Genomic DNA, 144,179 nt, shown 5'->3' with positions numbered 1-144,179 from the left:
ATTGGCCTTTTTGGCCACGAGGGCACACTGCTGGCTCATGGCCAACCTGTCGTCCACCAGGACGCCCAGGTCCCTCTCTGCAGAGCTCCTCTCCAGCAGCTCATCCCCCAGCCTGTATTGGTGCATGCAATTATTCCTCCCTAGGTGTAAGACCCTACACTTGCTTTTGTTGAACCTCATCCGGTTTCTTACTGCCCAGCTCTCCAGCCTGTCCAGGTCTCGCTGAATGGCAGCACAGCCTTCAGGCGTGTCAGCCAATCCTCCCAACTTCGTATCATCAGCAAACTTGCTGAGGGTGGCCACTATCCCCTCATCAAGGTCATTGATGAAGATGTTGAACAAGACCGCACCCAGCACAGACCCCTGGGGGACACCACTGGTTACAGGTCTCCAGCCAGACTCTGCACCACCAACGACGACCCTCTGCGCTCTGCCAGTCAGCCAGTTCTCAACCCACCTCACTGTCCACTCGTCTATCCCACACTTCCTCAGCTTTGTTATAAGGATGTCGTGGGAGACAGTATCAAACGCCTTTCTAAAATCAAGGTAGATTACATCTACCACTCTTCCCCCATCCACCCAGCATGTGACAGCATCATAGAAGGCCACCAAGTTGGTCAAGCACGACCTCCCCTTGGTGAAGCCATGCTGACTACTCCTGATAACCTCCTTTTCTCCCAGTTGTCTGGAGATGGTATCCAGCACAAGCTGTTCCATCACCTTTCCAGGGACGGAGGTGAGGCTGACAGGCCTATAATTACCCGGATCTTCCTTCTTGCCCTTTTTGAAGACCGGAGTGACATTGGCTATCCTCCAGTCTTCAGGCACCTCCCCTGTTATCCAAGACCTCTCAAAAATGATGGAGAGCGGTTCGGCAATGACCTCCGCCAGCTCTCTCAGCACACGTGGATGCACCCCATCAGGTCCCATGGACTTGTGGACCTTAGTACTGCCTAGGCGCTCACGCACGTCCTCTTTCCTGACTAAAGGGAAGTCTCCCATTCCCAGACCCTCTCACTAACCTCCACGGTGTGGGATTCCTGTGGGAGAGCCTTTTCACTGAAGACATTGCCGAGTTACATAACAATTACACATAGGTAAATCCAGAGAGAAAGTGAATGATAGTATGGAGATGTAAGTGGAAGAACTGCATGATTTTTGAGTAGTTAGAAAAACAACGGACGACTGTGAAGGGATTGTGCTCTTGTAGAATCAAAGGGATGGCTTAGCAGGTCAACAGAGGAAGGAAAACACCATTATAAGATGGAAGGGGAAACTTAGATGTTCATAATGTTTTCATCTACCTGATGAGTGAAATTGTTTTTTCTGCAATACAGTGAAAAACATCATTGCCTTCCTGATCTGATCTCTACAGAAAATTTCTTATGATCTCCCCCTGAAATATCTTCAACCGAATAGTGATATATGAGGACAAGGAAGGGTTAGTGGATGAAGAGAAACACTGCCTGAGAAAATGTGATCCAAGCTTCTCTTCAGGTAAGGAGGCTAGAGATGAAATCTGAAGACATGTATTAGAATTTCAGAACTAGTGAATTGAATGGATGATAGTTATTAAATCTGGTGTTTCCTGAAAAGAGCCTAAGAAGAATCTATGCAGTGGAGAAAAAAGGGGTGGTGCTCATGTTTAGACTATTTTATTAAAAAAAAAAAAAAAAAAAGTGAAAACGAACAAAAAAGCCAAACCAAACAAAAACAAACAAACAAAAAACAAAACCAAAAAACTCCACAATTCCATATCTGCAATCTAATCCAAATTCCATGTTTTTAAAGAAATTGAAATACCTATGTTATTTTTTACCTATTTCCAAAGAGACTGACAGAGGTAGACACAACATTGATTTCTTAACACTATGATTGCAGAAAGTTCATTTTAGAAAGAAAGCAGTGCTTATGTTATTTCAAACAGACAATGAACTAATGAACTGTTAAAAAACTTTATAAAATAGAACATTGATTAAAAAAAAAAAGGAGAGAATGCAGTTTTTTAAGTAGTTTCAGAAAAGACTCAAACTAGAAAACAAAGTAGAAAAATACAAATGCACAGAAAAACATATTGCGTTCATATTTGAAAAGAAAAACAATATACCACTAGCATCAGCCAAAAAAAAAAAAAAGTCTAGAAATAAAGATGAATTAAAAAGTTATTACAATTTTTGTCGCATAGCTTACTTGGATACGAATATTTTAGTCTTCATGGGTAAGCTGACAATGATGTAATACAACGTATTCAGGAAACATAGAATTAAATTGTTTCTAAGATTATGAAGGGAATATGTGTAAGGAAATTACCAAGTCTTCTTTGAATTGCTTCATGACAGTATTCAAGATATTCTTCCTCTGTTGTTGTTTTCATTATTTATTTACTTATTTATTTATTTTGCATCATAGTTCGTTCATAATATACAGTTTTGTTAACCTTTACTCTCTTTGAATTAACAGACTCCTTGCTAACAGAAGTGACATGTATTCATAAGGAAAGTCAATGAGGATATTCCCTGTGAGAAAAAAATCTCATTTAACTTTCAGATAGGTAATATATAATTCAACAAGTTTCATTTGACATGAGTTTGGAAATTATTGTAGATGTTGTCCAAGTTTTACCAGACATTCCAGAATATATTTTCAAGAAAGCTTTTTTTTTTTTTTTAATCCTAAAATTTCAGACTTTTTTAACATTATGTTGATTTCTTTATTATTAAGGGTACATCACTGATGTAAATGAGAATAGCATTTAAGACCATCTTGAAGCACATAATGCACAACGGCTATTCTACCAAAGAGTTTGATCGATACAGCTGATTAGATAGATCACAATAATGGAAAATTTGCACTACAAAACAGACAGCTTGAAATCTATTCTTTTCTTTAAATAGCTACTATGTGCTGGGCACAATGTACACATTGAAATGTACTGAATTAATAGAATAGTAGCCTTAAAGTCCCAAATAAAATCCAGGTAGGTTTACTGTGTTAAGGGTCTTTCCAATAACCTCAAACCGACAACCACAAAATAAACAAATTGAGATCAATGTATTTCCCGGTTTGTAAAAGTAAGTAAACAAGCAAACAAACAAACAAAATGAATCTGTAGCATGCTTCCTCAGAGACAAGAAAAATGTGAAATTTACTCCTTAATGAAATGTAACCTGTCTAAAAAATTAAATTTATTCAAACTCCATTTAAACTGAAAATCGGAATTTGACTTGTTATAACAACAAATTCAGCTTCTGCTGGATCAAAGTCGTTGATACCTTTGCCAAGGCCCACATGAAGATTAGAAATGCTAAAATGCTATGAGTGAAAGCATTAATATCTGAGAGTTCAGTTATGCTAATTTTATTCTGACATACTCGAACTGCAGCTGTTGCAAACTTTTTATGATGGGAACTGCATGAATGAGTCCAAGCCATACAGCATGACCCCCAAAAATATCAGTACATTGCTGATCTGCTTTATTGGTCCAGAAAGAATTAGACTGTAATAAAATCCTCTGTAATCAAATGATCTATTGATAGATATAAAAATAGTGCAAATTTAAAGAAGGGTTGTGGAAGAATTAAACTGTTGGTCCTAGAGATTTGATGCACAAGCTACACATATTTCAAGGAATTTTTAGTTTGGAATACATACAGCTTAGTCCAAGAAAATTGAATTCTCATTTCCAACTGAAATAAGTTAGGTACTTTTTTCAAGACTTAGATTATTTCTCATCAAATACTCAAATTATAGTAATTTATAATAGATAATATTAATTATTAAATTAATAACTAATTTAAGTGCACAGTATTGTCCTGCAGACTTCACTTCCCAGCTATTCTTTCAAATCCTTGAACTAACCATCAAACAGTGCATAGTCCATATTGGTTGGCAGCTCTGTTGTTACAGGGCTTGTCTGACTATCTTTGCTGATGCAGTTTTTAGACTTAATATAGTACAGAAGGCATATGCTCTGGACATGTCTTAGTTCCATGTTAGAAGTAGCCTATGAATGTACTACAAATTGCTTTATAGCATTGTTACAATGAAATGATGACAAGTGCATTCTCAGCAAGTTTGCAGTCGATACCAATCTACGTACTGCTGCCAACATGCTGGAGGGAAGGGATGCCACCCAGAAGATCCCAGACTTGTTTGAGATGTGGGCTTATGAAAACCTCATAAAGTTCAGGAAGGCCAAGTGCAAGGTTCTGCACCTGGAACTTGGTAATCCCAAATACAAATACAATCTTGGCAAAGAATATATTGAGAACAGCTGTGAGGAGACGGACTTAGGGATGCTGATGGATGAGAAGCTCAGCATGAGCCAGCAATGTGCATTTGCAATTTAGAAAACCAACACATCCTGGGCTGTAAAAAAACAAGTGTAACTAGCAGGGTGAAGAAGGTGGTTGTCCTCTTTATTCTACTCCTATGAGACCCAGCCTATAATACTGCCACAAGCACAAAGAAGGTCATGCTCTTGTTGAAGCAAGTACAGGGGAGGTTATGAAGGTCGGTGGCCCTGCCTTCAGTAGATGGATTGGAGCCTAATGATTTTTGAGGTCCCTTCCAGCCCAAGCCATTCTATGATTCTACGAGTTTATGATGCTACAATGCTATAATTCTATGATTCTATAACAATGATGATGCAGATAGTGCATCTTTCCTGTAATGAAAGGGACTTAGGGTTGATCAACCTGGAGGTAAGAAATATTTAGGAAGACCTTATAGCATTCAGTACCTAAAAGGAGGTCTACAAGAAGAACAGAGAAAAACTGTTTGTCAGGATACATAGTAATTGAAATGGTTTTAAACTAAAGAACAAAAGATTTAAATTAGATTAAATTAGGAAAAAGTTATTCACAGTGAGGTGGTGATGTACAGGAACCTAACAATACTATGGATGTCCCATCTCTGAAGGTGTTAAAGGTCAGGCTGGATGGGACTTTGAGCAACCTGGTCTAGTAGAAGGTATCCCAGACCATGACAGCAGGGTTGGAATTCGATGACCATTCTATATTTCTACAATTCTTCATGAATATATATGCAAATGGCTATGACCACAATTAGGAAAATCTGGATGCCAAGCCTGAAAACCTGATGACATTCATCAGTCTTACACTCTAGACACAGCTAAGCCATGAAACCTCACTATTACAAGAACCTTATATTTAAAGTTATCAAAATCCAAACTCTGAAGCAAATGATATGGTATTCCATAGATTGTAACTACGCCGACTTTTAGTGTACAAATTTCAGCTTCAGACTACGATGAATTGACTTGAAAATGAGTTTATTATATTGCAAGAGGGAGCCATCTTTCTACTGTTTCTACCTGCAGTAAGAATAATAGGCAATTAATATTTTATAAAACCTTGTGGAACATGTAAAGCAGCAATTACTGTATCCGTAATAACTGGTCTATGAATATGTATGACATAACTTTCTAAATAGCTGTATAAATGAAAGACTTGTTCAAGATATATTAGTATAGGAGTGAAGTGGAATATGAGACTTTCAAAAACTGAATTTCATGGTATTTTGTTAGGAAATATTCATTCAATTTTATATGTAAACTAGTATAATAGAGTTTTCATGATCACATCTTCTGGAAAACACTTGGGAATTTGCTATAAGACTTAATATTCAGTGAGTTAGGATTTTTACAATAAATTAATCAGAATATTTCAATATATTTAAAAACACTGAAATGATCGTCCTATCCTTTTGTTGTGTTTTTTTGTTTTGTTTTGATTTGATTTGTTTTCATGTTATATTGGCAGATGGTAATTATGTCTGTCAGGTAATTCTTAGATCCAATTGGCATTCACTAAAATTACTGTATCACAGAAGAGAAGGAATATAAAAAGATTTCCTTTTTTAAGATCAACAGAAGGGAGTTGCTAAGTCTTGCTAAACAGGGAAATATAAGCTCCTATTCTAAGTTGTTGAAGTTATGCTAATGGGCACTTCTTACTTTGGCAGTAATGTTTTCATTCCCACAAACATTTTAAACATAGGTAAATCTTTACTTTCCTGCTGTGCTATGCACAAGTGGTGCACATCCCATCACAGAACAAACTCCAAGGGGAAGATTTTGCTGGAGCCATATCCTGCACTCATTTCTGAAATCCCAAGCTAAAAGTCTTTGTAACAGTCAACATGCATGGTTCCACCAAACTGTTCTCACTGCCTCAGTAACTTATCTCACAATCTCCACTGAAACCATTCAATTGTTGTTTTTTTACCTCACATTTTTGGTACACTAGATGCATCACAGTGTACCACAGATTCTGATCAGTATACCACTGATTATGATGTGGACTATATATGAAGCACTCCATGATACACTGTGATACTTCACAAGTTTGTCTCTATCTAGCAATAGAGGAGGGGAAGGTAGCTGTGGAAGCACTGGGTGTCAGGTTTAAAGGATGATAAGACAGTTATTGGCTCACTTCTTGAGTTTAGGTCTGAAAATCATAGTATTTCCTGGTGGATTCTTAGGAGCTCTACTGAAGGAAACCTAACAGAATCACAAGAAAGCTTCCCAAGTTGTCTATAACAGTACTAGAGTTGACTTATTGGATTACAGTAAAGACTATCAAGAGGCATAGATTTAAGAATGATTTTAGGTTGCAATCTAATCGTTGCAAACACAGTCCAAGGAGCAATTTAGAGCAAAGTAAAGCGCTAAATTAATTGAGTTCTCTTGGACAAAAAAAAAGGATCTGGAAATTGGTTAGAGGTAATGCATCTTTGTCTCTTATAATCTTTTAAGGTCCTGCAAGTCTTCAGATGGTTTCCCCAGAGTCATCCGAAAATCCTTGGAATTTTCACTTTCTTTGGATGCGTTTGCAGACTTGCAGATCTACAGTAAAGAAGAGGTGGCCTTGAGCCTGGCTTATTCACTGAGGACATGAATACTGTCTTTACTCTATGCATATAAGAGACAATGTGAAGGCAGCAAAGACCCATTCTCAGAAACTCAGTATTCAGACAACACTCATATTCTTCAAGATCCTTTAGCGCTATCAGAAGGCAATGAAAATAGTGTCTAGGAACAGAACTATCTAATATGAATGTTGTCTAGAATTCAAAAAATTTAACAAACTCTGTTGCAAAATGATGGGTGTGTTTGATCCACACAGTATGACCAAATACAAGACACAGTGCAGCACCACCTTAACAGGCAAAGCTATCAGGAAGAAAATAGCACATTTAATTTACCATGTTGAGGTGAAATATGACTTTATTTTACAAAAAGCTTTACTAAGGCTTTATCTGAAACCACCAAATAAAAGAAAACACTGGTATTGGGTTAAGGATTAGAATCATATGATTGCTAATGAAAAATAGATACTGAGCTAACAAGCATATGCAAATTAGGTTCTTTTTTCCCCCTTCTTCTTAACACATGCTATAATATTCTATTTCACTAAGTGATCCTATCAGAATATTAATTCTTTTCCATTAGCAGAATTAGATTAGGGCTTAATATTAAACCATGTACATCAGTCCTATTAAACAAGCTATGTCTCTCCCAGACCTACTGCTATCCTGGTATTATTCCAGCTAAGTAACTTTTTTTTTTATGTCAAGCTGGCACTTGGGCATGACACAGTTTTTAATACTTGATGATGTCCTATGTAACAGTTCATAATGAAGAGCAACAACTGGGAGGCAAATCTTTCACTCAAATAGGCTTTAAAAAAATAATAATATTTTTATTTTTTATGAAGAAAATTACATAGAATGCCAAATATATGGATGTAATGAATTTGACTTTCTAAAGACATAAACAAGACTGGGTTCATATATAGATATATATATATAATTATTATTATTATTATTTTTCTAAAGCAAAGCATAAAGAAATTAAACTTGCTCCGAGATGTTCTGAGATTGCTCTGAGATGTAAGGATCGTCTGTGATGTAAACATCATATCAATAATCAGAAATGCAGTGTCACAGAAAACAAAACTCACAGAGTGTTAAGGTAAAAGGTAGATGGGAAGCAGGGTGAACATTTCCTGCCAAAAACATGTTTTTTTCTCAACTGAAAAACCTTAAATGAGGTTCAGTTAGTGGATGACTGGTATATGATGCCTAAAGTTCAAATAAAAAATTGTCTTAATAATGCTGTGATGACTCTGCAGCCCCACAGTGGACAATCTATTTCACAGATATCAGGCACTTGCTTTCTATGACTAGTATTGCTAGACAATGTTTAGGCATACATTAGTCTGAATGGTCTAGCAAGTATCCTTATTAGAAACACAGTGGGGCAATGCAGTAAAACATTTGAAAGAACTTTCAGGATAGTCACAAATGGTGTACCCAGAACTCAGTACTGGGGCCGCTTCTATTTAACATCTTTATTAACAATCTTGATGAGGGGATTTAATGCACTTTCAGTAAGTTTGCAGATGAACAAAGTCAGTATTGATATGCCTAAGGGGTGAAGGGCACTACAGAGGGATCTGGATAGACTGGATCAATGGGCCAAGGCAAACTGTATGAGTTTCTATAGGGCCAAGTGTCGGGTCCTGCATTTTGGTCACAGCAACCCCAGGCAACCCTACAGGCTTGGGGAGGAGTGGCTGGAAAGCTCCCTGATGGAAAGGAACCTTGGTGTTCTGATGGACAGTCAGCTGAATATGAGCCAGCAGTGTGCCCTGGTGGCCAAGAAGGCCAATGGCAGCCTGGCTTGGATCAGGAATGCTGTGGTGAGCAGGACTGGGGAAGTCATCCTGCCAATGTACTCAGCATTGGTGAGGCCTCAGCTCGAGTACTGTGTTCAGTTTTGGGAAACTGAAAGGACATTGAGGTGCAGGAGCAGGTCCAAAGAAGGGCAACAAGACATGTGAAGGGCTTGGAGAATATGCTCTACAAGGAGAGACTGGAGAACTGGGGCTGTTTAGCCTGGGGAAAAGGAGGCTGAGGGGATATGTTATTGCTCTCTTCCAGTACCTGAAAGGTGCTTACAGTGAGAGCGGGGTTGGTCTTTTCTCACTGGTGACAGGTGACAGGATGAGGGGAAGCAGCCTCAAGTTGTGCCAGGGTAAGTTTAGGTTGGATATCAGGAAAAACAACTTTATGGAGAGGGTTGTTAAGCACTGGAATATGCTTTCCAGGGAGGTGTTTGAGTCACCATCCCTGGATGTGGTGCTCAGAGATGTGATTTAGTGGAGGGTTGTTAGGGTAGTATGGTCAGGTCGTGGTTGAACTCAGTGATCTTTAAAGTCTTTTCCAACCTGTGTGATTCTATGATTCTATGATTCTATTAACCAAACAGGTAACAGATTCGAGTACAAAGTTGTTTTAAGAGAGACTAAAACATAAAATAGGAACAAGAACTAAAGATTACAGTCAGACACCAAGAATGTCCAGCTTAAGAATACCAAGGAACTACAGTGATTATTAATCAGATAGAAACTACAGTTCCTTCTGATACTATCATACTTGTCTGTAGTTTCCCTATCTGCTTCGTATAAGCATCATGACACATCTCAGAAGAGGAGAAAGTTCATGGTTATAGCATCAACTAATGCTGAAAGTAACAAGAAAGCAGCTGTTCTCTAAGTACAATGCCATGTCATGTTCTCAAAAATTTCATTTAATGCATTCTGCTTTTCATGAAGACTTGACTTACTTATGTCCATTTCAGGAGGAAGACAATTAAACAGTTAACTAAATTAACTATTTTGTCTGCATCATTGCATTCACCCATAATCTTGTAGAAATACATCTTCTCGTTTGGGGCAATATCTCAGCAGTTTGAGACTGCAGCACAATATTGTATTTGAACTTTGTATGCATGTGTGCATATGTACTTACATCCACGTGAGAGAAGTGAAGTAAATATTTCTGAAGCAGTTATAAAATATAATCACCTCCATTCTCTTTATACTAACAATAACTAGATATTGTTTTGTAACTAACTTGATCAAGGGTTGTTACTGTTGCTGTGACACACAGCAGTTGTCTTTCCACCTCAGTTGGAGTGTGGAAGAATATACTGATTCACTGTAACCTGACAAGGATTACCCATCTGTTTCTTCTGGTGCTAGTAAAATGCTAAGCCATTTTAACAGAATTACTGGCGATTTAAAGGAGCACAGGGTAATGAAATCAGGCCCAAGTTCTTTGTAAATTCTCTCCATCCTAAGCTGTTTTAAATGAAAGTTCTGATAACAAAGTAATTCCAGTGAGATGTTGTTAATTTACAGGCAGCAGGGTTGCCGTATCTTGCTATTTCATCATGAATTTCACTATATTGAAGTCCTGTCTGCTTGAAATCAACAGTAAATTTTCTGTTGACTTTGATGAAGTCAATATTTCACTTCTGGTACCTTTTATATAGTCTGAGCTTGTGAGACAGCACGTGTTTTAAAATAGTAATAGTTGCAATATTCTGGCCACATAGAGACTTCTGTATATTTCTCGGGAAAAAATAAATAAATAAATAAATAAATCTGTACATATTTTTTAATCTCATAATTTAAAATCTTTATAGCCAAGATACACTGTTTTTCAATGTTTTTACTGTTGATATTAAGTAACTTCAGAGTGGAATAGATCGTCTCCTGAAAATATATTAATGTACTAAGCAATCAGCTCAAAATTATTTGAAATAAACATGTCTACTTGTGTATATGAATTCAGTTCATTTTCTTCCTCTAGGTATGACTTACACCCTTCCCCAAGCACTTCTATATATTAGCATAATTAAAATCCACTAAACAGGAACTTCAGCTAAACATCCCTAGCATCACTAATGGATCCTTTTTGCTCACAGTGATCTAATTATTAGGGATAATATTTATCTGAAGAAAAGTAATTTGTATCAGAAGTACATGCTAGAGTAAATTTAATTTGTAATGTATGTGCTGTAAATATAAACACTGCACTGAAAAGGTTTGTACTGTTTATAGTTTTATGTAGATATATTTGATAAACCTGTTTTCCTACTGTTTATGGTATTCATTCAGAATTGAAATGTCACACAGTTTAGTCTATATTAGTATGGAGACCTGCTTGCTGATTTAGCTTTTCATTATTACCCATTACCCTAATGTCTCTACTTCATCATCTCTGCAGAGTAGATTACATTTACAAGTTACAACTTATCATATTCTTTTCCTTTAATTGGCAGAAGATAACTTGATCCTACTGGAAAGACATTTTACAGAGGGAAATACCCAGAGACATCTGATGCACCTGCCTGTTTTTGTTGTTCATCTACTAATGAAGATGTGTTTGTTTGATTAGCAAGAGATAATTCCTTATGTATTCCAAGTGCAAGATCTTGCACTTTTAGTATCCTCCACTATCAGTACAAACTGGGGGGATGAAAGCATAGAGCACAGCCATGTCGAAAAGGGTTTGATGATACTGGTGGATATTAAGCTGGACATGATTCAGCAATGTGGTCTTATATCTCAAAAAGCTAACCCTACCCTGGGATATATAAAAAGAAACATGTCCAAAAGGTTGAGGAACATGGTTCTGCCCCTCTGCTCTTCTCTGTGAGACCTCTTGGAGTTCTCTGTCCAGATATGAAGTCCTCAGTACAGGAGAGATGTAGATCTGTTGGAGTGCATCCAGATGAGGGTCACAAAAATGACCTAAGGAGTGGAACACCTCCTCAATAAGAACAGGCTGAAAGAGCTGAGGATGTTCAGCCTAGAGAACATACATCAATTGAATTGTGACATTGTACTACCCTCCTTTTGCCAAGAACAGACACATTTAGTTGATTCCATCAGCTTCAGAAAAAATATTCTGACTTCCATACTAAGTACTGACTAATTAAGCTATTCTCACTGAGTTAATAAAGTCAGAATTTTGCTATGCTACCAAGAGCATCTGATACTATGTATAAAACTGAAATTTTTTTTTTTCCACTCTCTCCTACTTTACAGCATCTAATAAAAAAGGGAAAGAAAAAGTTAATTAAATTCATAGCGAGTGTGTCAAGCATTGTCAAGATATCAATGACTACTTTAATCAAAAGCAAAATGCTTGTTGGTTAAGATTGGTAGTAATTAAAAGTCTTTCAGGAAAAAAAAAGAAAAAGAAAAAAAAAGTTTTGACAATAAAAACTGTTCTGCATTACCAAATCTTCACCAATTTGTCAAGCAGAAAATTTAAAGTTGCTGAAAATACCTAATTGACATTAGTGTTCAGTTAAATGTAGAACATCATATAAAATAAGCAAAAAATTATCTACCATTTTCTTTTTGAGCATGGATAAAACAACATTCGGTAAGACTACTTGCAATGACTCCTTTAGCAGAATTTTGTAATTCACTGTTCAAAATGGCAGTCATTAAGACATATAATTCTTTTTCATTTTGTAATACATCTCTCACAACTTGTTATACCTTTTGACATTCAGTTAACAGGTAAGGAAACTGAAGCATACAGAGGTGATATGACTTACCCAAGATTTAACATGTCATTGGCAAAACTGTGAAAAGACATCAAAGTTTTTAAGTCATAGCTCCATGGTCTCTTCTCTCAACAAAGCTGATGCTACTGAAGTTCAGTATTCACTTGTCCAATGCCAACAACATGATATTTCAGTATACTGGATGACTTAGCAGATCCCCCATTTTCAGAGACTCTTAGGAGAAGCATAACATTCAAAAAATGTATTTGAAGCCTCATTGAAGTTATATATTGCTGTGTATAAATAAAGAAAATGAGAATAGTGTTCCATAAATGCCATCTTAAATGATTCCTCTTTAGAGGGAAACTATAGGTGAATGAATGTGAATGTTCTGAATGGTTAATAGAAGGAAAGCTCTGGATGGAGATAGTATAAACGATACAAGGAACTAAAATAAAGCAAAACAAACAGATGCAAGTAGTGGAAGGCAATGAACCTCAGGGGTCAATTCACCTTAGCCTAAAATAGACATGCAGATTTCATCAGAAAATGTCTTTTTTTCCCTATTGTGGAGACCTAGACAGCCAGCCTGTATCAAATGTATCAGTTCAACCCATGCAAAATTTCTTTATTTTTCCCCTAGTGCTGCCTGTGCTTGCCACTTGGGCTCTTGATCATAGAATCACAGAATTGTAGGGATTGGAAGGGACCTCTGGAGATCATGAGTTCAAGCTAACTGCTAAAGCTGTTGCCTTAGAGTAGGTTGCAGAGGAATGCATCCAGTTGGGTTTTGAATACCTCCCAGGGAGGAGAATTGTAATTATTCCAAGCAGCCTGTCCCACTGTTTTGTAAATCTTAGTAAAGAAGATTTTTCTTATGTTCAGATGGAAATTCCTGCATTCTAGTTTGTACCCATTGCCTTATGTCTTGTTACTAGGCATCAAGAAAAAGAGCCTGGCCCCGTCCACATGACATCTGCCTTTAGATATCTCTTAAGTGTTGATAACATCCCCTCTCAGTCTTCTCTTCTCCAGGCTGAATAGTCCCAGGATTCTCAATCTTTTCACATATTACAAATACTCCAGACCCTTCAACATTATTGCTGCCCTCTACTGAATTCTATCTAATATAAACCTGTCTTTCTTGAACTGGGAAGCCCAGAACTGAACACAGTATTCTAGATGTGGCCACACCAGGGCACAGCAGAGGGAAAGGAGAAACTCCCTTGACAGCTGTCCATGCTCTTTTAAATGCATTCCAAGATACCATTGTTTTTCTGATATTGTGGTTTAATCTATCAAGAAGCTCGGTATCATATGATGTTATATGGTATAGAGAATCCGTTTGTTCAGTTCAGGTCAGCTATCCTGGTTCTATCCTCTCCCAGCTTCTTGCTCACCTTCCCAGTTCCATCACTGGCAGAACAGGACAGGAGCCCAAGAAATTGAAATGTTCCTGGCTCTGTACAGCACGGTTTAGCAACAATTAAATATCAGCATGTTATCAACCTTTTTTTTTTTTTTTTTTTCCTCCTAAAACCAAAGCATGACATCACGAAAGAGTCTATGAAGAAAATTAATTCTGTCCGAGATGTATCCAGGATAGCTGGACACAAAGGTATGCTGCTGGACGACTTGTAGTCCACCAGGGTACTGAGTTCTTCTCCACCTAGCTCATTTCCAGCAGGTCAGATCCTACCTTTTACTCACGTACATAGTTATTCCTCCCCAGGCTTATGACTCCACACTTGCCCTTGTTGAACCTTAAAAGCTCTTTTCTGCCCAGCTATACAGCCTGTTCAGGTCTCACTGATGGCAGCACAGCTTTCTCATGTGTCAGCCATTCCTCCCAGCTTTAAATTATCAGTGAATTTACTGAGAATGCACTCTACTCCTTCATCAACATCATCAGTGAAGATATTAGGCAAGATCAGACCTAGTATCAGCATCTGGGGAACATCAATCTCTGATCACAAACCTCTGAGCTCTGCCAGTCAGATCTCAATCCATTTCACCATCCACTTGTTTGTCCCACATGGGACAAACCTAATGAGGTTCAACAAGGCCAAGTGCAAGGTGTTGCGCTTGGGCTGGGGCAATCCCAGATGTTTATACAGATTGGGCGAAGAACCCCATGAGAGCAGCCCTGCGGAGAAGGATTTGGGAGTCCTGGTGGACGAGAAGCTGGATATGAGCCAGCAGTGTGCGCTTGCAGCCCAGAAGGCCAACTGTGTTCTGTGCTGCAATAAAAAAGGGGTGGCCAGCAGGGAGAGGATTGTCCCCTTCTACTCGGCTCTTGTGAGGCCCCATCTGCAGCACTGCGCCCAGGCCTGGGGCCCCCAGTACAGGAAGGATGTGGAGCTCTTTGAATGGGTCCAGAGGAGGCTAAGATGATCAGAAGATTGGAGAACCTCTCCTGTGAGGAAAGGTTGAGGGAATTGGATTTGTTTAGCTTGGAGAAGAGAAGGCTTAGTCTGACCTCATTCCAATACCTGAAAGGAACATATAAACAGGAGGGGGAATGGCTGTTTATGAGGGTGGATAGTGATAGGACAAGGGGGAATGGTTTAAAACTGAGACAGGGGAGGTTTAGGTTAGACATTAGGAGGAAGTTTTTCACTCAGAGGGTGGTGACACAGTGAAGTTGCCCAAGGATATTGTGGATGTCCCATCCCTGGAGGCATACAAGGCCAGGCTGGATGTGGCTCTGGGCAGCCTGGTCTAGTGGCTGGTGACCCTGCACATAGCAGGGAGGTTAAAACCAGATGATCTTTGAGGTCCTTTGCAACTCAGGCTATTCTATGATTCTATGATTCTATAAATTCCCCATATATTTTGGTGAGCCGCAGCATTTAGTTTACACTTGACAACAAAGTCATTGATGAGCATAAGATAGTCACTGAGCTAGTTGCTGAACAGTAAGCATTCAGGTACTCTGTTATCTTATGAGTGCAGTCACCTAGTCATGTGCTGGGAGCTCTAGATCTGAATTTTTTGGCCTATTTATTTTCTTTCCTGTTTATATCTTGAAATATCTTCTACTATCACCAGTGACTGGACACTGGAGCAAAAGATATGAGAGACAAGGTCTATTCCTTTCTGATGCCAAGCATTTGACAAGTCACATACCCAACATATGCCTTTCTCTGCACATTTCTTGCATTTTCAGTAGCTGATATCACAAGTTCTGGTAATATCTACTTTCTGAGATATTATACAAGTCGCACACTTTAAAGCATGATTTTACATAAATATTTTGTTAGAATTAGAGCAGTCATTATGCTCAGATCACCACACAGGATGTTTCTATGTATTCCTGTGCTGCAGTGTAATGAGGGAAGGACTGAAAATCAATTTAGAGTGAACTTATTTAAATATTTTTTATTTAATTAATATTTGAAAATGGTACTGAGAGAAAGAGAGTGGAGCTGAAAGAAAGAAACTGAATATTTCTCTACTTTTAAGTACCATTATTTTTTTAAATGTTTTTTTCTCTATAAATGTAGAAATTAGTATATTTTCCTTGCTAATACAGATTTACATAAGAAGTTACAGTTACCTATGTGTATATCATAAGCTGTATTCTGAATTGTGTCAAAGCTTGATTAAAATCCAAGTGACATATGTGATTGGCATGGACAAGAGTCAGCAGTTATCATGTGTTTGGATGTTCTAAACCACCATATGTTTTTGATCTTGAACTACAAAACACAAAGTAGCTTCTGATAACATCTACTTTTGCTCAAGTGACTGAATTAAGAAGCTTGGGTTTCACAAACTTCAATGTTTTGTTGATACAAATAAGCATAAAAAAATGTAGTATTTTTAAACAGCAGCAGAACTTCTTAAAGGTAAAAACATTCTGCAACTATGTGCTGTTTCAAGCCATGGTATCTTACAATTGGTACCACTGAACCTGGTCCTCTACTGGACTTCCTTTATGGCCCTGGAGAAGCCATTTGACATCTTTGAAGGGAGACTCAGGTATATGGAGCTGGAAGTGGCCCTGGGCAACGTGATCCAGTGCTTGATCTAGTAGTTGGCAACCCCGCCCACAGCAGGAGGATTAGAACTTGATGATCTTTGGGGTCCCTTCCAACCCAGACAGTTCTACGATTCTGTGATTACTTGGTATAAGACCTAGATGTTCAGGGTGCTTGTTCTTGCACTTAGTTAGATGTCAGCAGTAACCTAGCTGCAAAGCCAGCTGCCCTTGAATTATGCCACTCTAGAGGGGGTTCCCTTCATGTTTCATTCCTCTTGTCATTATGCAATTGCTTAATCCCTCTATTTTCAATATAAAAGGAAAAAAATCTGTGCTTACCAGAAATCTTCCAGGAATCTGACACTGCACCAGAAGTCTCATTTTGTTAGTAAGATCAAATTTTAATATCACATCACAGCCATGATCTCTCATGATAATCTGCTGATATGAAGATGTTTTTTTGTGGCAGCAGACATACAGAAGTCAATGGTTATACTGCCACAGCTAAAAAAGTGTGTTTGATAAAATATATCAAGAATCATCTAGAAAGTGTAGCATTTTGAAAGCTTGGTGGGAGGCTGTGAGTGATAAACATAGGTCAGAGTAGGAGAAAACTACTAAGATGTGGAGAACAACCTTAAGGCACTATAATGATAACTGAGTGATGAAGGCCACATGAAAGAATGAAACTGTGAACCAGCAACACTGAAGTGTTTATCGAACACTGGCTCCCGGGAAGTTGTGATTCACACACAGTTATCGAATATCTTTGACACAGCAAAGACTATAGTGGAGATGTTCCACGTATATGGGTTATTTCTGAGTGAAATACGAACCAAATTCCTTATGGATTTGCTTTATGAGGGCTTCAGCTCATTTACTTTGTGCTCATTGTTTGCAATAGACACATAAGGAGACACAGACAAGAAGCTAAGTAGAAGAGATGGGAAAAAATATATATATACATATATATATCAAAAGATAACAGCTGCTGAATTTTAAAATTCCATTCAAGATTTACTTGTACTGCTCAACACCAGGAGAAAAAACAAAAGTATTCAGCAAACTCAGCGGGAATGTAGATCAAACCCTGAGTCAAATTGATGATAACACAATGACTATAATTCATAGGGATTTAGATGGTAATACTTTACATTACAAGAAAAGTGTGATAACCATGCACGTAAATGTTAATTTCCATGGAAATTACAACAATAAAGCACTTTGAGGTACTATCTTTCATGCAGCAAAGGTCCCTGGGTACTTTATTATTCAAAACAACTTAAAACAATATCAAACAAACTTTTTTTTTGCATATGATTTAACAGCAGAAATGAAAAACAACTTTCTGCATTTCTGAAAATGATAAACATTTCCAGACAGTAACAACACTTCTGCTACAGTGTTTTTGACATCTTTGTTCACCTCAGCTTTCTACTTCTATTCTACTTCTATGCTTGATAATGTTGCTGGTTGGACCTTTTTTCTGACACTAAACATCAAACCTCCCTCAGGCTACAGCTTTTCAGCAGTAAAAACCTACTAAATGGTATTTAAAATTCACTCTTTCCTTGTGTGTCTCTCTACTGGTGGAGAAAAAAATGTCTTCCAAAACAGCATATAAACTGCAAATGGCACCAGATTATTGCCTTAGTGATATCAGTCCTTGATCTACAGTGCCCCATAACTCCAGTTATGAGGAATGAACCCTAGCTGCTCTTTTTTGGGGAGCATTATTCTCACATTAAATGCTTGTGCGATTAAAAGATCTTCACCTGAATAATTTTTTGCAAGTTTGGCCTCAGTATTCTAGTCTCTAGCAATTATATTTTAATTTCTCACCCACTTAGGAAGACGTACATTTTCTTCTTTGGCTTTTGTATGTATAAATATTCATATATATTTTTCTCTCTTTCATGGTATAATATATGTAATTCCAATGAGGTGACTTTGAAGGGCCAAGGAACACCTAGATGCTCATATACCTGGTAATTTATTCATGCTACATTTTATTAGCTACTGATCTTTACTAAATTTTTTGCACACTAAGCTTGTTCTAAATATAAATCCTCCTTAAATGCTCTGGCATTAATTCTTATCAAGCTTCAGCTAAATTTGGAATAGGAAAAAAAGATTAGCTGGATGGAATGTCCTCACAAGAGAGTATTTAATATTAATTGCCATTTACTTGCATATCAGTGTCCAAAAGGCTTTACTATTTTCTAGCTAGTTTACAGTGAGGAATCATTTGCCATGCAGACATTTATTGTGTCTAGTAAGTTAATTGAAATGTAAGAGTTATAATACAGATTAAATGGCTAATTCTTGCAAAGTTTGCACTAGTAAAAAAAAAAAAAAAAAAAACTTCTGCAACTGTAGATGAGTTAAAGAAGCACATTTCAGCTGCTGGCACAAGGACTGGCTGTGCTGTGTAAGTCCTTCTCGTTTGGCTATCATTTCCCTAGAGGAGATGATACAGTTCCTTGACAGTTGACAGTCTTCTCCCAGACTTGCAAACTAAGACAATTATTTTCACTGCAGTCTGCATCTGGAGATAGAGATTGCAAATCAGAATATTTCCTTCATTGCTTGTGCCACCCAGCACACTTCAGAAAAGTGGAACTGCTGCCTTTATTTACACTTTACTCCTTGCAGTGTCATGAGGACCCCATATTCCCCAAATTCCAATATCAGGAATTTGTTCTCTGTATTCACATGAGCTACCTCACTTATGCAGGTGAACATCTGAACACTTTTTTTTTTTTAATTTGGAGAAAAAATAAACATATTTTCAAGAGAAATTAAATTTTCCAAGCAATCCGTATATCTTTCTAAAGAATTATTTTTGTTTTTGTTTTTGTTGAAACTGATGGATCTTCCACCATAACAATAAAGCATAAAGCATTTGCTTCCATTTTGGCACATGATTGGATTATGTTACTAAAGAGGTCAGTTGTACAAACATTGTTTTTGGCAATGAAGTCAGTTTAAGAAATTTCCTTTCCCTGACCCCAGCTGCTTGTTCTAATCTCCATGTCACAGTTTGCTGCCTTCTCACTTGTGCCAGTGCCATCTGGTTTTGTTGCTGAAGAAAATATTTCTGTAATTACATCCCAGGCTGCCAAAGTGTAGTCTGCAAGTCCCATTGCCTCTTTTTAGTTTGTGAGATGTACAGTGTGCACAAGAGCAGATGGTGGGAACTCATAGGAAAAAAAAATGAGATTGGCCTTATTGAGTTGGGCTGGAGATCTGTTTCATCCTCTGTTTCTATTACAGACAAAATCAGGATATTAGGAAAAAAAAGTATGCTCTGCACAAGTAGACAATTATAATATTACTGACAGTTCTTCTGCACGTGGCAAGGAAACATTCAGAGGAACAGGTTTTATTAGCAGCCTCACTTAGTCTCTCCTTCATTAACCACTACAGCCTACTTTTGAACCATTTTGGCAGATTTTGTATCAACAACAACCTTGTAAGAAGGCAAAGGATGACTGAACATGAATCATTTGAACTCCACCTCCTCAAGCTAATAATTTTTTACTTCTCTAATATCATCTTTATCTTATCCCTCACTAATCTTTTCTCTAGATTATTGACTTATTTCAGATGCTTATCTATGGGGAAGCGTACCTGCTCTGGATGCAGGAACACCTTGACATACACTTTGGCACACAATAATGTAAAGACTATCTCAAAGTAATCTTGTTTCCTTTAAAATCATAGAATGGCCAGGGTTGGAAGGGACCTCAAGGATCATGAATCTCCAACCCCCTGACACATGCAGGGCCACCAACCTCCACATTTAATGTTAGACAAGGCTGCCCAGGGCTCCATCCAATCTGGTCTTGAACACCTCCAGGGATGGACGGGTCATTCACAACCTCTCTGGGCAGCCTGTTCCAGTACCTCACCACTCTCTCTGTAAAGAACTTCCTCCTGACATCCACCCTAAATCTCTCCTCCCTCAACTTAAAACCATTTCCGCTTGTCCTACAGTTATGTACCCTTTCAAAGAGTTGATTTCCCTCCTGTTTGTAGGCTCCCTTTAGGTATTGAGTGACTGCAATGAGGTCACCCCGCAGCCTTCTTTTCTCCAGGCTGAACAAGCCCAGCTCCCTCAGTCTGTCCTCATAGGGGAGGTGCTCCATTCCTCTGAAGATCTTCGTGGGCCTCCTCTGGCCCTTCTCCAACAGCTCCCTGTCTTTCTTATAATGAGAGCTCCACACTTGGATGCAGTACTCCAGATGGGGCTTCCCAAGAGCCGAGTAGAGGGGAACAATCACCTCCCTGTCCCTGCTGGCCACCCCTCTTCTGATGGAGCCCAAGATACCATTTGCCTTCTGAGCCGCAAGGGCACACTGCTGGCTCATGTTAAGTTTTTCATCTATCAAGACCCCCAGGTCCTTCTCTGCAGGGCTGCTCTCAAGGACCACTGCTTCCAGTCTGTATGGATGTCTGGGATTTCTCTGGCCCAAGTGCAAAACCTTGCACTTTGCTTTGTTGAACCTCATCAGGCTCACCTGGGCCCACCTTTCAAGCCTGTTGAGGTCCGTCTGAATGGCATCCCTTCCTTCTACCGTGTCAACTGCACCACTCAGCTTGGTGTTGTCAGCAAACTTGCTGAGGGTGCACTCTATTCTGTCATTGATGTCATTGATAAAGATGTCAAAGAGCACCGGTCCCAAGACAGACCCTTGGGGAGGCTGCTCATTACTGGCCTCTGGACATAGAGCCATTGATGACCACCCTCTTTCTGTGGCCTTTTAACTAATTTCTTATCCATCGAGTGGTCCACCCATCAAGTCCACATCCCTCCACTTTGGAGATAAGGATGTGGTGGGGGACCATGTCAAAGGCCTTGCTCAAGTCCAGGTAAATGACATCGGTTGCCTTTCCCTTGTCCACCAATGCCATCACTCCATCACAGAAAGCCACCAGATTGGTCAAGCATGACCTTCCTCTGGTGAAGCCGTGCTGGCTGTCTCAGATCACACGCTCATTCCTCATGTGATCAAGCATTTCATCCAGAAGCAGCTGTTCCACAATCTTCCCAGGCACAGAGGTGAGACTCACCGGCCTGTAGTTCCCAGGGTCCGCCTTGCTCCCTTTCTTGTAAGTGGGAGTGACATGACCTTTCCTCCAGCCATCTGGGACCTCACCTGACAGCGACAACTTTTCAAATATGATGGAGAACGGCTTGGCAACCACTTCAGCCAACTCCTTCAGAACCCTGGGATGCACGTCGTCTGGCCCCATAGACTTGTACACATTCAGTCTTATGAGTCGGTCTCAGACCTGCTCTGTCCTACCGGGGGGGGATTTACTACCCCAGTCCCCACACAGAGGTTTAAGGATACAGGGCTTTCAATCCTTGTCTATCATTAACCAGGTATGAACTAGGTGCCTCCATCTCAGTCATCCAAGACTCCTTTCTAGTTTGTGTAGAAGAGTCTGAGAGTGAGTAATTTGCCTTATTTTTATCTTTTATTTTAGAATTAAATAGTTTTCAACTAACCTTCACTGAGTAATCAAGAAGTGATCTAAGACTGGAAGTCTAGATTGAGTAAGTCGATCTCTGTTTGATCTAGCGACCTGCAGACCTGTTTTATTAAAAAGGTGAACTGTGCCTTTGCAGGAAACCTGAGCATATCCAAGTGTAGTTTAAGTAGACACAACAGAAAGAACATCCAATCAGTTCCAGACTCCTCTTCAGATGAGATGACACCATCCCTCATATTAATAGTTTGCCTGCTTCTTGGCACATTTCCTAAGTTTCCACTGATTTCTTGGTTTTCACATTCAATAAGTAGGAGAAAGGACTTAAGGAGACTGTGAAAGTGAACAGGTCACTCCTATCACACAATTCTTTAGCAACACTGGACAACCTGGTTTAGTCAATCTGTATAACTTACTGAGTGTTCAGATGACGCAGTCATCTCCCCTGGCCTGCTGGCCACCCCCCTTTTGATGCAGCTGAGGACACAGTGGGTCTTTCAGACTATATCTTATATACACCGCCTGTACTCAGCTCTGATGAGGCCACACCTTGACAACTGTGTGCAGTTTTGGGCCGCTCGCTGCAAGAAAGACATTGAGGCTCTGGAGCAGGTTCAAAGATGGGCAGCAAAGCTGGTGAGGGGTCTGGAGCACTGGCCTTATGAGGAGCATCTGAAGAAGCTGGGATTGTTCAGTGTGGAGAAGAAGAGGCTCAGGGGAGACCTTATTGCTCTCTATAGCTATCTGAGGGGAGCTTGCAGTGAGCTGGGAGTTCGCCTCTTCTCTCATGTAACTAGTGATTGGAATAAAGGGAATGGTTTCGAGCTGCACCAGGGGAGATTTAGGCTGGATGTTAGGAAATACTACTTCTCTGAAAAAGTGGTCAGGCACTGGAATGGGCTGCCCGGGGGTGGTGATGGAGTCACTGACCCTGGAGGTGTTCAAGGAATGTTTAGATTTTGTGTTGAGGGACATGGTTTAGTGAGTACTATTGGTGATAAGTGGATGGTTGGACTGGATGATCTTGTAAGTCTTTTCCAACCTTGGTGATTCTGTGATACACGTAAGTACATATACACGTATATATCTACATTGTACACATTTATATCTCTCTCCGTATATACTGATTGATTAATTGATGGATATAGATATAGATACAGTTGATAGGTATAAATTAGATATAGAAATATATATATAGATAACTTCCTTTTTTTCAGAAGAAAAACTTTTATTCATATACTCTTACTGGACAAGTAAAATTCAATGTGTTTCTGTTTGCAAGAATGTGTGAATACACTCTGCTGACATTAAACAATACTTATTTTATAATATCACGATTGTATGATTGAATGGTCCATCACTTCCCAGAGCTCAAAAGTTGTTTCATTCCTGATTAAAGAGCAGACTGCTGAGCAGGTCTTTTTTTTTTTTTTTTTTTTAAATCTCAATAGGAGTAAAGAAAATATGCATCGTTACTCTTCAAATCAAGATTATAGTCAAATTATCCAGAAACTTCATTATGAGTTGATAACAAATTCCAAGGGAAAGGAGAAGAGGAAAACAGAATGAAGATCAGCTGATTTAACATGAAAAAATCTGTGTAGGAGATCAGAACATAGTGCCAGTGGAACTTATTCAGAAATGTTTAAAAAGAACAGATTGCAAAAAGTAATACATGCAGTGTAATACTAAATTGAAATCACCCTGTTTGTCTGGTAGATTCTGGCTGTTTTTCAAACCAGTTTGTTGACATGTCGCTTTTTATTCTTGTGAGTTGTCAATGAAATGGTCTGTACATAGTGATACAATATTTTGGTGCTTTACATTTGCCTACCAGCTTCATTTCATAGTCTGAATTACCATTTCAAGCACTGTCTATAAAACTCCTGAGGAATTTACTGATAAAAGTGAGCAAAAGTTCTTCTGCCAAGTATAATAGAACTGAAGTGGTGTGTAACAAATTCAGCTGCATGGAAATTACATTTCAGAAAGGAATTCAGAACAGTCTTTGAGTATTCAAAAAACTCCATAAAACAGAAAGAACAATTTAAAGGTAATCAAAACATTGTACTTATTTTTAAACTATCATGCAATTTTTTTAATGCAAAATTTCATCATGAGATAAAAGGTGTAAGCCTGAAAATGTCCAGAAACTCTTACCTCTTTATGAACAATGATTGGGCCTTCTGTTTTTCATGTCATTTCTCAGCTTTTTTACAACAATATGATATTTGTGGGCATGATGCCTTCACAGTTTAGGAAAAGCCAATTAGTACAGAATACAGGAGCAAAATGAGAGTTTTCACTACACATTCTATTTTCCCCTCAGGGAAAGAATAAAAGAGAAAGAATATGTGACATGCAGTTGTGTTTTTTAATGCATTACTGGAGGGCTATAGTTGAGTGCAGACCACTCAAACTTCAGTGCAAACTTTAGAGGCAAATAATAGGATGTTTTGCTCCAAAAATTTGATAAATGTGTATGTGGAATCAGATGGTGGGATTTCTTCTTTATTTTATTTTGTTATGAAATGAAAATGATTCATCAAATATTTTGCATAAAAGATATTTTAAAAAATCACGTGATCAAGTAGATACAATGAATGAATGGTTTTTTTTGTTTGTTTGTTTGTTTGATTGATTGTTTTCTGAACTTTGTTAAATAAATGGGCCCATCTAGCAAAGAATAGACCTAGTTTTCTTCTTCATGGTTCCTTCCAACTAGGATTTTCTCATAATTAGCATTCTATGGTGGTTTAAGCTGGGGTTGGCTTTGAATGCAGTAAAATTGGATTAAAAGAAAAAAAAATGTGACTTAGTGCTGTATGTCGATGTCCAGCTGTCCAGCAAAAGAAGAGTGTTATTTCTACATTTTATCTTTTCACGGTACCTGAATCTATCTTTAGCACTGACCATTCATGTCTTGGGGTTTTCTGTGTCTGTAGCAATGACCATTCATATTTTGAAGCCTGTTTTGCAGATACAATATAGGGAGAAGATGTTTTTAGAACATATTCTCTGGGGGAAAAAAGAAGAGAATTCATTACCATGTGATGCAAAACTTTGAGCTGAGGAAAAATCCATCCCTACCCAGAAGGCTTTTACCTACTCTCCAACTTCAAAGTTTTTCTCTGTCTTTACTCCCATCTGTCATAATGAATGCTGACACATTTAGTGTGCACACTAAGTGTGCATACTTTGACTTTTCAAATACCATATTTGAAAATCAGGAGGAATTAGACTCTGTGTATTTTTTCCTGCTGTCATCTCTTTTCCTATTTCACAGGTGCATCAGCAGTGAATTTATCTATCCATATTCAGGGACAAAACTTCCATTCTCTACACTTAGGATCTATAGCATTTCCTTAGTTAGTCAGGGGACTACAGGAAAATACCCTGCTGAACTAATCATGTTAAATCTCTGCAAAGTAGAATAGCTCCCTATTTACAGAGGAAGAATTCAGAAACCTGTGCCATTTTTGCAGCACTCCATAGACATTAAAGACAGGCTTGGAGTGACTGCTAGTGACAAAAAAAGCAAAAGACTTTCTTTTACAGAGAGAAATGAAGATGAATGCAGCGTCTGATGCACAGACTCAGATGTGAACAATCCAAATCATTTATTACAAGTTCTCACATCACTTGTATACCTTCACAAGTTTCCTTTTTCTAGCTTTCCCGTTCGCCCCTACAACTTTCCCATCCACTTCTACATGTCAACAGAGTGTTCTACAAACACTCTTCAATCATTCTTGTGGGCGTTTATCCAGTCAGAGCTGTGAGATGTTCTTTCTTCTTCTAGAGATGTCTTTGGTTCTCATGCTGTTTATCTTGCTCCACAGCTGCTGCTCTGAACAGTTTTTCCTATATTCCCACAGATGAAAATGAAAAGAAGGAAAATTGAAAATTGTTTCTTGTAGGTTCCTAGTGAGATTTGGAAAGGGTTATGGTAAGTATGTTACTGTGGAAAAACAATGTAGTTAAATTGCTCTGTGAAATTTACGACTGAAAGCTTTGGGGAAGTCATATGACAACAGGGGCCTGAGAAGATAGCTCAGGGCTTGCAATACAAACAACTCTGCGAGATGCTGCGCCCAGGTAAACAACTAGCAAATCAGTATTATTCAGAGCACAGTGATAATGCATTTCTGTCTGTTCTGGGACTGATCAGCTCAACCAGATACTGAAGTCTGCAAATCAAATGTGGTGGTGAATGTAATACAGCTGGTGAGTTGAGAGTGGTGTTTTCCAGGGGTCAGCATTGGAGACTGTCCCGTTTAATCCTTTGATGACCTGAACAAAGAGATTGAATGCACCCTCAGTAACTTTGCAGATGAAATCAAGCTGGGAGGAAGTGTCAATCTGCCAGGTGGTAGAAAGCCCCTACAGATGTATCTGGATAGGCTGGATTACTGGTCTGAGATCAATGGGATACGTTCAACATGTCCAATTCCAGGTTCTGCACTTTGGACACAACAACCCCAGAAAATGCTAAAGGCTTGGGGCAGAGTGGATTGAAGACTTTGTGGAAGAAACCGACCTGGGCTGAGTCAGTTGATGCTCTGCTGAACGCGAACCAGCAGTGTGCCAGGTGGCCAAGAATGCTAATGGTATCCTGGCTTGTGTCAGAAAGAGTGTTGCTAGCAGGAACAGGGAGAAGATCATTCCTCTGTATTCAGTACTGGTGAGGCTGCATCTCAAATACTGTTTTCAGTTTTGGTCCCTCACTATGAAAAAGATATCGAGTCCCTGCAGCATGTCCAGAGAAGGGAATGAAGCCAGTGGTGGGTCTAGAGCACAGGACTTATGAGGAGTGGTTGAGGGAACTGGGATTTAGTCTGGAGAAGAGGAGGCTCAAGAGTGACTTTATCTTTCTCTACAACTGCCTGAAAGGAGAGTATAGCAAGATGGGGGTTGGCCTCTTCTCTTGTTTAAGTAGTGACAGGACCAAAGGGAATGGCCTCAAGTTCTATGAGGGGAGATTTAGTTTGGACAAATTTATTCTCTGACAGAGTAATCAGGAGCTGAAACTGGCTTCCCAGGGAAGTGATGGAGTCACTGCCCCTAGAGGGATTCAAAAACTGTTTAGCTGTAGTACTGAGAGATATGGTTTAGAAGACATATATTGGTGGTTGGTCACAGCTGGATTGGATGATCTTGGAGGTCTTTTCCAACCTTGATGAATCTATGGTTCTATGATTCTATGACAAACCTGAATGATGTGCTGCAATCCCACTACTCATTGCAGCCAAAACACTTAGCTAAGAACCTATGCACAGGGGAAATGAAATGAAGCTGACGAGCTTTATTTTTTGAATTTGTGGGTTTTTTCTGTAGATGTAAAAATAGAAGAAGGAGTGTAAGCCAGTGCCACCGGATCAGCATGCAGTAACTGTAGCGATTCAACAGCTGCTCGGTGCCATCTAGTGGGAAGAAGCATCATTAGCACCAGGGAACGGACTACAGTTTTGAAAACACATAATCAGAGAAGTCATTTCATGGACTTTTGCTTCCTTTCTACAAGGTATTGAGCCTTGCTCCTGCATGCATAAACACATACTCATAACATGCACATCAGTTCAAGAAAGTTTAGTAAAGCCTTTGCGTATTTTATTTTTTTCTCTTGCAGAGAGAATCCACTGCCTCTTACCTTGCAGCTCCAGCTCTAATGGATATAGTTCTGCAACAGTGAGCATTAGTTAGCTGCAAAGATTTCTACTTGTTTTGTCATTCCTGTTTTCTGGGAGCTAAGACTGAAAAAAAGAAAGAATAAATGAGAATTAAATTGTTCTTGTAATTAATGATATTTGTAACAGACTTGTTGACTGACTAGTAATTAACACATCAAGGCCTCTTTTCCCTCAGTGTTTCTCTCTGATGAGTCCAGGCTCTCTAGTTTACTCACACATTAAACACGGAAGAATCAGTGTTCAAACTTTTATCAAACTTTTAATATTTTAACATATTATATTAGAACTGAAGGAAACCAGATATATTGTTTAGCTGATATGGTGGTTAAAAGATCTGTGGGAGATTGAACAAGTCTGTTTAGTATTTGGCCAGCCATCTGATCTCCCTGTCATTTGAGGAATCATCATTTCTGAGTAGTTGCTGAAATTATTCTAGATCACAGGTTCACTTGAGCTAAAGACAAGTGGCAGAGTTAACATGCCTTATTTCTAAAACCAAAGTGATATTTCTTACTTTGTAGATCTTTGTAGATCTGGGATCTTAATCATCTCTAGGAAAATCACCTTTGGGAAAACTGAGGAAATTCCTCTTGATCATTTTTCTTACATCATTTTTTGGTGTTGTTGTTTTCTTTTTCTGAGTATCTTCTTATAGTACCATTTGTTAGCTTTAATTTAACTTGTTTTCACCAAACTTGCATCAGTCATGGTTATTTGGAGTTACAAATTTACCTTGCATTTCTTTAAAACCTAAATACATCCTTAGGAAAGAAACTATAGTAGTTGGCCAATATTAAATATTTTATCTTCATTCTTACATCAATAATGAAGTTATTACAACTTATTCTATAAAAAAAATGTGTATCTACATTCCTAAATCTGTATTCATTTCTACTCATCAGACTTGTTTCCAGTAGCATGAATGACCTGAAAGGAACAGTCCCACTTCTTGCCATCAGATCTCTCTAACTTCCTGCTTGTTTTATTCTGCTTTGACCCCATTTCTCAGCCAACTTGGATCGCTAATTCAGCCAAAGGCAGTAGATAATTGGGGTAACCTTTAAGATTGAACAAAAAATCAAGAAAACATGCAGAAATTCTTTTTTATTTTTTTTCTGTTAGCATTAAAAATATCTGAACCATCTCAACAGTCTTGAGACAACACTTGCTGATCTTCTCCAGCTAACCTACAGGGTGCCTTTTCTGTATCATGGAAATCTGAAGAGTTTGCTTATTCCTCAGAAGGAATGACTCTCAACTAAAACTGCAGGACATGGAACTGGAAGTCAATGAGAGGTAATTAAAAAAAATCAATCAGCTGCCTCAGCAAATGGATCTGCAAGGGGCCTAGATTCCAGCAAGGTACTTATCAAAACGGTATGTTTTCTATTTAAATCAAAGAATCATGGAATTGTAGGGGTTGGAAGGGACCTCAAGGTGTCATTGAGTCCAACCACCCTATTAGATCAGGTCACACAAATAGGTGTCCAGATGGGACTTGAATACCTCCATAGAAGGAGATAATAATATATATATAGCATATATAATAATAATAATAAAAAGATTACTCTAGTTATCTGCAAACAAATAATTTAAATGCTCAGAGTGGGTGTTTTCTTTTCTCAAGGTATGACCCAATCTGGCTTAGCTGTCAGGTCTATGTTTGATGCTTTGTGCTGGCTGATAGAAAACTCTCTTTGTTCAGGAGCTCCTCCATTGGGAATTTTCTTGCTATGCATCTCATCTCTGCATTCAGGGATTTAATTAGGGGCTCTATGTTTATTTCAACAAGAGTGATGAGGAGGGAGTACATGAATTTTCTCCAAAATAACTGTGGGAGCTCCAGGTTAGAAAGAGAGAAATCGGACTACCAGTTTTCCTGCCTGCTATGTTTGCATACTTTCTTTGAGGACAATTCATAAATATGTGAATACACAAGCCAGGGAATGTTTTTGTTGATCAGTCGGTTCATATTCAAGGCTATACTCCCTCTTGCTCATTTTCTGATCATAAGGCATTTGTTCCACTTGAATAGAAGATGATGAAGATTTTCACCAGCATGTATGTAGGACACTCAGAACTTTTAGACATTTAATACATCTTGAAGACTTATTACAAGGTAACACAGAGCATGGAAGTTGTTCTATTATTAGAAAAACTTGCACAATTTTAATTGAGTTTTTTTGAAATCAATTGTGTGTTCCAGGAACAAGGTCAGCACTTCTAAGAGTTGGAAAACACACACACTGAATTGCAAGACTATAAGTGTCAATAATTAATGAAGATGAAATATATAAAGCAAACAGATCAAGAAGAGATTAACACTGATAAGAAGTTGTTTTGTAAAGGTCAAGATCTTTTGAAGTATTTAGGTGATTTATGATGCCAACTGATTTTAAGGACACTTCAGAAAGTGCTGCTTATGTGAGCATTTTAAAAATGTTATGTGGATTGGAAATTTTATAAGGACTCTCTCCTGACTCTAATTTTCCCAGATTTTTTTTTTTTCTTTTCATGGAGGTAGTGATTGATTTTCAAAATAGATATCAATTGTTTGGATTTTGAGTTCTCCTGAATACACAGGAGATGTTCCACAGACATTTCTATAAATTCTTGTACACCTGCTGTATCCTTTGAAATTTAGTTGCATATGGGGACTGAATCCAAGCTGCTTTTCAGTGTAATAGGGCAGTATGTGAAAAGTATAATATTTATCATGGTCCTAGATATTTTCCAATAGAAAATTACAATGCCTTTCTCCACAAATCTGTGACTATCTGAGACTATACTAATATTTTTAGGGTGGAAGATCTGATTAGTCTATGCTGAAGTGCCAAGAGAAGAATTTACTCCTTTGCGCACTGAAAACAATGGCAAGGATACCACTAAGGGAGGTACTTTCATGTATGATCTTCTACATAAAGAAAGGAACACATGAAAGGCAAGGACAGCAAGCATGGCAAAAGGCACCACAAAGGAGAAAGGAAAAACCCTCCAATGAATGTTGTCAGCCCTGTATGCTGGTAGGTGCTTCTCTCATCAAAGTCTGCAGGTGTTTCCCTCAGAACTCCAACACCCACAGGCTATCCTGAGGGCCTCTGCTCTAATCAGAGCAGAAGGAAAGAATCTAAGATAAATACAAGTACTTATTGAACTCTGCAAGAGAAAAAGCTAAAGCCAATTCATTGAAGAGAGGCTAGAACAGAGCATATATGAAATTGGCCATTTGTTTTCAAAACAGGAATACAATTTTTTTGTTTCTGAAAGCAGGCACTTTTTGATTTTGTCTGAGCTATTATTATTAAAAAAGATTAAGCATAAAAATGAGTATTTTCTTATTATATTTGACCAGAATGTTTAAGAAATAAATATTGATTCTTCTGAATTATTTTCAGGGGAAAACAAAAAACAACAATAACAAAAAACAAAAACCAAACCAACAAACAAACAAAAAAACCCACTAATTTTGCCTTGAAATGCTTATTTCAGTGAAATATTCTAATTATCAGTTCATATCATACTACTTTAGAAACCGCATTTCTGTTTTGTTGGTATTTTAAAATCATCTCCACTGAGTTTGAAAATGAAATAAAAGACAGTACTGCTAGGAGAAATCAAATATTTTATTTAGGCTAAGCCATCAAGTAAATGAGGAAACAAATAAATTCAGGTCACCTAGTGATTTAAAACTTTCTAACTAAAAAGTAATGAATTACTAAAAATTCCACTCTTCCTTTGTTATCACCTCTTATTGAGCGTGTAAATTACTGTGTCTCATATTAATACACCTGTTTGACCTTTCTGTAAAAAAGTAATCACAAATCAGTTTCAAACTTGAAATACGTTCTAAATCCTGTATGCATAAGTGAAGAGGCCATAGGTGTAAAAATCTGAATTTTCATGTAGTTCTGGATCTGTATTTTTTTTTTTTCAATTCCTACAATAAGCATAATTTTCCTACCTATAGACATGTTGCTCAGTGCTCATCAGCTTTACAGTTTCATAGCACTCATACATAATTACTCACACAACAGGAAAGCCAGTGGACCTCGAGATCACAGCGAACTTTTGCATACAACAGATAACACAATGGGTTTAATTTTGTGAAAAAGAAAAGAAAAGAAAAGAAAAGAAAAGAAAAGAAAAGAAAAGAAAAGAAAAGAAAAGAAAAGAAAAGAAAAGAAAAGAAAAGAAAAGAAAAGAAAAGAAAAGAAAAGAAAAGAAAAGAAAAAAAAAAGAAAAGAAAAGAAAAGAAAAGAAAAGAAAAGAAAAGAAAAGAAAAGAAAAGAAAAGAAAAGAAAAGAAAAGAAAAAAAGAAAAGAAAAGAAAAGAAAAGAAAAGAAAAGAAAAGAAAAGAAAAGAAAAGAAAAGAAAAGAAAAGAAAAGAAAAGAAAAGAAAAGAAAAGAAAAGAAAATAGAAAAAGAGGATAGAACTGCTATCTCTTGTTTCAAAAATTCAGTATAAAAGACTTGCTTGTGGCTGCTTACAATCTAGTGATAGGAAAAAGACAGATGCAAATTTTATTCTTGTGGTAGTAGGTGGTGACTTTTATTTATTCAACGTACACACACTACAAACACTGAAGATGTTGATTTATTAACAAACTGACAAAATGAAGAGGTGATGTTTTTTGTACATTTTATTATTTATAGATCTCAAAGCAGTAGAGCATATTTCTTTCAGGACAAAGATGAAGGAGGATGTATAGTGGGGAAAAAAAAATCTCAAGAGACATCTTTAAAAGACATAGAAGGAATAAATTCCCATAAATAAAAATCTAAACTGAAATTAATTTATTTTCCATCACCTGATAGTAAGTTTTATAAGAGTAAGATCCCAGTGTTTGATGATGATGATGATGATGATGATGATGATGATGATGATGATGATGGAGCAACAGAGATACCAGAGATACTCAGAGAATCAACTAACTGTAGCTGACTAAAGTTTTTCATAGCTTCATAACATAAAATGCCAGAAATGTGCTATTCAACATATCCTCAAAAAAAGTAGAGTTACACATCCAAACCATCAGACTTTTTACTGTTTTAATACCCTTTTTTTTGATTAAAAAATAGAGAAAAAAAATATCACTGAGGCTTTGGCAAACATCTGGTTCTGTTCTGCCGCCCATAGAACTTTCCAGGCATAGAAGGTCTTTTCATCCAGCAAGTTTTTTAAAAAATAACATTCAGGCATTTTTTGGGAATATTCAGTCCTGTTATAGCTGTTCCATACTTACCAGAGCTTCTGATACAGTGAGTTTTCATAAATTCATCCCACATGATTCAGAAGTTCTCATGAAAGCACGTGATATAGAAAGTTTCTTTAGGAGATGCTGCCTACAATTTTAATTTTACTTTTGGACTTTGAAATCAAAGAAGAACTTCTTTTCCACTTCCGTAAACTCTGGAGCATGATTCTGAAGGAGCACTTTTTTTGGATATTTATCTCTTGCATGTGAAGAAGAGTAAATTATAATATAATATTAAAGTTTAAACCCTTAAACTTTCAGAAATGAGTCATCATCATGTTAGATGCAAAGTTGTTGATTCCTTATGGTGGTCTACGCTACCAGTAGATTGTAAAGGATGGCAAGGATGGCTAATGCAGGGAAAGAAAGAACTGTTCTGCAGAAAGCAATTGAAGAAGAGTAAGTGATGCTGGCAGACTCAAGCAGACACCTGCACAAGTACATGTACAAGTTCTCTATCCTTTGAGTTAAGGGTCAAGCAGTGAGAAAACTAATGAGGTTCAACAAGGAAAAGTGCTGAGTTCTGTATACCTATACCTATACCATATGTGTCATTACAGGCTGGGGACTGGCTGACCTGCTGGGGAAAAAAAAAAAAAAAAAAAAAGTTCTGCAAAGAAAGATGAGAGCTTTCTGGAGGACAACATATTGGCCACGATACAGCAGTGTGCCCTTGTGGCCAAGAAGGCCAATGGTAGTCTGGAGTGCATTAAAAAAAGCATGGGCAAAAGGTCAAGGGAGGTGAGCCACCTGTGCTCTGTTCCAGTGAGATCATATCTGCAGTACTATGTGTCCACTTCTGGACTCTCCATTTCAAAAAAGACAGGGAACTTTGAGTGACTGGAGGACTACAAAGATGATAAACAACCTGAAGCATCTCCCTTTTAAGGAAGGACTGAGAGATCTGAGTATGTTCAACCTGAAAAAGAGAAGACTGAGGGGGATTATCTTATTAATGCTTATAAATATCCAAAGGGAAAGTTCCAAGTAAATGGGGCCCTACAATTCTGTGATAAGCTCAGATCTTCACTTCTCTTTGATTGATTTTGATAGTGAGACTGTGACAACAGATAATCAGGAATTCCACAGTGCCATGAGACATAACTTAGGGAAAAAGCTACGCCAGCCCTTCCTTAAAAAGCTGGTACAAATGAAAGACTCAAATTAGCAATACAGATTAATAAAAGCTATATTTTCAATCTTACAGCCTCAGATAAATTGGGAGACTATTGCAGTCTACAACCCATAGTCTGAGTTTCATACTGGTTTCTTTATCCACTTCTATTAAGAAACTGTCTTAATCTTCACTCTGCTAAAATGCTGAAATGATGCTGAGTTGAAAGGTCACTTTATCATAATGGCTGTAACTCTCCCCATGGCAGAATGTGAACAAATGAAAAACTACTGTGTTCCATTTGTGTTGAGTGGGATAAAAACAAAAGAAAAAGAGAATGAGTTTACAGATACAAAGGGTGGCTTTGATTTAGAGTCTGGACAAAGGTGTTGCTTTTGTTGCAGCATTTTTGCGTAAACCAGAATCATGCGTTCACCCTTTCTATTTATAGTACACCAGTAGCAGCAATCTTTTTTTTGTAATTCATGGCCTCTCATTTTTCCTCATAACGTGTCTTCAATAGTAAGATTTACAAAGGTTAGTCTGAACTCTTTATCTCTCTTATCTTTTGATTACTTAAATTCCCTTGCTTTCTTTAAACCATCACTCAGATATGATAAATAACAGCTCTCCATACCTATAAACTTTTGACTCCAAAATTTCCCCATCTGGGTCTTTTTAGCAACATAGCAACATAGCTTCTCTGGCTGTAAGATCTGCTAATAATTTGGAACAAGAATGTAAGCTGATAGACAAGAGGTTATATTTTGTCTGTAAAGCTTGAATACACTAGATAAAACATATTGAGAACATAGAACTTTGGGGAATAAAAAGTCTAAGATAAAAAACAAATGTTTCAAAGCTGTTGTCTCCTGCATGCTAGCTATCAGACGTATTCACTACCCGTGGACTCAAAAGATGAATTAAGGGTTAGACCACTTTATCTTTGGACATTTAAAGACCATTTAGTCTGAAATGTCTAAGAGTTCCACTTGAAAAGATTGAAATTTTTGGAGGGGAAAAAAAAAAAAAAAAGCTTTATCACAATACATACAATTTCAGTCTTCTCCCACTATATTTTAACCTGGGGTTGAACACTGGCAGAAATCTTCTCAAAAGTCAGAATAAAGCAATAATTTTCTGGCAAATCGTTTCAGGTTATGAACACAGGAGATGCCAGTTAATTTCAGATGTATTCATTCATACAGTATCAATAGAAATCCCAAAACGTCCATTAGTAGAAAAGTCACTTTTGTCAAGATCAAAAATAACAAAATTTCCTATGCATTCCTTATGAAAGAAAAAGACTGAGACGTAAATCACTGTTTCTGGACAGAGAGAACAAATTCTGTTTGGTTAGGCCAGAAATGCTTCTATTTCCTCTGACAGAGCAAAACAGACAATACTGCTAACCTTCATCTCTTAATTTCAAAAAACAGAAATCCTCTTCTAGAAGATCTACTGATAAGGTTTGACATTGGACAGCTGGTAGTCATCAGTAGCAGAGCGGAGGTAATCTCAGAAGCCCACAGAGAGATTTTTTTTAAATATTCCTTAATATCTGAGGAAACAAACAAACAAGCAAACAAACATAATGGAAGCAACATTTCTAGGGTTTTAATAGTTTATCTTCTTTTCTCAAAAAGAAAAAAAAAAAAATCACCAAATATCCAATCACTTATAATCAATAATCACAGAAAATTCAGAAAGGAAAGAAGATTCTAGACGTAGCCCAGAGATCATCAGTCTGTTTGTTGTTGTTGTTATTTTGTTTTGGGGCTGCTTAGTCTGAGGAAAAGAAGACTGAGAGGAGACCTCATTGCTCTCTTCCAATACCTGAAAGATGCTTACAGAGAGCGAAGTTGGTCTCTTCTCACTGGTGACAGGCAACAGGACAAGGGGAAATGTCCTCAGATTGCATCAGGGTAAGTTTAGATTGGATATCAGGAAACACTTATTTACAGAACAGGTTGTTAAGCACTGGAATGGGCTCCCCAGGGAAGTTGTTGAGCTACTATGCCTAGATGTATTTAAAAACCACTTGGATGTAGTGCTCAGGGACATGATTTAGCAGAGGGTTGTTAGAGTTAGGGTAGTATGGTTAAGTCATGGTTGGACTTGATGATCTTTAAAGTCTTTTCCAACCTGAGTGATTCTATAATTATATGATTCTATGATTCTAAATCACATACTATTTTCCTGTCCGATTACACAAAATATGTGTTGTATTTCAGAATGTTTGTATGTTAATTAAGTTGTTCAGAAAAGAGTTTTTATATTTTAACAAAGCAAAACAAAACAACAACAACAAAAAACTACAAAATTGCTTAGAACTGGATGAAGTCTGAAATTCATAGCGCTACTCAGAGTCATGTATAAAACTCCAGCAATATCTTCTTTCATGCATACAAAGGGTATGTTATGGAACATTAGTTTGATATCGTGTTGCAAAGTGGGAGGGTAAAAAATCAGATTATATAGGTTGGGATAAACATCCACATGCATATGATCATCTACAGTAAGAAACCAAATACTATGAGAAGCTATGTAAATATCAAGTGGGAGGCAAGGAACACATTTGCAACATAGCTGGGTAAGAGCAGGAGAAGTAAAGATCTAGCCCTGAAATACACAGGGAAGAAACAAGAGGATTTCAAAGCTTCTGTATTTACATTTATGAAAGTAAAGGATCAAAATACTGTAGAAGTTTTTAAGTTGAATAGCACAGGTAATGAGATTGCAAGGAGACTCGCATTAAATTCAATTACACTACTGTACCTGTAGATTCTTTATAAGTGAAGAGAGCATTTGACATTTGCCCAAGGCCCCAGAATTCTTGTACGTCCTGAGTACCATTCCTTGATTTTATCAAGGGATGAAGATAGTTTTGGAGGGATTGAAGAAGATCAATATTCATGTATTATATTTAGGCTGAACTCAAGCAGGAGAACTGATGTTCTAGAAATAAGCAGAGTCAAAATGGAAAAAGCAGATTTTGGGTGAAGTGATTGTCATAACTGTCATGAAAATCTTCCAGGAAATATCACCTACAAGGTGATAAAAGAGTAAAGGTGAAATAGTAAAAAAGATATTTGATTTCCGTGGACATTTAGGAGAGATTTATTGAGAAGGGGAGAAGTAATATCAAGGGAAAGGCATTTTAGAGAATGAACAGATGAAGAAGGCATCACAAAAAGGCAAGGAATGGCAAAAATCAGAACAAATATAACTGCCAACATCAAAAGCAACACTGAAATAGATAAAGGTGATGTCAAAAGTCTGAGGTCTGACCTGAGCTCCTGGAGGGAATACAAGTATGTTCTTTGGAACCGTAAATAGCATCCCAGTGGACAGTCTGGAGTTTTGTTCAAGCTTCAAGCTTCAAATAATACTGCAGCTCTGAAATACTCAACAACTGTATGTGATAATATTACTTCCTAAAGAACTCAATATTATCTTTATAAGGAAAACTTTAACTGAACAAAACAGCAAACAGATGAATTCTCAATTAGTTTGAGTCATCAGATTATGTAAATAATATCAGGCTACTTGATTTTGCAATAAAACATATTTTACTTGATTGACTATCACCAAAATATAAAAATATAAATAAATATTATGTAGTTTTGTACAGTAATGCCTAGAAACTTATATATAAAGTATGTTCATTCTAAGAAATTAAATGTTCTTATCTAAAAGTCTAAGGTTGTAATGTTCTATAGCAACTATACAAGAGCTCAGAGTAGGAGCTCACAGTTGCTGTACAACTGTGATGTTTTCTAGAAACAAGGTGAGTAAGGGCCTTGGCAAAAGATGACAGCTCACCTTTTTTTTTTTTTTTTTAACAGTAGCTGATTTGCTTAAGGAAAAGGAGAGCAAATTTTATATGTGCAAGAACTTCTTTATGCATAGGGTATGACAATTCACTTGTTTTGTCTTAATGTTTAAATAAAGAAATCTAAAAGGTGTAAGAGTTCACATTAACTATATTTATCAGGTTATGAGAAATGTCTGAAACATGCAAGGTATTCAGGATTTCTAATCTTTGTCTATTTTCTCAGGAAGCTCAACCCAAATATTTGTATAAGAGATTTCTGTTCCCACTTAGACTTGTAGTGCCATCTACATTTTTGCCAACAGATGGAGATACATTCAAAGAAATAGTGAATTGCTGGTGTTAGCAGATTCCAGGGCATCAAGACACACTTCACACAACTGCAAAATAAGATATCTTTGGGATGTGAAAAAGATCTCTTCCTTATCAAAATTTTAATAACCTGAGTATAAAAAGTACATATTTTGTGGCTTTTATTTATTTATGTTTTTTTAAGGCATTACTGTTTATTGTTGTAAAGTGACAAAGGGGAAGAAAACTCAGAAGTCTACATCTCCAACTGGAAAAACCATCCATAAGCAAGGAAGTACCATCAAGATTATTAAGTCCAACTTCCTCTATACATGACTATAAATTAAGTGATTTTGAATTAAAAGCCTCTAAACATTTCAAAGTAAACCATTTTGCTTATTTTCAGGTAAAAAAAAAAAAAATCTATGGGTACATATCTCTGAATGTAGTGACTTATGTCTAGACCAAATGAAAGTTTTTGAGAAATGCATGGTCATAACTAGCTTATGTTAAGAGCAGATGTTTTGTCTAGTCACAGAGTTGGACAGCATGGATTTCAGTATGTTTGCATAGATTCATCCGACCTATTTTTTAAACTTTGGACTGAGAGTCTAGTTCAAATTCCATTATAATTATCTTAAAATCTAGAACATTCTCCTGAAGTGCCTATGTTTCCCCCATCAATTACAAAGGCACAACAATCAGATCTAATGTATGCATCTCAGATAACTAAAAGGATGGTTTTGTGTCACAAAATCTTGGTCTTAATTGTGAACTCATAAAGAATTTATCAAAACATATCTAAGGAATAATCTGAAATGTTTTCTTTTAGAATTTAGAAAACTTAAAATTCACATCTAGGTACTACCATCTAAAAAAAAGGAATTTCTAATCATGACCTTCGAAGGATTAATTATAAATATTTCTAATTAAATCTAATCAACTATGTCTGGTGGAAATATTTCCATCAGAAATTATGCAATGCCTGTTGTATCTACATGAAGGTACTTATACCACCAGCAGAGTACGGTAAGTTTTCAGAGGCATGTACCAACACTGACCAGTTCCAAAAGATAAAAATCATTAAATCTGCCAACTAGAACACCATCAAGTTACATACGTTGAGGCTGATCACTTATTTAAAGGAGTGTTCAGTGCAGTGGCATTACTTTCTTTAGAAAAATATTTGTGAGGGTAATGGTCACAAGCAGTAAGCAGAATTCCAGATTTATCTCCTTGCATGAAGTTACATTTGTTGAAAGAAAAGTAAAATGCAGTACCAACACACGAAAAGGTAAGATTACTATCATGGACAAAGACTCCTTTTCAGCTCCATTTTTCATCAGGAATACTAGTGATATGTGCATTCTTCTCAGTGTGACTACTTTGACTCCTAAACTTTGTTCCCAGAATTAAACACAGGAGTTATTAATACAGAAATCAGTTTTTATTAACAATTGCCAAAATCATATTCCTAATTTATTAGCATGAATTTTTGAATGAAAGGGGAAAAAAAAAAAAAAATTAACCACCCTTCTTCTAGTTAATGATTTCTGTTCTGTATGTCCCTAATATAAAACTTTCAAATCTTATTATCAGAACCAGCCATTACAACACACAATAATACAGTTCACACAATAAAAAAGTTCAATAACTGCTGATATGTTTAGTTTTGCAAATAAATGTGGCACCTTGTAATCACAGTGGAATATTAAATACTGATCAAATGCTGTTATCTTGATTAACACATAAAATATCTTGGCAGGTAAAATAGTATAGGAGTATACTTGTTTTCTGATTTGATGTAATTTGACATCTTGGTGGATCTCACTTAGACACTAAGGATGATCAGAATTTTGCAGAGATCCATAGCTCAGTTGTGGCCCATACGTTCACAGAGATGAATCTATCAATTCTTTCTGTATATTACTTTATGTTTGTTATTCTTGCTGCTGTTGTATTTTTTTTATTTTTATTATTATTATGAGTATTTTGAGTAGTTTCTGATATGACATTTTATTCTGTATTTTGATTTATAATCCAAAATTTATCCAGTGATCGGGGGGATTTAAGCTATTTTGAAAAGCTGAAGGTGCTGAGCAAAGTTACTTAATACAAATATTATTACACATATATAGATATATCTTTGGAGTTCTCCCCAAACTGTTTCTTTGGTACCAAGAAAAAAAAAAAAAAAACAATTTTGATGAGATTACTAAACTATTATATAATGATAAATTGGGGTGGGAATTAGCTCATGTGATACAACAAATAAGTGTAGATGTCAATGTCTGGATACTTACATATGAGTTTGTTACTAAAGATTAATAGAGACAATCCGCAGAGTGTTCATTGTCTCAAGAACATTTTGGTTGTGTTCATTATCACAAACTATTGACCATTATTGTTCCTTATCTCAGACTAGCTATTTCATTTATGAAAAGGGTTGTAGGGAGGATTCAGGGAACTACAGGCCCATCAGCCTGACCTCGGTGCCTGGTGTCCAGAAGAAGGCAACAAAGCCAATGAGGGGTCTGGAGCACAAGCCTTAAAAAGGAGCTACTGAGAGAACTGGGATTGTTTAGTCCAGAGAAGAGGCTCAGAGGAGACCTTATCTCTCTCTAGAAGTGCAGGCAAAAAGGTTGTGCTGAGCCATGTAACAATAGACCAAAGGGAATGGCTACTAGATGTGTCAGGAAAGATTCAGTTTAGATGTTAGGAAAATCTTCTTCTCTGAAAGAGTGTTCAGGCACTGGAACAGGCTGCTCATGGAGATTGTGGAGCCACAATCCCAGGAGATGTTCAAGAAACATTTCAATATTTTATTGAAGGACATGGTTTAGTGGGGAAATATTGATGAAGGCTGGACAGTTGGACTGGAGGTCTTTTCCAACCTTGGTGATTCTCTGATTCTTCTGTGATTCTATGATTGATAACAATTTCATGGCCCACACAATTCACATCTTATCAGCTTTTTCCTAGCTATAAATAAGCAGGTAAAGCATAACATGGAGACAATTATGATGATTGGAATATATAAGAACATTATGCTCTTCTGTGTCCGTATATGTGCTCCTGGTTTGCTATCTATCTATCTATCTATCTATCTATCTATCTATCTATCTATCTATCTATTTATCTATCTATCTTTTTTTTTTTTTCTCAAAATGCATATATTTCTTTTTAAATAATCAGCGTATAAAAAAGTTTTCTGTAGTAGTTTTCGTCAGCAATAAAATAGTGAGATGTTCTCATAAGACAGCATTTTAGGTGGAAGAGGTGATTTGTAGTAGCACGTGATGTTGATTGCTATTTGGAGATAACAATTGTTATTGCTGCAGAATGGTTTACACTAATCTTTCTGTACACTTGAGTACAGAATTGATAATGTGGTTGAGCAACGATCCCTTTTTGATACTGCTGAATGAAGGCTAATAAATAGAGCTCAAAGAGAATCTTACATCTGATCCTTCTTATTCCAGGGAGACCATATCTTATAACACTGCGTGCGACAGTAGTTCAGTTGTAATTAAACAGGAACTGATATATTATTTCCTTCTGGGAAGAACAAAACTTCTTCTTACTAGTGCTGCTAATTAGGCAATAAGGAGGGCATCATAAAAAAATAGTGACCATTTCACTAATCCCTGCAGTTTCTTGGAGCAGAGCAGGACAGGAGAGGAAGCTGTAAGATGTTTCACTCATTCCATACCATCAGTATAAGAGCAAGATAAATTCTGCCTGGGTATAATGGCCCACATTTTCAGATGAATAGCATGCTACTTATGTGAATTTCACTTGAAACAGAGTGCTACTAGATTTCAAAATAGCTTTAGAAATCTAATTGCTAATCTTTACTCTTAAAACTGGCAAGGTGACTGATGTTGATTCTAAAAGGAAAGTGCTGTATTGCTTGCACAAAACGTGGGGAAAACAAAACAAAACAAAACAAGCAAACAAACAAACAAACAAACAAAAAATATAGTGGTTAACCTGCTTTTACATTCATAACATTTTCCAAAAGGTTCATGCCATGCAGTAGGCTTGTATGAGAATATGTACATATCTTCCTACCTCTTCAGCCTGGCACCATATTTTTAATTTTTTGTTTGTTTAGTGTTTATTGTTGGTGATAGCTTCTCTGATTATTGGGTTAAGGCAACACTGCCAGGTGAGATGATGGCATACTTCCCCTTCTGAGTAGTGGGTTAGGATTGTCTCCACCAAAGCAGAATAGGGGACCACTGTAAGTGATGGCATTTTAAAATGGCACTCTGGCATTTTCTAAGATTACCCATCAGGGTCCTATGCTTTAATATACCTTCATTAGGACTGGGTGGATCTCCATCAGATTTGAAAGAAGGCGTTAGAACCTCTGGCATCATAACAGCTGGACACACTAGGATTATAAATCCACAGATGAGGAACTGGCCTCAACTAAGAAACTGGTATCTTAGCTATGTTTTTGGAAATCTTGGTCTACGCTGTTGATTTGGGCAAAGATTTCCCAGGTGTTTCTGTAAAACCCACAGAACAAAGAGAAACCCCATAGGAAAAAAATCAAGGCAGCTATTTTAACATCACTGCTATACTGATAGGGAGTGAAAGATGGGCAGGAAGTGAATCATAGTCATTTTTTACCCTGTAAATTCGAGGACAATTTAACTTTGCAAGCATACTTCCTTACCCTTCACACTCCTGGAAAAACCAACTAGAGAATAAATGCTTTCTGGTGAAAAAGAACAGATCTTCCATAGTTACAGGTACTTGAGACCCTAGTTTTGTGCTCCAGCTGCAAAAACATTTCTAAGTATTACTAAAACTTTTCTTTCCTTCTCATTTTGCTTGTTTGCATTGTTTTCTTTCCTCTGTGCCCTTGTATTCCCTTGATGTTCCCACACGTTATGAATCACTATTCCTCATCAAATGAAGGTTTTATTACCTTACTTCTTAGTCTTTTCTTTTGATACTTTTTTTTTCCTTTATTTTCTTTCATTTTTGTTTTCTTTTCATTTTCTTTTCCTTTTTTTTTTTTCCTTTTTTTTTTTCCCCCTCCTATAATTGACTATAATAACTGAGTTCTTTCCAACAGAAGTCAACAGTTGGTGCCGTAAGAACTGAGAAAGATTATTAAAGGTTTTCAGCTATTTGGAATGTTCTTTTTCATGTTTTCTGGTTTTAGATATACAACACTGAGTTTATTTATTATTTACACTATTATTTATTATCTTTCATTACACCCATTAACAGTAGACAGATTATGATGCTGGGAAGCCCCAGCAGTATCTTTCTGTAGTTCCTATCCTTTTACCCCATGCATTATAAATCATTTAATGTATTACTAAAGGAACATTTTTTTTTAATTTTTCTGAACAGCTTAGATGTGACCACTCTATTAATACTTTTAATGTTTTTTAAAGATCAAAAAGCTGATGTGATCAGGAAAGTTTTCCCAGAATTCTGCATTGTACAAACTGGCTTAAGTGACTTCCAGGTTCAGCTAAGCTCAGCATGCCTCATGCCTAGTCTGACAGTAGCTAAAAGTGCCTTCCGAAAGTACAGAATTCTCATTTTAATATCTATCTTTAATTAAAGAGTGGCAGCATAAGGGCTAATTTTGGGTGTATTTTGGAAGTTTTACTAAAAATATTTCCTCACCTTTTATTCTTTCACTCCAGTAGGATTTGGATCTTTCTTTGCTTGACCCAAAAGTATTTTCCTTGTGGCTCCTGCATCTCCATCACTTATCACTTGTTTTATTTACCTGGTACCTCCACAGTGTTTTTGTTTGTTTGTTTGTTTGTTTGTTTCTATTTTGGAAAAAATAGCTTATTTTCTAATATGTCCTTCCTGCCTCTTAACAGAGCAGTGACAGTTATGTTATCACAAATGTTGATGCATACACAGACAGATTTCCATTCCCAGAATACCTGCCTTTGAAAAATCTAATTCAGGACTTAAACTCCCAGTGCCTGAAATGTTTTTTTAGTGTGCACCTGTGTCATGGAGAGACATAAAGTTGTACAAGCTCCAGACTTATTTCATATCACTTCCAGCATCTAAGTGAAGCAAGGGATGCCCTAGGCTTCATTTCTTGACATTAAAAACACACAAACAAACAAATAACTACATAAATGTATGCCAGCAAGATATCTTTGAAGTCTTATTCATTTTCTGAAGACACCTTTTGTGTTTCTGAGAGTTCTTTTGTAGGGATGAATTTGATTCCCAGGTTCCATTTCTGAGCTCTCTGAATTGTCCAGAAATACCTCTCTCTTCTAATTGGGAAGAACTTTTCTTCCTATCACACTGTAAAGGAGATGAACAAGATACAGCTTTTCTTTAGTATCTTGAAGCAACAGAAAAGAGCAAGAAAAAAGATTCCTACTATATTTAGCTATTTTTGTTCAAGAGTGTTATTGTTAATAAGGTTTTCTTAAATCAGAAATTAATAAGAAAATAATACATTACATTCCTTCTGTCACAGGGTTGTGTGACTTTGTGGAACAGCTCCAGTATTCAAGTGAAAGCCTCACTATTTAGTGCATTCCATTTTAGCTCCAACTCTCTAAAGAAATTCTTGCTGCAATTAATTCAAGCTATCTAAATTTCAAGCATACTAATTAGGCAACCATCAAAAGAGAAAATCTATCTTTCCAGGAAATTGGACCCTTAAATGTAACTCCCATAATTTAACTGTTTGAAAATTCAAAGGGAAACAAAAGGTATTTCAAGACAGAATCTTATGGGTAGACAGAAAAATATGTAACAGTCTGGGTGAACAACATAACTTCTGCTATGTCTTTAGCTTAAGTCCAGCTGGCGACCCGTTACAAGTGGTGTTCCCAGGGATTGGTACTGAGACCATCTTGTTTAATATCTTTATTGATGACCTAGATGAAGAGATTGAGTGTACCCTCAGTAAGTTTGCAGATGACACCAAGTTGGGAGGTGGTGTTGATCTGCCTGAGGGTAGGGAGGCCCTTCAGAGGGATCTAGATAAGCTGGATCGCTGGGCTGAGGTGAATGGGATGAGATTCAACAAGGCCAAGTGCTGGGTCCTGCACTTTGGCCACAACAACCCCATGCAGCACTATAGGCTTGGGGATGATTGGTTGGATTACAGTGAACAGGAAAGGGATCTGGGGGTGTTGGTTGATGCTTGGCTAAAGATGAGCCGACAGTGTGGCCAGTCTTGCCCAGGTGGCCAAGAGGGCCAATGACATCCTGGCCTGTATTAGAAATAGCAGGAGCAGGGAGGTGATCATCCCTCCGTACTCAGCACTGGTGAGGCCGGACCTCGAGTACTGTGTCCAGTTTTGGGCCCTTCACTACAGGAAAGACATTGAGGTCCTGGAGCGTGTCCAGAGAAGGACAGCAAAACTGGTGAGGGGTCTGGAGCACAAGTCTTAAGAGGAGCAGCTGAGGGAGTTGGGATTGTTTAGTCTGGAGAAGAGGAGGCTCAGAGGAGACCTCATTGCACTCTACAACTTCCTGAAAGTAGGTTGTGATGAAGAGGGGTTTGGCCTCTTCTCCCAGGCAACAAACAGGATCCGGGGAAATGGCTGCAAGAGAAGGTACCAGAGAAAGTTTAGTTTAGACATAAGGAAGAACTTTTTCTTTCAGAGAGTAGTCAGATACTGGAATGGCCTGCACAGGGAGGTGGTGGAGTCGCCGTCCCTGGCAGTGTTCAAAAGGTGTCTGGATGAGGAGCTACAAGATATGGTTTAGTGATTGTGGTAGCAATGGTGATGGGAGGATGGTTGGACTAGATGATCTTGCAGGTCCTTTCCAACCTCGTGATTCTGTGATTCTATGACCTTGTTGCTAGTAAGTTCAGATAATATCGAAGATGCAGAATCAATAGAACAAATTACATTTTCTTGTACTGTGATGTTGAAGAATTGTAGATAAATGTTCTGAAACATTTATTGAGACTGAATGTTGAATAAAATCTGTAAATCAGGTTTGACTAGTTCCAACTAGTTAATTGTATGAGAAATCCTGCTGTTTGTTCTATTACTAAAAAAATCTTACTAAATTCCATCTGGTAAAAACAAAGAAACAACAACAAAACTTGAAAAAGATTTTTAAAAAGTAACTTTGATGATTTTTTATTTTTTCCAGTAATGGCCTACACAGCAAAGTCTGTGAGGATTTAAACTGGAATCAATGGCATTTCAACTTTCTTGTATCCGATAATCCTACTCTATATGGCAAGCCACCAGTGGGTGTCTCGCCTGTTATGGTTTTATGATTTTTGGTTATTGGTATTCTATTTCATAACATCATGTAGTACACTGAGAGTTAAGGAGTTAATGCTCCAGTTCCAGGTACCTGTCCCAGAAGAGAAGAAGAACTACACACCCCAGAAGACTTTGTGCTCAGAAAGGAGATAAAACCCCTAGCAAAGTCACAAGATCTTCCCTTTTCCCTTTTTATCTTGGCAGCGTGCGAGTTCTCCAAATTGTCTCGCCTCAGCTTTAGAGTAAGGGTTTCAGCTTTCTGACATTCTCTCTCATTAAATTTGATTTATTAGCTTGAATTCTAATTATGTTGCAGTGTACTGTATTATAGTGTATTATCTTGCATTCTGATACCTTATTTAGTAAATTAGTTTGTTTCTCCTCAGATTGTTGCTTGTTTTGTTTTTGGGCCCATCTCTCTACCTTTTTCCCCTGTTTCCCTTACCCCTTTTCTGGGGCATGGATCCATGAATCCCTCCACCCTACAACTCATGGAACCAGGCCAAACCAGCTTATAAGCTGTTCACAATTGCCCTAAGAATACTTGAACTTTCCAAACTACTTATCCAGTAACCAAACTGAAAGCTAGATATGCTCTCCTTCTCTTTGGAGCAAATACAAAAAGAAACAGGAATTTACATGAGAATTTAATGTTTTTTTTCTCTTCTCCAACTCCCAAGCACGATTTTTTTCATTACTAATAACTGAAAAGCTTTTTAATGACAGTCTAAGGGTAAAGCATATTCCTTAAAACCTCGGTAGATAATATATTTCTCTTTCCTGTCTTCCAGTACTTTAATTATGTTAAAATGAGCTGAACAGTGGTGGTAAGACATAAGGAAAAAAAAAACAACATCCAAATACTCTTTCATTCAAATGAATTTTGGAATTAAGTTAACAGACAGCTTAGATAATATATCATTAAAAAGGTACAGCTGATCTGGACCCTAACAAGGAAACATCAAGTTGAATGAATGCTTTAAGATTTGATTTATTACCTAATCTCCTCAAGTATTTTTCTGTTCCCACTATTCCCATGTAAATCTATATTAATCCATCCAATGTTAGTGTATCTAATATACACTGTAATATTCATTGATTTTGAGGGAGCAGGTATGGGATCTTAATTACTCTACTTGCCTGATGGAAGATAACATTGTAGTTGTCAGATTAACGTCATCTGCAAAGAGATATAAGTAATTACCTTTTTTTATGGCTTTTTTTTTTCTTCTATTCATCCTGCTTAAAACTTGTAGATCTTCATTGTCATTATTAATAATAGCCATTTAGTTATTTTCTATTTGAGAAAATCTGTAGGTGTTTTTTTAACTTTCCTTAACAATTTTCAGTGACAAATCACATCAGCTACTGCACTAGCTTTTTAGTTGGATTTACAAAGCATATGTTTTTTTCTGATTGAATGATGAACATTTGTGTAGGAGTCTATCAAACTTACAATCTAATTGTACACAAACACTGAAAGTTAGCACTTCATTAAGAGATCCTTAGACAGGAAGAAAAACAAGTGATCTTACAATTAATTTCTTGTATCACAAAAAATATCAGAAGCACAAGCAGGGCTAGTAACCCTGGACACTTATTTTCATTAATTAGATGCCTAAAGATATTTGTCTCAGTGAATTATTTTGATCCTCAGCAAAATAGTCAAGATAGTTGTAAACAATACCTGTGTTACTGAAAAAATTCTTCAGCCTAAGAATTTTCCGGTTGAGATTGCTCAGGGGAAAATCATACAGATTGCTTATCATACCAGTGACTTTGTAACACTGTAGATCTGTTTCTGTACTTTCCTAATATTTCAATCCACAAAATGCTTGGAAATATTTTAAAATCATTATTGGTCCTGGTTTTAGAATTTGATCTAATTTCTTAACCTCATATAATATATATAGGATTTCCTAACAAATTGCCCTAAAATTCAAATATTGTAACAATTCCGTCAAATTGAAATTTAAACAGAAATTGACTTCCAAAATACGTCTTTGCTATGGGAGAGTCATCATTTTGTCTTTCTTTTTTTTTCTTTCTCTGAGTAAGCAATAAGAAATATTCAAACTACAGATATTACAATAAAAGGAAAGTTTGCTTATGGTACAAAGCTGTGAGGAGTAACTGACACATCAGAAGGCTATGCAGTGATTCAGCAACATCTGGATAGACTGGAAAGCTGGGCAGAGAAGAATCCAATAAGCTACAACAAGAGGAACTGTAAGGTCCTGCACCTAAGGAGGAATTACCACGTTCAGCAATGCAGACTGGGGGAGGAACTGCTGGAGAGGAGCTCTGAAGATAAGGATCTGGATGTGCAAATAGACAACAGGTTGGCCATAAGCCAACAATATGTGCCTGTGGCCAAGAAGGCCAATGATATCCTGGAGTACATTAAAAAAAGCATGGAAGAGCATTCAAGAGATGTGATCCTCCCCTCTGTTTTGCCCCAGTGATGCCACATCTGAAGTACTGAGTCCAGTTCTAGGACAGTTCTTTTTCAAGAAAGAGAGGGAACTTCTAGAGAGAGTCCATTGGAACATCAGAAAGATTATTATTGGCCTGGATCATCTTCTGTACAATGAAAAGTTTAGAGACCTGGGAGTGTTCGGTCTGGACAAAAGAACACTGAGAGTGGATTTCATCACTTTTTATTATTATCTAAAATGTGGAAGTCAAATGGATGGGGCTGTATTCTTTTCTGTGGTGTGCAGGTACAGAACAAAGGGCAATGGTCAAAAAATCCAGTGAAACACAAGAAGTTCCATAAAAACATAATATCATTTTACTGTAAGGGTGACAAAGCAGTGAAACAGGTTGCTTAGAGAGGTTGTGGAGTCTTCTTCTCTGGAGATATTAAAGATTTTTCTGGATACTTTTCTGTGCAAACTACTCTAGGGAACCAGCGTTAGCACTGAGGTTGGACTGAATGATCTCCAGAGGTCTCTTCCAACTCTCACAGTTCTGTCATTCTGAGTAATTCTGTGATATCTTGGACTCGGAAGAGATATACAGTGAAACTGCTGTAAACACTTTTGATTACAAGAGATCATTAGATAGCATGACCATGGGACATTAGATGATTGCAATCACGTCTATCCAGTACCATAATTATAAACTACAGTTTCAAATGGCTTAACATCATTAATAAAACTTACCTTAAAATGATATTTTATTCATCCCAATAGCCCGTTACGTGTTGATGAAGATGACTTGCTATCTCAAATGAGAACATCTTAAATGCACCCATGCCAGAGTATATCAGAAAATATGATGTTTTCTGACTCCTGTCAGAATTTATCAGTAAATCAGAAAGTTTGAATCTAACCACATTAAATCATTTTTACTTGCATCTATGTTTACACCATTATTTTGTATTTCCTATAGTTATTATCTGTTGTATCACTTGTAGTTCACTGATATAACTGCTCTATTCATCAGTGAAGAAATACATGTGCTATATAATCTATTTCATGCTTTAGATCTATCTTTATTCGTCTCTTAGAGAATAAATATTATACCCAACTCCGTGATAGACAAGAAGGTCTTAATTTAAACTTTGAGAAACTCTAAGCTAGTCTTGAGATGTGTGGTTTAATTCCTGAGATGCCCGTTTTGAATGACTAGTTTAAAATTCCAAAAAGCAACAAAACAAGACTTGTTTTTAAATGTTTATATAACTTCAGAACAAGAAACAAATAACAACAATCTTGCCATCTGTTTCATACATTTTAAAAAATGATTTTTAGTAGAATGAGTAACTGAAAAATTATCAAGGAAAGAGATTGGAAAAAAAAAAACCTTTGAGGAGCAAAATGCATTTTCTGACACCTCAAGATTAAATCTAGCATGAAATAGCTGGTCTTTGGTTTTATATTCCATGATCTTTAAGCAAAGTATTAAGATGTATTTATCACTGACACTACAGGAGTTCCAAGTTTTCTGAATACACTTACAAGAATATTTTGATAAAAGTATGAAGTTGGGATACACAATCATTTGACTTTTCATTCCTTTTGTTCACTTCTATTAAAGTGGTTAAGTTTTCTCAACCTTGTTAGGAGTGTAATCGCTTATTTACTACTAAGATAGCTCGCTTAGTAACTTGTTAAAAAAGTAATACATTTTATGTATCAGATTGAAAAGACAGTACAGCACTGGTTCACTCAGAAAAAAAAAAGAAAAATAACAGTATGGATAAGGATCTGACTCTGGTAAGCAACTATTATCGCATAAGGAATGGATAAAGATTATTTTTATGAAAAGAAAAAAAGAAACTTACAGAATTTTTGAAATAAACAGAATATTAAATATCACAAAAAATAATGCTATTCATTTGAACAACAAAGAAAAAAATATCTGACCAGAAAACGAGAAAGAAAAATTCAAAGAAAAAAAGAAATTAGACTACTAATAGTTTTTCTCTCATTTTTGTAAATGAGTCAAATTAAAGGAAAAAGCATTATTTATTTCCAGAAACGATTTTTAGTATGTAATCTGTCTTTATGTGCTTCTCAAAAGAAATTTCCTCTCCAGTCTTATATCTGTACGTCTCTTAAGGAATAAGTTCAGTTTTTGTCCTTAGGTGAATAAAAGCCACATCTCTGCTTTGAAACCATGCTATCTTTCTGCACAAGGCTTCACTTATCAATCTGAGTACTTTTCTTCATACACTTTTCTTTATAAGGTCTGTAAAGAGATCCTTAGCTAAAATATTTCACTACCTGTAAGCCATAAAATATTCATTAATGTGACTTTTTATTAATTAATATCAACTTCCATTAAAAGATCTGACTTTTTTTCTGTTGGAAGTCAAACCTTCCTGTGCAAGCTTTAAAACTCAGAAGAAAACTGTGTTTCAGCAATGTTCTGATGGAAGACTTACAAGGAGATATATTAATAAATGTGGAATGTGGCTATGACCAAACTTCAGAGTTACATGAACTGGGAATGTTATGCCTTCTAATTGTGTCATCTCTGGAAATGGTTGCAAAAGAGTTATTGATGCGCTTCATCTAACAGGTACGTATATTTGTTATGGATTTAGGAACTATAACAGGAGTTTAAAATGCAGGTGGTTATTTCAGGAGAAAATAACATGGAATAAGAACGCACTTGAAGAGTGTTCAGCAAGTTTGTTAAGATTTATTTTAAGAAAAGCTAAACAGAGAACTGTATGTAAAATAAATAAATAAATAAATCCCCTACAATTTCTTACATATGATGTTTATAGTAACTAAGATCTGCCTCATATTTACTGCTACATAAACAAATGTGGTATGCATAATAGCAAATCCAAAAGAAGCTGTAGACTTCTTAACTCTCTTTAAGTGGAAATTGATCCTGTAAAGAGCAAAAGGTGTTTTAATCTGAATAACCTTGTCCTGAAAAGGATTAGGTATGTCCCCATTTGCAGCTTTTGGTCTCTGCTGAGATCCTTCCCCTAGGGTAGGAGTTTGAAGAAGGTTGTTCTGACACAGCCTCCCCCTGACATTGAGAAATACCAGCTTCTGAGCCTGTGGAATGAAAAACACCTTCACCATTCACATGGTTGCAGGTACAATTAACTACACCTTACAATCACTCTGCTCTTAAGAGGTGCTAAAGAAACATATCTTGCTCCTTTCTCTGGGATAGAGGTCTCATCATCTGCCATTGTGCCTACATAGCATATGCATTGGTGAATATCATGCTGTTCTGCCCCTAATTCATGCCATAGTTTTCATACTCCCTACACATTGCAGGCTGATGCAAGACAAACTAGGAAAAATAACACAGAACTGATTCTGCTGTAGGTCAAATCCACAGGAATTTCTCCAAGGCTATGAAAATAAAAAAAATCAGATATGCAATTAAGAAAAATAATCTAAGTCAATTACTAAATATTATCTTTAATTTACCTGCATAATTGTACATATGATAGCCTGGAGAGGTCAGATTTGCTTTTCAGAATTATGATAGTTTATCTCTAATCAAATTGTGTTCAGAAATATCCTTCGTAATTGGATTTTCGTGGATAGACAAAGAAATTTCTGCTTTCACAAAGTTAACTGGAGCAGATTATGAAGTTTTTGTCTAGATTGTTCATTATTGCTATAAAGCTGTCTGCTTCTTCCATCCCCAGAGCTGAGCTTTATTTAAAAAAAAAAAAAAAAAAAAAAAGTGAAAATATTCTTAGTCTGCTTCAGTGCTATGTCAGCTAGACTGTTTTAAATCACAAGCCTCTCTGATTTAATGGTCTATTAAGCTGACTGACCACACTGAAATCGATACTGTGACTTAGCTAGGAAGATGGTTATGAACTAATGGTGGTCAAGAGCAGTTTTAAATCCCAACAGTAGTTTCCACAGGGATTATATATTTGTGTCCTTATTTCCCAGCGCTGAGTATGTTTTTTTCTATGCATCGTTTGTTTATCTCTGTCTTTACCACCTAGTACTTACTATTGTAAATGTCATATCAATTAATGTTTATTTGTGTCATCATACACAATGTTAAGACTCATAGTTTGGCCACTTTAAGATTACTAGGACACGTTCTGCATCTTTAACAGAAAATAAATGACTTTACAAATATTAATAGGTATCCTTGTAATACTACAGGGCAGAATTCTTTGTTTTTAAGTTCCTCACTATGAGACAAAATTCAGCTTTATCACTGCAAAATTTGCAATGTATCCATTATCTTCAGATTAAAGCTAAAAGCTTTTGATGTGACAAGCAAGCAATTCATCTTGTTTATCATCTGACAGCTAATTCTCTCCTGTTCGTGCTGGAATACAAGTGTTCCATTTTGTCACAGTAGTTTTATGCTGCCTGAATTTCTTTCCATAATGCATGTTTGTATTAATTTCCAGATTGTCTTCAAAGTGAGAAGGTGTCCCTGCTCAAATTTTAGCAATTCTAAATTATTGGTATAATCTCTGTGGATTTTAGAGAGGACTTTTAACCATTCAATTTTGAACATCGAACACATACTGGGGAAGTGAGGGAAACAGAGTTGGGAGGTAATTGCTTTCAATGGTAAAGGCAAAAATCCATTTTTTATTTTAAATTTATAAATTTCCATTTGCCTCTAAATGTCTCTGTAGGGGAATATGCCTGTTGTTTGAGTAGTACCCTTAGCAGTTATTATGTTTTTACCTTCTTCAATTCAAATCTGGCCAGACCATGAAGAAAGAGTAGAAGACATATATGTTTTAGTCTTATCATCTGTGAGATAATTAACTGAACAATAATTCTACTTGTGAATTACAAGTCTTTTCATTTCAAGGATGCTTCAGTTGCTCTGCTACTAAAGATGGATTTTAACAAAACCAGAGATTTAATTATCTATTTATTTTAGAGGAAAAGCTGTGGGAAACTTGACTGCATAATCTGTGGGGGACTGTGTTCACACTCCCTCTTGTTTTGCCATGCCCCAACACAATGCAGTGATTTGTGCCTCTTTAGGATTGCCAGATAGACAGCAGAACTCTTCCAAATATTCTGCATTTTTTCCTTGATCCTATCCCTTATCCCGCTGGGAATAGGGGAATGAGAGAACAACTGTATGGTGCTGAGCCACCTGCCAAGTTAAACCACAACAAGTGAAAACAAAGTCCTGAAGGAAATAGATATATTTTTCTTATTTAAATGAATTTCACTGATAAAATATTCATGTTGCTTTGACAAGTTACTTAGTTCCCTGTTACTCAGACAGAGACCTCATACTCATACTTAATGATAGAAAAATATTATTTCCTGTCCGCCGACTTCATAGAATTTAGGCTAAATTCAGATTGTAGCACAGTGCTGTTTGCAAAACACAGTTATTTTCATAATCAACTACTCAGGGAAAATCTGTAATTTGGGGAACAACTGTTCATGAACACGTCTTAGGGATGACCAACACTAATGGTCTCCATGATGTTTGAGTTTTTTCTGAGACATCTTCTGGACTGTTGAAAAGAGGAATAATAGTAGAGTCCAGATTTAGATCTGATTTGTATAAATGCTGTCACAGAATCACCAAGGTTGGAAAAGACCTTAAAGATCCTGACTTCTGTCAGGACACATAAGTTAAATCCTCTTTGAAGTCATTGGAGATGTTGTCCACTCAAATGCTCTCTAAATCTCAGGGACAATAGTGAAGAATTTGACCTGCTCCAAAGACAAAGAAAGCAATGATCTTCCCTCATGTCTTTGTGTACATTGAGTCTATGTGATAAAGTTTGGTTGCTAGAGTACTGACTGTGAGCATAGCATATTAGCTTCCCCATGTCAATAAGTAGCTGGTTCCAGCTGGCTTTGTAATGGACCTACTGCTGGCTAGAGTTGAGTGACTGATGTTGGCTATGCCTTTGTGTAAAGAGATTTAGGAAAGAAAGAGACTGCTGCACCACAGCATCTGAGAGAGAGAAATGAGAAAATAAACGAGGAACAGCCCTACAGATACCAAGGTCAGTGCAGGAGGACAGAAGAAGAGTAGACTTTCTATGCAGCCTAGGAGAGGACCATGGTGGAGCAGATTGGTCCCTGCAGCCCATGAATACCACATGGAGCTGATCTCCATGTGCAGCAGTGAATGTGGCTTAAAGGAGACCACAGCCCATGGAGTCCCTGCACAAGAAGGCCCTAGGCTAACGCTACATCCAGTGGAGAAGAGCCCACAGTGGAGCAGGAAGCCTGGGGGACATACCACCCATAGGAAACCTGTGCTAAAGCCATTCCTAAGATTGGGCACCATGGCACAGAACAAAGTTGAAGCAGGTCTTGAAGAGCTGCAGTCTGTTGGAAGCCCACACAAGGTCAGTTCAGGAAATATGGCATCCTTTGAGAGAGATGGCACACTGGAGCAGATGTAGAGAGTGACCATAAGGGAGCAGCAGAGACAGAGATTTATGGATTGATTGCACCCTCCATTCCTCTGTGCTGCTCAAGGGAAGTAGATAGTACAAGGCAGATGGGAAAGATGGTTTTAGTTAACATTTAATTTTAACTGCTTGTCACGGAGTAAACTAGATCAATCTATGCCCATGGTAGGGGGGGCAGTAGGCTCCTGCCCCCCTGTCCTCCACCCCCTTGTCCCCCCTCCCCATTCCCACAAAATGGAAAGAAAAAGGGGAAAGGGGTAGGGAGATGGGAACTGGGCTCAAAGGAGGAAAAAAAAAAAAAAAAAAAAAAAAAACCAGCAGCAATGATCTATGGAGGAAAACTTATTTTACTAAATATGATATCAGAATGCAAGATAATACAATATAATACAGTCTAATTGAAATTGAGACAAAAAAATCAAAATAAAATAGGAGAGAGAGAGTTCTTGAGACCAAGTCAAACCTGAAAAGCTTGATATGGCTAGGAAAGCACCCTCCAAAACCCCCTGCAAGGCAGTAAGAGACTGCCAAACCCGGAAGGGCCAGATCCCATGACTTCTGCGACATACAGGGACCTGAAATTGGAGCATTAGCACTTTAACTCCCAGTGCACTACATGATGTCAGAATGTGGAATACCAAAAACCAAAAATCACAAAACCATGACACTGCTCTATCTTGTTAAGAATAGGCAGTAAATACATTGCATTAGTCTCCGCTATGCAAAATCTGTTTTTGCCTGTGACAGCAGTTTTCGAGTGTCCTGATTTCAGTCAAAATAGTTTTACACTGATGTCTTGGTTATTGCTGAGTGATGGAAACCCTACAGTATTTTCAAATCACCATCCTTAGATATCCATCTTTTATATGATTTCCATCTGATGGGACAATGTTGTACTCTTAAATTATGTAAATTGAATTCATAGAATCATAGAATCACCAAGGATGGAAAAGACCTTTATGATCATCCAATCCAACCAACTGCCTATCACCAATATTTCTCAATAAACTATGTCCCTCAACACTCTAAACATTCATTTACACCTCCAGGATCAATAACTCCACCTGATAATAACTCTGGGCAGCCCATTCCAGCACCTGACCACTCCTTCAGAGAAGAAAGTTCCTTTCATGAGAAAACACACTTGAAAATACATTCTAGAAAATGTGCTCCAGAAGTACTCCAATACATGCCAATGTATTACTGTGTTACTGATATGTACAGGACACAGGATGAGGTCATAGTTTGAAGTCAAAACCTCTAAAATGTCAAAGAACAGATGTTAGGTCCTCAATATCAGCTGTTTTGCTATATAGATATTCTCTTATTGGTGTTTGTGAAGATTGTCACCATGGTCCTCTGAAACTACACCAAATGTAAGTTTTTATGGAAGTTATTCTAACTGAGAGAAGATTTAGTTTAGGACATGATAGAGAAAAACATTTGCTATACATGGGCCCCCTGCTCCAGTTTATTCAGTGAGGCATATTGAATAAGAATTGACTCTCAAATCAGAGCCTGTGAGACCACTGTCAGTATCTGGGCATTAAAATAATATTTAACGTCAGAAATTCTCAACCTCAAAATGTTATTATACAACAAATAATTATGAAGATGTAATGTTTCAGGTATCTTTTAAAATAAATAGATAATTTTATTGTTGTCCATCATTGATAAATAGGATAGAACCTGCACTAGTGTCCTGTTGAGTGCATAGCAAGACCTACTGCAAAGAATTGAAAAAACAAAAAAAGTCATTGAATCAGTTATCATGCACTTATTCTTCCCTTAATTCTAGAAGATGGCAGATATGGTTGATATCTCTGATACTTACAGCTAGTGAAGTTGAGGTTTTGCTCTTTAGGAGATAAGCAACTCTAAAGGTACACATACCTGACCAGACCTTACCTAATCTCCAGCAATTTATGAACACAACTTGTGTCTATCAAAAAATATTTTGCATCATTTTGATCTTAAGAGACATCTTCCCTCTGTTCATCTCTATTCCCATCCTACTCCTAAGAAAAGATGGTCTCTTTTGAAGCTTTTGTTTTTAATGTCCTGTTTTTTCATCTGAATGTAACAGTGGAGGATGATTGAAGAGCTGTGACCCAAAGACTCTTCAATTGTACAAATTGGTTTAATTTGATGAAGAAGGAATGCTACATTTTGCTAAATCATATTATGATAAAGAGAACTGGTAGCTTCTCAGCATGAATCTGAAAGCAAATTATTTCCACAAAAAAGGACAATGTATTTATTCAGACAAGTAATTATGCTGTGGTGCTACTATCTCCCCTGCTTCAGATTAGAAAAAAGAATTCAATTATCACTCCATTAGATCAAAAAATAATTTTAGTGATACATTCAAACTGAATTCATTTATTCCTAAGCATGCTCTGGATTAACCCTCATGCATTTTACTGATTAGAATCTTCAGTCAATACTTTTACTTAAAAATCAGCAGTAACTTGCTACATTTTTTATTTTATGTTAACATACTCTGTTATTGATTTTTCTACATGCATTATACAAAGAGTGCACAGAAAGTAATGCCTCCTATTTTATTATATTGGTCCATGACTTCAGAGGCAGATTTACTGGTATAAGTCTCTATCAGGGATAGAGACTTCCAACCAATATTCCATCACATTTTGTTGCCTGGTGGCAGCAGAGGGTCAGTGTGAGGCAATGGCATCTGTTGAGTGCCAAAGGTTTGGAATAGAATTCCTTCATAAGAAAAAAAGAAATTGTGTCCATTGATTTTCATTAACACTTGCTGAGCATTTATGGAGACCAACCAGTAGATGTGCACACAGTGAGGTAGTGGGTGGTGCATTTCAGGAGTAATGTTAGTAACATGAAATACAAGCCAAGTGCTGAACAGTTATGCAGACTCTTGTTTATTGCTAGTGAAAATGCAAAGTTGATGTTTGTGACTTTGTTGAAAAACAGTGTTTTGTAGCTGAGAATTTCACAGAATTGTAGAATCACAAGATTGGAAAAGTCCTCCAAGATTATCCAATCCAACCATCCACCTGTCACCAATATTTCCCCACTAAGCCATGTTTCTTAGTACAACATCTAAAAGTTTCTTGAACACTTCCAGGGACAATGACTCCACCATCTCCCTGGGCAGCTCATTCCAGAACCCCACCATTCTTTCAGAGAATATATATTTTTTTTAACATCCACCCTGAATGTCCCCTGGTACATCTTGAGGCCATTCTCTTTGGTCCTAGAGCTAGTGATATGAAGAGGCCAACCCCTATCTCACCACAACCTCCTTTCAAGCAGCTATAGAGATGATAAGGCCTCCCCTGACCCTCCTCGTCTCCACTCTGAACAATCCCAGTTTCCTCAGCAGCTCCTTGTAAGACATATACATAATACATGAACATACTGAATAAACCTAATTGCCTGTAAAAATAGCTTGGGCAACCTGAATGGAATGTAAGTTTGATTTTAGATTGTTTTAACTAGTTTAGGTGAGCATTAATCATGACTTTTCCTTGCCACTGATTTATGTAGATCTGCTTTTAGTCCTCATAAATCTGCTTTTGAAATAGCTTCTCTTAGTATTAGAAATCAATTTAAAGCTAATGTAACAGTTACGTTTTTTTCTTGTAATTAATCTATTTAAGTTTTGTTTTACAGTTACTATCGGTTACTAACACAATCAAACTACACTGATTGAAGTTTCAGTGAATTTTCTGTGTGTATGTAGCTAACTGCTCTGTTTTAACATTTATTCTTAAAGAATGAAATCAGCCCTGACAATTGTTTTTGAAAAATTTTATCACTTGCTATGTCCCTGGCAATCCAAATGGTTCAAAAAGTTTTGCTTTTTTTTTTTTTTTTTTTTTTAAGGTTTATAGATGAAGCTATGTCCCAAATATAATTTAAATTCTTCAGTTGCCTTACCATCATGCAATGCAAATTTTCCTGATATTTTAAACTAACTAATAAGTCTACTGCACCTCAAAAATCAGTATATCTTGGAAGATATGTGTGTTCTCCCTTTTGCTCCTTTGCTGACATTTGTAAAATATTTGTATTTATTGCTTTCCTCATCACTTATAGATGTGATACACTTTAAGCAAAATTAGTTGCACCTTTGGTGGTTTAATTTTAATTTTTTTTAACAATAAAAATTCTGAATACTCTTAGCTAATAAATGTTATTATTCCTTCCATTATGTTCATAATTACTCTCTGATTTGTAAAAGTCACCAAAGTGAAGGAAATATTATGAGCTACTAAGCAGAATTTTCCTCCTTTTTTAATACCTTCAGAAAATAACAAACTTGATGTAATAGAGAGGTGGTCATATATTTTTAGGAGCGCTTTTAGAAATTGTAGTCAAAGGTTCTGTCGTGGTTTTATGTTTTTTTGGTTTTCAGTATTCCACATCATAACATTATGTAGTGCACTGGGAGTTAAAGTGTTAATGCTCCAATTCCAGGTACCTATCCCTAAACATTACGGAAGTCATGGGATCTGGCCCTTATAGGTGGGGCAGTCTCTTACTGCTTGGCTGTGGGTGCTGGAAGGTACTTTCCTAGCCGTTCCAAGCTTTTCAGGTTTGACTCGGTCTCAGGAACTTTCTCCTTTCTTATTTGTTTATTAATCTCAATTTCAATTACATTATATTATATTGTGTTATTTTGCATCCCGATATCATAGTTAGTAAAATAAGTTTTCCTCCATAGATTGTTGCTGCTGTTTGTTTTTTTTTTCTTCCTTCCTTCCCATTTTGTGGGGCCAAGGAGGGAGAGGAGGGAAGGTCAGGGGCCTACTGCCTCCTTGTCATGGGCACAGATTGATCTAGTTAACTCCATGACACAGGAGAATACTGTTATTGGAACAATGTCAAAGGCATTGCTGAAGGTAGACTGTTGCAAGAGAGCATCAAGCTCCCTTGCAGGTGTGGCGAAAGAGTTGTGGACTCCTTTGCTTGTGTAGAGCAAAGGACATTTATTATAGATGCTCAGAGCATTTTATACCAGCACAACATGACAGTTTTCCTGCATAACGAGTCTGGTTTCGTGTAAAGACTATGCACCTTGTGGGTGTTTACGTCCAACTCAAGATATTGTTGAGCTTTACCACTCATTATCAATACAACGATCATCTTTATCCCACATCTCCCCCTTTTCTATTAATAGAATAAGAAGCCTGGTTCAGAAACAATTCTAAAAGTAGCTAAACTAAAATTAACGCCCTGAGTAAACAATGAGTTCTTTAGAATGCAAACAATAGTCCACGTTAACCAATTTGCATTGATTCCAGTTCTTATGATTTCTTGGTGAGGCTTCTTGACAAACAAGATGTGACTTGATGGCGAGTGTTCAAACCACTACTGGAAGTGCAGTGATCATGTTATGGCCAGTTTCCTCAGCACTCTCGGGTGAATCTCATCTGGTCCCATGGACTTATGACAGTCCAGTTGGAGTAGTAGGCCTCTGACCTTGTCTTCCTGAATTGTTCAGGGTTTAGTCTGTTCCCACCCATGACTACCAGGTCAGAGAGTGGAGTACCCTGAGAATAAATGGTCTTTAACCTTTAAAGACAGACATAAAGAAGGCATTCAGAACATCTGCCTTTTCCTTATCCTCAGTGGTCATATTCCCAGCCTCACCCAGTAAAGAATGGAGATTCTCCTTAGTCCTTCTCTTATTGTTGATGTAATTGTAAAAGAGTTTCTTGTTCCTTTTAACCCCAATGGCCTGGTTGAGTTCAAGCTGGGCTTTTGCCTTTCTGCTTTTCTCTCTACATATCTTAACAACTTCTCTGTACTCTTTCTGAGTTACCTGTCCCTTCTTCCACTAGTGGTAGATTCTCTTTTTCTCCCAGAGCCTCAAGAATAGCTCCCTATTCATCCATGTCTTCTTCCCTGCTGGCTCATTTTGTGGCTCAGAGGGACAGCTTGCTCCTGTGCCTTTAAGCCTCCATTCTTGAAGAGCAACCAGCCATCTTGACCCCTTAATTGTCTAGGGCTGAAACCCAGAGAACTCCCCCTACTAGTCTTCTGAACAATTCAAAGTCCATCTTCCAGAAGTCCAAGGTAGCAGTTTTGCTGTTCCACCTCTTCTGGCTCCACCAAGAATCGAGAACTCTAGCATTTCATGGCCACTCTGTACAAGGGAGTCCTCAACCTCCACATCTCCCACCAGACTTTCTCTGTTTGAGAATAGCAGGTCCAGCAGGGCAGCTCCTCTCATAGGCTCTCTCAGCAGCTGCATCAGAAAGTTATCCTTCATACACTCCAGAAACCTCCTAGGCTGCTTCTTCTGTGCTGTGTTGTATTCCCAGCATTTGTCAGGGAAGTTGAAGTCCCGCATGAGGACAAGGGCTGGCAATTGTGCAGTTTCCACCAGCTGCTCATAGAACTTCTCATCTGTTTATTCATCCTGATTCAGCGGTCTGTAGCAGAAGCCCACCAGGATGTCTGCCTTGTCAGCCCTTCCCCTGATCTTTACCCATAGGGATTCAACCTTATTATCCCCAGAAACAAGCTCAGTAACATCAAAGGGGACCTGATCCAAATCTATAAATATCTAAGGTGTAAGGGGCGGAATGGTGAGGTCAGACTCTTTACAGCAGTGTGTGGAGACAGGACAAGGGGAAATGGCCAGAAACTGTAGCATAGGAAGTTCTGCACAAAAATGAGGGTGACGGAGCACTGGAACAGGGAGGTTGTGGAGTCTCCTTCTCTGGAGATATTCAAGACCTGCCTGGACACCTACTTGTGCGACCTGGTGTGGGGAACCTGCTTTGTCAGGGGAGTTGGACTCGATGATCTCTGGAGGTCCCTTCCAACCCCTCTGATTCTGTGATTCTGTGATTCTGTGATTCTGTGATTCTGTGATTCTGTGAAAGCACTCTCTAATACAGAGATTGCAGAACTCCTGTCATGGGAGCAGTCCCACCATATGTCTGTAATGGCAACTAGGTCATAGTGAGCCTGCCGCACAATGGCTTCCAACTCTTCTTGTTTGTTGCCCATGCTGCTCCTTGCTTCACCCCTAATCCTATTACCGCTCCCCCAGGGTCATCTCTAGTGGGCCTGGTTTTGCCCCTTTCCCCTTCATATCATTTAAAGCCCTCTCTACAAGTCCACAGCATTTTGAAGGCCATTGCTTTACTAATTACTGAAATCTACAGTCCCATACCAAATAACCTGTAATTTAATTTTGCCCATGTTATAAACAGAATCTCCTCTCATTTTCCAGTTCCTCTCCTGTTTCTTTTAACGGGACCTCATGGAAAGCCTTTTTAGATTCAGATCATTCAGATCTCTAATCCATGTGAAGTTACTACTCTGGATCACTAAATTAACAGCTTAGAACCAAGCAGTGGATCTCTTTAAAGTCTCATTTCCACATCACCTACCATCTTTATCCCTTCTAATCTACTTGCAGCCTGAGTCCAACATCCTACTCAGAGAAACTATACTAAGATGCCAGAGGTTCTAAGCTTACCAATGAAGTCCTTTCAACATCCTTTATAGTTCAAAGCTTTAAAGAATATGCTGTAGAAAATTTTTCTTTCCGTCCATTCTGAGCACTATACTTTTATTTCAATTTTCTGTTATTCTACTGTTCTTCTAAATTTTATTTTGTTAGTACTCTTTTAGCATCTTTCTAATGTCTTTCTGGGAGTATAAGAACTTTTCTGTGTGGAGTCTAGTTATGAATGAAGCTTATCTTATTTGTAATAGTCGTCAAGTTCAAATTTTCACTATCATTTGACAGATGTTTCATTCTGTTGTAATATTCATGTCTTAGTCTTTATACAAAGTCTTTTTATTTGTTTGCTGGAAAGTTAGCTGTGCTTTCCATGGTCTCTTCCAAAGTCTCTCAGTTATACTGTAATGTGCAATTACTTACAATACAAAATGATTATTGTTCACATCATAATCCATGCACTTACCAATTTCCAAATTCAAACAAAAGAATTCAGACACATATCATATTTTTACTACCCACACCAAAATACATAAAAATAAAAGCTTGAGTGCCTCAAAATTCCTACCTTCTTTACCTTCTGGATTTCCTTAGTTTCTCTTTAAAACATACAATTTCCACTACAAATCCTTAGCAGTTTATAATGCATATGAATCCTGCTGGTTGCTCATTGCTTTGCAGTCTCAGGATGTCTCAGCATGAACCATTAGTTCCCTCTCTGCTCCTCTGTAGATGATGACCAAGTGCTTGACACAAATTCCAGTCTTCCAACCAGTTGGAAACATGTATATATCTCTAAGATTGGTGCTTCCTTCTAGGTCCTGATATCTACTGCTTATTTATCTGCCTTGGTACCACACAAAAGCTCCTCTCTAAATTGTTTCTTGAAGCAGTTTTCCAAGTAGTCTTATTATACTAAAAATTTCCAAGCACTGAAACTTAGGCTTCTAGCCCTCATAATTTCTTCCCAGCGTTACCACATATGCTTTACAAATTGTTTCAGGAAATAAAAGATTAAATGTTTACTAGATCATTTTTCTTTTCCTTTATTGTTTGTATTTGTTGCCAAGTGCAAGGGCCTAAATGAGGCAGGAAGAAACCACCTCCTAAGCTCCAATTTGTGATTCCTGTTCAGCTTTGTCATATGCTAGCTTGGCAGTGGATTTATTTGAGACTAAGATTTGGCGCTCATTTTTGTCATTTTATCTAAATCCAAAAACTGTTTGAGCACTTTTACTTATATTAACACTTTTAGAATGAATCATGCCAAAACTTTGCTTAAGTGAGTGATTGAAGGATGTGTACTTTTCATCACAGTTCCCTTCTGTCCATGTGAATCAATGCTGTAGGCACAAGCAATCTCTTCAGCCATGAAAAAAAATCATAGAATCTTAGAATTGTTTGAGTTGGAAAGGTCTTTTAAAGTCGTATATCCCAACTCCTCTGTAATGAAATAGAACATCTACAGCTCGATCAAGTTTCTCAGAACACAGTCCTGCCTGACTTTGAATATTAGACCATCAGTCACCTCAGAAGGCAACCCATCCCAGGTGATTCACTACATTTATCATAAAGCACTTTTTTCTTATATCCAGTATGAATCTCTCCTGTTTTAGTTTGGATTGTTCATTAGAAAAATAATAGGTGCAAGATGTTTGGAAAAGTTTTCTCTCAAGCAAAATGTAATAGGGTCAGTCAGACTTAAAAGACAAGCAGGAGTAAGGAGTGAAAAGAAAAAGTACACGTGGAAAGGTAAGCATATAGTGGTACACTGTCATCAGGGACAAGGAAGAAATATCCACTTTTGCAACCAGTGTAATACAGCTATTTCATAAGCAGGAGCAAAATTGCAAGTTGATAGTTTTTTTTAAAGAGTTGACATTTGGAAACAACAAGCAACATATGTTTCTTGGTATGAGCCTGTGGAGAAACATAGTGAAAGCTGATTAGCTTTAATGTACACACAGACAACAGGGGAGATGAGATGTAGCATGAGAGCCATAAGTTGGGAGAAGGCGCTCAGTTGAATATCATTACAAACCTAACAGTGCTCTCTCGGGGATCCACACCTAGTCCAAACAAATTGCTGGACTTTTTGTGTTCCCAGGAAAAAGTGATTTTTATCCGTAGTCAACTGAAACTGTTCTGAATTATTCCAAGCTTGGAAGTTCATTCTCAAGAGCAAAGATAAGATAAAATGAGACCAACCACATGCAGGTAGTGTACAGACAGTCTTTCTAAGCTGTCTAGTTACTTCATTTTTTAAACTTCATATCATCTTTTTATTTATTTATTTTTTATTTTTTTATTTTAAGACATTATTTTCAGAGTTTCCCAGCTCATCCTCTTTAATACAAGAACTGAGTCTTGAGTTTTTGCTGCTCAAGGAGATCCACAAGAACTTTGTTTTTGTGTTATTGTAATCCCTGTTGACTACTACATAGCATTGCTACAACTGTGCTGAAAATAATAAAGGACAACATGCAGGTATTGCCATTATCCTTGATAATTAAATATACAAATGTTTTCATCTCAAGTTTTTTTTGTTTGTTTTTTTTTCTTTTCCAAATAGGGATTATCCTCAGTTCTTTTTCTTCAGACTTGTATATGAATCAGAAACACTGCAATCTAATTGAAAGAAGGAAGAGAACTGTAAATATTGAGTTCAATTTAAAGGGGAATTAAAAAAAAAAAAAAAAAGGAAGAATTTTATTTTCTTTGAGCTAACCACACTGCATTACACTGCCTCATTTTAACCCAATGCCATTACATCCCCTCTTTCTTTTGTCCTGGCAGAGTCAATTACAAACACAGATTGCTATGTGGAATTGCAGCACTAGGGAAACTGTTAACACCTAGCTGCTCTGGCACAAGATCACAGTAAACAGCTTATTAAGATTCAGCCTCTAGGTCTGATAAGCAACGTGCAGCAATGGTCTGGGATTTACTTCCAACTCATTTAATTACTGATATCAATGAATTCATGGAGCAAAGCCATGAAAAGAATAATGAACCTGATCTGAACAATGTTTCATTTGAGATCTCAAGATATTATAAGCAATACTGTATCAAGAATCTATTACAATTTTAGGGTCTGAACAAATGAAATAACAAAATTATACAGATATTTGCATTGATATCAAATTACTTACAGTATTTTACAAATAATTTGATAGCAGTAAAATTTATAAGGAGGAACTAAGATGCTTTGGCACAAAGTTGTTATAGACTTCTATACAGCTGGAAGTCCAACTGATTGTAGCAAAGAATTTTTTACATTTGTTTAGCTACCTAAACACTATCTTGCATCCAACTTCTGTAAAGCTGATAAAGAGAAAATCAATCAAAACTTCTCATTTGGCATCATTACACCAATAATCTGTTCCAACTTGTTTTGTTGAAGTTTTTTCCTGGTTCAAATTACAGATAAGGTGTTTAATCTCATACAAAATGTATAATCTGATGAAAACATACAAAAGTTCCTTTGAGTACTCAAACCTGAAACATCACAAAAGGTTGAGCATCTACAATATACTATATATAATATATATACTATACTTTAGTATTTGTAGGGCCGTGTGGTACGTGGTTGTGCTTCCCTGCCTCCTCCTGTGAAAGCATAGCATTTATCACATGGTTTCACAACAGATTCATTAATCTTTAATATGTCATATGTTTTGTTTTCCTGCTATCCTACTACTGTGTGATGTTAACTACAAAACCAAACACTAAACAAAGCTTTGGAGACAGCAAGCCCTCAGGAAAACAAAACAAGAACAAAGGAAAACATATTAGGTGTAACAGAACATAAAGGGAATAAGGACAAAATACAGATTAAAAGTAACTATACTTAAAAATGCAAACAGAAGTCCAAGATATCCTAATCAATAGTAATCTATTATGCAAATGTAACAGTAATGGCTGAGCACATGATTTTGAATCTCAGACGAGGAAAAAATATGTAGCAACTACTGATGGCATATTGAACATCTGAGTAATTGAGTTTGTATTTGTTTTGGAATCTTCTTTTTTGCCTCTCTGAAGAGCATGCTTACTGCATAGAAATTAAAAACTCTTTAACTTTGTGGTTAATATCTTTGAGTTAAAAAGTCTTATAAAGATCTCGTAAGCCAAATGGTACCAAAATCGGTAGTATGGACTGAAAACATGAGGACAGAGTGGAAGGAAGATGATCTGAAAGAATTGAAGAAATCAGAAAGATAGTGATTAAAAGAAGGATTATAATAAAAATTTAGAATAATTAGCTGGATAAATAATAAAATAAGAAAAAGACTTTGCTTTTTAGGAAGGTAAGGATAATGCCTCCAAGCAACAGTGGTTTAATCAATTCACTATTACACAGAGCAGGGAGAAAAAGAAAAAAAAAAAAAAGAAAAAAAAAGTTTATTATTTTGATGAATGGAAAATACTTATGGTAAAAAACTCTCTTCATGAAAGAAAGCCCTGTATCTTCTGTATTTGTGTATTTGTCTTTGTAGAGCTTAAAGACAGCTCCATCTAATAAAAAAAAATATTTATTTCCTATTCCAGCGTGTTGTTAAACTGTCACTGTGAGGTACTGCAATCTCTGGAGATCTCAAGGAAATAAGACCATTACCCTCTTCATCTGAAACTTGAGGGTTATTGATTTTACTCTAAATAATTCCTGGCTAAGAAAGAGTTAAATGTTTCTTACCTTAATTTCCAAAACAGCTGAAATTAAAGACAGGTCTGGTATGTTTTCTGTCAGTCTGCAGCTCAGTGCACAATAAATGGGACTATCAAATACAACGGTTGTGAGTCTGTAACTCTCAGGAGGATGAAACACACTAGAGAAATGCATGTCTTCAGCATCATAAGAAAAAATAAGTAGTTGTGATGAAACTGAACAGAGAATCCATTATGGTCATTCAAAAGTCTTTTACAAAGACAGCAGAAAAAGAAATTTTGTTCTTAATACCAACATCTATAATAAAGATACCTACAAGGAGTGCTGCTGTTTTGCAGTGATTAGCAGGATATAGACTCTGACTGGCTTTTTGTTACTATGCAAGAATGAGATAAGACAAATCCTAGACAGCAAGGCCATCCCTTTAAGCTTTGCAGATATGTCACAGGATGTATAAAAGACAGGGAGTGTCAAGCAGAAGCAGTGTGGGACACTCTGGTACTATACATATTAATTAGACTTTCAGATAATTACAGTTGTTTAGCGTACAGAGATCTAATACCCAATCAACACACAAACACCTCTTTTTAGTCTATTTATTCTGTAGCAGAATCCTACTCCTCCATCTTTTCCTATAAATACTCATTAAGAAATGACACAATTACTACTCTGAAACTTTACATAGTGAAGTCTGAAACCTGGCACCTGCCCTACTTGCTGCATGAATGCCCAAGCCAGACCTTCTCTTGCATGTTCTTCTGCATTTAAATTCTGATTATAGACTATCGGAAAATAATAAAGACAGATAAAGTTTTGTAGCAAATGTATAAGTATTACCAGACAACTCTTGTCATGCTTCACTCTTCAAACCCTGCCTCTGTTGATTCCGTTTTGGAAGATTTTAATATGATTGCACAGACAGTGAAATCAAATATTCAAATGGAAAAATGGAAAATATTTCTGTAGAATTATTTCAAGTCTTTCATTTTGAACAAAACTTAAGTGATTATGGTGGAAGAAATTCCTGAGAACAAGGAAGAAAAAAGTCTGGATTGAATTGGTGCATCAATTAATTCATTTTCCCCATTTAACCCCTTAAAACAATGATCCTCAGATTTCCTAATTATCTCATCCAGGTGACATTGCATATATTCAGTTGTGAGGAGATAACACAAATAGTGACATCAAAGTTTTCAGTTATTTTTCTCAAATACAATATTGCTATATTATTTCTCAGCAATCTATGTCCTGCTTAACCTGGCATCTGGACAGATAAAATTCCTTTTTGCTGCTATTAAACAAGGACAGTATTATAAAAAAAAACTGTGCTGGAAGGCAACTTTTCATTTCTGTTGTAACTATATTTTTGAAGGCAAAGTTCCTGGTGATTGGAGAAAAACAACTCATTCATTCTTAAGAAGGGTACAAAGAATGACCCTTGGAACTACAAATCTATCAGTCTCACCTCTGTGAGGAAGAGCCACTGATGTCATCTACCTGGAATTCAGTAAGGCTTTTGTCACAGTAGCGAACAGCATCCTATCCTTCTTTCCAAATTGGAAAGATGTGGATTTGATGGATAGACTGTTCAGTGGATGAAGAACTGGCAGCAGGACTGAATCTAGAGAGTGATGGTCAATGGCTAATTGTCTGGATGGAGACCAGTGATGAGTTGTCCCCAGGAGTCAGTGCTGGGCCAATAGTCCTTAATATCTTCATCAATGACATTGATAGTGAGGTTGAGTGCAATCTCAGGATGTGTGCTTATGACACCAAGCTGTGGGAGTGTGATGCCATCCAGAGGGACCAAGACAGATTTAAGCAGTGGAAGAACCCAGGAGAACCTCATGAGGTTCAGCAAATCCAAGAGCAAGGTCTTGCACTTGGGTTGAGGCAATCTCCACTACCAATACAGCCTGGGGATGAAAGAATTAAGTGCAGCCCTGCTGAAAAAGACCTGGGGTTACTGGTGGATGGGAAGCTGGACATGAGCCAGCAGTGTGCCCTTGCAGCCAAGAAAGCCAACTGTATCCAGAGCTGCATCACAAGAAACATGGCCAGCAGGGTGAGGGAGGTGATCTTGCCCCTCTACTCAACACTGGTGAAGCCTTACCAGAAGTACTGTGTCCAGATGTGGAGTCCTCAATACAGGAGAGACATGGAGTTGTTGGAGCATGTCCAGAAGAGGGCCACAGAAATGACCCAAGGAATGAACACCTCCCCTATGGGAGAAAGCTGAAAGAGCTGGAGCTCTTCAGCCTGGAGGAAAGAAGGCTGTGAGGTGACCTAAAAGCACCTGTCAGTATCTAAAGGGGAGCTAGAGGAAGGAAGAGGACAGACTCTTTTGTAGGATCTGTTGTGATAGAACAAGGGGAAATGGTTTCAAGCTTAAAGAGGGTAGATATTGTTTAGATATAATGAAAAAGTCTTTAATAGTGAGGGTGGTGAGGACCTGGACCAGATCTCCCAGAGAGCTGATGGGTGTTCCGTTGCTTTTTCATCCTCTCTGTAAAGCATCAGCACCAGCCGAGCAGTATCACTGGACAGTATTACCTCAAGGCATGAAAAACAGCCCTACAATCTGTACAGATAATGGCCCGGGATATATACACCTGAAAGTATTACACTATTACAAAATAAGCCAAAGTTGAGCATACCCATAGCATCCTGAAAACTATGCTACTTAAGCAAAATAGAAGGAATGGAGAAGGCACTTCAGCAGGAAGGCTTGCTAAAACTACACATGTATTGAACTTTTTAAATCAAGGATGTGAATATAGAGGACAACCAATAGCACTCATTTTGTTTCAGTTAACTGGGAAAGATTGAATATTAATGGAAAAACTATGATACTAGTAAATAAGGCCAATGGGAAGGCCAATGGGAATGCTCATTCCCACTGATAACTTGGAGGAGAGGAAGAATCTTTAGGATAAACTGTACTGGTTATTGTCACTGTCTTTGGGATTGTTAAATGTTTATGGCATATGAAAGTGTAAATGTAAATGGTACATGGAAATGTAATTGTTAATGGTATATGGAAGTGGAATTGTTATCAGTATACAGAAGTGTAAATGTTAATGCTATTGGAAGTGGAATTATTAATGGTACATGGAAGCGTAATTGAGGGTACAAATAGTGGAACTGTGAAAAAACAAAAAACAACAAAAACAGAAACAAAAAAACAGCAAAAAGTTTAAAGAAGAACAGTGAGTTAGAAATATTAAAGTTTGTGATCTGCTCTAGCTAAAACAGATAAGTGCCGGAAAGAGAACACATCCCCCGCACTGCTCCTCCCCCCGCTTGTAATCGGAACGTAAACAAAGTGTTAGTTGCGAATGGGGACAACAACAAAACATTGGAAGCTAGAATAGACTTTATCTGCAGAGATCTAGGAAACTTGATATCCCAGTGGTAGCACGAGAAGCCTTAGGAGGAAGGAGCTGAGAGCAGGACTCTAGGACCCAGAGCTCGCCTCAGGAAAAGCTGATGGGGGGGCTGGCAGGGTCCAGGAGGGTTCTGCCCTCATTGAACAGAATAGCAGTTGGTGCAAAAAGTGGCGCTGGATTTGGTAACAGTAACAGTTAAGGGTGGAGAAGCTAAGGAAGGAATTACAGCAAAGTGTGGAATTTGTAGTAAACGCTGAAGAAACTAATTTGGTGTTCTTACTCCAGTAAGTGATGAATTTGTAACTGTAAGGAAACCACTGGCAAAAGTGAGGAGGTCTACTTTGTTAAACATTTACAATTTAGTTTAGGTAAACAGGTAGGCATACACAAATTTCTGTACATGCCAAATTCATCAAAGCCTTTAATAGGGAAAAATTTACTAAAACAACTGTAAACTGAAATAAAGTTTAAAGGAAAATCGGAATTTAAGGTAAAAAAGAATAGTTAATAAAGGTGCTTAGATTAGCATTAATCATTACCCCTGCTGGGACCAGAACACAGACGAAGTAAGGGATCAAGTTTATCCTGGGGTGTGGGTAGTAGAATCCCCAGGTAGGGCTAAGAATGCAATGCTGATAGCATTCAGAATAAAGCAGGGAGCTCAACTGGTTCGGATTAAAGAGTACTCTCAAATTCAAAGACATGGATGACCTGATAGGTACCAAAACAAAGGAGGTAATACATAACATGGACAATTAGCTTACTAAACTTTCTCGGAATTAATGGCTATCAAATTTCTCCATAGAAAACCCAAGTGGCACAGCCACAAGTAACCTGTTTGCGTTATGGAATCACTGCGGGATACCGAACCCTAGGAAACAGTGAGGAAGGAAACAACCAATCTTCAGAACCTCAAACAGCTAAGGAGCTCCAGATTTTCCTAAGGATGACGAGGTGGTGTTGCCTACAACTATGGAATACTGGTAAAGCCCTTCTATACCCTTTTGAAATCCTGTCCAAAGGTCCTCATACAGGTTGAGGAAGACAAATAAGAGGAAGGTTTAACTGTGGCAATTTGACTCCGTTGTTAGTACAAAACAAAAAAACCTTTATTGTGAGTGATGAACTTGAACAATGTGCACTTGGTCAAGTGCCTTATTAAACGTAACCCTCTTGCCACGTTTGGCAGTGCTGGATCTTCCCTCCTGCCCTGATGTAGATGGCACTGGAGCTGGACTCATCCCTCTGGTGCCGTCCTGTGGCACCTAGTCTGTGTTGTTGTGAGTGCTGGACTGAGGCACCGGCTCTGTCAGCCTTATCTCAAGTCCGTTGTACCTCAGCTGCGTCTCCCCGTAGAAGGTGACAAGGTCGTAGAGACTGTCAAATACTTGGGTGTCAGTCAAAAAGAACTTGTGTATGTTAGCGTCCTGCCACCAATGGATGCGGAAATGCTACACCTTCTCGTTACACCACATGGACAGAACGTAGTCCCCAGCATAAGTCTCACTCTCCCTGAGTAGGAAGGAGCCACGAGAGGCCTCCATCTTGGCACAGTACTCTGTCAGTAGCTGCTCAGCAATGTGCTGCCCACCACGACATGCCCCCAGCTTGCTGTGGAACCATTCCTGTGCAAGATGCAGCTCATGTCCATCATGCAAGATGTTGGCGCTCATGTCTCCCCCAGCTGTTCACAACTGGGACAACATACATCGGGTTCCATGTATAATTGATAGGCTCTTCTGTCAATTGGCAATCCGCTATCTGCTCCTCTGTCACACACGAAGCTGTCGTTCCTTACCACTCACCTGCGCCAAGCTGCCTCAGATTTGGCGGGGCTTGCCAATGGTCTTAATATCATCTGCGCACACCCAGGCCAGGTGTACAAGCTAGACGTCTCATGATAATGTCGAGAGGGTCTGTCTGGCATGAAGAGTTACAGTCTTTCATTTTTTTCTGCCTCCATGTCTTCTGAACTTGTTTATACCTCTGAAGGTCTTTTGCTAGTCCAAGCAGGAATGTCTTTATTTTCTCCTGATAAAATACAGGTTGAATGAATTGAAGTAAGGGACTTGGATAAATTCAATGAGAGGGCTTGGAAAGCATATGGAAACAGGAATTGTAATGAAAAAAAAAAAAAAAAAAAAAAGGGAATTCAGAAGAACAGTAGCAGTTGCACTAGAGCAGGACCTTGAAGGACCCAGGATGAGTTTTACCCTCAGTGGACTGAATGCAGTGCACACACAGCAGGGTAACAATGTTTGTTTTCTGGTAGATATAAGTGCCTCTCACTCTGTGCTGCATCAAGATTATGGCCTGTAGATGATTTTTGTAACAATAGTACAAGCTACTGGTCAACAAGAAAAAGCTTATGGATTAAATGGAGCTAATGGTAAAGCAAGAAACAATGGGAGTAATAGACTATAGCTGTAAATAGCTTTCTGTATTTTGTTTTGTAGAGAGATCTAATTTGTGTGCACCACACCAGTGGTTTGTTCTGTTTTGTGAGCAGGTGTTCCACCTGGGCTCTATATGATGCCCTGACCATGCAGATGTGAAGCACAAGTGGAAAAAAACTTGCAGACCCTAAGAAGAATAAAAGCAGGAGAGAGTCTGTGATGGGTGAGAAAGGAAAGGTGATCTTTGAAGCAGGGAACACCCTGCTGTCACTGCCTTTTGCGTCCACCATCAGAATTTACCTTCTCTGCCATTTCGGCAGTTTGCCGTCTCTCAGGGGTTAATAAGTAATAATAAATTAGCTTAGAAAGTTTCCATTTCCCACTTATGGAATTGTCTAAAATAAATGCCTGTGTGAGTGTGTATACATCTGTCTCGCTCGGATTTAGAGGAGGGAGAGGAGGTTCTTTTAATATTATATACCCAGCTTGAGATTAAGAAACAACGGTTCAAATGGTGGTCCAACCAGTTTATTATAAATCTTAATTAGGGAGATGGGGAAAGGGAGGACGGGCATTATTATGAATTAGGGTAATGGGGAAGGGAAGGAGGGAGATAGAAAAGATAGAAAAGAAGAAGCAAGGAGTCTCTATAGGAAGCATAGGGAGATAGTAATCACCATGGATCCAGCGTGGTTCGTAGTTCAGTCATTGATCTTCGGTAGTGGTGGGTCATCGGGCATTGTTGTTCTGTTGACGACAACGGCAACGACAACGTCAACGACGACCATGGCGATGATGGCCCCTTTTCAATGCTTTCAAAGTGGTCGAGTCAGCTCTCTTTGGAGTGTCAGCTTCTGGCTCTGGGATCTCAGCAGGAAACTCCTTTGTTCCTATCTTCCTGGCCTTGCCAGCAGATAAGAGGGAGCAGGGAGACGCCCACTTGTATCTTGCCTTCACAGGATACAGTGGCATTATCCCCCAGTCTCCCATAGGAAACAGGCTAGATCTTCTGCCAGTAAACTGTCCGTGAGCACTCTGTTCTCGAGGCAAGCAGCTCTGGAGGAAGGGGCTTCCAAATGTTCCCAAAGTGATGTCTATTGTCACACGGTAGCACCCATCATTTGGCTCCTCAACAAATCAATCAGACTTTTATCAGAAGAAATACCTCAGGAAGCAAGCTTTGAGCCAAAAAACAAAGAAGGATTCTCACAATATCGACTCAAAAAATTGTGACCTCCTATGTAACTTTTATGCTTAGTGTGTTATCAATCGAGGCTTTGATGGGCTTATGATGATTATGTTATTAATACAATTAGTGCTATTATTTTACAGTGTGGTAACAGTTCGTTAACAAAAAAAAAAGGGGGGGAGGGAAGTGGTAAAGGAGGATAGGAGGATAGAACGCTAAAAAAGGAAACTTGTGAATGTATATCAGCTTTGTGAGAACCTGAATAAAGGATTTGGATTGTTCATATCTGAGTCCATGCAAGGACCGAGGTGGACTGAGAATGCTGAAAGGAAGCTCATGCTGCATAGAAGCTGAAAGGAAGTTCAAGCTGGAAGAAGTGATATGCTGAAAGAAGCAATCTTGTGCGCAGACCTGCTTTTCTCTGGATGAAGGAACAACTCCAAGATGGATGAAATATATTCAGGGGTCTCTTTAGGGGTTTTTGCAAGATGGATACAGAATTTGTTAAAATAGGGTTAGTTTGTGTCATTGCTTTTTTCTGTGTTTTAATTTGCATTCCATGCTTGTTGCAGTGTATACAAAAAATGATACAGGATGCTATGAACCGTGCCTTTTTTATTAATAAAGGGGAAGACGTGGGGGAAGATGTAACTGTGAGCAAGTTACCAAAGAGTTTATCAGACTCCTTGATAGACCCTATCACTGTGAAACCTTGGGAGTCTGGAGTGTAAGACAGAGAGCAAACGGTATCTGTTTGTGTCTAAGGGTAAACAGGAGGTTCTGTTTGTATGCATTGTTAACCTTATCACACTTAAGAAACCTTTCATCCTTTATCACTGTTGTTTGGGAGAAGCTAGGCCAATTAACTGATTAGAGGGAGAGGAATTCCTGGCTTGTAAGTGAATGGTATATAAGATGTGTGTTGAACACAATAAAGCAGAAATATTCTGATGATACAAGAAACTGTGAGAGCTCTCTAATTCAACTGAGCACTGACATTAAGAATATAAGACGTAGTTAATGAACTAGCATAAAACTAAGAGTTCCAGTTGATATGTTGATATGATGTGTCAAGAGCAGCCTGAGTACTGGAAGTACAACTCCACCGGCAAGTTGCAAGAGGCTTTAGTGTTCACCCGTCTCCTCTTTGTTCCAAGTGCAAAAGCCTTTTTCTCTCTTTTTTTATTTATTTTTTTTATTTTTTAGGTCTTGTCTAATATAGACACATGGCACTAGGCATACTTGAAGAAAAGAAAATCCACAGGCAGTCTTTCCCTCCTGTGGAGAAAGAGAGTTGTACTTGACAGATGCTAATTATATCACTGAGAGTTGTACTAGAAGGTGTTCAGATAACGAAGAGATGGTAATGGGTATATAAATATAGTAGGTCTTGGATCTCATTATGCAGTAACTCTGGATTTGAATAAAAGCTAGACTGACTGTCAATTACACTGTTGTAACTGGGTGGTATGAAAAGGGGAGAAAGGAATAGCATTTCCTTACCATGTCTAATCTTTACAAGAATTCTTCCAGATGGATAATTCTGATAGATTTACAAAGATTTTATCTAATTCTGCCCTTCCTTTCTCCTGTTACTAAACTCAGCACCTGGATATTTTCCAGGAATATTCAGCATTGTGACTAAGCATCTGTCAGGTCCTTGCTCTCTCTTCTTCAAGGCAGAAATAGGAGTGTGTGTATAAGCAGAAGCAAAATGCACAGCAAGTAAATTCTGCATATATGGATGTGGTTGATGCAGTAATACTGTTTAAATACCAAATCCCCCCTCGCTTTACTTCAGATAGCACCATATCATGTGGGGAACTGAGAGTTGGGGAAATTTTTGAGATGGAACCAGGGAATTACAGGCCTGTTAGCCTGACCTTGGTGCCAGGGAAGGTTATGGAGCAGATTGTCTTGAGGGAGATCACGCGGCATTTGCGGGACAATGGGGGTATCAGGCCTAGCCAACATAGGTTCATGAAGGGCCAGTCCTACCTCACCAATCTGATCTCCTTCTATGATCTAGTGACCTGTCTGGTAGATGAGGAAAAGGCTGTTGACATAGTCTACCTAGACTTCAGCAAGGCCTTTGACACTGTCTCCCAGAGTATTCTCCTGCAGAAGCTGGCAACCTGTGGCTTTGACAGCTACACTCTTGGCTGAGTAAGGAACTGGCTGGAGGGCCGAGTCCAGAGAGTGATAGTGAATGGAGCTAAATCCAGCTGTCGATCCATCATAAGTAGTGTTCCCCAGGAGTCGGTGCTGGGGCCTGTCCTCTTCAATATCTTTATTGATGACCTGGATGAGGGTATTGAGTACCTCCTCAGTAAGTTTGCAGATGACACCAAGTTGGCTGGAAGTGTTAATCTGCCTGGGGGTAGTGAGGCCCTGCAGAGAGAACTGGACAATTTGGATAGCTGGGCTGAAGCCAATGGGATGAGGTTCAACAAGGCCAAATGCCGGGTCCTGCACTTTGGCTACAACAATCCCAGGCAACACTAGAGGCTTGGGGCAAAGTGGCTGGAAGACTGCATCAAGGAAATGGTTCTGGGAGTATTGACTGATGCTCGGCTGAACATGAGCCAGCAGTGTGCCCAGGTGGCCAAGAAGGCCAATGGCATCCTAGCTTACATCAGGAACTGTGTTGCCAGCAGGAATAGGGAAGTGATTGTGCCCCTGTACTCAGCTCTGGTGAGGCTGCACCTCAAGGACTGTGTCCAGTTTTGGGCCCTTCACTGCAAGAAAGACATTGATGCTCTGGAGCGTGTTCAAAGATAGGCAGCAAAGCTCGTGAGGGGACTGGAGCACTGGCTTTATGAGGAGTGGCTGAAGGAGCTGGGATTGTTCAGTCTGTAGAAGAGGAGGCTCAGGGAAGACCTTATTGCTCTCTATAACTACCTGAAGGGAGCTTGTAGAGAGCTGGGAATTGGTCTCTTCTCTTGTGTAACTAGTGATACGACTAGAGGGAATGGTTTCGAACTGTGCCAGGGGAGATTTAGGCTGGATGTTAGGAAATACTACTTTTCTGAAAGAGTGGTCAAGCACTGGAATGGGCTGCCTGGGGAGGTGGTGGAGTCACTGACCCTGGAGGTATTCAAGGAACGTTTGGATTTTTGTTGAGGGACATGGTTTAGTGAGTACTATTGGTGATAGGTGGATGGTTGGACTGGATGATCTTGTAGGTCTTTTCCAATCTTGGTGATTCTGTGATTCTGTGATTCTGTGATTCTGTATTCTTTCCTTCCTTCAAGGCAGCATATTTCCTTATGCATTTGATTACTTGTTTGCAAATTATCTGAATAGGCTGGATAGCTGGGCTGCAGCCAATAAGATGAAGTTCAACAAGACCTGGTGTCAATTTGGCCACAACAACCTCAAGCAACACTATGGGCTTGGTGCAGGAGTGGCTGGAAAACTGTGTGGAAGAAAGAGACTAAGCTGTGTTGATCAATGGTCAGGTGAATATGAGCTAGCAGTGTGCCCAGATGGCCAAGAAGACCAATGGCTTCTTGGCTTCTATCAGAAATAGTGTTACCAGCCAGAGAAGGAAAGTGATCATACATCTGTACTCAGCTCTGATTAGGCCACACGTGGAGTACAGTGCCCAGCTTTTGTCCCTGACTACAAGAAAGACAGTGAGGCCCTGGAGTGTGTCCAGAGAAGGGCAGCAAAGCTGTTGAGGTGTCTGGAACACAGATCTTACAAGAAGCAGCTGAGGTGTCTGGGATTATTTAGTCTGGAGAAGAGGAGGCTCAGGGGAGACCTTATCACTCCCTACAAATGCCTGAAGAGAGGCTGTGGTGTGGTAGAAGTCAGCCTCTTCTCCCATGTAACTAACGAGACTAGAAAGAATGGCCTCAAAATGCACTAGGGGAGTGTCTCGCTCGGATTTAGAGGAGGGAGAGGAGGTTCTTTTAATATTATATACCCAGCTTGAGATTAAGAAACAACGGTTCAAATGGTGGTCCAACCAGTTCATTATAAATCTTAATTAGGGAGATGGGGAAAGGGAGGACGGACATTATTATGAATTAGGGTAATGGGGAAGGGAAGGAGGGAGATAGAAAAGATAGAAAAGAAGCAGCAAGGAGTCTCTATAGGAAGCAAGAGGGAGATAGTCATCACCGTGGATCCAGTGTGGTTCGTAGTTCAGTCATTGATCTTCGGTAGTGGTGGGTCATCGGGCATTGTTCTGTTGACAACGGCAACGACAACGTCGACGAAGACCATGGCGATGATGGCCCCTTTTCAATGCTTTCAAAGTGGTCGAGTCAGCTCTCTTTGGAGTGTCAGCTTCTGGCTCTGGGATCTCAGCAGGAAACTCCTTTGTTCCTATCTTCCTGGCCTTGCCAGCAGATAAGAGGGAGCAGGGACACGCCAACTTGTATCTTGCCTTCACAGGGTACAATGGTATTGGCCCCCAGTCTCCCATAGCAAACAGGAGTCATTTGGTCACAGGCTAGATCTTCTGCCAGTAAACTGTCCTTGAGCACTCTCTTCCGAAGGCAAACAGCCACACAGTGATGTTGATTGCCGCACGGCATCATCCATCACTCATCTTCTAGGCAAGTTAGTCTTATCACAAGAAATACTCAGGCAGCAAGCTTTGAGCCAAAAAACAAAGAAGGATTCTCACAGGGAGATTCAGGTTGAACATTAGAATATACTTCTCCAAGAGAGTGGTAAGGGTTCGAACAGACTATCCAGGCAGGTAGTGGAGTCAATGCCCCTGGAGATCTTAAATATTTAGATATTGCACTGAAGGACACGGTTAAGTGGGGGAAACAGGAGCAGTTTTGGTGGAGGCTCAAGATAATAGTTATTAATAAGAGCAGCAGCAACGAGGCTGGCCTTGGGCAGCAAGTAGGTGGCAGGAGGAAATCGTGGAACCAATCCAGGAGGAAGCAGCAGGACTCAGGTAGCAGGCCCAGGAGAGTCCGTCAGCACGCAGGAATTCCGTAGTGAGGAATCTGATGGCAGACACCTTTGTTCTACTTCTGCATGCTGGTAGAGTGCAGAGCAAGTCCAGGAGGGAGAGAGCACAGGTTGCGAGGCTTCTCATGGGAGAAACCTCTTCTTCTTCATGAGGAATCTGTTGCCAGAAAAATTTAAAACCTCATGGTTTTCGCTTCCTCTTTTATCCTTCTTCTTCTGCCAACGTGGCATTCCTGGGTGCTTGGGTAAGAGTAATGTGCAGCACCTCCAGAGATGGCCATCTTCCTGGAGATAAATTCACACAAAAGACCGCTTTACGGCCATTAAGCTGCAGCTTATCTCTCTCTCTCGTTGCCCCTGTCCTTGCCCATCTCTGTCCCTTAGACAAAGGATTTCACAACCCTTGCCCAGGACTTGTCCATCAAAATTCTCCAGAGAAAGGATTTCACAACCTTTGCCCAGGACTTGCCTGGACTTGAACAAGTCCATCTGTGTCCCCAGCAAGCTTTGAGATAGTGAAAATTAAATAATCTCTTACATCTTCATACACATTTCCAAGTTGGATGCCATTTTTGTCAAACTGTCCCCCTGCTGCCATCTGCCATGCAGCAAAAACAAATTGAATATTAGAGAAAAAGTTCAAATTCTACTATGATACCACCACCATCCACCTCTGATGTCATGAGTGAGCATAATAAATTATCACTTATAATTTTCATATTATATATTTCATATAATATTTCATATTAATTATAATTATACGAAACATTATATACATAACAGAAAAACCCAACTGAACATATATATATTCTGTTATTTGAGTTTGATCAAAAAATGTGGGCCAGGACTAGAGTTCTTCTGTACTTCCCAAGTGATAGATGTCACCTTTCTGTTTCCTAGTCCGTAGAAAAGCCCAGTAGATCTATTACTGGAGACTCAGGGGAGGCAAGGGAGAAGAGTAAGAAATTGCAAGACAATATTAACAACTTCAGAAAGAGGGAAAAAAAAGATGGCTTGAAAAGATTCAGTTAGGATAAAGGAAAACTTATGCACTTGGGGAATATTAATACTCAGTAAACATACAGAGGAGTAAAGTGCAGCAATAAGAAAGGTTTTGGAAGTAAAAGAAAATACACAGAAACGCAAGTTAAATTTAGTGTGAGCATGAAGATACAATTTGCATTTGTTCACATGTAAATGCTTCTGGCAGAACAAAAGTTTTTAAATTATTTTTCCCACTTTGCAAATAATTACAGAACCCACGAGTGTGTAGAATTTAGCACATAGTGCTAGGAACTCATATTTATTTCATTATGTTTTACTCTATTATTTTCCACACCCTATTTTTCTGTATTTGTTGTTCCAAAGGGGTCAAACTCTTCAAGGGAAGAGGCATACTCATATTTTATGAGTTTCAATGAGAAATTAAGCAGTAACAGTATCCATTAAACAGTATCCAGCTGTTTAGCTACAGATTGTAGGTAAATCAAACATTCCTAAAAGATAGGTCAGATTCCCAACTCCTTTCATCTAGGGTTCAAATCTCTTTCCATGTGTGCAAAGACAAGGGTGACCATTATCCAGTGGTCAGTATTCAGTGACTGAAATGTGTCAAATTAAACACACATGTCCCTGCTTGAAAATGTCAGTGCAGGTGAAACAGGAGTAAATTGAAGACAAATTTGGATTTTACTGCACCCTCTCAAAGGCAACTTTGCAGTGGGAGCCATGAAGAATCTCTTTTAGGAAAGAAGGAAACACAATGAGATAAAATACAAAATCATAAAACCAATGGCTCAGTGAGATATCGAAGTATATGTTTAATTCCCATGTGACTGTCCAAGTGTGTGAAATACAGGAGATTTGTATTTTAAAAGATAGTGTATGCTTCCCAGGTTAGAGGTAGACAGATACCTAAATATCTTGCTGAATCAGAGCTTAGGCTGAACGTTACAATCCCTCATTTTAAAACTGACCTTGGAAAACTCATTATTGGACTCATTATCATTATATATAATTATTGCTTATTGTCTCTTTTTGCCATGTGACTATACATTATCTCTTCTACCCTGTGGGGCTCTATGGCCATTTCTTCTCTCACAGAAGTCACTCTTACTGCAGGTCTGCTCCACAAGGTGGCAAAATACAGTAAGGCACTTTCTTGCATTTCTGCCCTGCAGTTCACCTTAAATAAATAATAATAATAACAAAAAAAAAAAAAAAAAAAAAAAAAATCTGAACTAGATTTGATTCCCCCATCAATGGAGACTTAAAACACAGGAGAAACAGGGACTGCTCTGAACACTTTTTATGTGCTTGCTGTTGCCGGGGAAACCATTCCCCTGGTATCCCAATGCTGAGCATATCTTGCACTTCTAGCATTTGGATTCTCAGAAAATTAAGACTGTATTGTGCTATCACAGTGTGAAGAAACTATTAGGAAATGAGGACAAAGAGCCCTCAAAATAATGGTGAAAATGCAGAAGAGGCTGCTGCTATTTAATAGCTACTTTCCCCACTGTAACACAAAATTAGTTGTGAGTTGTGTAGACAACAAAGAAGACTATGAATAGCTCTGGTTTCTTATATCATATGATAATAAATGTGATGAAGTTATGCAGTTTTTATCTGTGGGTAAGCATATTAGGATAAATTTATCCCTGATGCGACTCTATTGATTTTGCTAGATTATCCAGGAACAAATTTACCATAGTGTTTCATGCCAAGACCTTTGATGCTCTAGAAGTTATTTATGAGGTAGGGAGCAAATAAGGTTTTCCTGAGGGACCCTGACATGTGATCAAATATCAAATGAAAACCCTCTCTGTTCACACAGGCTGAAACTCATTTTTTTTGTATTGTGTTTTAAATGACTATGATAACTTCAGTGTAATGGAGCATTGTTTTAACATAAATAACAGTCTGGAGGAAGAAAGATTTCCCCTTGGTCAAGTTGGATGGGGTCAGAGATCATCTAGGCAAATGGTGCACACAAATCTATGTCCCTCAGTGGAAATGGTGAGGGAGCTGGAAGAAGTGATTGTCAAATGACTCTATCATCTATGAAAGGTTGTGGAGAGTGGGAGAGGTGTCTGAAAACTGAAGGAAAGTCAGTGTCACACCTGTCTTCAAAAAGGCAAAAAGGAGGGAAACTAGAGGTCTGTCATCCTCATCTCTATCTCTGGAAATGTAATGGAATAACTTCTGAATGTCATCTCCAACAAAATGAAAGAGAGAAGGTTATCAACAATAGTCAACATGGATTCACCACTCTGGAAGCCTTCTATGATGTCATGATTGCCACGATGGATGAGGGGAAAGAAGAGGATGTAGTGTACTTGATTTTAGCAAGGCTTTTGACACTGTTTTCCTAACATCCTTGGAGACAAGCTCAAAAAGTGTGGGATAAATGAATGGCTAGTGAGGAGGATTTGAGAACTGAATAACTGGCAGAGCTCAGAGAGTTGTGATTAGTGGTTTGGAGGTGTGTAGCTAGTGGTATTCCTCAGAGGTTGGTACTGGCTAAAGTTTTGTTTTACATATTTATCAGTGATGTGGATGAAGGGATAGAGTGCGCCCATCAGCAAGTTTGCTGTACTGCCATTCAACAAGCCATTTTAAGATTTCAGCAAGGGCACATGCAGAGTCCTGTATCTGGGGAGGAATAGCTACAGGTTAAATGCTGACTTGCTCAGAAGGAGCTCTGTTGAGAAGGTCCTAGGTGTCCTGGTAGACAACAGGTTGGCTATCAAGCAGCAGTGTCCTCCTGTGGGCAAAAAGACCACAAGGGTATCCTGGGATGCATCAAGAAGAGAGTTGTCAGCAGGCTGAGAAAGGTAATTTTCCCCCTCTACCCTAGACTAATGAAGCAGCATCTAGAGAACTGTGTATAATTCTGGGCTCCCCAGAACAAGAGACAGGGAAACCCTAGGGAGAGTTCAGCAGAGGGCTACATGTTGTGTATCCCGCTTCTGAGGTAAGACTGAGAGACTTGGGACTCTTCAGACTAGAGATGAGAAGACAGAAATAATCTTATCAATGCTTATAAATATGTAAAAGGTGGTTGTCAGGTGGATGTGGCCAGTTTCTCTTTTCAATGGTGTCCAGCCATAGGACAAGGGACAGTGGGCACAAACTTGAACACAGAATGTTTTATCTGAACATGAGGAAAAACATCTTTACTGTAAGGGTGACAGAACAGGCTCAGAGACACTGAGGAATCTCCATCTCTGATGATATTCAAAACATTCTTGGACACCCTCCTGTGCAACCTATTCTAGAAAACCTGCTTTAGTAAGGGGGTTGAATTAGAGGACAAATGTATTTGACCAATACTTCCTTATTGTCCTAGATAACGTCTACTATATGGCCCATATGGAAAAAATGGTGCTCCACATTATCCTGCCTTTCATAAATTATGTCCAAACACTCACTAGCTAGAAAAATTTGAGTCGTAGAATCATAGAATGTCCCGGCTTGGAAAGGACCTCAAAGGTCATCTAGCTTCAACCCCCCTGCTATGTGCAGGATCACCCCTTGATCATAGAGTAAACACAAGGTGTTTCACTTCAACTTTAACCACACAGTTTAATCACCCGAAGATGTAATTCCAGGAGTTAGAGAGTTGGTTTTTTCAGTGCTACAGGTCTGAAGAATTTTATAACATTTTCCATGTATTTTCAAATGATAATACCCTTATGGCTACACTATTCAGGACTGCTGGATGTGTTGTTATACAGCATTTGTCATACCAATGTACTGCTGCAAACCCATATTCCAAAGTTTAAATAAACATCACAAACAAAAAGTAAGATCAGGAACAGAAAAGTATAAGAACACACGTGTATCTCAGCAGCTGAACATGAAAGTTGCAGTCAGGATCTTGGTCTCCTTACTACTACTCCTTCATTTTCAGTTCTTTTGTTCCTTGCTGCAGCCAAGAAACATATGGACTCACCTATTTTAGAAGACGAAAAATATTTTGGGAGCATGAATGTTACTCCTATTCATCCTTAAGAAATTATTCAAATAATAGAGATTCATACACTGCTCTATTTCAGATTTAGAATTAGCTGTCGTTTCTCCTGGTCAGTTGTTATTCAAAGATAAAGACATAAAAATAAAATAAAATAAAATAAAATAAAATAAAATAAAATAAAATAAAATAAAATAATCAACAACATTAATTGTGTATGTGTACATACACAATTTAACACACTCTAATAATATCTTTCTAACATTTCTTTCAAAATAACATTTTGAATTATTTGAAGTACTGCTCTGGCTACTTTCTGATGCGAAATGTTCAGTAGACACTTTTAAGTCATTTTGGGGATTAAACTTATCCTGGATCAGTGATAACAGGACGGTTTAAGAGATGAATACAGACTTCATTCAAAACTCTCTCGTAGTAATTTATTGTTGGAATAATGTAATCTCCAATTTTTCTTATTATGGTTATCCATATGTATCTCGGAGTATTCCAGAAGAAAATCTCAGACTCCCTAGGTATTCCCTGTAGATAATGTACACAAATAAATATTGAACCTCTGTTAGAACTTTGAGAAGAATAGAAAAAAGGTGTCAGAAAGTGGGATTTATTGTAGAGTTGGGAAATGAAACACTGAAAAATCTCACCAAGACAGACATACAAGCTTCACTTGAGGCACATGAATAATGGAATCACTAACTTTGTCCAAACAATAGCAGGGGGCAAGAAAAGGTATTTCCAATTGAGTGCAGTTCTGAAGAGAACTACTTTTTATTGAGATGAGAATAATTAGGACTGAATAAATGAATAATTGAACTGAATGTCTGGAAAGAACCTCTAACAATGCTTTCTTTGTCAGAGCACAGGATATTTTTCCTCAGGGGACTGACAGAAGATCTGATACTTGAAACATTCAAAACGAGACTGAATGAAGAATTGAAAAGTTTACAGTCTTTCCTAGAAAGAACTCTGTAAGTGTCTTTAGTGCAGGTTTTACCTTCTTCCAGAATTTAGTGACTTATTACAGGTAAGTTTTCTGCTTTCTATTGGAATTGGAATTACTAATAAGAATCTAGTTTCTCATAAATATATGGGGATTTACAGACTTGATTTCATAGAATTAGCATAGAATTTGGCAACTGGATGTAGCGTCAAGTTCCCAGGCACTGGTGCTTATGGGGGACTTCAATTATCCAGATATTTGCTGGACAACCAACATGGCCAGGCACACATGATCCAGTTCTTGCAGTGAGTTGAAGACAACTTTCTGATGCAGGTGGTGGAGGAACCGACGCGGGGAGGGGTGTTACTGGACCTTATTCTCACTAACAGGGATGGACTTGTAAAGGAAATAAAGGTTGGGGGCAGCTTGGGTTGTAGTGATCATGAGATGGTGGAGTTCAAGATCCTGAGTGGAAGAAGCAAAGCAATAAGTAGGATTGCTACCCTGGACTTTAGGAGAGCCAACTTCGATCTCTCCCGGGACCTACTTGGTGGTATCTCGTGGGCTTGGGTGTTAGAAGGTAAGGGGGCCTCTGAGAGCTGGTCAGCATTTAAACAGCTCTTCTTCCAAGCTCAGGATTGGTGCATCCCTTTGAGCAAGAAATCAGGAAAAGGTGGCAGGAGACCTGTGTGGATGAGCAAGGAGCCAAAGAATGGCTTGAGTTAGAAGGGACTTTAAGAATCATCAAGTTCCAAGCCTTCTGCCACAGGAAGAGCTGCCAATTTCTAGATCAAGTACCAGATCAGGTAGCCCAGGGCCTCATCTAACCTGGCCTTTAAAACCTCTAGAGAGGGGGCATACACAATACCTCTCTGGGCAACCAACATTTCAGCATCCTCACAGCAAAGAATTTCTTCCTAATATCTAGTCTAAATCTATACTAACTTCACCCAACATTTAGTCTAAATCTCTCCTCCATTAGTTTAAAAACATTTCCCTTTGCTCTATCACTATATATCGTTGTAAAATGTTTATTTTTTTTCTCCCTTTAAGAATTGGAAGGCCTAATGAGGACCTTCTTATCTCCCCACACTTTTGCTTTTCCAGACTAAGCAAGTCCAGTTCCTTCAGCCTGTCTTCATAGAAGGTGTATTCCAGATGCCTGATCATCTCATTGGCCCTCTTCTGGGCCCTCACCTAAAACTCCACATCTTTCCTGTACTGTGGTACCCAGACCTGGATGCAGTACTCCAGATTGGTCCTCACGAGGGCAGAGTAGAGATGGACAATGACCTCTCTCACCCTGCTGGTCATCCCTTTTCTGATAGAGCCCAGGATTCAACTGGCTTTCTGAGCTGCAAGCACACTCTGCAGACTCATGTTTAGTTCTTCAGCCAGAACCCCTAGGTATTTCTCAGTGGGTCTACTCTCAAGAATTTCCCTAGGGGTTGCCTAATCCTTTCTTTTTCAGCTACAGCAACCACTAATGAATGTCCGAGGCTGAATTTTGTTCTCTGATAAGGATGGACAGAATCAACTAAGTGAAGGGAAATTATTTATGTACATCCAAAGTCAGAATGCTCAAATATACTTGTTAAAGTTTCAAAATTTTGAGTGATATAGAAAGCTAGATATTGTGTCCTGAGGAGAGTATTTTCTGCTGAGATAAGCTTTCAGAATTTCAGTTTGGAATTTAGTTGTCTGTAGTAATTCTATATCTTGAAAGATTGAAATCCTCACTGTTCTAAGCCTCTTGAATTGTATATTTCTGGTTCACAGGCATACTGAGTTCATGTATCAGTGCAGCTTAGGGGATGACCTACTGAAGATGAGCTTTGCAGAGAAGGAATTGGGTATCATGCTGGACTACAGGTTGGTCATGAGCCAGAAGTGTGCCTTTGAGGCCAAAAAGGACAATAGTATCCTAGGGTGCACTACAAAGAGCATGGCTAGCAGTTTGCAGCATCTGCTCTGCCCTAGTGAGGCCACATTTAAAATGTGTGTCCATTTCTGGGCTTCTCAGTTCAAAGATGACAGGGATCTCCTGGGAATCCAGCAAAGGCCACAGAGATGCCTAAGAGTAATGGCCTAAAACTTGACCAGAGGAAATTCCATACTAACATGTGAAAGTACTTCTTTACAGTATGTTAATAGAACACTGGAACAGGTTGCCAAAGAGGTTGTGGAGTCTCCCTCTATGAAGATACTCAAGACTCTTCTGGATGCCTACTTGTGCAACATGTTGCAGGTTACCACCGTTAGTAGGGGGTTTGGATTTCTTGAGGTCCCTTCCAGCCCTGCAATTTTGTGATTTTGTGATTCTGAAATTGAATTCAGATGAACATCAGATTATGCATTTATGCCTGAATCATGCAAGACTTACACAAAATAGCACTCTTCTAATTTCTTTTTGTCATCAAAGTTAAGGCACACAGCCAATAGAAGCAGTCCTTATTTGAGTCTTACTTTACCCAGGACCTTTAACAATTGTTGATTACCACAGTCCTACTTACTGACATCACTGTGAGCAAAATACAACAGAAGCAGGCTGTAAAACATGTTTTCTTTATAAATACAGTGTTTTGTGCTTTCTCATGGTTCCTTTTGACAAGTGCCTCCAGACCCTCAGTGACTTTCTTAGGCATCATATAGATAAAGGATAAGAAGCATAATGAATTAACTCTGATTAATACAGGGAATTTAAAAATAACCGTATGTATGTGTGGACACTCCCATGTAGAAGTAAAGCTCATCTTCCAAAAAGTTGACCCAATGTTACTATTTTTTTGAATAACAGTCAACATACAGAATTTTAATCAGCTTTAATTAAATACAGTTCACTTATTTATTAATTTATTCATACCCTTTTTCTGATAAAGGATCTCTAGGAGGAATTTTTTTTATATAACAATCAAGCTATTCCTTCACAAGGGCTGATAACACATTGTTTCTCATAGTAGTGTTATATGTTACATAGCTACGCTATGGTACAAAACTAAAGGGCAAAAGGCAGTCATCTTACTAAGATATTATACTACAGCATATGAATTGTTGCTTAGTATCTATCACAGAAATGACTGTCCTTTACATTTCTACTTTGGATTCTTCTAAGGCATTAGTCACCTCTTAACCCACCTCTCTCTTAGACTTTTACACTAAGAATGGGGGTACCGTTTCATTTGTACTGGTGGCTGTGACAGTATCTCCCACGGTGTCTGAGTCTTTAGAAATTATTGTGATAGAAATAATACTTCAGCTGCATGCCAGACAGCTTTCACAACTCTGTTTCAAACAAAGAAAATAGAGAGGAGGAAACATTGATGTGGATGTACTTCTGGGCCCTTTCAAATCCCTCTTGAGGTCACTGGGAGCAGAACATTATAGGCGGGTCCCTTCCTTTCCATCATTCAGGAGAAAATCTAAGATTCGCACTTGGTGGCAGTATTTGGCAGAAAATCTGGAGAACCCTCCCCCTCCTTTCCCCCCAAGCAACATCCGTGATCCAATGGGGATCTGAGTTCATGTTTATTAAGATGAAAGATTCAGCTGGAATTTGTGCATCATCCCTGTGCATGATAATCAAAGCTTTCCCAAAGTCTGCAGAAGTAATTTAAATGGCCATTAAAATAGAGAGAAAAGTTTTTGAGCCAGGCCTCAGTTCCATAATGAATTGTTGCTTTGTGTAACTTTCCTATCCTTATTGTCAGAACGCATAAGCAAACAAACATGGGAGAGGTTTGCTGAGCCCCTGATGCTGTAGTAACTTCTGCTGCTGCTGCCAAGCCTGTGATACAACTCTCTTGTAGTTATCTGTGTTTGCCATGTTTATCTTACACAGGGCAGAGGAATCAGTGCATTGCAGAGAGCAACGTTCTTGTAAAGATTATAGATAACCAGATGTCATTCACATTAAGGCTGTTAGATAACTGATATTTGTCTATCCATGTGTATTTATATACACACATATGCTGTTTAAAGAACTTCTAGAAAAAGTGTACTAAATGTATCTCTTTTCTCTTTCTTAAGAGTCTCTTACTATTTTTATTTTTCCTAATCCAAGCATAATGTTGAGGGCTTATCAAATAATCACAGAAGATTTGGATGTTCTCCAGATCAGAATACAACAGACTCCAGGCCCTGAACACTGTCTACCTAAGGAGTAGATACCTCTGCATTTACTACATAAGGCTCTCAGTAATATCCCTAATTTACACCTATGGATTTGCCTTTACCTTATGTCCTCCTCTAACTCCAGAGATTGTTACTATTCACTAGCATTTCATCTGCTAATAGCTGTCTCTTTATCAGTATATAGCTGTCAACTCCAGAACTTTATTAACCCTTGTCCACTTTCAGCAGTCTTAGACTGCTTAACTAGTAAGTTATTTGCTTTATTATTTTATTTGGAGTGGCTACAGGGATCTTTTTATCCTTTTATTTCAATTCTGTATTTATAAGCACTCAGATTTTCAGCCTGTCATTAACACTGTTATTAAACTCACATGCATGGGAAATATTTCAAATGGAAGTGAAGTAATTTCATCATTTCCTAAAATACTATGAAGAGTTTTCTGGTCCCAGAAGATACATAGACTTGATATGTTCTAGGAATATTTCCCCATCCCATAACAGTTTTTGACGCAAATTGAAAAACTGAAAATTACCGTGATGATAATCTGAAAGAATGTAAGTTGACTCAACTGGGATATTTAGTTTCAAAAATTTTAAGATGTGTTTATTGTGGTGTGGGCCTTTTATTTATTTATTTATTTATTTTTAAGTAATTTAACAAGATTTTCAGATGAGAAAGTCATTCCATTAAACCAATGACATTATTAAGGCATATAACCTTCTGAACACCATAAAGCATGTATGTTCTAAATATTTTTTAACTTAAAGGTACAACATTCAACACCTGTTCTTTTTATTCTTTATTAAGTAATGCATAGATCTCATGGAAATTAATAATGATGATTACAATAGTAGTAGTAATAAATGACTCTGAAGCTCTATAGCTTCTGAATATTGCTAGTATTTGGATCTTTCAGTTTTTTAGACTGTAAATCTAGACACTGACAACAAATATCTAAAATTGGAAAATTCCTTGAGCAAAGAAAACATGAAAAAAAATTCTGCTATGTTATCTCGAATACAAACACCCAAATAAATTGCATTTATTTACCTAAGATTAAAGATGAGACTAATCTATGGTGGAACTGCAGAGGAAGGAGCACCTAGTTTGCAAATCTATCAGATCTAAAACTAAGAAGTAAAGTTTTCTTTTTTTTTTTTCTTTTTTTTTTCTTTTTAAAGAAAAGATGTGAACATGAACATAGATTTTGTCCAGAGGTGTTTGCAAAAGGTAAAGCTTTTATGAAGGTTTGATGGCTAACCATGAAATTGGTTACAGGACAGTAATGGCTCTACATGCTGGTTTTAAATCCTTAGAGAAGAAAATAAATGACTGTAGGATCAGCAGTCTTGTAGTTTAAGAATTTACTATGTTCAAGTGAACTGAAGTAAATACTTGATTGCTTAATTTTAGTTTATACAAAATATAAAGTAATTTAACATAACTTAATTCATCACTAAAGATCATTAAGGTGTCTCATACTTGCCAAGTGTATGAAACTTAGTTTCTCTGGGTATCTAATTAAATCTTGATTGGATATTTCACCCTGAAGAACCTTTGAGGGTGTCTAACTGAAAACCATGGTTATGAAGATATGTGGGCATTTAGGCACATTACAGATAAGACTCTGAGGACAGAGTCTTTTTCTGAAATTCCCTGTCCAGATGACAACTGGTGAGTTAGTTCATAGACACAAAACAACATACCTAAGTACAGTTCAGCGTGACCATATTGGTTTCTTTTGAGATAGCAGCTTCATAGAATCATAGAATCATAGAATGGTATGGATTGCAAGTGAACTTCAAGATCATCTAGTTTCAATCCCCGTACTATAAGCAGGGGCACCTCCCACTAAATCAGGTTGCTCAGAGTCTCATCCAGCCTGATCTTGAAAGCCTCCAGGAAGGGGACATCCGCAGCTTGTCTGGGTAATCTGTTCCAGTGTCTCACCACCCTCACAGTAAAGACTTTCCTCTAAAATCTAGTCTAAATATATTCCCTTTCAGTTTAAAGCCATTTCTCCTCATCCTGCCACTATGTGTCCTTATAAATAAAAAGTCCCTCCCCACCTTTCATTTAGGCCCTCTTCAGGTACTGTAAGACCTCTAAATAATCCCCCCAGGACTTCTCTTCTCTGGGATGAAGAGCCCCAGCTGTCAGCCTGTCCAGTAAGGGAGGTGCTCCAACCTTATAATCTTTGTGACTCTCCTCTGGACCCACTCCAATAGCTCCACATTGTTGCTGCTTGGGGGGCTCCTCTTGGTGCAATCCAGAATACAGTTGGCTTTTGTGGCTGCAAGTGCACATTGCCAGATCATGCCAGCCTCAACCTAGGTGCAGGTCTTTGCACTTGGCCTTGTTGAACTTCATGAGGTTGGCCATGGACCACCTCTCAAGCTTTTCCAGGACCCTCTGGAAGGCATACATTCACTTTAGCATGTGAACTGCACTACTCAGCTTGGTGCAAACTTGTTGAGGATCCCATTGTTCATGTCATCTACAAAGATGTTAAATAGCACTGGTCTAGCACAGATTCCTGAGAAATGCTACTCATCATCACACTCCACTTGGACACTGAGCCATTGACTGCAACACTCTGAGTGCAACCACCCAGCCAAATCCTTATCCAGTGAGTGGTTCATCTATCAAAAACATTTTTCTCCAATTGGCTACCAGGATGGACTTTGTCAAAGTCCAGGTAGATCACATCAGTTGCCAACTTGGAGATATCCAGTAGAAATCAAACCAATGGTTATAATCTTTTTTCTTGTGGAATCTGGTAAACAATCTAGAAAGAAGAGGAAAAGATCATGAGATATCTTGGATGACTATACGTTGATAGGCATAAACTCTATCCATTTCTATAAAATAACTATTAGTTACCATTAATCCTCTTTGAAAATCCAGAAAGAAAAAAAAAAAAGTAAGTCTTAATATAATTTGGCAAACATATGTTTTATTAATTCTTAAATTTTGAATAAAAACTTATTTTTCTCTACTTAGAGGGGAAAAAAAAACCAACACATTAAGCAACATCTCAGGATTGTAGATTAAAATTTAGTAAATATTAATTAGAATAAATGCAATTACACATACATCTGTGAACAGAGAAGGAAATGAGGAAGACAATGTCAATTACATGTAAATTTAAATTTAATTGAAATTCTAGATAGTAGGGATGTTTTTATAAACCACTGATAGATATCTGAGCACTGTCAGTGTCTGATTGACATCTCTTGCCCAGCTAATGCAAAGTAATGGATGTTTTTTTTGTGTGAAAGAGGAGTTTAGTTTGCTCTGTACCTTCTGCTAGTAGCAGTGTCTTTTTGTGATACAGTGAATCTCTTGCAGAGAAGCAGCAGCATACATTCAGGATATTAAAGATTAGACTTCTACTGGAGGATAAGTACATACAGATATTTTCCTAGATATTTTCTTGTGATATGATTGAAATTCAGTCTGAAGTTTTATTGAACACAAAGAAAGTCACACTCAACAGAAAATAAAGCATTTAAGCTCTACAGATACATTTATTAATACTTTCAGTTTATCAATGAACTGAAACAATTACTTTGATCCCCCAAGACGGCCTGCATTTCATTACACCCGTAGGGAAACTGCTTCAGCAGGGGATTGGACTAGAGATCCCTTCCTACCCTTACAATGATACGATGTTGCTGTGATTAAAAAAAAAAAAAAAAAAAAAGCAATGCTTTTGACAATGTACTGTACAGAAAAACAAAAACAAAAAATAATCTTCTTGCCCCTCCTCCTTCCAAAAAAAAAAAAAAAAAAAAAAAAAACAGAGTTCTACTCTATATACATTTTTTTTCAGCAAAGATCAAAATAAACAGCATAGAAATCAGGATTAATATTTTAAAGATAGATTAGAATTATAGAAATAATAATTAAAAAAATACTTTCATATGCAACATTCACATGGTGTTTTTATATCTATAAAGAAATTACACTGTCTGTATTTGTGTTTGAAATTATTTGTGACTGAGCAAATGTCTAATACTGATGTCATAGTTTTCTTACAAATTGCAATATCAGTAAGTAGTGGAGAGGATGGTGGAAGTTTTCAGTTGCTTTAAACATATTGTGGAGATATAGCTGTCTAATGACAGATGGAATTCAACTGGGATACATGTAAGGTTATCCTCATAGACAGAAGTACTCTAAACTTCTCATATGTTTCTCAAGCTGCAGGATTCTCTAAGGATCTAAAACATTTGGAAACTCATGGAATGTTTGACTAAGATATCTGTTCATTGTTTGGCAGCCATGGGAAAAGCAAATATGATGGTTAGTTGCATGAAAACAAAAAGGGATAGAAGGAATTGGTATACAATATTACGCCTCTCTGCTGGGACATCCTTCATATGGATTGAGTGTGATTCCAGATTACATGCACAGTCATAACTGTCCAGTAGTGAAGAGTAAGGATTTTATTCAAGTAGTTAACGGCTACAAAACGCTTAATGACTCATTGAATTTCCCTTTTTAGGAAGCTTTTATGGAAAGGAAAAAAAAAATAGGAAAATGTTTTTATAGAAAAAAAAAAATAGCAGTCTTTTACCAATTGTATGTAGCCTTTGTACGTGCAGGCAAAAAGGCAGTGCAAAATTCCTTGCTTCAAAATATATCTGATAGGCTAATTGAAAAATAACAAAGTAGGATTACTTGGATCCCTCTATTATCAGAGAATAGATGTCCACAAGATGACTAACTGGAGCATCAATCAACACTCAGGGGAAATGTGCTCCTCACCTCCATTTACTGAAAAAGAAGACTCAGAAAATCTGTCGTAAGGATATAGTTGCTGCCAAAATTTAGACAGTGTGACTTCTCTTCTCACAAACACAAGAAACTCAAAAATAAGAAGCAGTTACTTATTTACTATAGAATATCACATAATATATGTGGCTGAATTAATTCGTCAGATAAAGCAATGTAACTACAATCAAGTGCAAAGAAAATTAGGCTTACAGTTTTAGGCTAAGCATTTTTTCCATGCATATTCTTAATGTAATATGAAGAATTTTATCTTGCTTCAACAATATAAACACATTAGATTATTGTAATATTAAGGAATACCTTAATATAAAATAAATGTACAGCATATAAATGTTTATAACAAGTTTGCTAAGAATAAAAAAAAAAAAAGACACTGGAATAAAGTGGCAAGTTTACTATGTTGTTTCTTATTCTTATAACTCATTTATATATATATTTATATTTATTTATAATATATATATTTATAACTCAGCCAAAGTACAGCTAAAATGATCTTTTTGCCGATCAATGAGACACATCTCTAAAAATGAAAAACAAACAAACAAACAAAACAGTATTATATATTCAATTTATTCAGAAAACACTTTAAATGAAAATATTATTTTGAGATCTATTTTGTGTGTACTTGACGTAAATGACAAACTGTCATTTAATTTGATAGAATTAGAACTAGTAACGACTGCCATTCTCTGATATGGAAGATCGGTAGAAGAGCCCTCTCTAATTAAGCCTGGCTACAGGGTCACAGAAGCTTTTTTGTCCCTTTTCCATTCTGTTTACTTCATGACATTCTAAAATTTAACACCATAACGGTTTTCTAAACTCAGTATTGATAGCCTCTGCCCTAAATTAGCAGTAGGTAAATACAGTAAAATCAGTAATAATTTTGGAAGAATAGGACAAATAGAGCCTGATTTCTCAGAGTATTTTATCTTATCTATTTAGTGATGGTGTCCAAGAATGTGTAAGGTTTGCATGGCATCTTTCTTAAACATAGATTTAAATAAATAAATAAATAAATAAATAAATAAAGCCTCCATATAGTGTACATATAAGTGCAATATATATATATATATTTCATATTCCTGAAGTGATAGACATTATAGACAGTTTATATACAATTCTTTACATCCCCTAGCAGGCATATACACTACCTGGAACTCACTGTAAATGGGCTATTTGTTAGTTTCTTCCCTGATGTGAATGCAATATTAATCTAGTACCCAGACTTCATCTCCATCACAGCATTTCAAAGAGCAGCACTCTTTATGCAGATATTACCATTATGAAACCTGGATACTTATTCTGAAAACTATATCCGAGGCAGTTTTCCCCTCCATTAAATATGAAATTTGCCAATGTATTCCAGAGTTCATGATAGAAACATATTCACAAACATTTGTATATATTATGCATGCACATGTGTTTTTGTGAGCATTTGAGACTAAGTGAATAAGAATACATTAAATAATAACCAAGAACTACTGTCTGGGAATAATATGGAGAAAAAATATGACTTCCTTGCTTTCTTCCCAGCTTCCCAGCACTCCTTAGTAAAGGAAATCCATACTTTCTGTTTTGTTCCTCTGGTTCATAAAGACATTTTGTTGTCTACTGCACAACATTTAAGGATCTTCCAGACTGTACAATTTGTCTGCCCTGTTATCCTCTCCAAGAATGACTGCCTTTAGTTTAAGAATACAAAAAGTCAGTAAGAGAAGCATAATTCTCATGAAAGTAAATAGCTCTTCCATTCTTCCATCTCATCTACACACACCAGCTACAAGCTATGACTCAGGAGATATGTGATTAGACTTATCAATTGTATTAATAAAATTTTCATTTCATCCTATACGTATATATAACTGGAAAATATAAGGAGACTAAGAGGAAGGAGATCTGGAGAAAAGGGTAACTGGAATTGCAGAGGTGAGAGGTTGGAAAGTGTTTTACCCAGGGGCTTTATAACTGGAACCTCACTTAATCATCAACCACCATGACTGAGTTCACTGCTTAATATATGTCCTCTTATGTTTATAGTGTTCAAGTATTAGTACAATAAGAGAAAAATGTTGATAAGGATAAAAACAAACCAGAGATTAAAGGAGGTAGGAATATCTCTACTCTAGTATTGTCACTTGATCAAAGTATCAGAGTAGGATTTAAGTGGCCTGGTTCAGGTTCCCAGTTCTGCCACTGATTTCTTGTATGACATGGAGAAAAGCTGAATCATTAATAGTAAAAAATAAAAATAAAATAAAAATAAAAAAGCTCTTTTTTATCAATATGTAAAATATAGATGATACTTTTTTTTTCCCCCTTACTTTTCATGTACACTCAGATTAGTATTTCTCTTCAGAAGAAATAATTTCTTTCAACATTGCAAAGCGTCTAGTTACAGAAATTAACTAGAAATTCCAGGCTGCAGTATTGCACACATATAGCAAAATTCTGACATTTTTTCAGACAGTTGAATTGCCAGCTACAACTTCACTCTTCTTTTGTGTCACATAGGCAACCTGAGGAACAGAAAATATATCCCATTGAGTAGCTTCAACATAGATCAGGCTACTTTTTTGTGCTGAATATATTCTTGCTTTTCAGTCTGCTTGGAAAGAAAAACTAAATTTCATATTAGTTTTTTGTCTGCTTGCAAAGCATATTAAGTTTGGTTATGCTGCTAGATGAACTGTGCTGGATGAATAACAAGTTCTAGGGAGAACTCTGATTTGAAAACACTCTTAAGTGGTCTACCAAATTGTACCCTTTTGTTGTACTGTCAGTATAGTAAAACACCTTTAAAAGAGGAAAAGGGAGCATTTGCTCTATTTCAGAATCACATCTACATACTGTAAAGACATTTGCAAAATATTCAAGATCTCTTCTTGTTTTTCTTCCATTTGCACTTTAAAACGCCCCTATAGGAGTAGGTAACAACTTTCCAAGCAAAAAATGAGTGTGAACCATTCTAAAATTTCACAGGGAATGTAATTTTTCTCATTCATCAAGTTTGTGAGTATCAGTGCATCACGTTGTTTATCATTCATCTGTAAAATTATATTAAGGCAGCATGAATAGTTGGAAGGTAAAACTGTGCAATCTCGAAAATTCGTCAGTGGTGTAATTTCTTCCTTGACTCACTCTTGCAAGCTGATATTATGTCAGGATACGAAGCTTTGTAAATGTCTGCAAGGAAGACACATCTTTACCTATAATGCATTCTGAGATATGAAAACATGTGTTTAGGGAAGAGATTAAGGCCAGAGTTGAAAGATACTGAGCATTGTAACATCATCAGGCTTCTGAGACCACAGAGGCTTGGATAAGGGTGTTAAAAACATAATTACTAACAGTAGAAGAGATCTGATACAGAATCTCAGAATTATTTGGTCCTATGCTACCCTCCATTGAACTTACTTATTCATGATAATCTATTAGCTGGAGATCTGAATGTTGATGATTTTTTTCCTTACAGGAGACTGCTGGAAATCCTTCACTTTGTGATCTTTTACACCCAAGCAATGGACCAAGTATGCCAATGCTAATATATCCATTAGATTTCTATCAATTTTTAAAATGATATTATTAGCATTCCATTTAATCTTCTGCATAAGGAAGATCTGTGCAGTAGAGAAGAGACAAGTAGTACAATTAATTTTCTCTTAACATCAACATTCCCCATTTCTGGCATTCACATTTTTGAGATGTCATACAGTAATGTTAGAATACTCTCATTCTGTCCAGTACTATAGGAAGGTACTCTGTTCTCAGCACAACCTTACTCTTCATCCAAGGTCTGCAGATTCTTGTTGACATCCTACAAATGGTAACTTCTCTGTACACTAGCGTATATGAACAGCAATGAGAGAAAAAGAGTGAAGAGAAATATTACGAGGTTCAACCTTGCATTGTTGAGCATAGAAGACATCAGTTCACAGTGAAGGAGAAGTAGAAGGGACCTTAAAAAAGCCATAATAGAATGACAAAATCAGAATACAATTGTGCAAAACTGTTCACAGTATGGCATAACACCAGTTTCACAGACAATATGATGGCATGATGTTCTTTCAGAACAATTCATTATTTGAACTATACCATTCTGAGATACAGGTGAATCTAACCTGACTGTTCCTTCTGTGATTCTGCGATTCTCCAATCAGGCTCTTTTTAGGCATTAGCATTACTGTCTGTTTGCAGACTGTTATAACCCCTAGTACATTGCAGTTTTTCTTCATTTTAATCTAGGCAAAATAAAGGAATTTAGGTGTTTAATAATATTTTTTTTAAAAAAAATACAAGGGTAATATGAGTATGCATATAGTGAGGCTGCAGAACCTTTCACAGAGAAAATAATATTGGTCCCCTGAGACAAGTGGTCACGTATCACAGACTCACAGAATAACAGACCTGTAGCAGTTAGAAGGGACCTCCAGAGGTCATTGAGTCCAATCCCCCTGTAGGGAGCAGGATCCCCACAGCAGGCTACACACTTAGGTGTCCAAGTGGATCTTGAGTATCTCCAGAGGAGAATCTACAGCCTCCCTGGGCAGCCTGTTCCAGTGCTCTGTCACTCTTACTGTGAATAAGTTCCTTCAAATATTAATGTGGATCCTCCTTTGCTCCAGTTCATGGTAATTTCCTCTTGTCCTATCCCCGCATACCACTGAAAAGAGATTTGCCATGTCCCTTTGACTCCCACATTTAAGGAATATATAAACATTAATAAGATCATCTGTGTTGTCTTTTCTCAAGGCTGAACAGACCCAGGTAGCTCAGCCTTTCTTCATAGGAGGGATGCTCCAGGCCCTTTATCATCTTTGTGGCACCTCCATTGTACTCTGTCCAGGAGATCCTTGTCTTTTTTGTGCTGGGGAGTCCCCCCAAGAACTGAATACAGTACTCCAGGTGAGGCCTTAGCAGGACAGAGTAGAGGGGGAGGATCACATCCCTTATCCTGCTGGCCATATTCTTTATAATGCACCCTGGGAACTCACTGGCCTTCTTGGCCACGAGGGCACACTGCCGACTCATTGCCAACTTGTCGTCCACAGGATGCAGAGGTTTTTCTCTGCAGATCTCCTCTTTAGCAGGTGATGTCCCAACTTTACTGATACTTGCAGTTATTCCTTCCCAGGTGCAGGACTCTACACTTGCTTTTGTTAAACCTCATCTGGTTTATTGTTGCCCACCTCTTCAGTCTGTCCTTACTGAATGGGCAGCATAGCCTTCAGATGTATCAGCCACTCCTCCCAGCTTTGTATCATCAGCATATTTCTTGTATGTGGACACTATCCCCTCATTAAGGGAAGATATGAAGATACTGAACAAGACTGGACCCAGCACTAACTCTTGGGGCACACTGTTAGTGTCACAGGTCTCCAAGCAGATACTGCACTGCCAGTCACAACCCTCTGAGCTCAGCCAGCCAGCCAGTTCTTAGCCCACCTCACTATCTAATCATCTATCCCACACTTTCTCAGCTTCATTATGAAGATGTCATGGGAGACAGTATCAAAAGCCTTGCTGAAGTCAAGGTAGATGACTTCTACTGCTCCTCCCCTATCAACCCAGCTGGTGATGCCATCATAGAAGGCCCCAAGGCTGGTCAAACATGATTTTTCCTTGGTGAATCCATGCTGTCTATTCTTGATGACCTTCTCTTCCAACAGCTTGGAGATGGCATTTAGAACAAGCTGTTCCATCACCTTTCCAGAGACAGAGATGAGATTGACTGGCCTGTATTTTCCCAGATCTTCCTTCCTGCCCTTTTTGAAGACTGCAGTGACATTGGCTATCCTCCAGTCTTCAGCCACATATCCTGTTCTGCAAGACCTGTCAAAGATGATAGAGAGTGGTTCGGAATACCTCTGCCAGCTCCCTCAGCAGACATGGATTTATCACAACAGGGCCCATGAATTTGTGCACATTGATACCACCTAGATGCTCTGTTATTGGCACTCCTGGTTTCCAGCACTCCCCAAGGGCTGATTTTATATACTCAGGGAGTTGGCTGCTATCAATCCTGGCTCTGCCCACGCTGCACCCTCAGTGGCACAAGCATGGCTCCTGCCCAGCTGGGGGAAGCTGGGGCTTCCATGCTGACCAAATGGCTGTGTGCGATGGGTCAAGTCACAGTTTTGGGAGTTGGTTCTGATTTACCTCTTGGCCAGGATCCCTCATTGCAGTTGATCTGTGTGAGATTCTCACTAAAATGGTGAGGATCACAGAATCACACAATCTTTCCAGACTCTCAACCCTGTCCGACCTGAGAGCCTTGCAACTAATACTCAGGGACACAACAGGGGAACCTGGAGGGGTTGGGGAGACTGTGAGTGTTGGGTTCAGACACCTCCATCTGCTTCAAGCAGAGATGAGGGTCCAGCCTCTTTACTCTCATGAGTTGCATAGCTCTTTATCCTGCAGGTGAGCAGCTGATTTGGCTACTTCTACTTGCAGGGACTTAGGAGGAAAATGCATGTCTGTAGTGGGAGTAGGTTCATACCTCCTCCTTTCTGTCTCCCTCAGAGATTCCCAGGAGCTCCTCAGACTGCTGATACCTTGCTGCAGCCTGGCTATCTGCTCAAGCAGCTGCTTGAGCAGGACACACCCCCAGTCAGCTCTCTCCTCCCCTGGACCCAGGGGCATCTCCAGATTACAGAACTTTCCACAGCCAGTAATTTAGACTGCCACCTCACCCCTTAGGTTGTCCACCAGAGTGCACACATGAGTCCAGAGAGGTTCTGTCCCTTTGGTTAGCCAGTTCTCAACCCACCTCACTGTCCCATTATCTCTCCCACACTTACTCAGCTTCATTATCAGGATGTTGTGGGTGTTATCTCATAACTTATTCAAGATTAATATAATAACAATAAGATTATATAGAACAGACTGGACACTGTTATCATTGATGTATACCATGAATAAAATGAACGTGGAACTCAGGATTTAAGTCTATGAGGAATGGAAAAGTCTCCCAGAAAAATAATGTGAATTGGGTGCTACTGGAAATTCAGGTTATTTCTCAACCCATTTTGATCATTTCCTTACATGTGGAAACTCATGGGTTAAGTCAACATTGATGTAAGAATTTCCAGCTCAGTTATTTACAGAGGAGTAGCATCTCCTTCTGTGAGGGGCTGAATTTGCCCCCTAGTCTTGAAAAAATGACTTGAAGTTAAATAAGCTTCAGAATTAGTAATACATTTTCAGATCACCAAGGGTCCAATTCCGGAACAAGTTCGGTTGCCTCTGGAGATGTGAATGCAGGAAGTAAATTAAAGCAATCTTTTGCCATTATGCTATTGTGTACATCTAGATTAATTGTTGGTACCAGCAGGGCTTTGCGGTGAGCGTGCTCTCAGCAGAGCTGCAGTCCTAACCTGTGGCAGTTGCTATAGGGAAAAAAAGTTGTGAGAAAGGGGGTGCAATTGCACAAAATGGGAAACACTCCTAGAAATATCCTAAATTAATGCTAATTGAAAAAAGGAATAGGTTGAAGGAGGGAGATGGCAGTGTTAATCAGCATAATATGACAGGAAACTGGAAACACTCCACTAGGATCTATGCCTATATAGCTCAGTTTGTTTACAACAAACAAAATCTTCTCAGCTACTGTTACCGTAGCCATGGCAACAGTATTGAGGTTACATCTATCAACAAAGAGAGCAAAACAAAGATAAGGCTGGTGTTTAATAAAGATGAGCCATGATAATTATATGCCAGGCAACAGAGGACTGCAACACAAATAGTCTGTACCCCAGTGTATGTGACATCCCCTTTGCATCAAGAGAGATTATATGAACTTGTGACACTAGTTTCACCATTTCTCTAATAGGTAGGTGAAAGGCACTAATATATTCCTGCTCTCCAAATATTACATAATGACACAATTCTTGCCTACTTTTTTATTCAATGTATAGCACGTGATGGCTGGGTTGCAACAGTGACATCTGAGGTTATGTCAGCATCAAAGAAAAAAAGCACTATGCCTCACCAGCATAGTATATTGAAGTGGAAGAAATGATGCTTTAGAAAGAAACAGCACTTTTACCCTTGAGATATATGCCAAAAGCTACTGGGTTTTATCTGCATATCTGTTCACTATGTTGCCTTTATTTCTTTTTACTGATTTCTATTGGCACAAGATGTCCATGTGGTCTTTTGGAAAGAGATCATGTGTAATTCATTTTTCTGGAGATGAAATTAGCTTGTCTTCTGAACAAGAGGCTGAACAACAGGAGTTCCCCCGTATTATGTAGCTACTCACATGCTGAAGCAGTAATCCAGAAATGAAGATGAGAGCAGGAGATGGAAGGATGCACACTGATGAATGACCTAGGAAGTCCATGTTCTAGCTAATAATATCAATGGTCCCTTTCAAATCTGAGAGAAGGACTCTCAGGGAATGACTGTGAACCTAATTTGTAGAAGGTTATTAGTATGTATCAGGACATTTATATAGCAATACAACAGGTGAAGAAAACAAACTGATAAATCATCTGATTAAAAAAGAATGAACAGTACTGCAGAGATGGGTCCCAAACAATTCTATGTCTTATTCATATAATCCTTTAGAAATAATACCTAAATATTTCTTCCCATAAACTCTGTCTAATATTCCTGGGCAGCAAGGACAAGAAAAATCTTGGAGTGTGTGCTAGCAATACAAATACATGATGTAGAGCTTCAGTACAGACTTTGTCAAAGCAACTGTTAACTTCACTGACATAGCATTTCTTTTTTTCCTCTGCTTTAAATATTTTGTAGGCTTAAATGAAGTTGTGAGAAGGGAAGTAAGCTAAAACGATTTAAGCTGTGCATATGTATCTATAGGCAAGTGCTCAAGGAGTAGAAAATAAGCACTGCAGTATACTTTGTTATACTTTTATCTGACAAAAGAACAGAAAAGCAAAGCTTAGCAAAGAGCAATTAATAAGACAACGAAAAACAAAACAAAACAAAACAAAGCAAAAACACTACCAAATCTCTAAGCATGGAAAAGAAACTCAAGAGTGTGATATGCAGATATTCAGACAGATATAAAGTCTATACCTTTCAAGCTTAACATAGAACCAAACATACTGACTCTCTATTCTGACTCTTTGGGAACTGCATCCAAACTCCCAATTTCAGACTGTATACAGAAAGACCTCATGTCGAAAACTGAAGTCTATTGGAATGATTCCCATACTCCTTTCTTCCTCATTGTGTGGATTGCTGCTTGTCTCAAGCATTAAGGCCCACCAAACTGTCACAGCAATGCAACAGAAAATCTTAGTGGCAGAACTCATTTCGTCCTGAGCACAGAGGGTTTCTTATTGGAGAGCTTCAGAAGCTAATGTTTTTTTTTTTTTTTTTTTTCTATTAACTGGACAGAAACTAATGTACTTGTTTTAGAAGCGCTGCTTTATTTGGCCTGAAGTCCCCATATTGTATTTGAAGTTGGCAAAGTAAATTCTTCCCAGTATTTATAATTCAGACAGAATGAAATTAACACAGGGCAATTTATTTAGTATTTCATTGCAGATTGGTGACTGCTATCACTGTAGGATGGAGATGAGTCTCCCACTAACTCTTTCTGCTTCCCAGTAACTTGTATTAACATTTCTCTTTGGGATAAATCAAACACACATTCATGCTGGAACAGTTTATGGTTGATTTATCTTCTATTTCATTAACTGTGAATGCCCAAGCATCTCAAAGCATTCCGTTAATTATGTTTTTTATCTAATAATAATACAAGTAGAATGTTGTTGATTTTGTTCTAATCCAGGTATTTTACTTTCTGTGCTCTCTAAAATTTTGAATGTTTTGAAAATTTAAGCAATAAAAGAACCAATGAGGAAGAAAGGAGCATGGGAATAATTCCATCAGACTTCACCTTTTAACATGAGGTCTTCCTGTATACAGTCTGAAATGGGAGTTTGGATAATGTTCCCAAAGAAGTATTTTTTGAGATAACTTTACTCCAGATAATTCCAGAAAAAGATTTTTTTCTAGTAATGTATACAAAAAAAGAATGCAGTTCATTTTCAAAAGTGAGCATGAGTTGAAGCAGAAGAAAATAACAAAAGGAAAATATGTTTTGATGAGATTAATATAACTATAATGTAGTTTAGTTATTGGCCTTGAACCTGGGAGAGTGTATTTAACTGGCAATAGTGCAACAGACTCCTTTTTTTAGAAAAAAAATAAAAATAAAAAAAATTTATACTTGTGTCCCAAAACAATACTAAAGGTAAAGTATGGTTGACTTCCATTTAAATATATTTTGTCTACTTTTCTCAAGTTTTAAGACTGTAAGGGAAGAAGGATTGTTATTAACTCTGCTTACCAAAAGTAATACAATATGCTGTAACATCACTGAGAGCTTTTATGAAGACCTTATGAGTTATTAAGGGTTTTCACAAAGATTGGTGAGATTTTATGGACTGGATTCATCACAGGATTCTTATAGCCTAGTACTTCATCCTTTCTATGCTATTATATCAGAAGACTCACCTGGAAAGTCTTAAAAGTTGAGAGTCCAATACTGAAGAGAATGAAGAAAAGTTCTTCTGTTACTGCCTTAACTTAGAGATGTCTCTGTCAGAGAGAGCAACACATGAAATGTCAGTGAAAATCACTTCTTTGCAATTGCTGCTATAGCTGCCTTATGCGGTGCACGCTGAGATCATCTTACATTTTTTTGTTAGAGAATTGTCAGGAGTGACTGTATCAAATCATAGGGGCAGGTGTAAGTATTCACATTTAACAGGCTGCAGTATATATACACACACATATATGTATGTATGTATGTATGTATGTTTATATAGAATGTATATATTTCTATACGTGGCCTACATACATTTCTAGGCTACTGTTTTAGCCTATGTCACTAATTATACTCTCTAAAATTAACCTTCAGGCTATCAACTTTTGTATCAACAATTTTTTTACAGCTAATCTAAGAACAAAATGAACCTTAACCAGTGCACCAAGGAATGCTCTAATCAAAATTAAAATAATTTCAGAGTTTACCAGACTATGCATATTTCTGTATTTACATTATACAATGATAGAGAGTAGAAGAGGAAGAAAAATAATGATATCTGCACTACTCTGCTCTATTACTGTGGAGATCTCCCTCAGCCACTACTGTATTTCAGCAGCGTTGAGACTTAGCTGTAGCAGAAGTTTCCTCCAAGACATCTTTATATGTGAGTTAGAAAATGCCGTAAGTTGCTACTAATGCTTTAAATATCTAGACCTGGCGTCAGACTAAAATATATCTCTGAGCCAGAGATAATCAATAGATGACGGATATGAAATCTCTAGAAGATTTTAATAAATTTCTAATTTGAACCTTACTTTAAAACTGCATACCCTACTGAAATCTTTTCCAATCTGTGGCTATCTTCTCTGCTCTTTTTGCAGCATTTGGCTGCCTGTAGAGTCTTGATGATTGGCTTCCAGTTTCAAAGTGCCATAGCAGATTTCCAGGAAAAAAATCTCTAAATGAGTAACGGAAAATTTAGGTTGACACCAAGGGTGAGTGAGCTCTATTAGACTGTACACTAATCTCTAGAGAGAAACGGTGAAAACTGTTGCATGAGTCATTTCAAGGTGCACCATAAAAAAAGTACTGGAAAATATACCATAGGGAGAAATCTTACATTGAATGAGGGATAATGTAAGCAATTTACACTAACAGGTCTTTTCCATCTTTAATTTGGTGAACCTGTGATTTCCTCAGTTTAATGTGCCACAATTTAGGTAGAGAATGTAATGGAAGTGTTTGGAGATGATCTTTCATACAACCCATTAAATGTCTGAAATCAAGCTGCCAGCTCACAACACAATTTTGTCACTGTCACTGATCTACATACCAAGACAGTAAAGACCTGGGATACTGGGTTAGTTCAAGGAGGCTTCTTTTGCATTTTTCCTCCTATTGAGCAAAAGTGCACCACTGAACAGCATGAATCCTTTGCAATAAATGCTGAAAATTCCTTCCCATTGCTTTCATTTCACAGTGCTACTTTCCTTCTTATTTCTTCAGTCTACAGTCTATTTGTTAATGGGATGTTTTCTGCATTGTATACAAGGACACTCAAAGGTATTTTGGCTCATTGCTTTTGCCCTAAGTGTGCACATTCCCTACCTCCTTCATAAAAGCAAAGAATCACCATATGTGTGTTTGTGGATTTCTGTGTTGTTGTTGTTGTTTTAATCAAACAAATCAAGCTAAATCACTGGAGAGCTGCATTATCCTAAACAATTTATGAGACAGTCTGCCTCACTGCATTTCCCTGCAGAAAGAGTTGTGCTGATTTTATAAATGATTTATTACTGCTTTCTTCTGTGGGCACCAATACACTAGGCAGAAAAAAAAAAAAAATCAAAGTAAATTGAATGCAAAGTAATTTGTTTTCTTTCTTTAGATAGGAACAATACACACACAAGTCTATATGCATATGCTAAATATTTTTAACATTTGAATGTAACTATTTGGCTTATGAAACAGAGGCTATAAATGTCTCAGCATAAAAATATGGATGGACTAACACTGACTGAAAATATAAAAAGTGGTAAGGAAGGAAAGATTTATAGCTGCTTGTGCAGAGAAACCAGCTTGTTTGTTCTGTGTCTCAAGAGATGGTTACAGCCAGGTAACTATTCTTCCTTTTCATTTCTGTTCTTTTCTTTCTTTCTATTTTATTTTTTTTTTCCTTGGAAATTCTTTTCTGACTGTTAAGAGAAGTTACAACATATAGTAAATTCTGACTGAATTATGATTGGGTTTCAGTTTCATATTTGTATGCATTTAAAACCAGGAAACCAATAAAGCAAAACAAAACAGAAAAAAAAAAGAGGAAGTACAAAAGGTCAGTCAGGCCAATCCAGACGTATACCATTTATAAGTAACTGCCATTCAAAATCCAAAGAAATCAATAATGATTATTTTTGCATAAGGGTAATGTGACAAACAGACAGAGGAAGGTGAAGTTATTTGGCATTTAGTCCATAAGTCCATATGCTTTCTCCATTATATTTTAACAGTACTTAAACCACCACACTGACAAAAAATTATTTGTGCAAACTTAGAATAAAGGTACTACTTGTTAAATTTGTTTACAAACAACAAATACTTTGTATATTAATTTTACCTAGTGATTGACTATGTTAATTAAATTATACTGTCATTGTTGCACTCCGTTGAAAATACTTTACCAGAAAGACATAACCTAATGAAAAAACAGTTTTATAATTTCAAATTAGAGAAAGCAAGAGCAACTCACAAATACAGAATCGAGACTATGTCGGCTGATGAATAATGTACTACTAAATGTACAATTTTGTCTGTGTTCCTGGTGGGCAAGAAGCCACAGAGCCATTTTAATTTTACAGACACAAATTAAAAGAGTCAAGCATCTTCATTACAGTGCAGCTGTCATAAAAACTGAGATAGAAAACAGAAATGAAAGTATTTTAAAATCACATCCATATTGGCACTTCACAACTGCAGCCTGATTATATTGTTAATTAATTCTTTAAATGCACAATAAGCTAAAAGACAAGTTATAAACCATACTTGTCATCTAATTAGTAAATTAACTTCCTATCTCAAATATTTTTCCATTTAATTAGATGGTACTGAAGGCCAAGATCACACCAGCTGGAGTTTATAGAAAGAAAAAATAATTGAATTGGTCTAGCGAACAACTTTTATCAGAGTGGTCTGTGGGTGAGTACTTTTCTGTCTGGATATTTATGCTTTGCCATTATAAAACAGAATCTGGAGATAAAATTTCAAAGATGAGTTAATATTATAATTCATATCATCAAGTTTGTAATTATTCATGCCTTCAGTTTTATTTAATTATACTCAACTTTTGTTTTTTGTCATGTAAAAAAAATCACTCACACGAAGTCAATTAAATGTACAAGCGTTTCTTGGATCAGCCTCTGTATAAATTAAGGAGATTTGGAAATTATTCTCTGAGAAGTGATTTGTTAAAAGATGGTATATACCAAGCACATATGGAAATGAAATGGAAATAGAAATGACTTGCTTGAGGCACTGGAAATCATACACACTTCTGCAGTTTTGCACACATTTCTTTAAAATCAGTTGGGTTGCTGGGGGCCTCTCTAAAAAATGTGTTAGATAACCCAGAGACATTATATGTCAGTTAGTTGGCTTTTTATATCAGAAGAAGATACAGAATTGTGTTATCTTGATTCTTGATCCTCACCCAAAGTTATGCACTTAATATTTTTTCTTTCAGGGAACTAAATTTGTTTCCAACTTCTTTTAAAATGCCTCTGCAAGAGATGGAAATGTGGTGACTTCCTGTTCTAGGGCATGAGCAGTTTTCCCCCAAAACAAAATGACAAAATTTTATGTCTCTCCTTCAGCAGAATCTTTTCTTAGCTACAAAGGAGAGGCAGCTCTAGATAATTCTGAGGGATGAGAAATATTCCACACTTCTCTAGTTGAGGTTGTGCCAAAGTACAGGTTTTCAGGATCTCAGGCTTGCTCAGAAGCACATTTTAATCAACTATCACTTCAGGGGCCTAAGTATTTTCGGATGCTCCTCTTAGATGATTTTCATTCCTTGAAGTGAGGATGATAGCACTACCCTATCTCACTGAGTGGTTGAAATATTCTTGTGTGGTAACAGACACATTCTGTATCCCTTTTCCTATGCATATAAGGTAGAATATACAGAAAAATTCATAATCCATATGGAAAGTATTTAAATGGCATCTTCTAACTCTTTACCCTCTGAAACAATAGTATTGTGGTCTTAACAACATTGTCTAGCAGCATTTAGATGAGAGAAAACTGGAGTTTATGACTAATTGACCCTGAATATTGATTTCCCCAGTCACGACTCATAGCTTCATTGAATAGAAAAAGAAGGCACACTATGAAAGGAAAAAATGATTTTGAATCACTCAAAAATTTTGTGAGGAAAATGCTGAGTGTTTGTCGGAAGAGAGACATATTGCCATCTTAGACTAACTCAGCGCTTCCATTTCAATAATATAAAAGCTTTCTAGTATACTGTCATGGCTGTTGTGTTATTTTACAGTAGATTCCTTCCTATCAGCGGTTTATGGGCTGGTTCGGCCCGGTTCCGTGACTAGCATGGCAGAGGGATTCGTGAATCTGTGCCTCTGGAAAGAGGAAACAGAGGACCCCGAATTATTAAAAACAGCAGCAATGATCTGAGGAGAAACAAACTAATTTACTAAATATGGTATCAGAATGCAAGATAGCACAATATAATACAATAAAATACAATACACTATAATATAATATAATTAGAATTGAAGTTAATATATACCATAAAACTAAGGTGTGAGGCACAGTCACATTGAGCAGGAGGGAAGAGAGCCAAAAAAAGGGAAAAAAGAACGTGAGGTGACCTAACAAGGCCTTGTATCTCCTCCCCCTGAGCAGAAATGATAGCAGAATAGTCAACAGTCTTCTAGAGAGTGTAGTAGATCTTCTCTTCCAGGACAGGTATCCAGACTTGGAGCATTAACTCTTTAACTCCCTGACCTGAGAGCAGCCTTTCAGTATATAAAGGAGAGCTATAAGAAAGAAGGAGACAGACTCTTCAGCAGAATCTGTTATGATAGGACGGGGGGAATTGGTTTCAAACTAAAAGATGGGAAATCTATATTAGATATAAGGAAGAAATTTCACTGCAGGGGAGTTGGACTAGATGATCTTTAGAGATCCTTTCCAACTCAAATGATTCTATTATTCTATGGTTCTATTATACTATCCTTACAAAAGTAGAACAGAGCTATCTAATAATATATATATTTCCTTCTTCAGCATACTAAATTCACATTACATTTATTTGCAGTTTCTTATGCTCTTTCTTCATTTTTCCCTTCTCTACGTGTTAAGGTTTTTTTAAAAAATTAACCTGTTTTTCCTAATCCAAACAAATTATCTCATAAAGAGAAGAAGCGTGCTCAAATTAGCACCTGCTTATCTCATTAACCAAGCCGTTTTTTCTACCTCTCACTTAGCACACAAAATTAAAGACCACCTGAGAATTCAAAAGTTACTCTTAAAGAAAACCATCAAGAACTGTTGCACTTTTATAAGTGATTTAGCATAAGTTATTTTATTTGAGCAACTGAGAAAGTGAATATGATTTCCATAAAGAATTTCCACACATCTTTGTTAATAGAAAGCCCTAGTAGTGTGTACATTGTATCTTCTGAAAACAATCTAGATCTCCTAATGGTCATAAACATTGTATTAATGTTTTATGAATTTCTCTCCTTATAACTCAAAGTGTCTCCAGAAGACTTTGTGGATCATATGCATTCCATGTCAAGGAAATAAAACCTTTTCCAGAAACAAGAGGAAGGTCATTGGCAGCCAAACAATGATCAAGAACATTAGGGCTCCATTTAGATCACTAATGTTAAATGGCCAACTCAATGAAAATGGCTACTCCTGATACTTCAAATCTTTCAAACGCTTTTTATGAATCTCTGATTTTTCGTCTGGTTCTCAGTGTCACACAATGAATGTTGACGTTGCTGTAAGTGTAAATGCCTATAATCCCAAGTAGTCGTCTGGATCAGTAAGCTGTTCAAATTACACATCTTCCCATGGAGAAGTTCCTTAACTTCATCGCATAAGTAAATTAAGAAAAGGTGAGTATTCATTGTGTATATGATAAATCCTTTTTAATATCACAAATTTAAAATTGTGATAATTTTAGTGCAGGTGAACTACAAATACTGCTGATTAAAATAATGGATTACTGTGAAGCAGACTAGCCCTTGGAATATGACATATTTGAGGTACACTAGAGCGCGTTTGTTTAAGGACTCCAAAATCCAACATTTATATGGTTCCTGTTGAGAGGAGTTTCCAAACTAATAAGATTTTTATGTCGAAGACTTATTTATTCTCCTGAAGAGACAGATTTCTTTCTGTGTCTTTTCTCATTACTATTAAGTGCATCTCTTTAACATTATTGTAGAATCATAGAATCACCAGAGTTGGAAAAGACCTTCAGGATCATCCAATCCAACCATTTGCCTACCACCAATATTTCCCTACTATATTATGTCCCTTGGTACAACATCCAAAAGTTTTCTGAACACATTAAGAATTTGTGATTGCTTCATAAAGACAGATAACTGTCTTGATCAGTAACAACTTTCATCTCACTACTACTCCATCTGCACATGAATACTGCATCAGCTCATTTCAAAAACTCTGCCATTATCAAACTCTTCTTCATTTCCTCAATGACTTGTGTGAGAGAAAAAAAGATAACATATTTAAAACTTTTTTTTTTTTTAAACCACATACTGCTTTTCAATTTTCCTGCAATTCTTCCTGTGACAAATACTTTTTTTCATTAAATTCTTTTCCTGAGCAACAATTTGCAATTCATTCAAGAACCGTAGCTGCAATATGTTACAATGTATTATAATCCTGTTAATTGGCCTTTGGGCTCGAAGTTCCATACAAGAAATAATTTCCTGTACTAACAAAATACAACAAAAGGAGACTCAAAAAGAGAAGTGGCTGAACAGATTTCCTATGTATCAACCTTAGATTTGAGCTAGAAGCTGTATTAATTTTCCTGAGGTTTGATCCTCTTTTTGTGCAATACAACCATCCTTACTATGCCTAATATTATTAGGAAAGAAAAAATGTAACACTGACCATATTCTGATGTTCTTGGTTGCTAACAGATCGTTGTTATCTGAGGATGTCCAAAATATTTTTTTTTTAATAAGTCTATGCAAACTGTAAGTATAAAAATCTAGGATTTTTTTCCTACTCTCTATGTACACAAAAATTTGTAATAAACTAGAGTAATCTATGTACTCAGAAATCTAAAGCATTCCTTGAGAGTAGTCACACCGTATTTAAATCTAAAGTTACATTTGGCTTTGCTCAAGTACATGCTGTCTATGAAGGAAAAATGCCATGTAGGTGTGAAATATAACAATTGCAGGACTCAGTTTGCATATTTTACTTTTTTGGAAGGTTTTCCTTTCACTGCAGGCTCTGTATTTACAGTGATGCTCTCTATGTAGTTATGAGCCTTTATCAGCAGTTCAGTGTATGAATTTTGGAAAGTGAGCTTCCTTGGCCTCAGAGACATGGATGACTTGATCTGTTCACTTCTCATAAGCATCATACCCATAAAAGCAAAATAAAAGAAAATGTGATTTTTGTACAAATATGTATGTTGCATCCAAAGAAACACAAGAGAGTTCTGTTAATCTTATTTCAATTGCCAGAGGCTGAGAAAGATTCGTGGAGCATTTTTAAATCATTCTGAATAAAAGACTATGACTATGTGTTATTCCCACTGACCTAAATATAGAACTGCAGAAGCTGCAGTAAAAAATGTTATCCATGGACATCTATATTGTCTGTTGCTAAATGGTTATCACAGAGGGAGCCATGATCAATAATTTATTTGCATAGAGACGTGGTGTGCAAGGAAATGCCTGGCTGACCGAAAGAAAATATACATGCCAAAGATATTTGCACAGTTAATAGGACAATAAAGATTTGTATGTCTACATACAACAACATTAGATAGGCAGGAAGACAAAGGCAGAGTTTTTCTACTGGTCAATGAGAAAGGAAGCATATAACTGTATTTAAAAGATCAAAGGATCTAGTGTCTACTCTGCCTTTGCTTGTTTCCTAAACTGTAAATTTAGTGAGAATGTCCCTGAAAAACTGGAAGAATGGGAAAAATAAAAAAATAAAAAAAACCAACAAACTTCTGAAAGGATGTTAAACATGAATTTCTATATTCAACTGGAAATGTTGATCTACAAAACTGCAGATCAAGGGAGAATTTCTGGGTCAAGAGCTCAGCTAAAAAGAGTTGCTGAGGATAACAAATAAAACAATGTCTTTATGAACAAGGGATATGATTTTATAACCTGCAAATGGAAATAACATCAGTCATTCAACTAATTACTGTGATCTACTTTACACTGCTAGAATGCTGAACTGAAATATATGATATGGTTTTGGACTCTACACATCAAGAGAAACATCAATATTCCAAAGAAGATCCAAGGTCTGCAGACCATACTGGTGGATTATAGCTTCTCACATGGGTGTAACTGATACTTTGTACATCAAGGAAGAGGACTCTATGACCTGCTGAGCTCTCCAGTTTCAAAATCTATGGCCTATTATTAAATATTCTTTGTGTGACTTCAATCTCTTTGCATATTCACATAATCTCCCTTCACTTCTTTTGGTAATAGCTCCATTAATGTTCTTTCAAGATATTTTTTATAAAACATTTGCATTCTGGAACACTTTGAGTCCCTTATTTAAAGCTTCATTATCAAGTTTACCAGCATGCCTCACACACTTCTAATTAAATGTGCTCATCAACAACACAATTTCAATTTCTGACACATCTGCAATAGCTACTTAGCTAAAATTTTATAGTAATTCAAGAAGAAAACAGAAGATTTTCAGGTTAGAACAGATGATGACTTAAAAAAAAAAAAATTTCTTTTTTTTTATGGCTGGGATTAAAATCAAAACTAAAAGCAAAAGTAGTTTTCTCATGGAGTATTGCTTATGTTTTTTGTTTGTTTGTTTGTTTGTTTGTTTGTTTGTTCGTCCTTTATACTTGACTTTTCTTTCCTGAAATTGAAGTATAATCTGTGATAGTATAAATAGATATTAAAAATAAAATTGTGGTAATAGAGAATGTTTAAAAGTGATTTGGCTGATTTTTTTAAGCTTTTATTTAATAATAGATATATAATTTAATAATATATATATATAATTTATATATATATATATATTTTTTTTAAGACTTTGTGGTCTGACTTGGAGAGAGAAAAAGAGAAGAGGAAGGAAAGAAGGAAAAAGTAACTATTTCTACTTAATTCATAACTTGTGAATAATTTCCTGCCCCATTTACATCTAGTGATGCCAAAGGTAGCAGGTTTTTTGTGACATATTTGAAGCAATAAAAATGAACAGATCTGGATTGAACTCATGTCTTCAAGCACTGCTTGTTGTTTTTGATTTATTTTCAGCTTAAAACCATGAGAGAAATACTCCAAATTGGAGCAATTGAACATAATAATTCAAATTGTTAACCTCATGACTACCATAGTTGCTTTGTTGATTTTTTGTTGTTGTTGTTTGTTTGTTTGCTTGTTTTTTTTTTATTATAAAAATAGCATAGCTGGTTAAATTAAGATAATACTGTTTACAACTTTCACAGAAAATAACATTTTTTTAAAAAGCAAAAAAAGGCACAGCAGTAAAGCAGTTGATCTATTTTCCTTTTGAGAATAAAACTTTATTAATATTAATACAATATTATTAATATTAATACAATATCTTCTTATTAGTTCATTTCTAAAATGTTGTCCCTTAGGTATGTATCAGAACTGAACCTACTGCTTGTCTGTTAAATTTGAGAATCTCTGCTGCTTTCCCATTGGAGTATCACAGTTATTATTATTTTATAACCCTATGTGTATACAGTCATGCAGTATTATACATGTTTGTGTATGTGTGGACTTATTTTTTTTACAAAAGCAAAAGCTTGCCATGAGATAAGAAGAAATACATACATTAACAGCTTACAAGGTTTGTAGTATTTTTAATTCTTTATGCGTTTAAATCTTGAAAGCTGCTTTTCAATCCCCCTGTTGCTGCCATGAGTATTAGCATCCCATGTGCTTTCTGAAATGTAAAAGTCAAAATCTTTTCTTAACAACTTAAAACACTTCTTTCTATTAATAGTTCCCCAGAATACCATGGTAATAGTCATAATGTGGAACATATATAATCTATTTCTTCATTTTTGTGCAAATAGAGTTCACTAAGAACTTCACATGGGAAAGGTCAAACTGTTCTGAAGACCAAAAATCTGTATTACAAAATACATTTTTCTAACGTAAAATTAACACTGATGTTATTTTGACTTTCCTATTTTCTTATAAATTTTCTTTCTTGAGATAAAAATATATACTGTCATGAGTTGTTATACAATTAATTTTATGAGCCAATAGGATTGTGGATGTAGCAAAGCATTTGTGACCAGAATTTGACTACAATATATCAGTGTTTTCTTTTTTAAAAGCTGCTATAGTTTGTAAAATAAATAATTAATGACAAAGACAGTAAAGAGCAATTTTAATATAGTAAACATTCTGATTTTTTTTTTCTTCTTCAGACCACTGAGTCTTTAATATTTCTTAATCTGGGAAACTTTCAACCTTAAAAAAAAAAAAAAAAAAAAAAAGCATTTAAAACTTTAAAAGCAAGTAGGAGAAATAATTATCAAAATCTGTTGAAGCAAGAGAAAATTTTAACCATACGCTTCCCTATGAGCTTTCATCAGCATGTTTGGTTTACAGGGAGAGGTAACACGGGGAAGAAAGGCTTCACTCAAAATATATTTTTCAACATACTGCATGAATTCCATATAGACTAGCTGCCTACAGAGCAGTATTAATCTGGATCTGTTACAGACCAGTGTTCGAGAAACATATAGATGTTGTACTGAGGGACACAGCTTAGTGTGAAATACTGATTATAGGTGGACAGTTGGGCTGTATGAGCTTGAAATTCTTTTCCAACCTTGGTGATTCTATGATTCTCTGATTCCATGGAAGCTGATTGTTTCTATAGTTTATATATCATGTAATTCTTTTTATGGGAAGATCTTCTACTGCTGTCGTGGTATCTGAGTACACATCATTTGAAATTGTTATAAATATCCTTATGAAATTGATGCATATTTCTTTTACTGTAGAATCAAATTTTTTCATGACAGTGTCTATAAATTTTCCCATGGTGCTTCATCTCCACCTTGCGGATGGGTTTTTCCTTAGGTTTATATAAAATTCGCATTAAACCTTACATTTAGTGCAAAGTACAAGCAGAAATTATCCTTAAGTTTTTAACTAAGGCAGGAAAGTGCTTATGTAACAAAATCTAAAAAATATCTTAATTTTAATCAAGAAACAGAGGAGGAAAAATAGATGATACTATTTGGTACACGTACAACATTAGGTAGGTAATTTCGTTGGTAACATTAAAATCAAATGCAAAGCATGCAAAAAAAAAATAAAATAAAAAAATCAAGTGTCTCACAGAATCATATATTGCAATGGCATTACAATAAGAACAACACGATTTGCCCAGTCAAAAGCAATTATGCTAGGGTAAAGGGGAAAATATAGGAAAGCTGTGGTCATCATAAACGTTGTCAGCCCAAATCTGCATCTCTGTGCTTCCTAAGCCAACTCGCTTTACTACTTAACTTACATCTCAATGATTTTTTTATTTTTTTTTTTCCTTAATGAAATGGGTCTACCATGACTGCAGAAATAAAGTTTCTGTCAAGTTTATCCTTTTTAAGAGTGCATGGTCAACATTTATTTTATTTTTTCCTTTTATGTCATCCCTGAAATGCTCTTGTTTATTGGTATATCACATTGCAGACACAGGCACAAATACATAATGAACTACTATAATCTAATGAGGACATTAACCTTCAAACTAATAAAAAAGTGTATTTGTCTTTTATACATGCCAAATATACTGTGCATTGCTTTTCCTCTTGAACTGAACTTTTGATGGCTGTTTTGTTTTAATTGAACTTGTAATTAAAGGGACAACATTGTCAACAAAATTGTTCTTGTAAGTTGCAAATCATACAAATCATTTTGAAATGTGCTGCATACCTTTAATTGGCAATCACTGAAAGGGTGCTCAGCAATTCAAAGAAGTGCTCAGCACCTTAAAATTACTGATTAAATAATAAAAAGTTACAGAAGGTAAAGAAATCAAATGCTGTATCTGTTTGATCAAAGCATGAAGACAAAAAAAGGTGAGGAAGCTAGTTCGAACATACACCAGACTTTCTGGATGAAAACTTGTGATAGTCATATTTTAATGTCATGCTTATTATGGTAACTAACATTTCTTTGTATGTTAGGCCAGCACTCCAAAATCTGTTCCCCACCAAAGTGCACAGTATCTACTGAATAAACACCACAAAATGTATTCTGGCCCTTCTTTACCCACTATTCTAGTAATTTTTCTATGCCTTAGGTCTGGATTGATTGTCTGGATACCAGTATTATTTCCTTTTTTCTCTTGTCAATAAAGACTTTTGGCCTGGCATGAATGCAATAAGGTGATATGAAAATAAGGCTTTAGGAGATCCAAGGATTAATTCTACAAAACTGATTGAACATGTTTACTGGATTTCTAATGGGAGCTCAGTAATTCTGCTCACTGTCCAGGGTTTTCCATATGCTCACTACAATCAAATCACCTAGCAGATCCTTTTGCTGAAGTCTAGTTTCCTAGTAAAGGAACCAGATCTTCCACTAAAAGGGTGCTGTCAAACTGTGATTATAGAAATAGAAATATATGAAGATATTATATAAAGGATTTCTGGATACCCATAAAAATAGGAAACCTGTTCCTGAATAAGTTGGTTCTAAAATAACAAATAACAAAAATAACAAATACTCTTCCATTTACTGTTAGTAACTGGCAAATAAAAAGAATAATTAAGAAATAATTTGACTGTAATGATGCTGTGAACAACTGAAGAAGTATCATGAAGCACATTATTCTTTTTGTTTGCAACTCCCTGGGTGTTGCACTGACAGTATGGTGTATAGTAGCTTTTCCTTAGGAGATCCAAGTGTCTTGGCCATATTCATCTTTCCTTCATTTCCTGGTTGTGACTTTTGAAATGATTCTGTGAGCTAAAACTAAAAACAAAACAAAACAAACAAACAAAAATTGTGGTGTTTGCAGATCTTTAGTGCTGAAAAATATTAAACGTGAATACTAGGACATACAGAAGATCGGTGGAAAAGTTTCATGGTAGGGTTAGATGGAGAAAAACAAGAGGATAAAAATACCACTGATCTGATTTATACTATTAGGTTTTGCAGGTTATCTCTAAAACTTTAATTTATATAAGCCTCCTTAAGAAATCAAACTTGGTAATACATAATTTTCTTGGAGGCCTTGAGAGACTTTTATACATGATGGTGACACATGTATTTTGCACCCATGATTATGGTATGAAAAATTACACCTGTTCTGGAAAATAGAAGCTGTTATAATTAACATGAATACATCTGGTATTGGTTTTAGTATTTCTGTTCCAAATATCAAAATGTTTTCCTTTTCTTTAAAACCTCCATTTTTACTTCATTTTGTTTTTCTTTTCAGAAATGAAGAAAAAGATAATGTGATTACCACAACTCTCACTAAGAAGTGTGGGAAAGAAACAGATGAAATAACAGTCTAGTAAATCTAATTCTTTTTAACATAAATATTTAAATGTGTTAAATGTGACAATTTTGGAGGGACCTGATTATGAATTCTGAACACTTGGATTTGACAGTAAGGTCAGACTTCCCCCACAGAGTTCACATATCTAAAATGAATAAAGGCACAATACTTAAAGTCATATCATTTGACAGTGCATTACTATATTCAATATTTCACTTCTACATGCATTAAATATGTCTCTGTCCTAGAGATACCAATTTCTGGACAAATCCCCGAGGCTATACAGTGAAGCTGAGAAATCACTGTGCCTCTTGATGAACACAGACCTGAAATTACAAAAACCATTCAGGTAGAGACCAAATGTTTCTGTCTATTGTATATAGGTCTTGCACTCTTTAGTAGGTGACCAAGTAAAAGCACAATAAAAGAGCAGCAGCAAACATTGGCAAAATTTCTGATTTTTTTTCAGAGAGCTGCAAAGGATCACGGGGAATGAATGACATCTTCCTGGTCAGAGCCATTTCCAGGCTGTAGAAGGAAGTCAGGTTTCACGGAGCTGTTGTAATAGATTGTTTGCTAAAATCAAATATTCTTGCTTCCTCAAGTGGAGGAAGCAGTTGGAGCCAATATTCAAAAATGCTTGCAGACCATCTGACATCTGAGAGAGCTAGGACTGTTCAGTCTGCAGAAGAGAAGGCTACAAGGTGACCTGATATGTGCTTTCAATATCTTGGTGATATTTCCTGCAGGTTAGCTGCAGAAAAGAAGGGGACAGACTCTTTAGCAGGATCTGTTGGGATAGAACAAACGGAAATGATTTCAAGCCAAAAGAGAGTAGATTTAGGTTAGATATAAGGAGAAAATCTTTTACAGTGAGGACGGTGCGGCACTGGAACAGGTTGCCCTGTGATGTGGTTGATGTTCCGTCCCTGGAGACTTTCAAGGTGAGGCTGGATCAGATCCTGGGCAATCTGACTTATCAGTGGTGTCCCTGATCAGTGCAGGAGAGTTGGACTAGATGGCCTTCAGAGTCCCTTCCAACTCTAAGGAATCTATGCTTCTATGATTTGTATAGAGTCTTCCAGACAGAGAGCAACCCTTTCCCTGATCACCAAGAACTAACAAAATAATTACTGAGGAAATTGAGTCAATTCTACTTATATTTTCTCTCTGAGGGGCAACTTGTGTTTTCTCTCTCAGGGGCAAAGTGATGTTGACCAGTTTCTCAGTGGATGGAGCTGTCAGTGACCATCACCAACAATCTGCAAGTAGGCATGTGTCCTGGCTTTTCATTGAAAACTAGCTACCACACATTGCAGTGTTTTTGAGTTCTTTTTGCAAATCGTGGGAGTCAATCAACATGTCTCAAATGTTTTTTAGTAGTTACTAGAGGGAAACTGTGAAAGTACACATTTGGCCTTGAAAACAATATTTCAGGGGCCAGAAGGCATTTAATTCACATCATATTGCAAGGGCACCACATGTTTTGACAGGCCCTGAGAGAGGTAATTCAATGAGCATCACTTTAATGATATATGATTTAGACAGCTATTTTTTCCTTTTGTCCTCTCTGTGACCCTGCTCCTTCCCCTTTTCTATTCAGTGCTTCCACAGACTCACTGTCACAAAGATGTCAAATATGTTGCCAATTGTGTCCTTGCTCAGAAAATAAAATGAAAAGGATAGAATTAAATGTGCAGATGACTGCGCAGTTTGCAATTCAAGGCAAAGAAAATTAATTCAATTCTCTAAATCCTTTTGCTTTTCAAAAGAGTAGGTTAGACATTCCAGTCTCATCCCTCATGAAAGCCCATTGAAACCAATATAGTTTAACAGAAGGAAGTTTTACTCAGGACAAGCAATTACTTGTGAAGGTGAAATAAATGGAATCATCACTGAAACACTGGTGTAAATAATCAGTCAAGAAAGTAAATAATGTATTGAATGATAAAGAAAAATTCTGTTATCACTTATCATTCTGACCTATTATCCTGATGAAAACAAGCATGGCGTTCTGCAAGACACTGTGCTAACAATGAATAAAAGGTCCTTTTTTGTCCTTAAAATTATAAAAACTAGCTACTCCTGAAAATCAGAAACGTCCACTCTAGCATACCTGAAATTCAAGCCGTATGGGTTCTGTCTCCCTACTCTTGATGATATTCAAAACATAAAAATTATTGAGAGGGATGGAAGGGATACTGGGGAAAGAGACTTTTCATTCTTTATAGGAAACCCATAAACTTTGCAGAATTGAACCACATATAGTGATTGTTCCTTCATAGCTCAGCCACCATCTTAAGGTACTTCTCAGCCTAAGAAGAGAAACTGAACCAGATTCCAGGGTGTAGGTTGGTAAGAATCCAACACATTAATTCAAGGTTGCAAAGAATCACCACTGGCTATGAAGGAAATCATAGACTTGGCAATGCCATACTAAACAATGCCAGTACAATTTAATATTAGAAGGAATGGGAAGGAAAAGGGACAAAGACTTCTAGCAGATCTACTGAAAAGCTGAAAAAAAACGGCCTTCTAAATGTTGTGTCTTCAAAATTCTCATTGTATATTGAAATGAAGGATGATGAGTCTATGCAACCATGCTTTTCTCTGCATTGCAAGTTAAACGATTCAGATTTGTTAATATATACCTCTGTGAGACTTCAGTCACACTTCTCACCTGGTCCTGGATAAAGAATTTTGTAATCTGTTGTTGGGTTAGTTTTTTTTATTTATTTTATTCTTTTATTTTTAAATTTCTATTTATCTTTCACCTAGCTTAATAATTTTATATTCATAGCCCATGGGAAATAATATGAGTGCTGAAAATTTTTTATTTATTCAGTCAGTTAACCTCATCATAAGTTGAGGAAATATACTTGCATGTTAATATTGGACTGGTTGATATGTGTATTAATGAAGGAGATGTAGTTAACTGTAGGAATCTGTATAAAGAACTTGTTGAGGGACAGACAAAAAAATGTGAGTTTGCAGTTCATGCTGTGTTCTGAAGCTATGTGTTCCTCCTCCTTGGCTTGATCTAGTTCCCAAAGAGCTTCCCTCTCTGTGTGTCCAATGCTAGCCTTGTTAATCAAGAGTGATCAATAGCTGCAATGGAACAGGATTGTGACAGGCATAGAAAATTGTGGGAAAAACAGAAATAGATCTGTGGGAAGTTTTTGAGATGACAAGTGTCATGGTTTTATTTATTTATTTATTTATTTATTTATTTATTTGGTTTTCAGTATTCTGCATCAAAACATCATGTAGTGTATTGGGAATTAAAATGTTAATGATCCAATTCCAGGTACCTATCCCTATATATCATGGAAGTCATGGGATCTGGCCCTTCCGAGTGGGGTGGTCTCTTACTGCCTGGCAGTGGGTGCTGGAGGGTGCTTTCCTAGCTGTTCCAAGCTTTTCAGACTTGACTTGGTCTCAGAGACTCTCTTTCTCCTAATTTATTTGATTTATTAGTCTCAATTTCAATTAGGTTGTATTATATTGTGTTATCTTGCATTCTGGTATCATAGTTAGTAAAATAAGTTTTCCTCCATAGATTGTTGCCACTGTTTTTTTTTCTCCCTTCCTTCCTTCCCATTTTGTGGGGCCGGGGTCGGGAGGGAGGGCAGGGGCCTACTGCCCCCCCTGTCATGGGTGTAGATTGATCTAGTTAACTCTGTGACAACAAGGAGAAAGGTTCAGCTGACCTCTATTGCTGAAGAGAATAACAAGCCTTACAACTAGAACTGATGTCTAGCTGTAAGGTAGAACCAATGCTTAGTCAGATTTATACTGTTTTGAATTTTTTGATTTGTTTGCTTTAGGACATGATACACTATTCATCTGCCCTCATTTCTGGATATAAGTTTTGATTCTGAGTTATCTTACTTCTCCTCACATAATTGCAAATGATAGTGACTGCACAAAACAACTGATGAGAACGTCAGTCAACAGACAACAACATCATAACCAACAATTTCTAATCTGAAGGCTTTGCAAATGTTGGTTAATGGATAAATGTATCTCAGGATGGCAGTTCATCTCCCTCAGCTTAGGGCAGCAGGGGTTGTCACTTTGCAAGCTGGCTTGGATTGTAGTAACAGCTAAATAATCTGGAGATACCTAGTTATCTTCTGTAGTTAGAATCTCAAAATTGTAAAATCTTGGGTTGGAAGAGATTGTAAAGATCATTTGGCTCCACCACTTGTGCAGTGGGCAGGGTTGCCACCCATTAGATCAGGCTGCCCAGATCCCATCCAACCTAGCTTTGAATGCCTGCAGGAATGAGGTACCCACAACTTCTCTGGACAGTCTTTTCTAGGGGCTCTCTGAATGAAGAATTTCCTGCTAACATCCAAACTAAATTTCCCCTCCTTTAGTTTAAAGCCATTCTCCCTTGTCCTCCAGTCCTCTAAGCATCCTGATGGTCCTCCTCTGAAACTGCTCAAACAGCTCTATATTCTTCTTGTGCTAGAGGGCTCCACTTGTGGATGCAGTACTTGATCTGGACCTATAGGGGCAGACTAGAGGGGTACAATTCCCTCTCCCACTCTGCTACCACTCCTCTTTTGATGTAGCACAAGGTACTGTTGCCCTTCTGGTCTCTAAGCATACACTGCTGTCTTGCATTAAACTTTTAATCCATTAGCACCCCCAACACCTTCTCTGCAGGGCTGCTCTCAATGTGCTATTCTCCCAGTCTGTACATATATCTGTGATTGCACTGTCATAAAAACACTTTGGAGTTCTACTTGCTGAATCTCATTAGGTCATTAGGTTCACATGAGCTCACTTCTTAAGGTTGTTCAGGTTCCTTTTATGACATTCCTTCCTTTTGTCATATTAACCACATCACTCAGTTTCATCTGCAAACCCACTGAAGTTGCACTCTATTGCACTGTTTGTCTAGGTTATAAGGAGGTCTAAACTCCAAGAAAACCAGAAACCACGAAGCTTTTATAATTATGTGTCATAATTGTATTCTTTTCAGGAAATTTGGGAAATATTTTAGAAATAATTGTGCTGTGCTGTAGTTATACAATGCATGTGCTCAAGTATCCAAGACTGCAGTAAATGAGGGATGGAAACAGAGATTGCTTTTACATATCCTCCCTGGGCAAGGACCATGCTTTCACTGTATCTGTATGGCCTACAGAAGAATATGATCATGGTCCATAAAATATAAAACAACCCAAGTAGAATGCAAGAGAGAAGTTAAGCAATGATTATTAAAATCACAGAAATATTTTTTTCTGGCTTGGAGGAATATTATATATTGACTATAAAAATAATTTTCAGATTATATCAGCTTTTTGTTACATAAATTCAGCTTCTATCCTTGACACAATGGTCAGTTAGTATCAAGAAAGCTGAGAGAAACTTGCATTTTTTCATTTTCTTTCCGTGAAGGTTATATGGACACTTCACAATGGATGTGTATTTTTTTTCCTACTGGTTTTGTGTAGCAAATGCAGAGGAGAGAGAAAAGAACAAAGTCATGCAAAAGCATCCAAGTAATAGTCTCGGGAACTGGGAGAAAGAATTGTTCTTCATAACTCATATTCCTCACAAGACAGAAAAGGTGTGTGAATTAATCTCTGTACCTCCATGTGTAATTACATATAACAAAGAACAGGAGGTAATAGATGAATTTTTCTCTGATGGAGATAAGATGGAGATCATCCTCATGAAATTCTCCTCATGAACTTGAATGTGCATAAGTCCATGGGGCCGGATGATGTCACAGAATCACACAGAATGGCCAGAGTTGGAAGGGACCTCAAGGATCATGAATCTCCAACCCCCCTGACACATGCAGGGCCACCAACTTCCACATTTAATACTAGACCAGGCTGCCCAGGGCCCCATCCAACCTGGCCTTGAACAACTCCAGAGACAGGGCATCCGCAACCTCTCTGGGCAGTCTGTTCCAGCACCTTACTACTCTCTCTGTAAAGTGTTGGTGCTCAGTCAAGTTAGAGAGCTCTCACAGTTTCTTGCAGCATCAGAATAGTTCTCTGAATAGTTCTCTGAACAGTTCTGCTTTATTGTGATCAATACATCTTTGTCAACGTTTTACGGGCTGGTTTAGTCCGGTTCCATGACTAGCAGGGCGGAGGGATCCGCGGATCCGCGCCTCCGGAAAAGGGAAACAGGGGACCCCAAAATAACTGAAAACAGCGGCAACAATCTGAGGTGAAACAAACTAATTTACTAAATATAGTATCAGCAAAATATAATGAGAGAGAGAGAGAGAGAGAGTGTGTGTGAAAGGTGGATCGGCCTCACCACAACGCTGAGGTGAGAAGTGAGGTCCAGTTGAGCCGATGAAGAAAAGCAGACGGTGAAGAGCAGACAGAGCAGCGCAGGCAAAAAAGAGCAGATGAAGAAGAGAACATGAGGTGCCTTGCTAGGAGTTACATCTCCTCGCTGACCGCAAAGCCCCCTGGGGAAATGTAGTTCTTCTCCTGCTGACAGGCACCTGGAACTTGAGCATCAGCAGTCAAACCCCCAGTGCATTACATGATGTTATGATGTGGAATACTGATAACGAGAAATCATAAAACCATTACAATCTTGTATACCATTCACTTACAAGCCAGGAATTCCTCTTCCTCTAATCAGTTAATTGGCCTAGCTTCTCCCAAACAAAGTGATAAAGGATGAAAGGTTTCTTAACTGTGATAAGGTTAACAACGCATACAGAAAGAACCTCCTGTTTACCCTTAGACACAAACAGATACCATTTGCTCTCTGTCTTACACTCCAGACTCCCAAGGTTTCACAGTGATAGAGTCTATCAAAGAGTCTGATAAATTCTTTGGTAACTCACTCACAGTTACATCTTCCCTCACAGTAAAGAACTTCCCCCAGCCATCCAACCTAAATCTTCCCTCCTTCAACTTAAAATCATTTCCCTTTCTTCTACCATTACCTACCCTTTCAAAGAGCTGACTCTCTTCCAGTTTGTAGGCTCCCTTTAAGTACTGGAAGACTTCAGTGGGGCCACCCTGCAAACTTCTTTTCTCCAGGCTGAACAAGCCCAGCTCACCTGTCTTCGTAGGGGAGGTGCTCCAGTCCTCTGATCATCTTCGTGGCTCTCCTCTGGACCCTCTCCAACAGCTCTCCATCTTTCTTGTACTGGGGGCTCCAGACCTGGATGCAGTATTCCAGATGGGGCCTCACAAGAGCTGAATAGAGGGGGACAATCACCTCTCTGTCCCTACTGGCCACCCCTCTTCTGATGGAGCCCAGGATACCATTTACCATTTGCCTTCCAAGCTGCAAGGGCACACTGCTGGCTCATGTTAAGTTTTTCATCCATAAGGACCCCCAGGTCCTTCTCTGCAGGGCTGCTCTCAAGGACTGCTCCTTCCAGTCTGTATGGATGCCTGGGATTCCTCTGGCCCAAATGCAAAACCTTGCACTTTGCTGTGTTGAACCTCATTAGGTTAATCCAGACTCAGCTTTCAAGCCAGTTAAAGTCCCCCTGAATGGCATCTCTGCCTTCCACTGTTTCAACCACACCACTCAGCTTGGTGTCATCAGCAAACTTGCTGACAGTGCACTCAATTCAGTTCTTGATGTCATTGATAAAGATGTTAAAGAGCACCAGTCCCAAGACTGACCCTTGGGGGACGCCGCTCGTTACCGGCCTCCACCTGGACATAGAACCATTGATGACCACCCTCTGTCTGCGGCCTTTTAACTAGTTTCTTATCCATCAAGTGGTCCACTCATCAAATCTACATTCCTCCAATTTGGAGATAAGGATGTGGTGGGGGACCATGCCATTTACCTCAAGTCCAGGTAAATGACATTGGTTACCTTTCCCTTGTCCACCAATGCCGTCACTCCATCATAGAAGGCCACCAGATTGGCTAAGCGTGACCTTCCCCTGGTGAAGCTGTGCTGGTTGTCTCAGATCACACACTCACTTCTAATGTGATTAAGCATTTCATCCAGTATCTGTTCCATGTTCCCAGGCACAGAGGTGAGGCTCACCAGCCTGCAGCATATCCATTCTAGGGTTCTGAAAGAGATGGCTGATGTGGTTGCCAAGCCACTCTCCATCATATCTGAAAAATCACGGCTGTCTGGTGAAGTTCCCCAGTGATTGGAAAGAGGGAAACATTACTTCCACTTAAAGACAGGGAGAAAGGTAGACCCAGGAAACTACAGGGTGGTGAGCCTCACTTCTGTGCCTGGGAAGATAATGAAGCAGATCCTTCTAGAAGCCATGTTAAGGTACATACGAGATAAAGAAGTGATTCAAGACAGCCAGCATGGCTTCACCAAGGACAGATTCTGCCTGACCAAACTGGTAGCCTTTTATGATGAAGTCCACGGCTTTGGTGGACAGGGGAAGGGTGATGGATGTCATCTACCTGAACTTCTGCAAGGTCTTTAACATCGTCCCTCACCACATCCTTCTCTCTAAACTAGAGAGGTGTGGATTTGAAGGATGCACTGTTCTATGGATTATGAACTGGCTGGCTGGTTGCAGCCAGAGTTGTGATCAATGGCTCTATGCCAGGATGGAGGCTGGTCACAAGTGGTGTCCCTCAGGGGTTGGTCTTGGGATCAGTGCTCTTCAACATCTTCATCAATGACATTGACGATGGCATCGAGTGCACTCTCAGCAAGTTTGCAGATGACACCAAACTGAGGGGTGCAGACAGTACACTGGAAGGAAGGGAAGCCATCAGAGGGACCTACACAGGCTGGAGAAGTGAGCATGAACCTAATGAAGTTCAATAAGGCCAAGTGCGGGGTGCTGCACTTGGCTTGGTGCAATCCCAGGTACTTATATAAACCAGGGAAAGATCTTGAGACCAGCCCTGTGGAGAAGGTCCTGGGGGTCCTGGTGAACAAGAAGCTGGACATGAGCCAGCAGTGTGCAGCTTGGAAGGCCAATTGTTTTCTGGGCTGCATTAAAAAAGGAGTGGCCAGCAGGGAGAGGGAGGTGATTGCCCCCTCTACTTGGCTCTTGTGAGGCCCCATCTGCAGTACTGCGTCCAGGCCTGGGGCCCCCAGCACAGGAAGGACGTGGAGCTCTTGGAGCAGGTCCAGAGGAGGGCCATTAAGATGATCAGAGGACTGGAGCACCTCTCCTCTGAGGAAAGGTTGAGGGAACTGGGATTGTTTAGCTTGGAGAAGAGAAGGCTCCAGGGAGACCTCATTGTGGTCTTCCAATACTTGAAGGGAACATATAAACAGGAGGGGGAACAGCTGTTTACAAGGGTGGGTAGTGATAGGACAAGGGGGAATGGTTTTAAACTGAGACAGGAGAGGCTTAGGTTAGAAATTAAGAGCAAGTTTTTCTTTACACAGAGGGTGGTGATGCACTGGAACAGGTTGCCTGACGTTCTGGATTCCCCATCCCTGGAGGCATTCAAGTCCAGGCTGAATGTGGCTCTGGACAGCCTGGTCTGGTGGTTGGCAACACTGCACATAGCAGGAAGGTTGAAACTACATGATCATGATTGTCCTTTTCTACACAGGCTATTCTATGTATCCATTATTCTTGTCTATTTTTTTTTTTTTTTTTTTTTTTTTTTCCCAAGGAAAACAGCAGAGTCTGCTGTTCTGTGCTGCAACTGTTGCAGCTGCACAGTTTTTATATCTACTTTTTTTTTTCCCCTCCTCAAGAAACAAATAAACAAGCAAACAAACAATTATATAAATAAATAAAAAGAAAAAGAGAAAGAAGGACAGTTAATATCACTGTAATTTTTAAAATATTATTACTGTTATTTAATATGTTCTTGCATGTAATCTTCTCAGCTTTGATTACAGTTTTAAATCTTTTTTTAAATTATTTATTTATTCTTTTTTTTTCTTTTTCCCTAATACTCAATTATTCACTGACCTCTGCAAACATGATACACTAATCCACATTTAAAATACGCTTCATAGCATCTGGGGAGAACTAAGACATTATACCCAGGCATTTCTGCTGGGCTGGATTATGACTTTGATGGCATCAAGGCAATTAATAGTTTCAATATCTAGATACAAAATGCTCTTGCCTTTGTATCAGTCCACAAGATAATCACTACAGGGACCCATAAAACCGTACTGTTTGGAGAAGCCAAATTAATGATGCAAAAGCTACTGGCACATGTGATTGCATCACTATTGCTACACTTCAATACAGTTGGACTAAGATCAAATAAAAACCACTTCATATCCACCAATTCTCACAAGGTTGGATTTTTATTAACATCTGTGTTTGTTTATATGAGGAATAAATATTTAAATGGCAGAGGCAGAATCTTGAAATTAGTTTCTTTTTTTTTCCCATTGCTTGAAACAAATTCACATGACTTTCTTTCTTGCATAAATTACTATTTTGTGCAAGTTGCATGGCCAGGGTATTGAATAGATACTTCTGAGCTACTTATTTAATCAAATAAATTAATCTGCCAGTTGTAATGCATCTTTTCAATACTTAATGTCAGAAAACATTAAGAATTTTATCATTTACTCATTAATACATTTAGAAAATATATGGAGAAAATGTGGATGTTGGTACTGTCTTCTGCACAAACTGAGAATGAGACATAGTCCTGATCCCCAAGGAATTTTTGCCTAAAATACAAACGTAGGTGATGGAAACAAGAAAGTTATTTTGCAAATGCAGGAAGGAGTAATGAACTACAATAGAAAAGCAGTGTTACTACAATAATTCATCTTTATTTTTTCAAACTACCTAAAAAAAAATCAAAATATTAATTTTAAATTAATTTCAAATACCGTGAGATTTCATTCATTTGATTATGCTTTTTTTTTCCCAATTATTATTATTATGACTGTGTGCATAGAAACATTAGGAAGACAAACAAACAAACAAAAACACGCACACACAAAAAAAGAAAAAACGAGTAGGTGTTTTCTGTTCTTTAGATATATCTTAACAAATCGGAGTTATTTCCTTCTGTATCTAAGCACTTACAGTATTATCAAATGCCTATCAGAAATTGTAGTCAAGTCCAGATTAAAATATTTAGATCTTAAAAATATCATTTCTTTAGAAAATAAATTACTGTAGTTTTTGATGGCACTACTGTTTTTCTGCATTTGTCCTCTTGCCATTAATATTTTCAAACTACTACAGCCCTCTTTATCAGCTCTTCTTAATTGCATTTGCAGTATTATCATGTAGCAAAAGTTTGAAAATGTCATTTTGGAACCTGTCATGATTTTAGTACAATTAATTAATAGCATCTTAAGCAAAATTAAGAGTCCAGTCACTGTGAAATCTTATGACATATGTGCTTCCTATCACAAAGAAAATTATATCAGCAGAGACTCTTGTTGTTCTCATGGCTGTGAATTATGTAAAAGTCAAGAGCGCATTTGAGGCTAGGCAGGATAGAGCTTCAAATGCTTCTAAATCAAAATAATAATTATTCACATTTTTATGAAAGGAATAATAAAATAGATTCACTTGTCTGCAGCAGCAAGGAGACGGACTTTGGATCTATGTCATCTTCAATTTTACACTGACATGATTTGGAAAGGAAGAGTGAGTTGAACGTGAATCTCCTATACTGCCGGAGAGCAACCTATTGTGCTACTGAGTAAAAGGTGGCATAAAAGTTCTGCTTTATCCTATTCTGTTACACTAGTTCAGTCTTCACTTCTCAACAAACTCAAAGGACTATGGTTTTAACCTGTGTACATGAAAGCTAATCCATATCTCGCACAAGGAAAACAGAATCAGAACAACACAAAGTCCTCTGAAGTATCTAGTATGTAGTTCTTCTCTTCTGAGAACCAGGTATCTGGAACTGTCCAGGATCCACGGAACTGGAGCACTGACCCTTTAACTCTCAGTGAACAACATGATGTTATGGTGTGGAATACCATAACAAAAACCATAAAATCATGACAACTATGGAGGAATAAATAGCAAACCCCTCCTCTGAGTAGTTGTCATGTCAGTCAAGTCCAGATCAAAAGGTGCAGAAAAAGGATGGATATTGCAAAGCACATATGGCTAGTTTGTAGTACTCATTCAAACCTAACACTGATCCCCTAAAGGTTACAAAGAACTGCAAATACATGATTGAAAATAATACTTGAGAGAAAAATAGGGCATTCAAGGCTAATGTAGAACTCAGGAGAAACAGAAGAATCCCATGCAGAAGAAAGTGCATTTTTAGTTCTTCTCTGCTACACATAATTTAACTTCAGTGAGGTATTTTATTTTATTTTATTTTATTTTATTTTATTTTATTTTATTTTATTTATTTTCTGCATGATAGACATCCTATTCCAAGACAAGATGAGGTGTTACTGCCAAGAAGAGTTATAATAAAAAAAAATAATAATAAATTCTTTTTTCCCTAGGTACTTTTCTTTACTAAGAATCTACACCTGACTGTTTTGAATAAATATTTTTATTTGTAGTTATATCATATGATTATACAGTATGATTTCACTACCAGAAGAATTGTTCCAACATGAATTCACATCTTCACTATTCTCATGGATTGTGAAACCCTATTTTAACAGCTGTACAATTTCCAGTGCTTGGACTAGTATAAGTTACTGTTGTAGTTGTAAAAGTTGCAGACTTTTACATGAAAGCTGTCATTGGGGGACAATGCAAATTTGCTTACAGGAAATGGGTATGAAAACATGGATTATGTATTTTACCTGCAGCGAATGTACTGAAGTGACTGCAGGCTGACTTCAAGATTATCAGACCATGAACACTTATCTGTGTAGGGGGACTGTGTAATTCAGACGGTGTAAACTTCCACAAAGCTGTTTTGACTAAATTTGCTGTATGTCTTCTTCCTGATGAATGCCAAAATTACATTCAAAAACAAAACAAAACAAAACAAACAAACAACAAAAAAAAACACCTCAGACTTCACTCAAGGCTTTTAATTGCAGACAATGTACATCATCAGCAACTGTCCTCTGGGGAAAATTAGAGCTCTTACAGTGGACTAAACTAGGCCTTCTTCTCTAGTTACAACCTATAACTTCTCAGTTACTGTGCTGAGGTTCTCTCAGGGGAAATAATAATAAAATTTTCAGCAGCAGGCAACTAAATGCAAAACAAAACCTTTTGTCGCTTGTTCAGTAAATTATGCATACTTAACAGAACCCTACAAAAGCAAGACTGCTCTTCCAACATCTGGCATTTCAAGTCACACTCAGGAAGAATTTCTTCTCAGAAAGAGATGTCAGTCATAGGCACAGGCTGCACATGTTCCTGGAGGTATTTAAGGAAAGAGTAGATGTAGAAGGGATAAGGATTATTGGTGATAGGTGGTCAGTGGGTTAGATGATTGTACAGATCTTTTCCAAACTTAATGATTCTATGATTATATAATTGTGTGATTCATAATCTGTTCTATTTAACTATATATCCCCTAATATTTTTTATAATATTTTTATAATGCTATCTAGAATCTATATGTAAGAACATACACATTTTTTTTCCTCAATAGTTAGTAAATGAAAAATGAATGATAGAGAGGAAAAAGGAGCATTTGAGAGTGATACATTTTTAACCTTTATATGATTGTTGTGTGCTAGGACAAAGAAAGAGCCAATATTTTATTGGAAGATATATTAGCCTTTTGAATGTAGATGAAATCGACTTCAATACTGTAAAAGATTGCTAAGCTATAGCAATTTATTTGGAAGCTAGAATGCGTCTATCAAAAATTTAAACATATTTGTGTATGCTATTTATTTATCAATATTGTTGTTTGTGAGAAGAAAATCTGTTGTTTGCTCATTAAAACACCATGGTGGGATATCCAAGGTACTAATTTGGACAGTCAGTGATCTCCTGGGAGTTATTTCTGTGCACTGAAGTGCAGTTCATGTAAAATGAAATGTTCCTGATCACTTTGTGCTGAGTTAGAAAGTTGTTAATTTGGAAAGCAGCATCTTAAAATTTAAATATTGTGGGCTTCTTTGTTGTTCTGATTCATGATGCAAATAATGGCACTATTAAATGAGAGCAAAGCAGTTAACCTGTTCAAATGCAAAGTCTAGGATTAGAGATACTTGAAATATGACCATGAAAGTCACTGAAATTGCCTGATTGGCTAATGGAAGATGGAGGGCGCTGGAGATGGGATACTTTGTTGTGCTGTTGCAGATGTTGAGAGGTAAACACATCAAGAGATGATGTGAGGCCTAGGATTAAGCAAACTCATGTGATACTTCTAAATTGTGAATGTATAATGAAAAATCATAGAGAACAATTGCTCCATTTCCCGTGGCATTATGTGAAGTAAACATTTCAAGCCTTTCTACTGAGGTCACCGTACAAAGAGTTAATGAAGCAGAAACACTCCAAGGATTCATTGCCTAAGCATACTTAGATGTGTTCTATATAAATGTTCAATTGGCAGTAGTGAAATTACTTCACTGATGTTTTAAAGAAACTGTGGACAATGTATGCTTCTAGCATTAAATGGGCTGTTCATAATTAATTTCTTATTTTCTAAGCCAATGTAACAATCTGACTGTAACTTTTATTAAGCATTACAAAGTTAAAAGGGGAAGAAAAAGTCTAGAGGTCATAAACTCCTTCATACAATTTAGAGTGCTTCAAGGAGTTATTGCTGCACTTGTGCCTGCTAATGTATCTGCAATTTTCCTTGGAGTTAACTTTTTTCGTCACAGTAATTGCCTCGTAAATGGTTACCACCAAATGCTATATCACTGTGAAACAACTTAATGCTGATGGTATGAGATGTAATTCATGAGCCTAGGAAAGGGTGTTGTCTTGTTATGTTCTACAAAGCCCCAAACTGTACTGAAGCTAACACAGTATTTCACAAGCCGCAGGAACATCTTACAGTGCCTTAACAATGTCATGTCCTTAACACTTCCTTAAGCTTGTTAGTATTTCCTGGGAAATCAAAGGCTGAGAAAACTTATATCACATTTCTTCCTGCTCTGTAAATAAAATAAATAAATAAATAAATTCAATTAAAGCCCTAATAAATGGAGCACTGCTATGAACACCTGAAGAGTGCAACTATTAAAGCCTTTGCGGTACTGATTTGTATTATGCAGATTACTCTGCAAACCCTCAGGTTGGCAATGATCCGTTTTCTTTCACCATCTTCTCTCCATTACAGAAATAGAAACACATATCCCCCAAGAACAGTTCTTTGGGAATAAATGCCAGATGTGGAGATTTTAAGACTAGAAGGAACTATTATGACTTCTGCATAACAAGCCATCGAATTTTTACAAAGTGTCAAGCCCTTAACTTGACTGTGCTAAAAACCCACATTATGAGTGTAATTCATCTTCCAGCACAGAGCATGTGAACTGTTTCAGTGATTTTATCACTTCTATTGCTCTTCCTCAGAGAGTACCAAGGGATCAATCCTCACACTTAGTTTTACCTACCACTTTCTTCCTGGAGGCTTAAGTATTACATGACAATCCTCATTCACTCAAGATCACAGAATCACAGAATCACAGAATTGTAGGGGTTGGAAGGGACCTCTAGAGATCATCGAGACCAACCGCCCTGCCAAAGCAGGTTCCCTACACCAGGTCGCACAGGTAGGCAACCAGGCGAGACTTGAATATCTCCAGAGAAGGAGACTCCACAACCTCCCTGGGCAGCCTGTTCCAGTGCTCCGTCACCCTCACCGTGAAGAAGTTCTTACGCACATTCGTGCAAAACTTCCTATGCTGCAGATTATGTCCGTTTCCCCTCGTCCTGTCTCCACGTACCACTGAAAAGAGACTGGCCTCACCGCTATGGCCGCCACACCTCAGATATTTATAAACCTGGATCAGGTCCCCTCTCAGTCGTCTTTTCTCAAGGCTAAACAGACCCAGTTCACTCAGCCTTTCTTCAGAGGGGAGATGCTCCAGGCCCTTCACCATCTTTGTGGCCCTCCGCTGGACTCTTTCCAAGAGATCCCTGTCTTTTTTGTACTGGGGAGCCCAAAACTGGACACAGTACTCCAGATGAGGCCTTACCAGGGCAGAGTAGAGGGGGAGGATCACCTCCCTCGACCTGCTGGACACGCTCTTTTAATGCACCCCAGAATGCCATTGGCCTTTTTGGCCACGAGGGCACACTGCTAGGTCATGGCCAACCTGTCGTCCACCAGGACGCCCAGGTCCCTCTCTGCAGAGCTCCTCTCCAGCAGCTCATCCCCCAGCCTGTATTGGTGCATGCAATTATTCCTCCCTAGGTGTAAGACCCTACACTTGCTTGTGTTGAACCTCATCCGGTTTCTTACTGCCCAGCTCTCCAGCCTGTCCAGGTCTCGCTGAATGGCAGCACAGCCTTCAGGCGTGTCAGCCAATCCTCCCAACTTCGTATCATCAGCAAACTTGCTGAGGGTGGCCACTATCCCCTCATCAAGGTCATTGATGAAGATGTTGAACAAGACCGGACCCAGCACAGACTCCTGGGGGACACCACTGGTTACAGGTCTCCAGCCAGACTCTGCACCACCAACGACGACCCTCTGCGCTCTGCCAGTCAGCCAGTTCTCAACCCACCTCACTGTCCACTCGTCTATCCCACACTTCCTCAGCTTTGTTATAAGGATGTCGTGGGAGACAGTATCAAATGCCTTTCTAAAATCAATGTAGACTACATCTATTGCTCTTCCCCCATCCACCCAGCATGTGACAGCATCATAGAAGGCCACCTGGTTGGTCGAGCACAACCTCCCCTTGGTGAAGCCATGCTGACTACTTGTGATAACCTCCTTTTCTCCCAGTTGTCTGGAGATGGTATCCAGCACAAGCTGTTCCATCACCTTTCCAGGGACAGAGGTGAAGCTGACAGGCCTATAATTACCTGGATCTTCCTTCTTGCCCTTTTTGAAGACCGGAGTGACGTTGGCTATCCTCCAGTCTTCAGAGACCTCCCCTGTTATCCAAGACCTCTCAAAAATGATGGAGAGCGGTTCGGCAATGACCTCCGCCAGCTCCCTCAGCACACGTGGATGCACCCCATCAGGTCCCATGGACTTGTGGACCTTACTACTGCCTAGGCGCTCACGCACGTCCTCTTTCTTGACTAAAGGAAAGTCTCCCATTCCCCAGACCCTCTCACTAACCTCCAGGGTGTGGGATTCCTGTGGGAGAGCCTTTTCACTGAAGACGGAAGTAAAGAAGGCATTCAGTCTCTGCCTTCTCATCATCCCCCGTTACCAGAACCCCCCCTCACTTAGTACGGGGCCCACATTCTCTCTAGTTTTCCTTTTGCTGTTAACATACTTGAAGAAGCCTTTTTTATTATCCTTTACCACTTTAGCCAGATTCAATTCCAGACGGGCTTTAGCCTTCCTCGTTGCATCCCTACAGGCCCTGACTACATTCCTATATTCTTCCCAAGTGGTCAGACCCTTTTTCCACATTTCATGGACCTTCTTCTTTCCTTTGAGCTTGCACATGAGCTCCTTGCTCATCCACACAGGTCTCCTGCCACCTTTTCCCGATTTCTTGCTCACAGGGACGCACCAATCCTGAGCTTGGAAGAAGAGCTGTTTAAATGCTGACCAGCTCTCAGAGGCCCCCTTACCTTCTAACACCCGAGCCCACGGGATAGCTCCAAGTAGGTCCCAGAAGAGATCAAAGTTGGCTCTCCTAAAGTCCAGGGTAGCAATCCTACTTATTGCTTTGCTTCTTCCACTCAGGATCTTGAACTCCACCATCTCATGATCACTACAACCCAAGCTGCCCCCAACCTTTATTTCCTTTACAAGTCCATCCCTGTTGGTGAGAATAAGGTCCAGTAACACCCCTCCCCGCATCAGTTCTCCACCACCTGCATCAGAAAGTTGTCTTCAACACACTGCAAGAACCGTCTGGACCGTGCGTGCATGGCCATGTTGGTCGTCCAGCAAATATCTGGATAATTGAAGTCCCCCATAAGCACCAGTGCCTGAGAACATGACGCTACATGCAGTTGCTTTTGGAAAGCCTCATCAGCCTCCTCATCCTGATCAAGGGCCTGTAGTACACACCCACAACAGTGTCACCCTTACCAGCCTGCCCCTTGATTCTCACCCATAAGCTCTCCACTGCTACATCACTCTCCCCCAAGTGAAGTTCAATACATTCTAGCTGCTCTCTCACATAAAGAGCAACTCCACCACCCCGCCTAGCCAGCCGATCTTTCCTAAAAAGCACATAGTCCTCCATGACAACATTCCAGTCATGCGAGCTGTCCCACCACGTCTCCGTGATCGCAATGAGATCATGACCTTGCGACCGCACACAGAACTCCAGCTCTTCCTTTTTATTCCCCATGCTACGCGCATTAGTATACAGGCACTTAAGAGAAGCGGCATCCCCCCACCCCTCTCTAAGCCTTTGAACTCCTCTGTCTCCACCCATCAAGTTCTGTTTGGAGCCTCAAACTGCCCCCTCAGTCCCAGCGGTCCTCATTTTGTCCCCTTCCCCCTTCATACCTAGTTTAAACACCTGTCAATAAGTCCCGCCAGTTCCTCGGCTAGAACCCTCTTTCCCCATGGAGACAGGCTGCTTCCATTTGCAGCCATCATGCCAGGTGCCGAGTAAATTGCCCCATGATCAAAAAAACCAAAACTCCTGCGTTTGCACCAACTCCTAAGCCATTTGTTCAAGAGATGGGTTTTTAGGCTCATCCCAGTATCGTTTCCTGCCACTGAAGGTACAGATGTAATAACCACCTGCACACCTGTTCCTTCAAATACCTGCCCCAGTCCCCTGAAGTCATCTTTGATAGCCTTCAGGCTTTTCTCACCAACTTCTTCACTGCCAGCCTGTACTACCAACAGTGGATAGTAGTCAGAAGGGCAGATCAGTCTGGGAAGTCTCCTAGCAATGTCCCTGACCCGTGCCCCTGGGAGGCAGCACACCTCTCTGCGGGTAGGGTCGGGCCGGCATATAGGGCCTTCGGTTCCTTGCAGCAGGGACTCACCTATGACAACCACCCTTCTATCCTTCTGGGTGGAGGAAGTCTTGAGGCGTGGGATTGACCGCTTCCCCCGAGGCACCCTCACAGGTGGGCCTCCCTCCACACCTGCACACACCTCTCCCTTGGGTTCCAGGGCCTCCAATCTATTCCACAGAGGCACCTGGGGAGCCGAGCATGGTCTGGGGGGGGGAGAGGGGGGGGACAACGCCCATAATGCCGAGTAGGTATCTGTTTCCACCCGTCCTTCTCTCTCAAACAGCTTTGCTCTACTCGGCAACAACAGGGCAGAGGCTCCTCCACTGAGCAGCGGATATCACCTTGTCCTTCTGGGAGAGAGTTCTGTCCCAGTCCCACACTCCCTAGTTCTTCATAAGTATTGTGAGGGGAAGGAGCAGACTGAGGGCTCACTGTATCAGGAGCACAGTCTGTCTGTCAATTCCTCTCTGTCACCTGTTTGCAAGGTGACTGGGGGCCACATGCTCCATAGGGAGCCTCAGTTGCATGCAGGGACCTCGGCACTGATAGGGCCTGGTACCACCAGTCAACTTCCTTTTCACAGTCCTTGATGGTCCTCAGCCTCTCCACCTCTTCCCTCAGGCAGGCCACCAGACTGAGAAGATCATTTACCTGGTCGCACCTTACACAGGCACTGCCTCCATCGCCTGGCACTTCAAGGGCCAGACTTTGGCACTCATTGCAGCCAGCAACCTGAACGCTAGTGTGCTGTTTTGGGACCTCAGTCTGGGTCGCCATACTCTTCTTGGCTACAGCCTTCCTCTTACGTGTGCAGGGGACCTCTGCCTGGGTCTCCACATGTTTCCTGGCAGTAGCCTTCCGCCGGGACGCAGCCATGGCAATCCAGCAGACCCACTAGCACCAGCACAATCAGAGTAGCCTTACCAAGTGTGACTAACAGCTCCGCCCCGTTACTGAAAGTGCTGGATCTGCCCTCGCACTTTTACCAGGTCGTTGACGGGTGCAACCGCACTTATCACCCTCTTCACAGTGACAAAACTCCTCCTCCCCATCTGGGTGGGCAGTGGCGCCACGGCCCTCTTCAACGCTCTTATTGGGGGGGGGAGGGAGGGAGGCGGGGACGGAGCCGCTACTCTGGCAACGCCCCCGCCACGTGAGCCGCTCTCGCAAGAGGTGCCGGGCTGCTCCGATGCCTCGGGAATCCCTGGATGAGGGAAAACCAAGCGAGTCCCCTATGCACCCTGCGATCAGCCGCCTCAGCTCTGCCTGGGGCAGCTCCGAAGCAGCAAACCTCGGCGATCAAAAGGGGATCTTGATGGTGGTTTTGATTCTTAAATGTACCTCACTTGCAATTCTCTGATTTTTTTCCCATTTCAGTTAAAGCAAAATTATTGATGGCCTTTTGCATGAAAAACAAACAACAATAGCAAAAAAAAAAAAAAAAAAAAAAAAAAAGAAGCAGTTCCTCACTTATTATATATATTTTATACAAACTAAGTGAAAATAATAACAATTTTAATCACATCCTTTACTTTAGATCCTATGAACAGTGTCTTTGAAATCAGTGAGATGTTAAAACAAATAATGTTTCATGTTCTCACACCAGCAACCATGAAGAGTAGCCCTAGCACTTTTATAAAGATATCTAGGAGGTAAAATATGTCATAACTCTTAGTGATATGAAGACACTAATTGTTCATATATAACTAACAGTACGTTTACATCATCTCACTATTCCATTTCCAATCTGCATGATTATCCTTCTCCATATATTGTACAATAGTCACTGATAAATTCCCTTCTAATGAGATAAATCAACAGCCTGGCAAACTAATAGAAAGAACTTTGGGTTAATTTAGATAATATAATTTATACTTATGTGTACTGACACTGTACATAATTCAATTGTGGCAAATTTCATTTTCAACTTAGATTATGAAGAAATTTGTTGTGGAATTTAAGACATGAATTAGAATGATTTCGTAATGACGGATTAATAGATATGGCTACACTAATGTGTATGCAGCTTCACATAAATATACACATATGTGTACACATTCACATACTACATCCATATTGCTAACATATAAAATTTCATCCAGAAAAATCATGTGATATGTAAGTCATTCCAAGCCAAAGGGCAGAAGATTCACTTGGGTCTAGTTAATCAGCATCTTGCAATTCATCTTGCTATAAGAGAAGTCTGTCTCATCTGTTGGCTTTCAAGAATTTGAGAGATTTAATCCATCTGTCACACAATTCCTCCTGTTTCTATTTGGAGAAATAAGCAATCTATTCCATTAATAAAATGTTGCGAGTAGTTTCTTCCTTTCTTGCAGTTCTAAAACCACTTGACAGGTTGGTATTTTGACCTGTACACGGTGCAAAGCATAGAGTCATTTTAGTAAGTGTATGTCTCCACAAAGAAAAGAAAGATAGACACTAATTAAAACCTGGGTAAGTCATCTGGAAGACTGGTAGCATACTCTGGCATTTGTTAACACAATACAAAAGTCACTAATTATAGTAGTATTGTTAGTGCTATTGAAGTTATAACAGCCCTGTCAGAGGTGCCATTATAAGCCACTATATTCTGGTATTCATAACGACAACCATAAAAATTTAAATAAAGCTGAAACTTGACGTATATGATCTTGTTTTGGAGGTCCTTTTTCCTTTAAAAAACTGGGATGGAAGGGGGTAGAATGTTTGCATCTGCACATATTTATACCTAACTTCAGTGATCAAAAACCTTAACTTGAAAACCATGTATAAAATAAATATTTTATGCATTGAATAAGAATTTTGGGATTTAAATGATGGTAGATCAGGCCCTTGTTCATAGATTTATTGTGGACCAAACCAACTATCTTCTGTTTTAGTCAAACTCTCAAATATGCATGTAGCTCTTAGCTGTTGAGGAATTTGATAAAAGTAGTTATCTTTGAAAGGCAGTAGTTTAAACACTTTTGGGCATCTGGTTATTAATTTCTCAGTTCTCCATCGTCTTCTTCAAAAATCACCTCATAAGAAAGAGGAAGAAAAAATAATATTTCCTTTTCGCATCTCCCTTTTGTCCTTTTACTAGCAAGGTTCTTGGGGTAGGAGATGTTCTTTGCCAGTGTTTATGCAGCAGATGGCCCAGTGGGATTTCAGACTTCATTCAGATAAAGCACAATAGGAATGCAAATACTATGTAATGGAATGATTGTAAATATTGCTCCTATTTGTGGCTATGGCTGCTTTTAGTGTTTTAGAAGAAATCAATTATTCTTGCAACATGCTAAAGTGAACCAACTGAACAATTAGCAAAATTAAACATCCCTTAGTTTCTATGATATGTTAGTACATGGACTTAATGAAAGAAAACAGTTTACATGTTACATTTATACCTGCATTAGAATTATTAGATCCCATAAATTATGCAGGACACCACTAATAAGTTTCATTATGCATCAGAATACGCCTCATTCCAGCATTAGTCTTGGATTAATTACATAGCTATCACAGCAGAGTTGACATTGTTATAGATGGGGGATTACCCTTTGTGCCCCTTGATGCAAGCAGTCATTAATATGATGGCACAAGGATTTGGGATAACAAATCACCCTTGGCTAGAATAGAACTAAACTCATTAAAGTTTAAACACTGTATGGATTTAGTATTTTATCTTAAGAAGTAAACACAGGGGGGATTTGCCTGATAATGATGCCTTGGGTTTTCCTTTATCTAGATAAATCTACTTCTGGCAACAATGTAGGAAAATAATAAGGAAACTTAATAAGATGCATCAGGTAAGTACATAATACTTGGCTTCAGTGAATTTACTTCTTCCACTATTTTTTAATCCCTTTTCTTTTCTCCTTCCCTTCATACAACTAGATAAAAAAGCAACTCTTTGTCATACATGACTCTAAAATCCAGAATCCTGGATCGTGCTTGTTATTCCTATGCCATGTCTGTTATTCACATTATATAATGCATTCTGGGTCCTAGCCCAAATGACATCAACTGGCTTGCATCCATTTGAATTGGGATCTGAGGCATACTGCTCTGTTTCATGCCTGCTTTTGCCAGCCAAGGGTACTAATTGGCTCATTCAAAATCAAAGCCAGTCTGAATGAGCAAATATGGATAATTTGCACATTGGACCACTGAAGTGAAACAGGAATACAGATGAACTCAGTGGTCTGTGTGTATCCATAATGTTTTGATGATGTCAAAATGACAAATTTCATTTATTTAGGGAACACATTAGGTCATAGAGAATAAAATGTCTTCTCTGCTGAGCTTTGTGGGATATTTTTGAGTGATATTCAAAGTGCTGAGCTTTTTAATTCATGGTGGAAATAGAAAGTGAAAGCAAGAAATGAAAGAAGGAAGTAAACAAATATGAAATGGAGAAGAAAATTTCCAAAAGAACGATTTAGGCTGATGATTGTTAGACTTCCAAGTGAACATGCCAAGGGAAGATCATATTCACTGGAAACTTCTTGTATGGGAAATGAAATATGAGAAGTTGCCATCTCTGTACGGCAACTGAGATCTTAAATGGGCTCATTCCTTGGGAAAACTTATTTCCCCTAACCAAGTGACTATATTAGAATGAGTGAAGTGAGAGAACTTTAGGTTAGGGACCAAACAAGGAAGACCTTTTAATCTTCCTTGTGCAGTATGCTTCTGCCTGAAACAGTATTTTATTACAATATTAAGAACTTGTATGTAAAAATAGTCTTTAACTGTGCACTAGCCAATAGGCAGTATTAAAGCCTTTCTATTCTGCTTCAGCAGTGGAGGAGAAGGTCTTAAAGATATTTCCTACATTACTGCAACAGTTAGACCTCATGGAAGAATTTTATCTGTCACAGTTTCTTCGAGACTGATCTGTGATATATGAAAACACAGAGAGTAAGGTTGGCAAAATCAATTAGTGATCCTGCATAAGGAAAAAAAAAATCTGATATAGTCCTTATCCTTTGTGAAGTGTCAGCACTCCAGCAAGACAAGAGAGAGAGCCTGAATGTTCTCACTTCAGCTCTTCAGAAAACAAAAATGCCACATCAGACTTAAACTAGACATTAAGGCTGAAATTGCCAGGGAAACAGACATATTTCAGGACACTGAAATGCTGCCAGGACATTTAATCCAATACATATATTGCTCAAGAGATTTTTACATAACTCGTTAGTACTCAGAATTTCTGTTCCCCTGAATGCTGCTTTCCTACCATGTGAACAGACAGTGAGCTAGTTCAAGAGAAGAGGCAGAAGAATGTGATTGATTGTGTTGATGTGGATGCAATCTGAAGAAAGATCTGACACAGAGGACGCCTAGGAACTCTTTGGCAAAGCAAGGAGTTTGAGTCTGGCTTTCCACATGCTGGTTGTAGTAAAAAAGAGTGTCAATCATTGTGTTGGAAAACTATTCGTTTCATAAATTCAGATTCAAACAATTCTCATTTTCAATCTCTATTCCAAAAAACACAAATAGTTGCACAAAAGAGCATTCATATGTCCTTTCTGAGGTCACAGAGAAGTACCCAGTGGCATGGACATTCTTTCCTGCTGCTGAGCATCATTTCCTACCTCAAAAGTATTTCTGTGCACCTAGAGTGCTGTCAAGAAGTTTTGTTCCCTATAAACTACCTGATTTTGCTCATCTGTGGCCATTCCACATTCCTGACTATTTTCTCTGGGTAATATGAAAAAAGTAGACTTCCTTTCATCTTTCTGGATATTGACCTGGTGAAGGTAGAAAATTATCCTGTTACTCTACTAGCTGATATTGCAAGCCTTATGGATTGTTATAGTGCTTGTAGTTTAGTGGCAATTATGTTTTGATAAAAACAACCACACTGTCTATATTTCTGTATCTCCACACACAAAAAAACTCCCATAGCAAGCTTGATACCTGAATTTTCATATCTCCGTTGGGCAGAGGTAATTGCCGACTTCGCTGTATGTCTTTGTCTTGCTGTGCCTGTTAAGATTTCAGCCTTATTTCTTGAATAAGCTTCCCCCTGCTGCCATTTTTTTCTTACTCAAGCTTTCAAGTTTGTATCAAACATTTTTTCATAGCCTCTTTTTTAATTTATTTTTAACAAGTTCCACTTTCTGAGCATTTTTATTAGGTCTCTTATAAATCTGTCTCTCCACAAAATAATGAGCAAGCCAATACTGCTATTAGAAATGAATGTGACTGCACATGCATGTACAGGAAAAGATGTGAACCAGTGAGGGAGCATTCTGAACCCATTAATAATTTGAAAATTGTCCTTTCATAGTTGGTCGTGGACAACAGAAGAGAAAATTTCAAAGATAAATGTTACCTGGGGAACAAGATATCTTTTATGTGTCAAGACTGAAAAGGCCAAATGAAGAAATAAAACAGCCCATCAATTAGTGCATTAAAACAATATTTGCATCCTATAACCATTCAAACATCACTAAGAATGCTAAGCAGATTTAGCTGCCTATACATGTACTTTTTCTCTATATACATATTTTAAAAAGAGCATAAGGTTTACTCCAAACAACCAACCATTTTTTTTCTCTCTCTGAGATAGATAGAGTGGAATAGGCCTTAGTCTTTTAGTCTTTTGGTTCTTGAAATATAAACCAGGAATTACATCACTCCTGTGTTCTCAGGGACGTTCTGTAGATAAATACATTAACAACTGAAAGGTGCTCACCTTCTAGATAAGTATTTTAGACAATGCTCACAGAATTCCCCAGTGTTTGTTTTCTTTAGCTGTGTGAAATTACTGGGTCCAATACTTTCTGCGCTACGTTGTCTTAACATTTGCCCCATTCAAATAAAATGAATATAAAACAATGCCTGTTGGATAGTGTAGTCTTTTACAGCAATATA

General features: G+C 38.0%; 1 pseudogene; it reads right to left on the bottom strand.

Annotated features, from left to right (window-relative positions):
• Positions 1–71,810: 71,810 nt before the first annotated feature.
• On the bottom strand, positions 71,811–138,185 carry LOC146542107 (uncharacterized; annotated as a pseudogene).
• Positions 138,186–144,179: the final 5,994 nt, after the last annotated feature.

Source organism: Meleagris gallopavo, chromosome Z, assembly GCF_905368555.1.
Source record: "Meleagris gallopavo chromosome Z, MGAL_WU_HG_1.1, whole genome shotgun sequence".
NCBI classification, from domain to species: Eukaryota; Metazoa; Chordata; class Aves; order Galliformes; family Phasianidae; genus Meleagris; species Meleagris gallopavo.
Note: the sequence above shows the minus strand (reverse complement) of the source record. Positions and strands in the feature narration are given on the sequence as shown.